We start from the raw sequence: 144,179 nt of genomic DNA, 5'->3' as shown, positions 1-144,179 counted from the left end.
ACTCATTGGACGAATCGCTCTGGAACTGAAATCGGAACGCTCACTGACATTTCCCCTATCTGAAAGTTTGATAAACGCTAGAAAAATGACTAAGTCCAAAAAAAAATTTTTTAAAACTTTTTTTAATTTTACCCCCGTGGGATATATATTCTACCCACACACATTTGGAACTCTCCTGGGGTACCCTCACACATATTATTCCCTCATTTAGTGGATATTTTCACAAAAAAGTGAAATTTTCAAAAATCCAGAAAATTGGCTGAAAACGACTAAATATCAAGGACTCATTGGGCGAGTCGCTCTGGAACTGAAATCGGAATGCTCACTAACATTTGACCTATCTGAAAGTTTGATAAACGCTAGAAAAATGACTAAGTCCAAAAAAAAATTTTTTAAAACTTTTTTTAATTTTACCCCCGTGGGATATATATTCTACCCACACACATTTGGAACTCTCCTGGGGTACCCTCACACATATTATTCCCTCATTTAGTGGATATTTTCACAAAAAAGTGAAATTTTCAAAAATCCAGAAAATTGGCTGAAAACGACTAAATATCAAGGACTCATTGGGCGAGTCGCTCTGGAACTGAAATCGGAATGCTCACTAACATTTGACCTATCTGAAAGTTTGATAAACGCTAGAAAAATGACTAAGTCCAAAAAAAAATTTTTTAAAACTTTTTTTAATTTTACCCCCGTGGGATATATATTCTACCCACACACATTTGGAACTCTCCTGGGGTACCCTCACACATATTATTCCCTCATTTAGTGGATATTTTCACAAAAAAGTGAAATTTTCAAAAATCCAGAAAATTGGCTGAAAACGACTAAATATCAAGGACTCATTGGGCGAGTCGCTCTGGATCTGAAATCGGAACGCTCACTTACATTTGACCTATCTGAAAGTCTGATAAACGCCGGAAAAATGACAGTCCAAAAAAAAATTTTTTTCAACTTTTTTCAATTTTACCCCCGTGGGATATATATTCTACCCACACACATTTGGAACTCTCCTGGGGTACCCTCACACATATTATTCCCTCATTTAGTGGATATTTTCACAAAAAAGTGAAATTTTCAAAAATCCAGAAAATTGGCTGAAAACGACTAAATATCAAGGACTCATTGGGCGAGTCGCTCTGGAACTGAAATCGGAATGCTCACTAACATTTGACCTATCTGAAAGTTTGATAAACGCTAGAAAAATGACTAAGTCCAAAAAAAAATTTTTTAAAACTTTTTTTAATTTTACCCCCGTGGGATATATATTCTACCCACACACATTTGGAACTCTCCTGGGGTACCCTCACACATATTATTCCCTCATTTAGTGGATATTTTCACAAAAAAGAGAAATTTTCAAAAATCCAGAAAATTGGCTGAAAACGACTAAATATCAAGGACTCATTGGGCGAATCGCTCTGGAACTGAAATCGGAACGCTCACTGCCATTTGCCCTATCTGAAAGTCTGATAAACGCCGGAAAAATGACAGTCCAAAAAAAAAAAAATTTCAACTTTTTTCAATTTTACCCCCGTGGGATATATATTCTACCCACACACATTTGGAACTCTCCTGGGGTACCCTCACACATATTATTCCCTCATTTAGTGGATATTTTCACAAAAAAAGTGAAATTTTCAAAATCCAGAAAATTGGCTGAAAATGACTAAATATCAAGGACTCATTGGACGAATCGCTCTGGAACTGAAATCGGAACGCTCACTGACATTTCCCCTATCTGAAAGTTTGATAAACGCTAGAAAAATGACTAAGTCCAAAAAAAAATTTTTTAAAACTTTTTTTAATTTTACCCCCGTGGGATATATATTCTACCCACACACATTTGGAACTCTCCTGGGGTACCCTCACACATATTATTCCCTCATTTAGTGGATATTTTCACAAAAAAGTGAAATTTTCAAAAATCCAGAAAATTGGCTGAAAACGACTAAATATCAAGGACTCATTGGGCGAGTCGCTCTGGAACTGAAATCGGAATGCTCACTAACATTTGACCTATCTGAAAGTTTGATAAACGCTAGAAAAATGACTAAGTCCAAAAAAAAATTTTTTAAAACTTTTTTTAATTTTACCCCCGTGGGATATATATTCTACCCACACACATTTGGAACTCTCCTGGGGTACCCTCACACATATTATTCCCTCATTTAGTGGATATTTTCACAAAAAAGTGAAATTTTCAAAAATCCAGAAAATTGGCTGAAAACGACTAAATATCAAGGACTCATTGGGCGAGTCGCTCTGGAACTGAAATCGGAATGCTCACTAACATTTGACCTATCTGAAAGTTTGATAAACGCTAGAAAAATGACTAAGTCCAAAAAAAAATTTTTTAAAACTTTTTTTAATTTTACCCCCGTGGGATATATATTCTACCCACACACATTTGGAACTCTCCTGGGGTACCCTCACACATATTATTCCCTCATTTAGTGGATATTTTCACAAAAAAGTGAAATTTTCAAAAATCCAGAAAATTGGCTGAAAACGACTAAATATCAAGGACTCATTGGGCGAGTCGCTCTGGATCTGAAATCGGAACGCTCACTTACATTTGACCTATCTGAAAGTCTGATAAACGCCGGAAAAATGACAGTCCAAAAAAAAATTTTTTTCAACTTTTTTCAATTTTACCCCCGTGGGATATATATTCTACCCACACACATTTGGAACTCTCCTGGGGTACCCTCACACATATTATTCCCTCATTTAGTGGATATTTTCACAAAAAAAGTGAAATTTTCAAAATCCAGAAAATTGGCTGAAAATGACTAAATATCAAGGACTCATTGGACGAATCGCTCTGGAACTGAAATCGGAACGCTCACTGACATTTCCCCTATCTGAAAGTTTGATAAACGCTAGAAAAATGACTAAGTCCAAAAAAAAATTTTTTAAAACTTTTTTTAATTTTACCCCCGTGGGATATATATTCTACCCACACACATTTGGAACTCTCCTGGGGTACCCTCACACATATTATTCCCTCATTTAGTGGATATTTTCACAAAAAAGTGAAATTTTCAAAAATCCAGAAAACTGGCTGAAAATGACTAAATATCAAGGACTCATTGGGCGAATCGCTCTGGAACTGAAATCGGAATGCTCACTAACATTTGACCTATCTGAAAGTCTGATAAACGCCAGAAAAAATAAGTCCAAAAAAAAAAAAATTTCAACTTTTTTCAATTTTACCCCCGTGGGATATATATTCTACCCACACACATTTGGAACTCTCCTGGGGTACCCTCACACATATTATTCCCTCATTTAGTGGATATTTTCACAAAAAAGTGAAATTTTCAAAAATCCAGAAAATTGGCTGAAAACGACTAAATATCAAGGACTCATTGGGCGAGTCGCTCTGGAACTGAAATCGGAATGCTCACTAACATTTGACCTATCTGAAAGTTTGATAAACGCTAGAAAAATGACTAAGTCCAAAAAAAAATTTTTTAAAACTTTTTTTAATTTTACCCCCGTGGGATATATATTCTACCCACACACATTTGGAACTCTCCTGGGGTACCCTCACACATATTATTCCCTCATTTAGTGGATATTTTCACAAAAAAGTGAAATTTTCAAAAATCCAGAAAATTGGCTGAAAACGACTAAATATCAAGGACTCATTGGGCGAGTCGCTCTGGATCTGAAATCGGAACGCTCACTTACATTTGACCTATCTGAAAGTCTGATAAACGCCGGAAAAATGACAGTCCAAAAAAAAATTTTTTTCAACTTTTTTCAATTTTACCCCCGTGGGATATATATTCTACCCACACACATTTGGAACTCTCCTGGGGTACCCTCACACATATTATTCCCTCATTTAGTGGATATTTTCAGAAAAAAGTGAAATTTTCAAAAATCCAGAAAATTGGCTGAAAACGACTAAATATCAAGGACTCATTGGGCGAGTCGCTCTGGATCTGAAATCGGAACGCTCACTGACATTTCCCCTATCTGAAAGTCTGATAAACGCCAGAAAAATGACTAAGTCCAAAAAAAAAAAAATTTCAACTTTTTTCAATTTTACCCCCGTGGGATATATATTCTACCCACACACATTTGGAACTCTCCTGGGGTACCCTCACACATATTATTCCCTCATTTAGTGGATATTTTCACAAAAAAGTGAAATTTTCAAAAATCCAGAAAATTGGCTGAAAACGACTAAATATCAAGGACTCATTGGGCGAGTCACTCTGGATCTGCAATCGGAACGCTCACTGACATTTGACCTATCTGAAAGTCTGATAAATGCCGGAAAAATGACAGAGTCCAAAAAAATATTTTTTTCAACTTTTTTCAATTTTACCTCCGTGGGATATATATTCTACCCACACACATTTGGAACTCTCCTGGGGTACCCTCACACATATTATTCCCTCATTTAGTGGATATTTTCACAAAAAAGTGAAATTTTCAAAAATCCAGAAAATTGGCTGAAAACGACTAAATATCAAGGACTCATTGGGCGAGTCGCTCTGGAACTGAAATCGGAATGCTCACTAACATTTGACCTATCTGAAAGTTTGATAAACGCTAGAAAAATGACTAAGTCCAAAAAAAAATTTTTTAAAACTTTTTTTAATTTTACCCCCGTGGGATATATATTCTACCCACACACATTTGGAACTCTCCTGGGGTACCCTCACACATATTATTCCCTCATTTAGTGGATATTTTCACAAAAAAGAGAAATTTTCAAAAATCCAGAAAATTGGCTGAAAACGACTAAATATCAAGGACTCATTGGGTGAATCGCTCTGGAACTGAAATCGGAACGCTCACTGCCATTTGCCCTATCTGAAAGTCTGATAAACGCCGGAAAAATGACAGTCGAAAAAAAAAATTTTTTCAACATTTTTCAATTTTACCCCCGTGGGATATATATTCTACCCACACACATTTGGAACTCTCCTGGGGTACCCTCACACATATTATTCCCTCATTTAGTGGATATTTTCACAAAAAAGTGAAATTTTCAAAAATCCAGAAAATTGGCTGAAAACGACTAAATATCAAGGACTCATTGGGCGAGTCGCTCTGGAACTGAAATCGGAATGCTCACTAACATTTGACCTATCTGAAAGTTTGATAAACGCTAGAAAAATGACTAAGTCCAAAAAAAAATTTTTTAAAACTTTTTTTAATTTTGCCCCCGTGGGATATATATTCTACCCACACACATTTGGAACTCTCCTGGGGTACCCTCACACATATTATTCCCTCATTTAGTGGATATTTTCACAAAAAAGAGAAATTTTCAAAAATCCAGAAAATTGGCTGAAAACGACTAAATATCAAGGACTCATTGGGCGAATCGCTCTGGAACTGAAATCGGAACGCTCACTGCCATTTGCCCTATCTGAAAGTCTGATAAACGCCGGAAAAATGACAGTCCAAAAAAAAAAAAATTTCAACTTTTTTCAATTTTACCCCCGTGGGATATATATTCTACCCACACACATTTGGAACTCTCCTGGGGTACCCTCACACATATTATTCCCTCATTTAGTGGATATTTTCACAAAAAAGTGAAATTTTCAAAAATCCAGAAAACTGGCTGAAAATGACTAAATATCAAGGACTCATTGGGCGAATCGCTCTGGAACTGAAATCGGAACGCTCACTGACATTTGCCCTATCTGAAAGTCTGATAAACGCCGGAAAAATGACAGTCGAAAAAAAAAATTTTTTTAACATTTTTCAATTTTACCCCCGTGGGATATATATTCTACCCACACACATTTGGAACTCTCCTGGGGTACCCTCACACATATTATTCCCTCATTTAGTGGATATTTTCACAAAAAAGTGAAATTTTCAAAAATCCAGAAAATTGGCTGAAAACGACTAAATATCAAGGACTCATTGGGCGAGTCGCTCTGGATCTGAAATCGGAACGCTCACTTACATTTGACCTATCTGAAAGTCTGATAAACGCCGGAAAAATGACAGTCCAAAAAAAAATTTTTTTCAACTTTTTTCAATTTTACCCCCGTGGGATATATATTCTACCCACACACATTTGGAACTCTCCTGGGGTACCCTCACACATATTATTCCCTCATTTAGTGGATATTTTCAGAAAAAAGTGAAATTTTCAAAAATCCAGAAAATTGGCTGAAAACGACTAAATATCAAGGACTCATTGGGCGAGTCGCTCTGTATCTGAAATCGGAACGCTCACTGACATTTCCCCTATCTGAAAGTCTGATAAACGCCAGAAAAATGACTAAGTCCAAAAAAAAAAAAATTTCAACTTTTTTCAATTTTACCCCCGTGGGATATATATTCTACCCACACACATTTGGAACTCTCCTGGGGTACCCTCACACATATTATTCCCTCATTTAGTGGATATTTTCACAAAAAAGTGAAATTTTCAAAAATCCAGAAAATTGGCTGAAAACGACTAAATATCAAGGACTCATTGGGCGAGTCACTCTGGATCTGCAATCGGAACGCTCACTGACATTTGACCTATCTGAAAGTCTGATAAATGCCGGAAAAATGACAGAGTCCAAAAAAATATTTTTTTCAACTTTTTTCAATTTTACCTCCGTGGGATATATATTCTACCCACACACATTTGGAACTCTCCTGGTGTACCCTCACACATATTATTCCCTCATTTAGTGGATATTTTCACAAAAAAGTGAAATTTTCAAAAATCCAGAAAATTGGCTGAAAACGACTAAATATCAAGGACTCATTGGGCGAGTCGCTCTGGAACTGAAATCGGAATGCTCACTAACATTTGACCTATCTGAAAGTTTGATAAACGCTAGAAAAATGACTAAGTCCAAAAAAAAATTTTTTAAAACTTTTTTTAATTTTACCCCCGTGGCATATATATTCTACCCACACACATTTGGAACTCTCCTGGGGTACCCTCACACATATTATTCCCTCATTTAGTGGATATTTTCACAAAAAAGTGAAATTTTCAAAAATCCAGAAAATTGGCTGAAAACGACTAAATATCAAGGACTCATTGGACGAATCGCTCTGGAACTGAAATCGGAACGCTCACTGACATTTGCCCTATCTGAAAGTCTGATAAACGCCGGAAAAATGACTAAGTCAAAAAAAATATTTTTTTCAACTTTTTTTAATTTTACCCCCGTGGGATATATATTCTACCCACACACATTTGGAACTCTCCTGGGGTACCCTCACACATATTATTCCCTCATTTAGTGGATATTTTCACAAAAAAGTGAAATTTTCAAAAATCCAGAAAATTCGCTGAAAACGACTAAATATCAAGGACTCATTGGGCGAGTCGCTCTGGAACTGAAATCGGAACGCTCACTGACATTTGACCTATCTGAAAGTCTGATAAACGCCAGAAAAATGACTAAGTCCAAAAAAAAATTTTTTTCAACTTTTTTCAATTTTACCCCCGTGGGATATATATTCTACCCACACACATTTAGAACTCTCCTGTGGTACCCTCACACATATTATTCCCTCATTTAGTGGATATTTTCACAAAAAAGTGAAATTTTCAAAAATCCAGAAAATTGGCTGAAAACAACTAAATATCAAGTACTCATTGGGCGAATCGCTCTGGAACTGAAATCGGAATGCTCACTAACATTTGACCTATCTGAAAGTTTGATAAACGCTAGAAAAATGACTAAGTCCAAAAAAAAATTTTTTAAAACTTTTTTTAATTTTACCCCCGTGGGATATATATTCTACCCACACACATTTGGAACTCTCCTGGGGTACCCTCACACATTTTATTCCCTCATTTAGTGGATATTTTCACAAAAAAGTGAAATTTTCAAAAATTCAGAAAATTGGCTGAAAACGACTAAATATCAAGGACTCATTGGGCGAGTCGCTCTGAATCTGAAATCGGAACGCTCACTTACATTTGACCTATCTGAAAGTCTGATAAACGCCGGAAAAATGACAGTCCAAAAAAAAATTTTTTTCAACTTTTTCCAATTTTACCCCCGTGGGATATATATTCTACCCACACACATTTAGAACTCTCCTGTGGTACCCTCACACATATTATTCCCTCATTTAGTGGATATTTTCACAAAAAAGTGAAATTTTCAAAAATCCAGAAAATTGGCTGAAAACGACTAAATATCAAGGACTCATTGGGCGAGTCGCTCTGGAACTGAAATCGGAATGCTCACTAACATTTGACCTATCTGAAAGTTTGATAAACGCTAGAAAAATGACTAAGTCCAAAAAAAAATTTTTTAAAACTTTTTTTAATTTTACCCCTGTGGGATATATATTTTACCCACACTTTTGGAGCCCTCCTGGGATGCCCTCTAACATACTAGAACCTCATTTAGTGGATATTTTCACAAAAAAGAGAAATTTTCAAAAATCCAGAAAATTGGCTGAAAACAACTAAATATCAAGGACTCATTGGGCGAATCGCTCTGGAACTGAAATCAGAACCCTTACTGACATTTACCCTATCTGAAAGTCTGAGAAACACCGGAAAAATGACTAAGTCCAAAAAAAAAATTTTTTCAACTTTTTTCAATTTTACCCCCGTGGGATAAATATTCTACCCACACACATTTTGAACTCTCCTGGGGTACCCTCACACATATTATTCCCTCATTTAGTGGATATTTTCACAAAAAAGTGAAATTTTCAAAAATCCAGAAAATTGGCTGAAAACGACTAAATATCAAGGACTCATTGGGCGAGTCGCTCTGGAACTGAAATTGGAACGCTCACTGACATTTACCCTATCTGAAAGTCTGATAAATGCCGGAAAAATGACAGAGTCCAAAAAAAAAAAAAATTTCAACTTTTTTCAATTTTACCCCCGTGGGATATATATTCTACCCACACACATTTTGAACTCTCCTGGGGTACCCTCACACATATTATTCCCTCATTTAGTGGATATTTTCACAAAAAAGTGAAATTTTCAAAATCCATAAAATTGGCTGAAAATGACTAAATATCAAGGACTCATTGGACGAATCGCTCTGGAACTGAAATCGGAACGCTCACTGACATTTCCCCTATCTGAAAGTCTGATAAACGCCGGAAAAATGACTAAGTCCAAAAAAATATTTTTTTCAACTTTTTTTAATTTTACCCCCGTGGGATATATATTCTACCCACACACATTTGGAACTCTCCTGGGGTACCCTCACACATATTATTCCCTCATTTAGTGGATATTTTCACAAAAAAGTGAAATTTTCAAAAATTCAGAAAATTGGCTGAAAACGACTAAATATCAAGGACTCATTGGGCGAGTCGCTCTGGATCTGAAATCGGAACGCTCACTTACATTTGACCTATCTGAAAGTCTGATAAACGCCGGAAAAATGACAGTCCAAAAAAAAATTTTTTTAAACATTTTTCAATTTTACCCCCGTGGGATATATATTCTACCCACACACATTTGGAACTCTCCTGGGGTACCCTCACACATATTATTCCCTCATTTAGTGGATATTTTCACAAAAAAATGAAATTTTCAAAAATCCAGAAAATTGGCTGAAAATGACTAAATATCAAGGACTCATTGGGCGAGTCGCTCTGGAACTGAAATCGGAACGCTCACTGACATTTGACCTATCTGAAAGTCTGATAAACGCCAGAAAAATGACTAAGTCCAAAAAAAAATTTTTTTCAACTTTTTCCAATTTTACCCCCGTGGGATATATATTCTACCCACACACATTTAGAACTCTCCTGTGGTACCCTCACACATATTATTCCCTCATTTAGTGGACATTTTCACAAAAAAGTGAAATTTTCAAAAATCCAGAAAATTGGCTGAAAACGACTAAATATCAAGGACTCATTGGGCGAATCGCTCTGGAACTGAAATCGGAACGCTCACTGACATTTGCCCTATCTGAAAGTCTGATAAACGCCGGAAAAATGACTAAGTGCAAAAAAAAAATTTTTTCAACTTTTTTCAATTTTACCCCCGTGGGATAAATATTCTACCCACACACATTTGGAACTCTCCTGGGGTACCCTCACACATATTATTCCCTCATTTAGTGGATATTTTCACAAAGAAGTGACATTTTCAAAAATCCAGAAAACTGGCTGAAAATGACTAAATATCAAGGACTCATTGGGCGAATCGCTCTGGAACTGAAATCGGAACGCTCACTGACATTTGCCCTATCTGAAAGTCTGATAAACGCCGGAAAAATGACTAAGTCCAAAAAAAAATTTTTTTCAACTTTTTTCAATTTTACCCCCGTGGGATAAATATTCTACCCACACACATTTGGAACTCTCCTGGGGTATCTTCACACATATTATTCCCTCATTTAGTGGATATTTTCACAAAAAAGTGAAATTTTCAAAAATCCAGAAAATTGGCTGAAAACGACTAATTATCAAGGACTCATTGGGTGAATCGCTCTGGAACTGAAATCGGAACCCTCACTGACATTTGCCCTATCTGAAAGTCTGATAAACACCGGAAAAATGACTAAGTCCAAAAAAAATTTTTTTTAAACTTTTTTCAATTTTACCCCCGTGGGATAAATTTTCTACCCACACACATTTGGAACTCTCCTGGGGTACCCTCACACATATTATTCCCTCATTTAGTGGATATATTCACAAAAAAGTGAAATTTTCAAAAATCCAGAAAATTGGCTGAAAACGACTAAATATCAAGGACTCATTGGGCGAATCGCTCTGGAACTGAAATCGGAACGCTCACTGACATTTGCCCTATCTGAAAGTCTGATAAACGCTGGAAAAATGACTAAGTCCAAAAAAAAAAATTTTTTGCAACTTTTTTCAATTTTACCCCCATGGGATATATATTCTACCCACACACATTTGGAACTCTCCTGGGGTACCCTCACACATATTATTCCCTCATTTAGTGGATATTTTCACAAAAAAGTGACATTTTCAAAAATCCTGAAAATTGGCTGAAAACTACTAAATATCAAGGACTCATTGGGCGAATCGCTCTGGAACTGAAATTGGAACGCTCACTGACATTTGTCCTATCTGAAAGTCTGATAAACGGTGGAAAAATGACTAAGTCCAAAAACAATTTTTTTTCAACTTTTTTTAATTTTACCCCCGTGGGATATATATTCTACCCACACACATTTGGAACTCTCCTGGGGTACCCTCACACATATTATTCCCTCATTTAGTGGATATTTTCACAAAAAAGTGAAATTTTCAAAAATCCAGAAAATTGGCTGAAAACGACTAAATATCAAGGACTCATTGGGCGAATCGCTCTGGAACTGAAATCAGAACCCTTACTGACATTTACCCTATCTGAAAGTCTGAGAAACACCGGAAAAATGACTAAGTCCAAAAAAAAAATTTTCAACTTTTTTCAATTTTACCCCCGTGGGATAAATATTCTACCCACACACATTTGGAACTCTCCTGGGGTACCCTCACACATATTATTCCCTCATTTAGTGGATATTTTCACAAAAAAGTGAAATTTTCAAAAATCCAGAAAATTGGCTGAAAACGACTAAATATCACGGACTCATTTGGCGAGTCGCTCTGGATCTGAAATCGGAACGCTCACTGACATTTGACCTATCTGAAAGTCTGATAAACGCCAGAAAAATGACTAAGTCCAAAAAAAATTTTTTTAAACTTTTTTTAATTTTACTCCCGTGGGATATATATTCTACCCACACACATTTGGAACTCTCCTGGGGTACCCTCACACATATTATTCCCTCATTTAGTGGATATTTTCACAAAAAAGTGAAATTTTCAAAAATCCAGAAAATTGTCTGAAAACGACTAAATATCAAGGACTCATTGGGCGAATCGCTCTGGAACTGAAATCGGAACGCTCACTGACATTTCCCCTATCTGAAAGTCTGATAAACGCCAGAAAAATGACTAAGTCCAAAAAAATATTTTTTTCAACTTTTTTTAATTTTACCCCGTGGGATATATATTCTACCCACACACATTTGGAACTCTCCTGGGGTACCCTCACACATTATTCCCTCATTTAGTGGATATTTTCACAAAAAAGTGAAATTTTCAAAAATCCAGAAAATTGGCTGAAAACGACTAAATATCAAGGACTCATTGGGCGAATCGCTCTGGAACTGAAATTGGAACGCTCACTGACATTTACCCTATCTGAAAGTCTGATAAACGGTGGAAAAATGACTAAGTCCAAAAACAATTTTTTTTCAACTTTTTTTAATTTTACCCCCGTGGGATATATATTCTACCCACACACATTTGGAACTCTCCTGGGGTACCCTCACACATATTATTCCCTCATTTAGTGGATATTTTCACAAAAAAGTGAAATTTTCAAAAATCCAGAAAATTGGCTGAAAACGACTAAATATCAAGAACTCATTGGAAGAATCGCTCTGGAACTGAAATCGGAACGCTCACTGACATTTCCCCTATCTGAAAGTCTGATAAACGCCGGAAAAATGACTAAGTCCAAAAAAATATTTTTTTCAACTTTTTTTAATTTTACCCCCGTGGGATATATATTCTACCCACACACATTTGGAACTCTCCTGGGGTACCCTCACACATATTATTCCCTCATTTAGTGGATATTTTCACAAAAAAGTGAAATTTTCAAAAATCCAGAAAATTGGCTGAAAACGACTAAATATCAAGGACTCATTGGGCGAATCTCTCTGGAACTGAAATCGGAACGCTCACTGACATTTGCCCTATCTGAAAGTCTGATAAACGCCGGAAAAATGACTAAGTCCAAAAAAAAAATTTTTTCAACTTTTTTCAATTTTACCCTCGTGGGATAAATATTCTACCCACACACATTTGGAACTCTCCTGGGGTGCCTTCACACATTATTCCCTCATTTAGTGGATATTTTCACAAAAAAGTGAAATTTTCAAAAATCCAGAAAATTGGCTGAAAACGACTAATTATCAAGGACTCATTGGGTGAATCGCTCTGGAACTGAAATCGGAACCCTCACTGACATTTGCCCTATCTGAAAGTCTGATAAACACCGGAAAAATGACTAAGTCCAAAAAAAATTTTTTTTAAACTTTTTTCAATTTTACCCCGTGGGATAAATTTTCTACCCACACACATTTGGAACTCTCCTGGGGTACCCTCACACATATTATTCCCTCATTTAGTGGATATTTTCACAAAAAAGTGAAATTTTCAAAAATCCAGAAAATTGGCTGAAAACGACTAAATATCAAGGACTCATTGGGCGAATCGCTCTGGAACTGAAATCGGAACGCTCACTGACATTTGCCCTATCTGAAAGTCTGATAAACGCCGGAAAAATTACTAAGTCCAAAAAAAAAATTTTTTCAACTTTTTTCAATTTTACCCCCATGGGATATATATTCTACCCACACACATTTGGAACTCTCCTGGGGTACCCTCACACATATTATTCCCTCATTTAGTGGATATTTTCACAAAAAAGTGACATTTTCAAAAATCCTGAAAATTGGCTGAAAACGACTAAATATCAAGGACTCATTGGGCGAATCGCTCTGGAACTGAAATCAGAACCCTTACTGACATTTACCCTATCTGAAAGTCTGAGAACACCGGAAAAATGACTAAGTCCAAAAAAAAAATTTTTTCAACCTTTTTCAATTTTACCCCCGTGGGATAAATATTCTACCCACACACATTTGGAACTCTCCTGGGGTACCCTCACACATATTATTCCCTCATTTAGTGGATATTTTCACAAAAAAGTGAAATTTTCAAAAATCCAGAAAATTGGCTGAAAACGACTAAATATCAAGGACTCATTGGGCGAATCGCTCTGGAACTGAAATTGGAACGCTCACTGACATTTACCCTATCTGAAAGTCTGATAAATGCCGGAAAAATGACAGAGTCCAAAAAAAAAAAAATTTCAACTTTTTTCAATTTTACCCCCGTGGGATATATATTCTACCAACACACATTTGGAACTCTCCTGGGGTACCCTCACACATATTATTCCCTCATTTAGTGGATATTTTCACAAAAAAGTGAAATTTTCAAAAATCCAGAAAATTGGCTGAAAACGACTAAATATCAAGGACTCATTGGGCGAATCGCTCTGGAACTGAAATCAGAACCCTTACTGACATTTACCCTATCTGAAAGTCTGAGAAACACCGGAAAAATGACTAAGTCCAAAAAAAAAATTTTTTCAACTTTTTTCAATTTTACCCCCGTGGGATAAATATTCTACCCACACACATTTCGAACTCTCCTGGGGTACCCTCCCACATATTATTCCCTCATTTAGTGGATATTTTCACAAAAAAGTGACATTTTCAAAAATCCAGAAAACTGGCTGAAAATGACTAAATATCAAGGACTCATTGGGCGAATCGCTCTGGAACTGAAATCGGATCGCTCACTGACATTTGCCCTATCTGAAAGTCTGATAAACGCCGTAAAAATGACTAAGTCCAAAAAAAATTTTTTTTCAACTTTTTTCAATTTTACCCCCGTGGGATAAATATTCTACCCACACACATTTGGAACTCTCCTGGGGTACCTTCACACATATTATTCCCTCATTTAGTGGATATTTTCACAAAAAAGTGACATTTTCAAAAATCCAGAAAATTGGCTGAAAACGACTAATTATCAAGGACTCATTGGGCGAATCGCTCTGGAACTGAAATCGGAACCCTCACTGACATTTGCCCTATCTGAAAGTCTGATAAACACCGGAAAAATGACTAAGTCCAAAAAAAAATTTTTTAAAACTTTTTTCAATTTTACCCCCGTGGGATAAATATTCTACCCACACACATTTGGAACTCTCCTGGGGTACCCTCACACATATTATTCCCTCATTTAGTGGATATTTTCACAAAAAAGTGAAATTTTCAAAAATCCATAAAATTGGCTGAAAACGACTAAATATCAAGGACTCATTGGGCGAATCTCTCTGGAACTGAAATCGGAACGCTCACTGACATTTGCCCTATCTGAAAGTCTGATAAACGCCGGAAAAATGACTAAGTCCAAAAAAAAAATTTTTTCAACTTTTTTCAATTTTACCCTCGTGGGATAAATATTCTACCCACACACATTTGGAACTCTCCTGGGGTACCTTCACACATATTATTCCCTCATTTAGTGGATATTTTCACAAAAAAGTGAAATTTTCAAAAATCCAGAAAATTGGCTGAAAACGACTAATTATCAATGACTCATTGGGCGAATCGCTCTGGAACTGAAATCGGAACCCTCACTGACATTTGCCCTATCTGAAAGTCTGATAAACGCCGGAAAAATGACTAAGTCCAAAAAAAAAATTTTTTGCAACTTTTTTCAATTTTACCCCCATGGGATATATATTCTACCCACACACATTTGGAACTCTCCTGGGGTACCCTCACACATATTATTCCCTCATTTAGTGGATATTTTCACAAAAAAGTGACATTTTCAAAAATCCTGAAAATTGGCTGAAAACGACTAAATATCAAGGACTCATTGGGCGAATCGCTCTGGAACTGAAATTGGAACGCTCACTGACATTTGTCCTATCTGAAAGTCTGATAAACGGTGGAAAAATGACTAAGTCCAAAAACAATTTTTTTTCAACTTTTTTTAATTTTACCCCCGTGGGATATATATTCTACCCACACACATTTGGAACTCTCCTGGGGTACCCTCACACATATTATTCCCTCATTTAGTGGATATTTTCACAAAAAAGTGAAATTTTCAAAAATCCAGAAAATTGGCTGAAAACGACTAAATATCAAGGACTCATTGGGCGAATCGCTCTGGAACTGAAATTGGAACACTCACTGACATTTACCCTATCTGAAAGTCTGATAAATGCCGGAAAAATGACAGAGTCCAAAAAAAAAAAAAATTTCAACTTTTTTAAATTTTACCCCCGTGGGATATATATTCTACCCACACACATTTGGAACTCTCCTGGGGTACCCTCACACATATTATTCCCTCATTTAGTGGATATTTTCACAAAAAAGTGACATTTTCAAAAATCCAGAAAACTGGCTGAAAATGACTAAATATCAAGGACTCATTGGGCGAATCGCTCTGGAACTGAAATCGGAACGCTCACTGACATTTGCCCTAACTGAAAGTCTGATAAACGCCGGAAAAATGACTAAGTCCAAAAAAAATTTTTTTTCAACTTTTTTCAATTTTACCCCCGTGGATAAATATTCTACCCACACACATTTGGAACTCTCCTGGGGTACCTTCACACATATTATTCCCTCATTTAGTGGATATTTTCACAAAAAAGTGACATTTTCAAAAATCCAGAAAATTGGCTGAAAACGACTAATTATCAAGGACTCATTGGGCGAATCGCTCTGGAACTGAAATCGGAACCCTCACTGACATTTGCCCTATCTGAAAGTCTGATAAACACCGGAAAAATGACTAAGTCCAAAAAAAAATTTTTTAAAACTTTTTTCAATTTTACCCCCGTGGGATAAATATTCTACCCACACACATTTGGAACTCTCCTGGGGTACCCTCACACATATTATTCCCTCATTTAGTGGATATTTTCACAAAAAAGTGAAATTTTCAAAAATCCATAAAATTGGCTGAAAACGACTAAATATCAAGGACTCATTGGGCGAATCTCTCTGGAACTGAAATCGGAACGCTCACTGACATTTGCCCTATCTGAAAGTCTGATAAATGCCGGAAAAATGACTAAGTCCAAAAAAAAAATTTTTTCAACTTTTTTCAATTTTACCCTCGTGGGATAAATATTCTACCCACACACATTTGGAACTCTCCTGGGGTACCTTCACACATTATTCCCTCATTTAGTGGATATTTTCACAAAAAAGTGAAATTTTCAAAAATCCAGAAAATTGGCTGAAAACGACTAATTATCAAGGACTCATTGGGTGAATCGCTCTGGAACTGAAATCGGAACCCTCACTGACATTTGCCCTATCTGAAAGTCTGATAAACGCCGGAAAAATGACTAAGTCCAAAAAAAAAATTTTTTGCAACTTTTTTCAATTTTACCCCCATGGGATATATATTCTACCCACACACATTTGGAACTCTCCTGGGGTACCCTCACACATATTATTCCCTCATTTAGTGGATATTTTCACAAAAAAGTGACATTTTCAAAAATCCTGAAAATTGGCTGAAAACGACTAAATATCAAGGACTCATTGGGCGAATCGCTCTGGAACTGAAATTGGAACGCTCACTGACATTTGTCCTATCTGAAAGTCTGATAAACGGTGGAAAAATGACTAAGTCCAAAAACAATTTTTTTTCAACTTTTTTTAATTTTACCCCCGTGGGATATATATTCTACCCACACACATTTGGAACTCTCCTGGGGTACCCTCACACATATTATTCCCTCATTTAGTGGATATTTTCACAAAAAAGTGACATTTTCAAAAATCCAGAAAACTGGCTGAAAATGACTAAATATCAAGGACTCATTGGGCGAATCGCTCTGGAACTGAAATCGGAACCCTCACTGACATTTGCCCTATCTGAAAGTCTGATAAACGCCGGAAAAATGACTAAGTCCAAAAAAAATTTTTTTTCAACTTTTTTCAATTTTACCCCCGTGGGATAAATATTCTACCCACACACATTTGGAACTCTCCTGGGGTACCTTCACACATATTATTCCCTCATTTAATGGATATTTTCACAAAAAAGTGAAATTTTCAAAAATCCAGAAAACTGGCTGAAAATGACTAAATATCAAGGACTCATTGGGCGAATCACTCTGGAACTGAAATCGGAACCCTCACTGACATTTGCCCTATCTGAAAGTCTGATAAACGCCGGAAAAATGACTAAGTCCAAAAAAAATTTTTTTTCAACTTTTTTCAATTTTACCCCCGTGGGATAAATATTCTACCCACACACATTTGGAACTCTCCTGGGGTACCTTCACACATATTATTCCCTCATTTAGTGGATATTTTCACAAAAAAGTGAAATTTTCAAAAATCCAGAAAATTGGCTGAAAACGACTAAATATCAAGGACTCATTGGGCGAATCGCTCTGGAACTGAAATCGGAACGCTCACTGACATTTGCCCTATCTGAAAGTCTGATAAACGCCGGAAAAATTACTAAGTCCAAAAAAAAAATTTTTTCAACTTTTTTCAATTTTACCCCCGTGGGATAAATTTTCTAACCACACACATTTGGAACTCTCCTGGGGTACCCTCACACATATTATTCCCTCATTTAGTTGATATTTTCACAAAAAAGTGAAATTTTCAAAAATCCAGAAAATTGGCTGAAAACGACTAAATATCAAGGACTCATTGGGCGAATCGCTCTGGAACTGAAATCGGAACGCTCACTGACATTTGCCCTATCTGAAAGTCTGAGAAACACCGGAAAAATGACTAAGTCCAAAAAAAAATTTTTTTCAACTTTTTTCAATTTTACCCCCGTGGGATAAATATTCTACCCACACACATTTGGAACTCTCCTGGGGTACCCTCACACATATTATTCCCTCATTTAGTGGATATATTCACAAAAAAGTGAAATTTTCAAAAATCCAGAAAATTGGCTGAAAACGACTAAATATCAAGGACTCATTGGGCGAATCGCTCTGGAACTGAAATTGGAACGCTCACTGACATTTGTCCTATCTGAAAGTCTGATAAACGGTGGAAAAATGACTAAGTCCAAAAACAATTTTTTTTCAACTTTTTTTAATTTTACCCCCGTGGGATATATATTCTACCCACACACATTTGGAACTCTCCTGGGGTACCCTCACACATATTATTCCCTCATTTAGTGGATATTTTCACAAAAAAGTGAAATTTTCAAAAATCCAGAAAATTGGCTGAAAACGACTAAATATCAAGAACTCATTGGGCGAATCGCTCTGGAACTGAAATTGGAACACTCACTGACATTTACCCTATCTGAAAGTCTGATAAATGCCGGAAAAATGACAGAGTCCAAAAAAAAAAAAAATTTCAACTTTTTTCAATTTTACCCCCGTGGGATATATATTCTACCCACACACATTTGGAACTCTCCTGGGGTACCCTCACACATATTATTGCCTCATTTAGTGGATATTTTCAGAAAAAAGTGAAATTTTCAAAAATCCAGAAAACTGGCTGAAAATGACTAAATATCAAGGACTCATTGGGCGAATCGCTCTGGAACTGAAATCAGAACCCTCACTGACATTTGCCCTATCTGAAAGTCTGATAAACACCGGAAAAATGACTACGTCCAAAAAAAATTTTTTTTAAACTTTTTTCAATTTTACCCCCGTGGGATAAATATTCTACCCACACACATTTGGAACTCTCCTGGGGTACCCTCACACATATTATTCCCTCATTTAGTGGATATTTTCACAAAAAAGTGAAATTTTCAAAAATCCAGAAAATTGGCTGAAAACGACTAAATATCAAGGACTCATTGGGCGAATTTCTCTGGAACTGAAATCGGAACGCTCACTGACATTTGCCCTATCTGAAAGTCTGATAAATGCCGGAAAAATGACTAAGTCCAAAAAAAATTTTTTTTCAACTTTTTTTAATTTTACCCCCATGGGATATATATTCTACCCACACACATTTGGAACTCTCCTGGGGTACCCTCACACATATTATTCCCTCATTTAGTGGATATTTTCACAAAAAAGTGAAATTTTCAAAAATCCAGAAAATTGGCTGAAAACGACTAAATATCAAGGACTCATTGGGCGAATCGCTCTGGAATTGAAATCGGAACGCTCACTGACATTTGCCCTATCTGAAAGTCTGATAAACGCCGGAAAAATGACTAAGCCCCAAAAAAAAATTTTTTCAACTTTTTTCAATTTTACCCCCGTGGGATAAATATTCTACCCACACACATTTGGAACTCTCCTGGGGTACCCTCACACATATTATTCCCTCATTTAGTGGATATTTTCACAAAAAAGTGACATTTTCAAAAATCCAGGAAACTGGCTGAAAATGACTAAATATCAAGGACTCATTGGGCGAATCGCTCTGGAACTGAAATCGGAACCCTCACTGACATTTGCCCTATCTGAAAGTTTGATAAACACCGGAAAAATGACTAAGTCCAAAAAAAATTTTTTTTAAACTTTTTTCAATTTTACCCCCGTGGGATAAATATTCTACCCACACACATTTGGAACTCTCCTGGGGTACCCTCACACATATTATTCCCTCATTTAGTGGATATTTTCACAAAAAAGTGAAATTTTCAAAAATCCAGAAAATTGGCTGAAAACGACTAAATATCAAGGACTCATTGGGCGAATCGCTCTGGAACTGAAATCAGAACCCTTACTGACATTTACCATATCTGAAAGTCTGAGAATCACCGGAAAAATGACTAAGTCCAAAAAAAATTTTTTTTAAACTTTTTTCAATTTTACCCCCGTGGTATAAATTTTCTACCCACACACATTTGGAACTCTCCTGGGGTACCCTCACACATATTATTCCCTCATTTAGTAGATATTTTCACAAAAAAGTGAAATTTTCAAAAATCCAGAAAATTGGCTGAAAACGACTAAATATCAAGGACTCATTGGGCGAATCGCTCTGGAACTGAAATCGGAACGCTCACTGACATTTGCCCTATCTGAAAGTCTGATAAACGCCGGAAAAATGACTAAGTCCAAAAAAAAAATTTTTTCAATTTCTTTCAATTTTACCCCCATGGGATATATATTCTACCCACACACATTTGGAACTCTCCTGGGGTACCCTCACACATATTATTCCCTCATTTAGTGGATATTTTCACAAAAAAGTGAAATTTTCAAAAATCCAGAAAATTGGCTGAAAACGACTAAATATCAAGGACTCATTGGGCGAATCGCTCTGGAACTGAAATCGGAACGCTCACTGACATTTGCCCTATCTGAAAGTCTGATAAACGCCGGAAAAAAGACAAAGTCCAAAAAAAATTTTTTTTCAACTATTTTCAATTTTACCCCCGTGGGATATATATTCTACCCACACACATTTGGAACTCTCCTGTGGTACCCTCACACATATTATTCCCTCATTTAGTGGATATTTTCACAAAAAAGTGAAATTTTCAAAAATCCAGAAAATTTTCTGAAAACGACTAAATATCAAGGACTCATTGGGCGAATCGCTCTGGAACTGAAATCGGAACGCTCACTGACATTTGCCCTATCTGAAAGTCTGATAAACGGTGGAAAAATGACTAAGTCCAAAAAAAATTTTTTTCAACTTTTTTCAATTTTACCCCCGTGGGATATATATTCTACCCACACACATTTGGAACTCTACTGTGGTACCCTGACACATATTATTCCCTCATTTAGTGGATATTTTTACAAAAAAGTGAAATTTTCAAAAATCCAGAAAATTGGCTGAAAACGACTAAATATCAAGGACTCATTGGGCGAATCGCTCTGGAACTGAAATCGGAACGCTCACTGACATTTGCCCTATCTGAAAGTCTGATAAACGCCGGAAAAAAGACAAAGTCCCAAAAAAATTTTTTTTCAACTATTTTCAATTTTACCCCCGTGGGATATATATTCTACCCACACACATTTGGAACTCTCCTGTGGTACCCTCACACATATTATTCCCTCATTTAGTGGATATTTTCACAAAAAAGTGAAATTTTCAAAAATCCAGAAAATTGGCTGAAAACGACTAAATATCAAGGACTCATTGGGCGAATCGCTCTGGAACTGAAATTGGAACGCTCACTGACATTTGTCCTATCTGAAAGTCTGATAAACGGTGGAAAAATGACTAAGTCCAAAAAAAATTTTTTTCAACTTTTTTCAATTTTACCCCCGTGGGATATATATTCTACCCACACACATTTGGAACTCTCCTGTGGTACCCTCACACATATTATTCCCTCATTTAGTGGATATTTTAACAAAAAAGTGACATTCAAAAATCCTGAAAATTGGCTGAAAACGACTAAATATCAAGGACTCATTGGGCGAATCGCTCTGGAACTGAAATCGGAACGCTCACTGACATTTGTCCTATCTGAAAGTCTGATAAACGGTGGAAAAATGACTAAGTTCAAAAAAAAATTTTTTTCAACTTTTTTTAATTTTACCCCCGTGGGATAAATATTCTACCCACACACATTTGGAACTCTCCTGGGGTACCCTCACACATATTATTCCCTCATTTAGTGGATATTTTCACAAAAAAGTGAAATTTTCAAAAATCCAGAAAATTGGCTGAAAACGACTAAATATCAAGGACTCATTGGGCGAATCTCTCTGGAACTGAAATCGGAACGCTCACTGACATTTGCCCTATCTGAAAGTCTGATAAACGCCGGAAAAAAGACTAAGTCCAAAAAAAATTTTTTTTCAACTTTTTTAAATCTTACCCCCGTGGGATATATATTCTACCCACACACATTTGGAACTCTCCTGTGGTACCCTCACACATATTATTCCCTCATTTAGTGGATATTTTCACAAAAAAGTGACATTTTCAAAAATCCTGAAAATTGGCTGAAAACGACTAAATATCAAGGACTCATTGGGCGAATCGCTCTGGAACTGAAATCGGAACGCTCACTGACATTTGCCCTATCTGAAAGTCTGATAAACGCCGGAAAAAAGACTAAGTCCAAAAAAAATTTTTTTTCAACTTTTTTAAATCTTACCCCCGTGGGATATATATTCTACCCACACACATTTGGAACTCTCCTGTGGTACCCTCACACATATTATTCCCTCATTTAGTGGATATTTTCACAAAAAAGTGAAATTTTCAAAAATCCAGAAAATTGGCTGAAAACGACTAAATATCAAGGACTCATTGGGCGAATCGCTCTGGAACTGAAATCGGAACGCTCACTGACATTTGCCCTATCTGAAAGTCTGATAAACGCCGGAAAAATGACTAAGTCCAAAAAAAAAATTTTTTCAATTTCTTTCAATTTTACCCCCATGGGATATATATTCTACCCACACACATTTGGAACTCTCCTGGGGTACCCTCACACATATTATTCCCTCATTTAGTGGATATTTTCACAAAAAAGTGAAATTTTCAAAAATCCAGAAAATTGGCTGAAAACGACTAAATATCAAGGACTCATTGGGCGAATCGCTCTGGAACTGAAATTGGAACGCTCACTGACATTTGTCCTATCTGAAAGTCTGATAAACGGTGGAAAAATGACAGAGTCCAAAAAAAAATTTTTTTCAACTTTTTTCAATTTTACCCCCGTGGGATATATATTCTACCCACACACATTTGGAACTCTCCTGTGGTACCCTCACACATATTATTCCCTCATTTAGTGGATATTTTTACAAAAAAGTGAAATTTTCAAAAATCCAGAAAATTGGCTGAAAACGACTAAATATCAAGGACTCATTGGGCGAATCGCTCTGGAACTGAAATCGGAACGCTCACTGACATTTGCCCTATCTGAAAGTCTGATAAACGCCGGAAAAATGACTAAGTCCAAAAAAAATTTTTTTTCAACTTTTTTTAATTTTACCCCCTTGGGATATAAATTCTACCCACACACATTTGGAACTCTCCTGGGGTACCCTCACACATATTATTCCCTCATTTAGTGGATATTTTCACAAAAAAGTGACATTTTCAAAAATCCTGAAAATTGGCTGAAAACGACTAAATATCAAGGACTCATTGGGCGAATCGCTCTGGAACTGAAATCGGAACGCTCACTGACATTTGCCCTATCTGAAAGTCTGATAAACGCCGGAAAAAAGACTAAGTCCAAAAAAAATTTTTTTTCAACTTTTTTAAATCTTACCCCCGTGGGATATATATTCTACCCACACACATTTGGAACTCTCCTGTGGTACCCTCACACATATTATTCCCTCATTTAGTGGATATTTTCACAAAAAAGTGAAATTTTCAAAAATCCAGAAAATTGGCTGAAAACGACTAAATATCAAGGACTCATTGGGCGAATCGCTCTGGAACTGAAATCGGAACGCTCACTGACATTTGCCCTATCTGAAAGTCTGATTAACGCCGGAAAAATGACTAAGTCCAAAAAAAAATTTTTTTCAATTTTTTTCAATTTTACCCCCGTGGGATATATATTCTACCCACACACATTTGGAACTCTCCTGTGGTACCCTCACACATATTATTCCCTCATTTAGTGGATATTTTCACAAAAAAGTGAAATTTTCAAAAATCCAGAAAATTGGCTGAAAACGACTAAATATCAAGGACTCATTGGGCGAATCGCTCTGGAACTGAAATTGGAACGCTCACTGACATTTGTCCTATCTGAAAGTCTGATAAACGGTGGAAAAATGACTAAGTCCAAAAAAAATTTTTTTCAACTTTTTTCAATTTTACCCCCGTGGGATATATATTCTACCCACACACATTTGGAACTCTCCTGTGGTACCCTCACACATATTATTCCCTCATTTAGTGGATATTTTAACAAAAAAGTGACATTCAAAAATCCTGAAAATTGGCTGAAAACGACTAAATATCAAGGACTCATTGGGCGAATCGCTCTGGAACTGAAATCGGAACGCTCACTGACATTTGTCCTATCTGAAAGTCTGATAAACGGTGGAAAAATGACTAAGTTCAAAAAAAAATTTTTTTCAACTTTTTTTAATTTTACCCCCGTGGGATAAATATTCTACCCACACACATTTGGAACTCTCCTGGGGTACCCTCACACATATTATTCCCTCATTTAGTGGATATTTTCACAAAAAAGTGAAATTTTCAAAAATCCAGAAAATTGGCTGAAAACGACTAAATATCAAGGACTCATTGGGCGAATCTCTCTGGAACTGAAATCGGAACGCTCACTGACATTTGCCCTATCTGAAAGTCTGATAAACGCCGGAAAAATGACTAAGTCCAAAAAAAAAATTTTTTCAACTTTTTTCAATTTTACCCCCATGGGATATATATTCTACCCACACACATTTGGAACTCTCCTGGGGTACCCTCACACATATTATTCCCTCATTTAGTGGATATTTTCACAAAAAAGTGACATTTTCAAAAATCCTGAAAATTGGCTGAAAACGACTAAATATCAAGGACTCATTGGGCGAATCGCTCTGGAACTGAAATCGGAACGCTCACTGACATTTGCCCTATCTGAAAGTCTGATAAACGCCGGAAAAAAGACTAAGTCCAAAAAAAAAATTTTTTCAATTTCTTTCAATTTTACCCCCATGGGATATATATTCTACCCACACACATTTGGAACTCTCCTGGGGTACCCTCACACATATTATTCCCTCATTTAGTGGATATTTTCACAAAAAAGTGAAATTTTCAAAAATCCAGAAAATTGGCTGAAAACGACTAAATATCAAGGACTCATTGGGCGAATCGCTCTGGAACTGAAATTGGAACGCTCACTGACATTTGTCCTATCTGAAAGTCTGATAAACGGTGGAAAAATGACAGAGTCCAAAAAAAAATTTTTTTCAACTTTTTTCAATTTTACCCCCGTGGGATATATATTCTACCCACACACATTTGGAACTCTCCTGTGGTACCCTCACACATATTATTCCCTCATTTAGTGGATATTTTTACAAAAAAGTGAAATTTTCAAAAATCCAGAAAATTGGCTGAAAACGACTAAATATCAAGGACTCATTGGGCGAATCGCTCTGGAACTGAAATCGGAACGCTCACTGACATTTGCCCTATCTGAAAGTCTGATAAACGCCGGAAAAAAGACAAAGTCCAAAAAAAATTTTTTTTCAACTATTTTCAATTTTACCCCCGTGGGATATATATTCTACCCACACACATTTGGAACTCTCCTGGGGTACCCTCACACATATTATTCCCTCATTTAGTGGATATTTTCACAAAAAAGTGAAATTTTCAAAAATCCAGAAAATTGGCTGAAAACGACTAAATATCAAGGACTCATTGGGCGAATCGCTCTGGAACTGAAATTGGAACGCTCACTGACATTTGTCCTATCTGAAAGTCTGATAAACGGTGGAAAAATGACAGAGTCCAAAAAAAAATTTTTTTCAACTTTTTTCAATTTTACCCCCGTGGGATATATATTCTACCCACACACATTTGGAACTCTACTGTGGTACCCTCACACATATTATTCCCTCATTTAGTGGATATTTTTACAAAAAAGTGAAATTTTCAAAAATCCAGAAAATTGGCTGAAAACGACTAAATATCAAGGACTCATTGGGCGAATCGCTCTGGAACTGAAATCGGAACGCTCACTGACATTTGCCCTATCTGAAAGTCTGATAAACGCCGGAAAAAAGACAAAGTCCAAAAAAAATTTTTTTTCAACTATTTTCAATTTTACCCCCGTGGGATATATATTCTACCCACACACATTTGGAACTCTCCTGTGGTACCCTCACACATATTATTCCCTCATTTAGTGGATATTTTCACAAAAAAGTGAAATTTTCAAAAATCCAGAAAATTGGCTGAAAACGACTAAATATCAAGGACTCATTGGGCGAATCGCTGTGGAACTGAAATCGGAACGCTCACTGACATTTGCCCTATCTGAAAGTCTGATAAACGCCGGAAAAATGACTAAGTCCAAAAAAAATTTTTTTTCAACTTTTTTTAATTTTACCCCCGTGGGATATAAATTCTACCCACACACATTTGGAACTCTCCTGGGGTACCTTCACACATATTATTGCCTCATTTAGTGGATATTTTCAGAAAAAAGTGAAATTTTCAAAAATTCAGAAAATTGGCTGAAAACGACTAAATATCAAGGACTCATTGGGCGAATCGCTCTGGAACTGAAATCGGAACGCTCACTGACATTTGCCCTATCTGAAAGTCTGATAAACGCCGGAAAAAAGACAAAGTCCAAAAAAAAATTTTTTTCAATTTTTTTCAATTTTACCCCCGTGGGATATATATTCTACCCACACACATTTGGAACTCTCCTGTGGTACCCTCACACATATTATTCCCTCATTTAGTGGATATTTTCACAAAAAAGTGAAATTTTCAAAAATCCAGAAAATTGGCTGAAAACGACTAAATATCAAGGACTCATTGGGCGAATCGCTCTGGAACTGAAATTGGAACGCTCACTGACATTTGTCCTATCTGAAAGTCTGATAAACGGTGGAAAAATGACTAAGTCCAAAAAAAATTTTTTTCAACTTTTTTCAATTTTACCCCCGTGGGATATATATTCTACCCACACACATTTGGAACTCTCCTGTGGTACCCTCACACATATTATTCCCTCATTTAGTGGATATTTTCACAAAAAAGTGAAATTTTCAAAAATCCAGAAAATTGGCTGAAAACGACTAAATATCAAGGACTCATTGGGCGAATCTCTCTGGAACTGAAATCGGAACGCTCACTGACATTTGCCCTATCTGAAAGTCTGATAAACGCCGGAAAAATGACTAAGTCCAAAAAAAATTTTTTTTAAACTTTTTTTAATTTTACCCCCATGGGATATATATTCTACCCACACACATTTGGAACTCTCCTGGGGTACCCTCACACATATTATTCCCTCATTTAGTGGATATTTTCACAAAAAAGTGAAATTTTCAAAAATCCAGAAAATTGGCTGAAAACGACTAAATATCAAGGACTCATTGGGCGAATCGCTCTGGAACTGAAATCGGAACGCTCACTGACATTTACCCTATCTGAAAGTCTGAGAAACACCGGAAAAATGACTGAGTCCAAAAAAAAAATTTTTTCAACTTTTTTCAATTTTACCCCGTGGGATAAATATTCTACCCACACACATTTGGAACTCTCCTGGGGTACCCTCACACATATTATTCCCTCATTTAGTGGATATTTTCACAAAAAAGTGACATTTTCAAAAATCCAGAAAACTGGCTGAAAATGACTAAATATCAAGGACTCATTGGGCGAATCGCTCTGGAACTGAAATCGGAACGCTCACTGACATTTGCCCTATCTGAAAGTCTGATAAACACCGGAAAAATGACTAAGTCCAAAAAAAATTTTTTTTAAACTTTTTTCAATTTTACCCCCGTGGGATAAATATTCTACCCACACACATTTGGAACTCTCCTGGGGTACCCTCACACATATTATTCCCTCATTTAGTGGATATTTTCACAAAAAAGTGAAATTTTCAAAAATCCAGAAAATTGGCTGAAAACGACTAAATATCAAGGACTCATTGGGCGAATTTCTCTGGAACTGAAATCGGAACGCTCACTGACATTTGCCCTATCTGAAAGTCTGATAAATGCCGGAAAAATGACTAAGTCCAAAAAAAAAATTTTTTCAACTTTTTTCAATTTTACCCCCATGGGATATATATTCTACCCACACACATTTGGAACTCTCCTGGGGTACCCTCACACATATTATTCCCTCATTTAGTGGATATTTTCACAAAAAAGTGAAATTTTCAAAAATCCAGAAAATTGGCTGAAAACGACTAAATATCAAGGACTCATTGGGCGAATCGCTCTGGAACTGAAATCGGAACGCTCACTGACATTTACCCTATCTGAAAGTCTGAGAAACACCGGAAAAATGACTGAGTCCAAAAAAAAAATTTTTTCAACTTTTTTCAATTTTACCCCGTGGGATAAATATTCTACCCACACACATTTGGAACTCTCCTGGGGTACCCTCACACATATTATTCCCTCATTTAGTGGATATTTTCACAAAAAAGTGAAATTTTCAAAAATCCAGAAAACTGGCTGAAAATGACTAAATATCAAGGACTCATTGGGCGAATTTCTCTGGAACTGAAATCGGAACGCTCACTGACATTTGCCCTATCTGAAAGTCTGATAAATGCCGGAAAAATGACTAAGTCCAAAAAAAATTTTTTTTCAACTTTTTTTAATTTTACCCCCATGGGATATATATTCTACCCACACACATTTGGAACTCTCCTGGGGTACCCTCACACATATTATTCCCTCATTTAGTGGATATTTTCACAAAAAAGTGAAATTTTCAAAAATCCAGAAAATTGGCTGAAAATGACTAAATATCAAGGACTCATTGGGCGAATCTCTCTGGAACTGAAATCGGAACGCTCACTGACATTTGCCCTATCTGAAAGTCTGATAAACGCCGGAAAAATGACTAAGTCCAAAAAAAAAATTTTTTCAACTTTTTTCAATTTTACCCCCATGGGATATATATTCTACCCACACACATTTGGAACTCTCCTGGGGTACCCTCACACATATTATTCCCTCATTTAGTGGATATTTTCACAAAAAAGTGAAATTTTCAAAAATCCAGAAAATTGGCTGAAAACGACTAAATATCAAGGACTCATTGGGCGAATCGCTCTGGAACTGAAATCGGAACGCTCACTGACATTTGCCCTATCTGAAAGTCTGATAAACGCCGGAAAAATGACTAAGTCCAAAAAAAAAATTTTTTCAATTTCTTTCAATTTTACCCCCATGGGATATATATTCTACCCACACACATTTGGAACTCTCCTGGGGTACCCTCACACATATTATTCCCTCATTTAGTGGATATTTTCACAAAAAAGTGAAATTTTCAAAAATCCAGAAAATTGGCTGAAAACGACTAAATATCAAGGACTCATTGGGCGAATCGCTCTGGAACTGAAATTGGAACGCTCACTGACATTTGTCCTATCTGAAAGTCTGATAAACGGTGGAAAAATGACAGAGTCCAAAAAAAAATTTTTTTCAACTTTTTTCAATTTTACCCCCGTGGGATATATATTCTACCCACACACATTTGGAACTCTCCTGTGGTACCCTCACACATATTATTCCCTCATTTAGTGGATATTTTCACAAAAAAGTGACATTTTCAAAAATCCTGAAAATTGGCTGAAAACGACTAAATATCAAGGACTCATTGGGCGAATCGCTCTGGAACTGAAATTGGAACGCTCACTGACATTTGCCCTATCTGAAAGTCTGATAAACGCCGGAAAAATGACTAAGTCCAAAAAAAATTTTTTTTCAACTATTTTCAATTTTACCCCCGTGGGATATATATTCTACCCACACACATTTGGAACTCTCCTGGGGTACCCTCACACATATTATTCCCTCATTTAGTGGATATTTTCACAAAAAAGTGAAATTTTCAAAAATCCAGAAAATTGGCTGAAAACGACTAAATATCAAGGACTCATTGGGCGAATCGCTCTGGAACTGAAATTGGAACGCTCACTGACATTTGTCCTATCTGAAAGTCTGATAAACGGTGGAAAAATGACAGAGTCCAAAAAAAAATTTTTTTCAACTTTTTTCAATTTTACCCCCGTGGGATATATATTCTACCCACACACATTTGGAACTCTACTGTGGTACCCTCACACATATTATTCCCTCATTTAGTGGATATTTTTACAAAAAAGTGAAATTTTCAAAAATCCAGAAAATTGGCTGAAAACGACTAAATATCAAGGACTCATTGGGCGAATCGCTCTGGAACTGAAATCGGAACGCTCACTGACATTTGCCCTATCTGAAAGTCTGATAAACGCCGGAAAAAAGACAAAGTCCAAAAAAAATTTTTTTTCAACTATTTTCAATTTTACCCCCGTGGGATATATATTCTACCCACACACATTTGGAACTCTCCTGTGGTACCCTCACACATATTATTCCCTCATTTAGTGGATATTTTCACAAAAAAGTGAAATTTTCAAAAATCCAGAAAATTGGCTGAAAACGACTAAATATCAAGGACTCATTGGGCGAATCGCTGTGGAACTGAAATCGGAACGCTCACTGACATTTGCCCTATCTGAAAGTCTGATAAACGCCGGAAAAATGACTAAGTCCAAAAAAAATTTTTTTTCAACTTTTTTTAATTTTACCCCCGTGGGATATAAATTCTACCCACACACATTTGGAACTCTCCTGGGGTACCTTCACACATATTATTGCCTCATTTAGTGGATATTTTCAGAAAAAAGTGAAATTTTCAAAAATTCAGAAAATTGGCTGAAAACGACTAAATATCAAGGACTCATTGGGCGAATCGCTCTGGAACTGAAATCGGAACGCTCACTGACATTTGCCCTATCTGAAAGTCTGATAAACGCCGGAAAAAAGACAAAGTCCAAAAAAAAATTTTTTTCAATTTTTTTCAATTTTACCCCCGTGGGATATATATTCTACCCACACACATTTGGAACTCTCCTGTGGTACCCTCACACATATTATTCCCTCATTTAGTGGATATTTTCACAAAAAAGTGAAATTTTCAAAAATCCAGAAAATTGGCTGAAAACGACTAAATATCAAGGACTCATTGGGCGAATCGCTCTGGAACTGAAATTGGAACGCTCACTGACATTTGTCCTATCTGAAAGTCTGATAAACGGTGGAAAAATGACTAAGTCCAAAAAAAATTTTTTTCAACTTTTTTCAATTTTACCCCCGTGGGATATATATTCTACCCACACACATTTGGAACTCTCCTGTGGTACCCTCACACATATTATTCCCTCATTTAGTGGATATTTTAACAAAAAAGTGACATTCAAAAATCCTGAAAATTGGCTGAAAACGACTAAATATCAAGGACTCATTGGGCGAATCGCTCTGGAACTGAAATCGGAACGCTCACTGACATTTGTCCTATCTGAAAGTCTGATAAACGGTGGAAAAATGACTAAGTCCAAAAAAAAAATTTTTTCAACTTTTTTCAATTTTACCCCCATGGGATATATATTCTACCCACACACATTTGGAACTCTCCTGGGGTACCCTCACACATATTATTCCCTCATTTAGTGGATATTTTCACAAAAAAGTGACATTTTCAAAAATCCTGAAAATTGGCTGAAAACGACTAAATATCAAGGACTCATTGGGCGAATCGCTCTGGAACTGAAATTGGAACGCTCACTGACATTTGTCCTATCTGAAAGTCTGATAAACGGTGGAAAAATGACTAAGTCCAAAAAAAATTTTTTTTCATCTTTTTTTAATTTTACCCCCGTGGGATATATATTCTACCCACACACATTTGGAACTCTCCTGGGGTACCCTCACACATATTATTCCCTCATTTAGTGGATAATTTCACAAAAAAGTGAAATTTTCAAAAATCCAGAAAATTGGCTGAAAAAGACTAAATATCAAGGACTCATTGGGCGAATCGCTCTGGAACTGAAATTGGAACGCTCACTGACATTTGTCCTATCTGAAAGTCTGATAAACGGTGGAAAAATGACTAAGTCCAAAAAAAATTTTTTTCAACTTTTTTCAATTTTACCCCCGTGGGATATATATTCTACCCACACACATTTGGAACTCTCCTGTGGTACCCTCACACATATTATTCCCTCATTTAGTGGATATTTTAACAAAAAAGTGACATTCAAAAATCCTGAAAATTGGCTGAAAACGACTAAATATCAAGGACTCATTGGGCGAATCGCTCTGGAACTGAAATCGGAACGCTCACTGACATTTGTCCTATCTGAAAGTCTGATAAACGGTGGAAAAATGACTAAGTCCAAAAAAAAAATTTTTTCAACTTTTTTCAATTTTACCCCCATGGGATATATATTCTACCCACACACATTTGGAACTCTCCTGGGGTACCCTCACACATATTATTCCCTCATTTAGTGGATATTTTCACAAAAAAGTGACATTTTCAAAAATCCTGAAAATTGGCTGAAAACGACTAAATATCAAGGACTCATTGGGCGAATCGCTCTGGAACTGAAATTGGAACGCTCACTGACATTTGTCCTATCTGAAAGTCTGATAAACGGTGGAAAAATGACTAAGTCCAAAAAAAATTTTTTTTCATCTTTTTTTAATTTTACCCCCGTGGGATATATATTCTACCCACACACATTTGGAACTCTCCTGGGGTACCCTCACACATATTATTCCCTCATTTAGTGGATAATTTCACAAAAAAGTGAAATTTTCAAAAATCCAGAAAATTGGCTGAAAAAGACTAAATATCAAGGACTCATTGGGCGAATCTCTCTGGAACTGAAATCGGAACGCTCACTGACATTTGTCCTATCTGAAAGTCTGATAAACGCCGGAAAAATGACTAAGTCCAAAAAAAAAATTTTTTCAACTTTTTTCAATTTTACCCCCATGGGATATATATTCTACCCACACACATTTGGAACTCTCCTGGGGTACCCTCACACATATTATTCCCTCATTTAGTGGATATTTTCACAAAAAAGTGACATTTTCAAAAATCCTGAAAATTGGCTGAAAACGACTAAATATCAAGGACTCATTGGGCGAATCGCTCTGGAACTGAAATCGGAACGCTCACTGACATTTGCCCTATCTGAAAGTCTGATAAACGCCGGAAAAAAGACTAAGTCCAAAAAAAATTTTTTTTCAACTTTTTTCAATTTTACCCCCGTGGGATAAATATTCTACCCACACACATTTGGAACTCTCCTGGGGTACCCTCACACATATTATTCCCTCATTTAGTGGATATTTTCACAAAAAAGTGAAATTTTCAAAAATCCAGAAAATTGGCTGAAAACGACTAAATATCAAGGACTCATTGGGCGAATTTCTCTGGAACTGAAATCGGAACGCTCACTGACATTTGCCCTATCTGAAAGTCTGATAAATGCCGGAAAAATGACTAAGTCCAAAAAAAAAATTTTTTCAACTTTTTTCAATTTTACCCCCATGGGATATATATTCTACCCACACACATTTGGAACTCTCCTGGGGTACCCTCACACATATTATTCCCTCATTTAGTGGATATTTTCACAAAAAAGTGAAATTTTCAAAAATCCAGAAAATTGGCTGAAAACGACTAAATATCAAGGACTCATTGGGCGAATCGCTCTGGAACTGAAATCGGAACGCTCACTGACATTTACCCTATCTGAAAGTCTGAGAAACACCGGAAAAATGACTGAGTCCAAAAAAAAAATTTTTTCAACTTTTTTCAATTTTACCCCGTGGGATAAATATTCTACCCACACACATTTGGAACTCTCCTGGGGTACCCTCACACATATTATTCCCTCATTTAGTGGATATTTTCACAAAAAAGTGAAATTTTCAAAAATCCAGAAAACTGGCTGAAAATGACTAAATATCAAGGACTCATTGGGCGAATTTCTCTGGAACTGAAATCGGAACGCTCACTGACATTTGCCCTATCTGAAAGTCTGATAAATGCCGGAAAAATGACTAAGTCCAAAAAAAATTTTTTTTCAACTTTTTTTAATTTTACCCCCATGGGATATATATTCTACCCACACACATTTGGAACTCTCCTGGGGTACCCTCACACATATTATTCCCTCATTTAGTGGATATTTTCACAAAAAAGTGAAATTTTCAAAAATCCAGAAAATTGGCTGAAAATGACTAAATATCAAGGACTCATTGGGCGAATCTCTCTGGAACTGAAATCGGAACGCTCACTGACATTTGCCCTATCTGAAAGTCTGATAAACGCCGGAAAAATGACTAAGTCCAAAAAAAAAATTTTTTCAACTTTTTTCAATTTTACCCCCATGGGATATATATTCTACCCACACACATTTGGAACTCTCCTGGGGTACCCTCACACATATTATTCCCTCATTTAGTGGATATTTTCACAAAAAAGTGAAATTTTCAAAAATCCAGAAAATTGGCTGAAAACGACTAAATATCAAGGACTCATTGGGCGAATCGCTCTGGAACTGAAATTGGAACGCTCACTGACATTTGTCCTATCTGAAAGTCTGATAAACGGTGGAAAAATGACTAAGTCCAAAAAAAATTTTTTTCAACTTTTTTCAATTTTACCCCCATGGGATATATATTCTACCCACACACATTTGGAACTCTCCTGGGGTACCCTCACACATATTATTCCCTCATTTAGTGGATATTTTAACAAAAAAGTGACATTCAAAAATCCTGAAAATTGGCTGAAAACGACTAAATATCAAGGACTCATTGGGCGAATCGCTCTGGAACTGAAATCGGAACGCTCACTGACATTTGTCCTATCTGAAAGTCTGATAAACGGTGGAAAAATGACTAAGTCCAAAAAAAATTTTTTTTCAACTTTTTTTAAATTTACCCACGTGGGATATAAATTCTACCCACACACATTTGGAACTCTCCTGGGGTACCTTCACACATATTATTGCCTCATTTAGTGGATATTTTCACAAAAAAGTGAAATTTTCAAAAATCCAGAAAATTGGCTGAAAACGACTAAATATCAAGGACTCATTGGGCGAATTTCTCTGGAACTGAAATCGGAACGCTCACTGACATTTGCCCTATCTGAAAATCTGATAAATGCCGGAAAAATGACTAAGTCCAAAAAAAAAATTTTTTCAACTTTTTTCAATTTTACCCCCATGGGATATATATTCTACCCACACACATTTGGAACTCTCCTGGGGTACCCTCACACATATTATTCCCTCATTTAGTGGATATTTTAACAAAAAAGTGACATTCAAAAATCCTGAAAATTGGCTGAAAACGACTAAATATCAAGGACTCATTGGGCGAATCGCTCTGGAACTGAAATCGGAACGCTCACTGACATTTGTCCTATCTGAAAGTCTGATAAACGGTGGAAAAATGACTAAGTCCAAAAAAAATTTTTTTTCAACTTTTTTTAATTTTACCCCCGTGGGATATAAATTCTACCCACACACATTTGGAACTCTCCTGGGGTACCTTCACACATATTATTGCCTCATTTAGTGGATATTTTCAGAAAAAAGTGAAATTTTCAAAAATCCAGAAAATTGGCTGAAAACGACAAAATATCAAGGACTCATTGGGCGAATCTCTCTGGAACTGAAATCGGAACGCTCACTGACATTTGCCCTATCTGAAAGTCTGATAAACGCCGGAAAAATGACTAAGTCCAAAAAAAAAATTTTTTCAACTTTTTTCAATTTTACCCCCATGGGATATATATTCTACCCACACACATTTGGAACTCTCCTGGGGTACCCTCACACATATTCCCTCATTTAGTGGATATTTTAACAAAAAAGTGACATTCAAAAATCCTGAAAATTGGCTGAAAACGACTAAATATCAAGGACTCATTGGGCGAATCGCTCTGGAACTGAAATCGGAACGCTCACTGACATTTGTCCTATCTGAAAGTCTGATAAACGGTGGAAAAATGACTAAGTCCAAAAAAAATTTTTTTTCAACTTTTTTTAATTTTACCCCCGTGGGATATAAATTCTACCCACACACATTTGGAACTCTCCTGGGGTACCTTCACACATATTATTGCCTCATTTAGTGGATATTTTCAGAAAAAAGTGAAATTTTCAAAAATCCAGAAAATTGGCTGAAAACGACTAAATATCAAGGACTCATTGGGCGAATCTCTCTGGAACTGAAATCGGAACACTCACTGACATTTGCCCTATCTGAAAGTCTGATAAACGCCGGAAAAATGACTAAGTCCAAAAAAAAAATTTTTTCAACATTTTTAAATCTTACCCCCGTGGGATATATATTCTACCCACACACATTTGGAACTCTCCTGTGGTACCCTCACACATATTATTCCCTCATTTAGTGGATATTTTCACAAAAAAGTGAAATTTTCAAAAATCCAGAAAATTGGCTGAAAACGACTAAATATCAAGGACTCATTGGGCGAATCTCTCTGGAACTGAAATCGGAACACTCACTGACATTTGCCCTATCTGAAAGTCTGATAAACGCCGGAAAAATGACTAAGTCCAAAAAAAATTTTTTTTCAACTTTTTTTAATTTTACCCCCATGGGATATATATTCTACCCACACACATTTGGAACTCTCCTGGGGTACCCTCACACATATTATTCCCTCATTTAGTGGATATTTTCACAAAAAAGTGAAATTTTCAAAAATCCAGAAAATTGGCTGAAAACGACTAAATATCAAGGACTCATTGGGCGAATCGCTCTGGAACTGAAATCGGAACGCTCACTGACATTTACCCTATCTGAAAGTCTGAGAAACACCGGAAAAATGACTGAGTCCAAAAAAAAAATTTTTTCAACTTTTTTCAATTTTACCCCCGTGGGATAAATATTCTACCCACACACATTTGGAACTCTCCTGGGGTACCCTCACACATATTATTCCCTCATTTAGTGGATATTTTCACAAAAAAGTGACATTTTCAAAAATCCAGAAAACTGGCTGAAAATGACTAAATATCAAGGACTCATTGGGCGAATCGCTCTGGAACTGAAATCGGAACCCTCACTGACATTTGCCCTATCTGAAAGTCTGATAAACACCGGAAAAATGACTAAGTCCAAAAAAAATTTTTTTTAAACTTTTTTCAATTTTACCCCCGTGGGATAAATATTCTACCCACACACATTTGGAACTCTCCTGGGGTACCCTCACACATATTATTCCCTCATTTAGTGGATATTTTCACAAAAAAGTGAAATTTTCAAAAATCCAGAAAATTGGCTGAAAACGACTAAATATCAAGGACTCATTGGGCGAATCTCTCTGGAACTGAAATCGGAACGCTCACTGACATTTGCCCTATCTGAAAGTCTGATAAACGCCGGAAAAATGACTAAGTCCAAAAAAAAAATTTTTTCAACTTTTTTCAATTTTACCCCCATGGGATATATATTCTACCCACACACATTTGGAACTCTCCTGGGGTACCCTCACACATATTATTCCCTCATTTAGTGGATATTTTCACAAAAAAGTGACATTTTCAAAAATCCTGAAAATTGGCTGAAAACGACTAAATATCAAGGACTCATTGGGCGAATCGCTCTGGAACTGAAATTGGAACGCTCACTGACATTTGTCCTATCTGAAAGTCTGATAAACGGTGGAAAAATGACTAAGTCCAAAAAAATTTTTTTTTCAACTTTTTTCAATTTTACCCCCGTGGGATATATATTCTACCCACACACATTTGGAACTCTCCTGGGGTACCTTCACACATATAATTCCCTCATTTAGTGGATATTTTCACAAAAAAGTGAAATTTTCAAAAATCCAGAAAATTGGCTGAAAACGACTAAATATCAAGGACTCATTGGGCGAATTGCTCTGGAACTGAAATCGGAACCCTCTCTGACATTTGCCCTATCTGAAAGTCTGATAAACACCGGAAAAATGACTAAGTCCAAAAAAAATTTTTTTTAAACTTTTTTCAATTTTACCCCCGTGGGATAAATATTCTACCCACACACATTTGGAACTCTCCTGGGGTACCCTCACACATATTATTCCCTCATTTAGTGGATATTTTCACAAAAAAGTGACATTTTCAAAAATCCAGAAAATTGGCTGAAAACGACTAAATATCAAGGACTCATTGGGCGAATCGCTCTGGAACTGAAATTGGAACGCTCACTGACATTTGTCCTATCTGAAAGTCTGATAAACGGTGGAAAAATGACTAAGTCCAAAAAAAATTTTTTTTCAACTTTTTTTAATTTTACCCCCGTGGGATATATATTCTACCCACACACATTTGGAACTCTCCTGGGGTACCCTCACACATATTATTCCCTCATTTAGTGGATATTTTCACAAAAAAGTGAAATTTTCAAAAATCCTGAAAATTGGCTGAAAACGACTAAATATCCAGGACTCATTGGGCGAATCGCTCTGGAACTGAAATTGGAACGCTCACTGACATTTATCCTATCTGAAAGTCTGATAAACGGTGGAAAAATGACTAAGTCCAAAAAAATTTTTTTTCAACTTTTTTTAATTTTACCCCCGTGGGATATATATTCTACCCACACACATTTGGAACTCTCCTGGGGTACCTCACACATATTATTCCCTCATTTAGTGGATATTTTCACAAAAAAGTGAAATTTTCAAAAATCCAGCAAATTGGCTGAAAACGACTAAATATCAAGGACTCATTGGGCGAATCGCTCTGGAACTGAAATTGGAACGCTCACTGACATTTGTCCTATCTGAAAGTCTGATAAACGGTGGAAAAATGACTAAGTCCAAAAAAAAATTTTTTTCAATTTTACCCCCGTGGGATATATATTCTACCCACACACATTTGGAACTCTCCTGTGGTACCCTCACACATATTATTCCCTCATTTAGTGGATATTTTCACAAAAAAGTGAAATTTTCAAAAATCCAGAAAATTGGCTGAAAACGACTAAATATCAAGGACTCATTGGGCGAATCGCTCTGGAACTGAAATCGGAATGCTCACTGACATTTGCCCTATCTGAAAGTCTGATAAACGCCGGAAAAATGACTAAGTCCAAAAAAATATTTTTTTCAACTTTTTTCAATTTTACCCCCGTGGGATAAATATTCTACCCACACACATTTGGAACTCTCCTGGGGTACCTTCACACATATTATTCCCTCATTTAGTGGATATTTTCACAAAAAAAGTGAAATTTTCAAAAATCCAGAAAATTGGCTGAAAACGACTAAATATCAAGGACTCATTGGGCGAATCGCTCTGGAACTGAAATCGGAACGCTCACTGACATTTCCCCTATCTGAAAGTCTGATAAACGCCGGAAAAATTACTAAGTCCAAAAAATATTTTTTTTTAACTTTTTTTAATTTTACCCCCGTGGGATATATATTCTACCCACACACATTTGGAACTCTCCTGGGGTACCTTCACACATATTATTGCCTCATTTAGTGGATATTTTCACAAAAAAGTGAAATTTTCAAAAATCCAGAAAATTGACTGAAAATGACTAAATATCAAGGACTCATTGGGCGAATCGCTCTGGAACTGAAATCGGAGCCCTCACTGACATTTGCCCTATCCGAAAGTCTGATAAACACCCGACAAATGACTAGTCCAAAAAAAAATTTTTAAACTTTTTTCAATTTTACCCCCGTGGGATATATATTCTACCTACACACATTTGGAACTCTCCTGGGGTACCCTCACACACATTATTCCCTCATTTAGTGGATATTTTCACAAAAAAGTGAAATTTTCAAAAATCCAGAAAATTGGCTGAAAACGACTAAATATCAAGGACTCATTGGGTGAATCGCTCTGGAACTGAAATCGGAACACTCACTGACATTTGCCCAATCTGAAAGTCTGATAAACGCCGGAAAAATGACTAAGTCCAAAAAAAAATATCTTTCAACTTTTTTCAATTTTACCCCCGTGGGATATATATTCTACCCACACACATTTGGAACTCTCCTGGGGTACCTTCACACATATTATTCCCTCATTTAGTGGATATTTTCACAAAAAAAGTGAAATTTTCAAAAATCCAGAAAATTGGCTGAAAACGACTAAATATCAAGGACTCATTGGGCGAATCGCTCTGGAACTGAAATCGGAACGCTCACTGACATTTCCCCTATCTGAAAGTCTGATAAACGCCGGAAAAATTACTAAGTCCAAAAAAAAAATTTTCTCAACTTTTTTCAATTTTACCCCCGTGGGATAAATATTCTACCCACACACATTTGGAACTCTCCTGGGGTACCCTCATACATATTATTCCCTCATTTAGTGGATATTTTCACAAAAAAGTGAAATTTTCAAAAATCCAGAAAATTGGCTGAAAACGACTAAATATCAAGGACTCATTGGGCGAATCGCTCTGGAACTGAAATTGGAATGCTCACTGACATTTGTCCTATCTGAAAGTCTGATAAACGGTGGAAAAATGACTAAGTCCAAAAAATATTTTTTTTAAACTTTTTTTAATTTTACCCCCGTGGGATATATATTCTACTCACACACATTTGGAACTCTCCTGGGGTACCTTCACACATATTATTGCCTCATTTAGTGGATATTTTCACAAAAAAGTGACATTTTCAAAAATCCAGAAAATTGGCTGAAAACGACTAAATATCAAGGACTCATTGGGCGAATCGCTCTGGAACTGAAATTGGAACGCTCAATGAAATTTGCCCTATCTGAAAGTCTGATAAACGCCGGAAAAATGACAGTCCAAAAAAAAAATTCTCTCAACTTTTTTCAATTTTACCCCCATGGGATATATATTCTACCCACACACATTTGGAAGTCTCCTGGGGTACCCTCATACATATTATTCCCTCAATTAGTGGATATTTTCACAAAAAAGTGAAATTTTCAAAAATCCAGAAAATTGGCTGAAAACGACTAAATATCAAGGACTCATTGGGCGAATCGCTCTGGAACTGAAATTGGAACGCTCACTGACATTTGTCCTATCTGAAAGTCTGATAAACGGTGGAAAAATGACTAAGTCCAAAAAATATTTTTTTTAACTTTTTTCAATTTTACCCCCGTGGGATAAATATTCTACCCACACACATTTGGAACTCTCCTGGGGTACCCTCATACATATTATTCCCTCAATTAGTGGATATTTTCACAAAAAAGTGAAATTTTCAAAAATCCAGAAAATTGGCTGAAATTGACTAAATATCAAGGACTCATTGGGCGAATCGCTCCGGAACTGAAATCGGAACGCTCACTGACATTTGCCCTATCTGAAAGTCTGATAAACGGTGGAAAAATGACAGTCCAAAAAAAAATATCTTTCAACTTTTTTCAATTTTACCCCCGTGGGATATATATTCTACACACACATTTGGAACTCTCCTGGGGTACCCTCACACATATTATTCCCTCATTTAGTGGATATTTTCACAAAAAAAGTGAAATTTTCAAAAATCCAGAAAATTTGCTGAAAACGACTAAATATAAAGGACTCATTGGGCGAATCGCTCTGGAACTGAAATCGGAACACTCACTGACATTTGCCCTATCTGAAAGTCTGATAAACGCCGGAAAAATGACTAATTCCAAAAAAAAAATTTTTCACCTTTTTTCAACTTTACCCCCGTGGGATATATATTCTACCCACACACATTTGGAACTCTCCTGGGGTACCCTCACACATTTTATTCCCTCATTTAGTGGATATTTTCACAAAAAAGTGAAATTTTCAAAAATCCAGAACATTGGCTGAAAACAACTAAATATCAAGGACTCATTGGGCGAATCGCTCTGGAACTGAAATCGGAACACTCACTGACATTTGCCCTATCTGAAAGTCTGATAAACGCCGGAAAAAAGACTAAGTCCAAAAAAAAATTTTTTTCAACTTTTTTCAATTTAACCCCCGTGGGATATATATTCTACCCACACACATTTGGAACTCTCCTGGGGTACCCTCACACATATTATTCCCTCATTTTGTGGATATTTTCACAAAAAAGTGAAATTTTCAAAAATCCAGAAAATTGGCTGAAAACGACTAAATATCAAGGACTCATTGGGCGAATCGCTCTGGAACTGAAATCGGAACACTCACTGACATTTGCCCTATCTGAAAGTCTGATAAACGCCGGAAAAAAGACTAAGTCCAAAAAAAATTTTTTTAAACTTTTTTCAATTTTACCCCCGTGGGATATATATTCTACCCACACACATTTGGAACTCTCCTGGGGTACCCTCACACATATTATTCCCTCATATAGTGGATATTTTCACAAAAAAGTGAAATTTTCAAAAATCCGGAAAATTGGCTGAAAACGACTAAATATCAAGGACTCATTGGGCAAATCGCTCTGGAACTGAAATCGGAATGCTCACTGACATTTCCCCTATCTGAAAGTCTGATAAACGCCTGAAAAAAGACTAAGTCCAAAAAAAAATTTTTTAAACTTTTTTCAATTTTATCCCCGTGGGATATATATTCTACCCACACACATTTGGAACTCTCCTGGGGTACCCTCACACATATTATTCCCTCATTTAGTGGATATTTTCACAAAAAAGTGAAATTTTCAAAAATCCAGAAAATTGGCTGAAAACGACTAAATATCAAGGACTCATGGGGCAAATCGCTCTGGAACTGAAATCGGAATGCTCACTGACATTTGCCCTGTCTGAAAGTCTGATAAACGCCGGAAAAATGACTAAGTCCCAAAAAAATTTTTTATAAACTTTTTTCAATTTTACCCCCGTGGGATATATATTCTACCCACACACATTTGGAACTCTCCTAGGGTACCCTCACACATATTATTCCCTCATTTAGTGGATATTTTCACAAAAAAGTGACATTTTCAAAAATCCAGACCATTGGCTGAAAACGACTAAATATCAAGGACTCATTGGGCGAATCGCTCTGGAACTGAAATCGGAACACTCACTGACATTTGCCCTATCTGAAAGTCTGATAAATGCCAGAAAAATGACTAAGTCCAAAAAAAAAAGTTTTCAACTTTTTTTAATTTTACCCCCGTGGGATATATATTCTACCCACACACATTTGGAACTCTCCTGGGGTACCCTCACACATATTATTCCCTCATTTTGTGTATATTTTCACAAAAAAGTGAAATTTTCAAAAATCCAGAAAATTGGCTGAAAACGACTAAATATCAATGACTCATTGGGCGAATCGCTCTGGAACTGAAATCGCAACGCTCACTGACATTTGCCCTATCTGAAAGTCTGATAAACGCCGGAAAAAAGACTAAGTCCAAAAAAAATTTTTTTAAACTTTTTTCAATTTTACCCCCGTGGGATATATATTCTACCCACACATTTGGAACTCTCCTGGGGTACCCTCACACATATTATTCCCTCATATAGTGGATATTTTCACAAAAAAGTGAAATTTTCAAAAATCCGGAAAATTGGCTGAAAACGACTAAATATCAAGGACTCATTGGGCAAATCGCTCTGGAACTGAAATCGGAATGCTCACTGACATTTCCCCTATCTGAAAGTCTGATAAACGCCTGAAAAAAGACTAAGTCCAAAAAAAAATTTTTTAAACTTTTTTCAATTTTATCCCCGTGGGATATATATTCTACCCACACACATTTGGTACTCTCCTGGGGTACCCTCACACATATTATTCCCTCATTTAGTGGATATTTTCACAAAAAAAGTGAAATTTTCAAAAATCCAGAAAATTGTCTGAAAACGACTAAATATCAAGGACTCATTGGGCGAATCGCTCTGGAACTGAAATCGGAAAGCTCACTGACATTTGCTCTATCTGAAAGTCTGATAAACGCCGGAAAAAAGACTAAGTCCAAAAAAAATTTTTTTAAACTTTTTTCAATTTTACCCCCGTGGGATATATATTCTACCCACACACATTTGGAACTCTCCTGGGGTACCCTCACACATATTATTCCCTCATTTAGTGGATATTTTCACAAAAAAGTGACATTTTCAAAAATCCAGACCATTGGCTGAAAACGACTAAATATCAAGGACTCATTGGGCGAATCGCTCTGGAACTGAAATCGGAACGCTCACTGACATTTGCCCTATCTGAAAGTCTGATGAATGCCAGAAAAATGACTAAGTCCAAAAAAAAAAGTTTTCAACTTTTTTTAATTTTACCCCCGTGGGATATATATTCTACCCACACACATTTGGAACTCTCCTGGGGTACCCTCACACATATTATTCCCTCATTTTGTGGATATTTTCACAAAAAAGTGAAATTTTCAAAAATCCAGAAAATTGGCTGAAAACGACTAAATATCATTGACTCATTGGGCGAATCGCTCTGGAACTGAAATCGGAACGCTTACTGACATTTGCCCTATCTGAAAGTCTGATAAACGCCGGAAAAAAGACTAAGTCCAAAAAAATATATTTTTCAACTTTTTTCAATTTTACCCCCGTGGGATATATATTCTACCCACACACATTTGGAACTCTCCTGGGGTACCCTCACACATATTATTCCCTCATTTAGTGGATATTTTCACAAAAAAGTGACATTTTCAAAAATCCGGAAAATTGGCTGAAAACGACTAAATATCAATGACTCTTTGGGCGAATCGCTCTGGAACTGAAATCGCAACGCTCACTGACATTTGCCCTATCTGAAAGTCTGATAAACGCCGGAAAAAAAGACTAAGTCCAAAAAAAAATTTTTTTCAACTTTTTTCAATTTTACCCCCGTGGGATATATATTCTACCCACACACATTTGGAACTCTCCTGGGGTACCCTCACACATATTATTCCCTCATATAGTGGATATTTTCACAAAAAAGTGAAATTTTCAAAAATCCGGAATATTGGCTGAACACGACTAAATATCAAGGACTCATTGGGCAAATCGCTCTGGAACTGAAATCGGAACGCTCACTGACATTTGCCCTATCTGAAAGTCTGATAAACGCCGGAAAAATGACTAAGTCCAAAAAAAATATTTTTCAACTTTTTTCAATTTTACCCCCGTGGGATATATATTCTACCCACACACTTTTGGAACTCTCCTGGGGTACCCTCACACATATTATTCCCTCATATAGTGGATATTTTCACAAAAAAGTGAAATTTTCAAAAATCCGGAATATTGGCTGAAAACGACTAAATATCAAGGACTCATTGGGCAAATAGCTCTGGAACTGAAATCGGAACGCTCACTGACATTTGCCCTATCTGAAAGTCTGATAAACGCGGAAAAAATGACTAAGTCCAAAAAAAAATTTTTTTCAACTGTTTTCAATTTTACTCCCGTGGGATATATATTCTACCACACCCATTTGGAACTCTCCTGGGGTACCCTCACACATATTATTCCCTCATTTAGTGGATATTTTCACAAAAAAGTGACATTTTCAAAAATCCGGAAAATTGGCTGAAAACGACTAAATATCAAGGACTCATTGGGCAAATCGCTCTGTAACTGAATTCGGAACGCTCACTGACATTTGCCCTATCTGAAAGTCTGATAAACGCCAGAAAAATGACTAAGTCTCAAAAAAAATTTTTCACAACTTTTTTCAATTTTACTCCCGTGGGATATATATTCTACCCACACACATTTGGAACTCTCCTGGGGTACCCTCACACATATTATTCCCTCATTTAGTTGGATATTTCCACAAAAAAGTGAAATTTTCAAAAATCCAGAAAATTGGCTGAAAACGACTAAATATCAAGGACTCATTGGGCGAATCGCTCTGGAACTGAAATCGGAACGCTCACTGACATTTTCCCTATCTGAAAGTCTGATAAATGCCGGAAAAATGACTAAGTCCAAAAAAAAAATTCTCAACTTTTTTCAATTTTACCCCCGTGGGATATATATTCTACCCACACACATTTGGAACTCTCCTGGGGTACCCTCACACATATTATTCCCTCATTTAGTGGATATTTTCACAAAATTGACATTTTCAAAAATCCAGAAAATTGGCTGAAAACGACTAAATATCAAGGACTCATTGGGCGAATCACTCTGGAACTGAAATCGGAACGCTCACTGACATTTGCCCTATCTGAAAGTCTGATAAACGCCGGAAAAATGACTAAGTCCAAAAAAAATTTTTTTTCAACTTTTTTCAATTTTACCCCCGTGGGATATATATTCTACCCACACACATTTGGAACTCTCCTGGGGTACCCTCACACATATTATTCCCTCATTTAGTGGATATTTCCACAAAAAAGTGAAATTTTCAAAAATCCAGAAAATTGGCTGAAAACGACTAAATATCAAGGACTCATTGGGCGAATCACTCTGGAACTGAAATCGGAACGCTCACTGACATTTGCCCTATCTGAAAGTCTGATAAACGCCGGAAAAATGACTAAGTCCAAAAAAAAATTTTTTTCAACTTTTTTCAATTTTACCCCCGTGGGATATATATTCTACCCACACACATTTGGAACTCTCCTGGGGTACCCTAACACAAATTATTCCCTCATTTAGTGGATATTTTCACAAAAAAGTGACATTTTCAAAAATCTAGAAAATTGGCTGAAAACGACTAAATATCAAGGACTCATTGGGCGAATCGCTCTGGAACTGAAATCGGAATGCTCACTGACATTTTCCTTATCTGAAAGTCTGATAAACGCCGGAAAAATGACTAAGTCCAAAAAAAATATTTTTGCAACTTTTTTCAATTTTACTCCCGTGAGATATATATTCTACCCACACACTTTTGGAACTCTCCTGGGGTACCCTCACACATATTATTCCCTCATTTAGTGGATATTTTCACAAAAAAGTGACATTTTCAAAAATCCAGAACATTGGCTGAAAACGACTAAATATCAAGGACTCATTGGGCGAATCGCACTGGAACTGAAATCGGAACGCTCACTGACATTTTCCCTATCTGAAAGTCTGATAAACGCCGGAAAAATGACTAAGTCCAAAAAAAAATTTTTTTCAACTTTTTTCAATTTTACTCCCGTGAGATATATATTCTACCCACACACTTTTGGAACTCTCCTGGGGTACCCTCACACATATTATTCCCTCATTTAGTGGATATTTTCACAAAAAAGTGACATTTTCAAAAATCCAGAACATTGGCTCAAAACGACTAAATATCAAGGACTCATTGGGCGAATCGCTCTGGAACTGAAATCGGAATGCTCACTGACATTTCCTCTATCTAAAAGTCTGATAAACGCCGGAAAAATGACTAAGTCCAAAAAAAAATTTTTTTCAACTTTTTTCAATTTTACCCCCATGGGATATATATTCTACCCACACACATTTGGAACTCTCCTGGGGTACCCTCACACATATTATTCCCTCATTTAGTGGATATTTCCACAAAAAAGTGAAATTTTCAAAAATTCAGAAAATTGGCTGAAAACGACTAAATATCAAGGACTCATTGGGCGAATCGCTCTGGAATTGAAATCTGAACACTCACTGACATTTGCCCTATCTGAAAGTCTGATAAACGCCGGAAAAATGTCTAAGTCCAAAAAAAATTTTTTTCAACTTTTTTCAATTTTACCCCCGTGGGATATATATTCTACCCACACACATTTGGAACTCTCCTGGGGTACCCTCACACATATTGAGGGTAAACTGATTAAATTTGCTGATGACACAAAGCTAGGAGGTATAGCTAATACTAGAGAAGAGAGAGAGAGGATTCAAAAAGACCTAAATAAACTGGAGCAGTGGGCAGCAACCAACAGAATGGTTTTTAACAGGGAAAAATGCAAAGTACTACATCTGGGCAATAAAAATGAAAAAAGCATATACAGAATGGGAGGAATAGAGCTAAGCAACAGTACATGTGAAAAAGACTTTGGTATACTAATAGATCATAGACTGAACATGAGTTAACAGTGTGATGCAGCAGCAAAAAAGGCAAATACAATTCTGGGATGTATTAACAGAAGCATACAGTCTAGATCACGTGAAGTCATTATCGGTCTTTACTCCTCTTTGGTCAGACCTCATCTGGAATACTGTGTACAGTTTTGGGCACCACATTTTAAAAAAGACATAGACAAACTGGAGCAAGTTCAGAGAAGAGCGACCAGAATGGTGACTGGTCTGCAAACCATGTCCTATGAGGAACGGCTGCAGGATTTGGAAATGTTTAGCTTGCAAAAAAGAAGACTGAGAGGAGACTTAATAGCTGTCTACAAATATGTCAAGGGCTGTCACATTGTAGAAGGATCATCTTTATTCTCATTTGCACAAGGAAAGACTAGAAGCAATGGGATGAAACTAAATGGGAGGAGACACAGATTAGATATTAGAAAAAACTTTTTGACAGTTAGGGTGATTAATGAGTGGAACAGGCTGCCACGAGAGGTGGTGAGTTCCCCTTCAATGGACGTCTTCAAACAGAGGCTGGACAGACATCTGTCTGAGATGATCTAGTGAATCCTGCTTTGAGCAGGGGGTTGGACCAGATGACCCAGGAGGTCCCTTCCAACTCTATGATTCTATGATTCTATGATATTATTCCCTCATTTAGTGGATATTTTCACAAAAAAGTGACATTTTCAAAAATCCAGAAAATTGGCTGAAAACGACTAAATATCAAGGACTCATTGGGCGAATCGCTCTGGAACTGAAATCGGAACGCTCACTGACATTTGCTCTTTCTGAAAGTCTGATAAACACCGGAAAAAAGACTAAGTCCAAAAAAAAATTTTTTCAACTTTTTTCAATTTAACCCCGTGGGATATATAATCTAACCACACACATTTGGAACTCTCCTGGGATACCCTCACACATTTTATTCCCTCATTTAGTGGATATTTCCCCAAAAAAGTGAAATTTTCAAAAATCCAGAAAATTGGCTGAAAACGACTAAATATCAAGGACTCATTGGGCGAATCGCTCTGGAACTGAAATCGGAACGCTCACTGACATTTGCCCTATCTGAAAGTCTGATAAACGCCGGAAAAATGACTAAGTCCCAAAAAAAATTTTTTTAAACTTTTTTCAAATTTACCCCGTGGGATATGTATTCTACCCACACACATTTGGAACTCTCCTGGGGTACCCTCACACATATTATTCCCTCATTTAGTGGATATTTGTCACGCAGTCTCTGTATACTGGAGGTAGGGGGCCTAAGCTGACCCTAAGCTGGGGCCCTGACTAATCCCTCAACCTGGAGGTACTGTTAAAGGTACAGAGGTCCAGGCCGCCAGTGTAACCCCTACCTCCTGAGGATCCCTGCACCTAAGTAATCTAGTCCTCAGAAGGACCCCGATCACAACAAAAGGGGACAAGTAATAATATGCCCACACACAGTACAAGGGAAAAACCAAAACCACCTTGCATACAAAAACTACACAATTACAACAGAGGGAACACCAACGGGAAAGGAGATAAATGATAAAGCGAGGAAGGGAAAAAACACTCCAAATACACTTATCTCTGAAACTCCAAATACCACGATCCGCTCTGTTAGTCTGCATGAAATGCTTTCACCGACACTTCCCAAACAGACCAGCAGGCATTTGAAGGAGTCTCACTACAGCAGCATTGATTGCAGCTGGGCGAGGCTGGACCTCATCTAGCACAGAGAGAGAGAGAATTAACTCCCTCACTGCCGAAAAACACAAAGCACCAAAAAGTCAGCTGCGAGAAGTCAGGCTGTGTAATCATGACGATCTTCGTGGCGACACACCCGTGACAATATTTTCAAAAAAAAGTGAAATTTTCAAAAATCCAGAAAATTGTCTGAAAACGACTAAATATCAAGGACTCATTGGGCAAATCGCTCTGGAACTGAAATCGGAACACTCACTGACATTTGCCCTATCTGAAAGTCTGATAAACGCTGGAAAAATGACTAAGTCCAAAAAAAAATATTTTTCAACTTTTTTCAATTTTACCCCCGTGGGATATATATTCTACCCACACACATTTGGAACTCTCCTGGGGTACCCTCACACATATTATTCCCTCATTTAGTGGATATTTCAACAAAAAAGTGAAATTTTCAAAAATCCAGAAAATTGGTTGAAAACGACTAAATATCAATGACTCATTGGGCGAATCACTCTGGAATTGAAATCGGAACACTCACTGACATTTGCCCTATCTGAAAGTCTGATAAACGCCGGAAAAATGACTAAGTCCAAAAAAAAAATTTTTTTTCAACTTTTTTCAAATTTACCCCCGTGGGATATATATTCTACCCACACACATTTGGAACTCTCCTATGGTACCCTCACACATATTATTCCCTCATTTAGTGGATATTTCCACAAAAAAGTGAAATTTTCAAAAATCCAGAAAATTGGCTGAAAACGACTAAATATCAAGGACTCATTGGGCGAATCGCTCTGGAATTGAAATCGGAACACTCACTGACATTTGCCCTATCTGAAAGTCTGATAAAAGCCGGAAACATGACTAAGTCCAAAAAAAAATTTTTTTAAACTTTTTTCAAATTTACCCCCGTGGGATATATATTCTACCCACACACATTTGGAACTCTCCTGGGGTACCCTCACACATATTATTCCCTCATTTAGTGGATATTTTCACAAAAAAGTGAAATTTTCAAAAATCCAGAAAATTGGCTGAAAACGACTAAATATCAAGGACTCATTGGGCAAATCGCTCTGGAACTGAAATCGGAACGCTCACTGACATTTGCCCTATCTGAAAGTCTGATAAACGCCGGAAAAATGACTAAGTCCCAAAAAAAAATTTTTTTTCAACTTTTTTCAAATTTACCCCCGTGGGATATATATTCTACCCACACACATTTGGAACTCTCCTGGGGTACCCTCACACATATTATTCCCTCATTTAGTGGATATTTTCACAAAAAAGTGAAATTTTCAAAAATTCAGAAAATTGGCTGAAAACGACTAAATATCAAGGACTCATTGGGCAAATCGCTCTGGAACTGAAATCAGAACGCTCACTGACATTTGCCCTATCTGAAAGTTTGATAAACGCCGGAAAAATGACTAAGTCCAAAAAAAATTTTTTTTCAACTTTTTTCAATTTTATCCCCGTGGGATATATATTCTACCCACACACATTTGGAACTCTCCTGGGATATCCTCACACATTTTATTCCCTCATTTAGTGGATATTTTCACAAAAAAGTGAAATTTTCAAAAATCCAGAAAATTGGCTGAAAACGACTAAATATCAAGGACTCATTGGGCGAATCGCTCTGGAACTGAAATCGGAACACTCACTGACATTTGCCCTATCTGAAAGTCTGATAAACGCCGGAAAAATGACTAAGTCCAAAAAAAATTTTTTTCAACTTTTTTCAATTTTACCCCGTGGGATATATATTCTACCCACACACATTTGGAACTCTCCTGGGGTACCCTCACACATATTATTCCCTCATTTAGTGGATATTTCCACAAAAAAGTGAAATTTTCAAAAACCAGAAAATTGGCTGAAAATGACTAAATATCAAGGACTCAATGGGCGAATCGCTCTGGAACTGAAATCAGAACGCTCACTGACATTTGCCCTATCTGAAAGTCTGATAAACGCCGGAAAAATGACTAAGTCCAAAAAAAAAATTTTTTTTCAACTTTTTTCAAATTTACCCCCGTGGGATATATATTCTACCCACACACATTTGGAACTCTCCTGGGGTACCCTCACACATATTATTCCCTCATTTAGTGGATATTTTCACAAAAAAGTGAAATTTTCAAAAATTCAGAAAATTGGCTAAAAACGACTAAATATCAAGGACTCATTGGGCAAATCGCTCTGGAACTGAAATCAGAACGCTCACTGACATTTGCCCTATCTGAAAGTTTGATAAACGCCGGAAAAATGACTAAGTCCAAAAAAATTTTTTTTCAACTTTTTTCAATTTTACTCCGTGGGATATATATTCTACCCACACACATTTGGAACTCTCCTGGGGTACCCTCACACATATTATTCCCTCATTTAGTGGATATTTTCAAAAAAAGTGAAATTTTCAAAAATCCAGAAAATTGGCTGAAAACGACTAAATATCAAGGACTCATTGGGCGAATCGCTCTGGAACTGAAATCGGAACACTCACTGACATTTGCCCTATCTGAAAGTCTGATAAACGCCGGAAAAATGACTAAGTCCAAAAAAAAATTTTTTTCAACTTTTTTCAAATTTACCCCGTGGGATATATATTCTACCCACACACATTTGGAACTCTCCTGGGGTACCCTCACATTTGTTATTCCCTCATTTAGTGGATATTTTCACAAAAAAGTGAAATTTTCAAAAATCCAGAAAATTGGCTGAAAACGACTAAATATCAAGGACTCATTGGGCGAATCGCTCTGGAACTGAAATCGGAATGCTCACTGACATTTGCCCTATCTGAAAGTCTGATAAACGCCGGTAAAATGACTAAGTCCAAAAAAAAAAATTTTTCAACTTTTTTCAATTTTACCCCCGTGGGATATATATTCTACCCACACACAGTTGGAACTCTCCTGGGGTACCCTCACACATTTTATTCCCTCATTTACTGGATATTTTCACAAAAAAGTGAGATTTTCAAAAATCCATAAAATTGGCTGAAAATGACAAAATATCAAGGACTCATTGGGCGAATCGCTCTGGAACTGAAATCGGAACGCTCACTGACATTTGCCCTATCTGAAAGTCTAATAAACGCCGGAAAAATGACTAAGTCCAAAAAAAAAAATTTTCAACTTTTTTCAAATTAACCCCCGTGGTATATACATTCTGCCCACACACATTTGGAACTCTCCTGGGGTACCCTCACACATATTATTCCCTCATTTAGTGGATATTTTCACAAAAAAGTGAAATTTTCAAAAATCCAGAAAATTGGCTGAAAACGACTAAATATCAAGGACTCATTGGGCGAATCGCTCTGGAACTGAAATCGGAATGCTCACTGACATTTGCCCTATCTGAAAGTCTGATAAGCGTCGGAAAAATGACTAAGTCCAAAAAAAAATTTTTTCATCTTTTTTCAATTTTACCCCCGTGGGATATATATTCTACCCACACACATTTGGAACTCTCCTGGCGTAGCCTCACATATGTTATTCCCTCATTTAGTGGATATTTTCACAAAAAAGTGAAATTTTCAAAAATCCAGAAAATTGGCTGAAAACGACTAGATATCAAGGACTCATTGGGCGAATCGCTCTGGAACTGAAATCGGAACGCTCACTGACATTTGCCCTATCTGAAAGTTTGATAAACGCCGGAAAAATGACTAATTCCAAAAAAAAATTTCTTTCAACTTTTTTCAAATTTACCCCCGTGGGATATATATTATACCCACATACATTTGGAACTCTCCTGGGGTACCCTCACACATTTTATTTCCTCATTTAGTGGATATTTTCACAAAAAAGTGAAATTTTCAAAAATCCATAAAATTGGCTGAAAATTACTAAATATCAAGGACTCATTGGGCAAATCGCTCTGGAACTGAAATCGGAACGCTCACTGACATTTGCGCTATCTGAAAGTCTGATAAACGTCGGAAAAATGACTAAGTCCAAAAAAAAATTTTTTCATCTTTTTTCAATTTTACTCCCTGGGATATATATTCTACCCACACACATTTGGAACTCTCCTGGGGTACCCTCACACATATTATTCCCTCATTTAGTGGATATTTTCACAAAAAAGTGAAATTTTCAAAAATCCAGAAAATTGGCTGAAAACGACTAAATATCAAGGACTCATTGGGCGAATCGCTCTGGAACTGAAATCGGAACGCTCACTGACATTTGCGCTATCTGAAAGTCTGATAAACGTCGGAAAAATGACTAAGTCCAAAAAAAAATTTTTTCATCTTTTTTCAATTTTACTCCCTGGGATATATATTCTACCCACACACATTTGGAACTCTCCTGGGGTACCCTCACACATATTATTCCCTCATTTAGTGGATATTTTCACAAAAAAGTGAAATTTTCAAAAATCCAGAAAATTGGCTGAAAACGACTAAATATCAAGGACTCATTGGGCGAATCGCTCTGGAACTGAAATCGGAATGCTCACTGACATTTGCCCTATCTGAAAGTCTGATAAACGCGGGAAAAATGACTAAGTCCAAAAAAAATTTTTTTTCAACTTTTTTCAAATTTTCCCCGTGGGATATATATTCTACCCACACACATTTGGAACTCTCCTGGGGTACCCTCACATTTGTTATTCCCTCATTTAGTGGATATTTTCACAAAAAAGTGAAATTTTCAAAAATCCAGAAAATTGGCTGAAAACGACTAAATATCAAGGACTCATTGGGCGAATCGCTCTGGAACTGAAATCGGAATGCTCACTGATATTTGCCCTATCTGAAATCTGATAAACGCCGGTAAAATGACTAAGTCCAAAAAAAAAAATTTTTCAACTTTTTTCAATTTTACCCCCGTGGGATATATATTCTACCCACACACATTTGGAACTCTCCTGGGGTACCCTCACACATATTATTCCCTCATTTACTGGATATTTTCACAAAAAAGTGAGATTTTCAAAAATCCATAAAATTGGCTGAAAATGACTAAATATCAAGGACTCATTGGGCGAATCACTCTGGAACTGAAATCGCAACGCTCACTGACATTTGCCCTATCTGAAAGTCTAATAAACGCCGGAAAAATGACTAAGTCCAAAAAAAAAAATTTTCAACTTTTTTCAAATTAACCCCCGTGGTATATACATTCTACCCACACACATTTGGAACTCTCCTGGGGTACCCTCACACATATTATTCCCTCATTTAGTGGATATTTTAACAAAAAAAGTGAAATTTTCAAAAATCCAGAAAATTGGCTGAAAACGACTAAATATCAAGGACTCATTGGGCAAATCGCTCTGGAACTGAAATCGGAACGCTCACTGACATTTGCCCTATCTGAAAGTCTGATAAACGCCGGAAAAATGACTAAGTCCAAAAAAAAATTTTTTTAAACTTTTTTCAATTTTACCCCCGTGGGATATATATTCTACCCACACACATTTGGAACTCTTCTGTGGTACCCTCACACATATTATTCCCTCATTTATTGGATATTTTCACAAAAAAGTGAAATTTTCAAAAATCCAGAAAATTGGCTGAAAACGACTAGATATCATGGACTCATTGGGCGAATCGCTCTGGAACTGAAATCGGAAAACTCACTGACATTTGCCCTATCTGAAAGTTTGATAAACGCCGGAAAAATGACTAATTCCAAAAAAAAATTTCTTTCAACTTTTTTCAAATTTACCCCCGTGGGATATATATTATACCCACACACATTTGGAACTCTCCTGGGGTACCCTCACACATTTTATTTAATCATTTAGTGGATATTTTCACAAAAAAGTGAAATTTTCAAAAATCCATAAAATTGGCTGAAAATGACTAAATATCAAGGACTCATTGGGCGAATCGCTCTGGAACTGAAATCGGAACGCTCACTGACATTTGCCCTATCTGAAAGTCTGATAAACGCCGGAAAAATGACTAAGTCCAAAAAAAAAAATTTTTCAACTTTTTTCAATTTTACCCCCGTGGGATATATATTCTACCCACACACATTTGGAACTCTCCTGGGGTACCCTCACATATGTTATTCCCTCATTTAGTGGATATTTCCACAAAAAAGTGAAATTTTCAAAAATCCAGAAAATTGGCTGAAAACGACTAAATATCAAGGACTCATTGGGCGAATCGCTCTGGAACTGAAATCGGAACGCTCACTGACATTTGCCCTATCTGAAAGTCTGATAAACGCCGGAAAAATGACTAAGTCCAAAAAAAATTTTTTTTCAATTTTTTCAATTTTACTCCCTGGGATATATATTCTACCCACACACATTTGGAACTCTCCTGGGGTACCCTCACACATATTATTCCCTCATTTAGTGGATATTTTAACAAAAAAAGTGAAATTTTCAAAAATCCAGAAAATTGGCTGAAAACGACTAAATATCAAGGACTCATTGGGCAAATCACTCTGGAACTGAAATCGGAACGCTCACTGACATTTGCCCTATCTGAAAGTCTGATAAACGCCGGAAAAATGACTAAGTCCAAAAAAAAAAATTTTTCAACTTTTTTCAATTTTTCATCCGTGGGATATATATTCTACCCACACACATTTGGAACTCTCCTGGGGTACCCTCACACATTTTATTCCCTCATTTAGTGGATATTTTCACAAAAAAGTGAGATTTTCAAAAATCCATAAAATTGGCTGAAAACGACTAAATATCAAGGACTCAATGGGCGAATCGCTCTGGAACTGAAATCGGAACGCTCACTGACATTTGCCCTATCTGAAAATCTGATAAACGCCGGAAAAATGACTAAGTCCAAAAAAAAAATGTTTTCAACTTTTTTCAAATTAACTCCCGTGGTATATACATTCTACCCACACACATTCGGAACTCTCCTGGGGTACCCTCACACATATTATTCCCTCATTTAGTGGATATTTTAACAAAAAAAGTGAAATTTTAAAAAATCCAGAAAATTGGCTGAAAACGACTAAATATCAAGGACTCATTGGGCAAATCGCTCTGGAACTGAAATCGGAATGCTCACTGACATTTGCCCTATCTGAAAGTCTGATAAACGCCGGAAAAATGACTAAGTCCAAAAAAAAAAATTTTTCAACTTTTTTCAATTTTACCCCCGTGGGATATATATTCTACCCACACACATTTGGAACTCTCCTGCTGTACCCTCACACATTTTATTCCATCATTTAGTGAATATTTTCATAAAAAAGTGAGATTTTCAAAAATCTATAAAATTGGCTGAAAACAACTAAATATCAAGGACTCATTGGGCGAATCGCTCTGGAACTGAAATCGGAACACTCACTGACATTTGCCCTATCTGAAAGTCTGATAAACGCCGGAAAAATGACTAAGTCCAAAAAAAATTTTTTTTCAACTTTTTTCAATTTTATCCCCGTGGGATATATATTCTACCCACACACATTTGGAACTCTCCTGGGGTAGCCTCACATATGTTATTCCCTCATTTAGTGGATATTTTCACAAAAAAGTGAAATTTTCAAAAATACAGAAAATTGGCTGAAAACGACTAAATATCAAGGACTCATTGGGCGAATCGCTCTGGAACTGAAATCGGAACGCTCACTGACATTTGCCCTATCTGAAAATCTGATAAACGCCGGAAAAATGACTAAGTCCAAAAAAAAAATGTTTTCAACTTTTTTCAAATTAACTCCCGTGGTATATACATTCTACCCACACACATTTGGAACTCTCCTGGGGTACCCTCACACATATTATTCCCTCATTTAGTGGATATTTTAACAAAAAAAGTGAAATTTTAAAAAATCCAGAAAATTGGCTGAAAACGATTAAATATCAAGGACTCATTGAGCAAATCGCTCTGGAACTGAAATCGGAATGCTCACTGACATTTGCCCTATCTGAAAGTCTGATAAACGCCGGAAAAATGACTAAGTCAAAAAAAAAAATTTTTCAACTTTTTTCAATTTTACCCCCGTGGGATATATATTCTACCCACACACATTTGGAACTCTCCTGGGGTAGCCTCACATATGTTATTCCCTCATTTAGTGGATATTTTCACAAAAAAGTGAAATTTTCAAAAATCCAGAAAATTGGCTGAAAACGACTAAATATCAAGGACTCATTGGGCGAATCGCTCTGGAACTGAAATCGGAACGCTCACTGACATTTGCCCTATCTGAAAGTCTGATAAACGCAGGAAAAATGACTAAGTCCAAAAAAAAAATTTTTTCAACTTTTTTCAAATTAACTCCCGTGGTATATACATTCTACCCACACACATTTGGAACTCTCCTGGGGTACCTTCACACATAGTATTCCCTCATTTAGTGGATATTTTCACAAAAAAGTGAAATTTTCAAAAATCCAGAAAATTGGCTGAAAACGACTAAATATCAAGGACTCATTGGGCGAATCGCTCTGGAACTGAAATCGGAACGCTCACTGACATTTGCCCTATCTGAAAGTCTGATAAACGCCGGAAAAATGACTAAGTCTAAAAAAAAAAAATTTTTCAACTTTTTTCAATTTTACCCCCGTGGGATATATATTCTACCCACACACATTTGGAACTCTCCTGGGGTACCCTCACACATTTTATTCCCTCATTTAGTGGATATTTTCACAAAAAAGTGAGATTTTCAAAAATCCATAAAATTGGCTGAAAACGACTAAATATCAAGGACTCATTGGGCGAATCGCTCTGGAACTGAAATCGGAACGCTCACTGACATTTGCCCTATCTGAAAGTCTGATAAACGCCGGAAAAATGACTAAGTCCAAAAAAAAAATTTTTTCAACTTTTTTCAAATTAACTCCCGTGGTATATACATTCTACCCACACACATCTGGAACTCTCCTGAGGTACCCTCACACATATTATTCCCTCATTTAGTGGATATTTTCACAAAAAAGTGAAATTTTCAAAAATCCAGAAAATTGTCTGAAAACGACTAAATATCAAGGACTCATTGGGCAAATCGCTCTGGAACTGAAATCGGAACACTCACTGACATTTGCCCTATCTGAAAGTCTGATAAACGCCGGAAAAATGACTAAGTCCAAAAAAAAAATTTTTCAACTTTTTTCAAATTAACCCCCGTGGTATATACATTCTACCCACACACATTTGGAACTCTCCTGGGGTACCCTCACACATATTATTCCCTCATTTAGTGGATATTTTCACAAAAAAGTGAAATTTTCAAAAATCCAGAAAATTGGCTGAAAACGACTAAATATCAAGGACTCATTGGGCAAATCGCTCTGGAACTGAAATCAGAACGCTCACTGACATTTGCCCTATCTGAAAGTCTGATAAACGCCGGAAAAATGACTAAGTCCAAAAAAAATTTTTTTCAACTTTTTTCAATTTTACCCCCGTGGGATATATATTCTACCCACACACATTTGGAACTCTCCTGGGGTAGCCTCACATATGTTATTCCCTCATTTAGTGGATATTTTCAAAAAAAAGTGAAATTTTCAAAAATCCAGAAAATTGGCTGAAAACGACTAAATATCAAGGACTCATTGGGCGAATCGCTCTGGAACTGAAATCGGAACACTCACTGACATTTGCCCTATCTGAAAGTCTGATAAACGCCGGAAAAATGACTAAGTCCAAAAAAAAAAAAATTTTTCAACTTTTTTCAATTTTACCCCCGTGGGATATATATTCTACCCACACACATTTGGAACTCTCCTGGGGTACCCTCACACATTTTATTCCCTCATTTAGTGGATATTTTCACAAAAAAGTGAGATTTTCAAAAATCCATAAAATTGGCTGAAAACGACTAAATATCAAGGACTCATTGGGCGAATCGCTCTGGAACTGAAATCGGAACGCTCACTGACATTTGCCCTATCTGAAAGTCTGATAAACGCCGGAAAAATGACTAAGTCCAAAAAAAAAATTTTTCAACTTTTTTCAAATTAACCCCCGTGGTATATACATTCTACCCACACACATTTGGAACTCTCCTGGGGTACCCTCACACATATTATTCCCTCATTTAGTGGATATTTTCACAAAAAAGTGAAATTTTCAAAAATCCAGAAAATTGGCTGACAACGACTAAATATCAAGGACTCATTGGGCAAATCGCTCTGGAACTGAAATCGGAACGCTCACTGACATTTGCCCTATCTGAAAGTCTGATAAACGCCGGAAAAATGACTAAGTCCAAAAAAAAATTTTTTCAACTTTTTTCAATTTTACCCCCGTGGGATATATATTCTACCCACACACATTTGGAACTCTCCTGGGGTAGCCTCACATATGTTATTCCCTCATTTAGTGGATATTTTCACAAAAAAGTGAAATTTTCAAAAATCCAGAAAATTGGCTGAAAACGACTAAATATCAAGGACTCATTGGGCGAATCGCTCTGGAACTGAAATCGGAACACTCACTGACATTTGCCCTATCTGAAAGTCTGATAAACGCCGGAAAAATGACTAAGTCCAAAAAAAATAAAATTTTTCAACTTTTTTCAATTTTACCCCCGTGGGATATATATTCTACCCACACACATTTGGAACTCTCCTGGGGTACCCTCACACATTTTATTCCCTCATTTAGTGGATATTTTCACAAAAAAGTGAGATTTTCAAAAATCCATAAAATTGGCTGAAAACGACTAAATATCAAGGACTCATTGGGCGAATCGCTCTGGAACTGAAATCGGAATGCTCACTGACATTTGCCCTATCTGAAAGTCTGATAAACGCCGGAAAAATGACTAAGTCCAAAAAAAAAATTTTTCAACTTTTTTCAAATTAACCCCCGTGGTATATACATTCTACCCACACACATTTGGAACTCTCCTGGGGTACCCTCACATATATTATTCCCTCATTTAGTGGATATTTTCACAAAAAAGTGAAATTTTCAAAAATCCAGAAAATTGGCTGAAAACGACTAAATATCAAGGACTCATTGGGCAAATCGCTCTGGAACTGAAATCGGAACGCTCACTGACATTTGCCCTATCTGAAAGTGTGATAAACGCCGGAAAAATGACTAAGTCCAAAAAAAAATTTTTTTAAACTTTTTTCAATTTTACCCCCGTGGGATATATATTCTACCCACACACATTTGGAACTCTTCTGTGGTACCCTCACACATATTATTACCTCATTTATTGGATATTTTCACAAAAAAGTGAAATTTTCAAAAATCCAGGAAATTGGCTGAAAACGACTAGATATCAAGGACTCATTGGGAGAATCGCTCTGGAACTGAAATCGGAACGCTCACTGACATTTGCCCTATCTGAAAATTTGATAAACGCCGGAAAAATGACTAATTCCAAAAAAAAATTTCTTTCAACTTTTTTCAAATTTACCCCCGTGGGATATATATTCTACCCACACACATTTGGAACTCTCCTGGGGTACCCTCACATATGTTATTCCCTCATTTAGTGGATATTTCCACAAAAAAGTGAAATTTTCAAAAATCCAGAAAATTGGCTGAAAACGACTAAATATCAAGGACTCATTGGGCGAATCGCTCTGGAACTGAAATCGGAACGCTTACTGACATTTGCCCTATCTGAAAGTCTGATAAACGCCGGAAAAATGACTAAGTCCAAAAAAAATTTTTTTTCAGTTTTTTCAATTTTACTCCCTGGGATATATATTCTACCCACACACATTTGGAACTCTCCTGGGGTACCCTCACACATATTATTCCCTCATTTAGTGGATATTTTCACAAAAAAGTGAAATTTTCAAAAATCCAGAAAATTGGCTGAAAACTACTAAATATCAAGGACTCATTGGGCGAATCGCTCTGGAACTGAAATCGGAACGCTCACTGACATTTGCCCTATCTGAAAGTCTGATAAACGCCGGAAAAATGACTAAGTCCAAAAAAAAAAATTTTTCAACTTTTTTCTATTTTACCCCCGTGGGATATATATTCTACCCACACACATTTGGAACTCTCCTGGGATACCCTCACACATTTTATTCCCTCATTTAGTGGATATTTTCACAAAAAAGTGAGATTTTCAAAAATCCAGAAAATTGGCTGAAAACGACTAAATATCAAGTACTCATTGGGCAAATCGCTCTGGAACTGAAATCGGAACGCTCACTGACATTTGCCCTATCTGAAAGTCTGATAAACGCCGGAAAAATGACTAAGTCCAAAAAAAAAATTTTTTCAACTTTTTTCAATTTTTCATCCGTGGGATATATATTCTACCCACACACATTTGGAACTCTCCTGGGGTACCCTCACACATTTTATTCCCTCATTTAGTGGATATTTTCACAAAAAAGTGAGATTTTCAAAAATCCATAAAATTGGCTGAAAACGACTAAATATCAAGGACTCAATGGGCGAATCGCTCTGGAACTGAAATCGGAACGCTCACTGACATTTGCCCTATCTGAAAATCTGATAAACGCCGGAAAAATGACTAAGTCCAAAAAAAAAATGTTTTCAACTTTTTTCAAATTAACTCCCGTGGTATATACATTCTACCCACACACATTTGGAACTTTCCTGGGGTACCCTCACACATATTATTCCCTCATTTAGTGGATATTTTAACAAAAAAAGTGAAATTTTAAAAAATCCAGAAAATTGGCTGAAAACGACTAAATATCAAGGACTCATTGGGCAAATCGCTCTGGAACTGAAATCGGAATGCTCACTGACATTTGCCCTATCTGAAAGTCTGATAAACGCCGGAAAAATGACTAAGTCCAAAAAAAAAAATTTTTTCAACTTTTTTCAATTTTACCCCCGTGGGATATATATTCTACCCACACACATTTGGAACTCTCCTGCTGTACCCTCACACATTTTATTCCATCATTTAGTGAATATTTTCATAAAAAAGTGAGATTTTCAAAAATCTATAAAATTGGCTGAAAACAACTAAATATCAAGGACTCATTGGGCGAATCGCTCTGGAACTGAAATCGGAACACTCACTGACATTTGCCCTATCTGAAAGTCTGATAAACGCCGGAAAAATGAGTAAGTCCAAAAAAATTTTTTTCAACTTTTTTCAATTTTACCCCCGTGGGATATATATTCTACCCACACACATTTGGAACTCTCCTGGGGTACCCTCACACATTTTATTCCCTCATTTAGTGGATATTTTCACAAAAAAGTGAGATTTTCAAAAATCCATAAAATTGGCTGAAAACGACTAAATATCAAGGACTCATTGGGCAAATCGCTCTGGAACTGAAATCGGAACGCTCACTGACATTTGCCCTATCTGAAAGTCTGATAAACGCCGGAAAAATGACTAAGTCCAAAAAAAAAATTTTTTCAACTTTTTTCAAATTAACTCCCGTGGTATATACATTCTACCCACACACATTTGGAACTCTCCTGAGGTACCCTCACACATATTATTCCCTCATTTAGTGGATATTTTCACAAAAAAGTGAAATTTTCAAAAATCCAGAAAATTGGCTGAAAACGACTAAATATCAAGGACTCATTGGGCAAATCGCTCTGGAACTGAAATCGGAACGCTCACTGACATTTGCCCTATCTGAAAGTCTGATAAACGCCGGAAAAATGACTAAGTCCAAAAAAAAAATTTTTCAACTTTTTTCAATTTTACCCCCGTGGGATATATATTCTACCCACACACATTTGGAACTCTCCTGGGGTAGCCTCACATATGTTATTCCCTCATTTAGTGGATATTTTCACAAAAAAGTGAAATTTTCAAAAATCCAGAAAATTGGCTGAAAACGACTAAATATCAAGGACTCATTGGGCGAATCGCTCTGGAACTGAAATCGGAACACTCACTGACATTTGCCCTATCTGAAAGTCTGATAAACGCCGGAAAAATGACTAAGTCCAAAAAAAAAATTTTTCAACTTTTTTCAAATTAACCCCCGTGGTATATACATTCTACCCACACACACATTTGGAACTCTCCTGGGGTACCCTCACATATATTATTCCCTCATTTAGTGGATATTTTCACAAAAAAGTGAAATTTTCAAAAATCCAGAAAATTGGCTGAAAACGACTAAATATCAAGGACTCATTGGGCAAATCGCTCTGGAACTGAAATCGGAACGCTCACTGACATTTGCCCTATCTGAAAGTCTGATAAACGCCGGAAAAATGACTAAGTCCAAAAAAAAAAAAATTTTTCAACTTTTTTCAATTTTACCCCCGTGGGATATATATTCTACCCACACACATTTGGAACTCTCCTGGGGTACCCTCACACATTTTATTCCCTCATTTAGTGGATATTTTCACAAAAAAGTGAGATTTTCAAAAATCCATAAAATTGGCTGAAAACGACTAAATATCAAGGACTCATTGGGCGAATCGCTCTGGAACTGAAATCGGAATGCTCACTGACATTTGCCCTATCTGAAAGTCTGATAAACGCCGGAAAAATGACTAAGTCCAAAAAAAAAATTTTTCAACTTTTTTCAAATTAACCCCCGTGGTATATACATTCTACCCACACACATTTGGAACTCTCCTGGGGTACCCTCACACATATTATTCCCTCATTTAGTGGATATTTTCACAAAAAAGTGAAATTTTCAAAAATCCAGAAAATTGGCTGAAAACCACTAAATATCAAGGACTCATTGGGCAAATCGCTCTGGAACTGAAATCAGAACGCTCACTGACATTTGCCCTATCTGAAAGTCTGATAAACGCCGGAAAAATGACTAAGTCCAAAAAAAATTTTTTTCAACTTTTTTCAATTTTACCCCCGTGGGATATATATTCTACCCACACACATTTGGAACACTCCTGGGGTAGCCTCACATGTTATTCCCTCATTTAGTGGATATTTTCACAAAAAAGTGAAATTTTCAAAAATCCAGAAAATTGGCTGAAAACGACTAAATATCAAGGTCTCATTGGGCGAATCGCTCTGGAACTGAAATCGGAACGCTCACTGACATTTGCCCTCTCTGAAAGTCTGATAAACGCCGGAAAAATGACTAAGTCCAAAAAAAAATTTTTCAACTTTTTTCAATTTTACCCCCGTGGGATATATATTCTACCCACACACATTTGGAACTCTCCTGGGGTAGCCTCACATATGTTATTCCCTCATTTAGTGGATATTTTCACAAAAAAGTGAAATTTTCAAAAATCCAGAAAATTGGCTGAAAATGACTAAATATCAAGGTCTCATTGGGCGAATCGCTCTGGAACTGAAATCGGAACGCTCAGTGACATTTGCCCTCTCTGAAAGTCTGATAAACGCCGGAAAAATGACTAAGTCGAAAAAAAAATTTTTTCAACTTTTTTCAAATTAACCCCCGTGGTATATACATTCCACCCACACACATTTGGAACTCTCCTGGGGTACCCTCACACATATTATTCCCTCATTTAGTGGATATTTTCACAAAAAAGTGAAATTTTCAAAAATCCAGAAAATTGGCTGAAAACGACTAAATATCAAGGACTCTTTGGGCAAATCGCTCTGGAACTGAAATCGGAACGCTCACTGACATTTGCCCTATCTGAAAGTCTGATAAACGCCGGAAAAATGACTAAGTCGAAAAAAAAATTTTTTCAACTTTTTTCAAATTAACCCCCGTGGTATATACATTCCACCCACACACATTTGGAACTCTCCTGGGGTACCCTCACACATATTATTCCCTCATTTAGTGGATATTTTCACAAAAAAGTGAAATTTTCAAAAATCCAGAAAATTGGCTGAAAACGACTAAATATCAAGGACTCATTGGGCAAATCGTTCTGGAACTGAAATCGGAACGCTCACTGACATTTGCCCTATCTGAAAGTCTGATAAACGCCGGAAAAATGACTAAGTCCCAAAAAAATATTTTTTCAACTTTTTTCAATTTTACCCCCGTGGGATATATATTCTACCCACACACATTTGGAACTCTCCTGGGGTAGCCTCACATATGTTATTCCCTCATTTAGTGGATATTTTCACAAAAAAGTGAAATTTTCAAAAATCCAGAAAATTGGCTGAAAACGACTAAATATCAAGGTCTCATTGGGCGAATCGCTCTGGAACTGAAATCGGAACGCTCACTGACATTTGCCCTCTCTGAAAGTCTGCTAAACGCCGGAAAAATGACTCAGTCCCAAAAAAAAAATTTTTCAACTTTTTTCAATTTTACCCCCGTGGGATATATATTCTACCCACACACATTTGGAACTCTCCTGGGGTAGCCTCACATACAGTACAGACCAAAAGTTTGGACACACCTTCTCATTGAAAGATTTTTCTGTATTTTCATGACTATGAAAATTTTACATTCACACTGAAGGCATCAAAACTATGAATTAACACATGTGGAATTATATACTTAACAAAAAAGTGTGAAACCACTGAAAATATGTCTTATATTCTAGGTTCTTCAAAGTAGCCACCTTTTGCTTTGATGACTGCTTTGCACATTCTTGGCATTCTCTTGATGTGCTTCAAGAGGTAGTCACCGGAAATGGTCTTAGAACAATCTTGAAGGAGTTCCCAGAGATGCTTAGCACTTGTTGGCCCTTTTGCCTTCACTCTGCGGTCCAGCTCACCCCAAACCATCTCGATTGGGTTCAGGTCTGGTGACTGTGGAGGCCAGGTCATCTGGCGTAGCACCCCTTCACTCTCCTTCTTGGTCAAATAGCCCTTACACAGCCTGGAGGTGTGTTTGGGGTCATTGTCCTGTTGAAAAATAAATGATTGTCCAACTAAGCGCAAACCGGATAGAATAGCATGCCATTGCAAGATGCTGTGGTAGCCATGCTGGTTCAGTATGCCTTCAATTTTGAATAAATCCCCAACAGTGTCACCAGCAAAGCACCCCCACACCATCACACCTCCTCCTCCATGCTTCACGGTGGGAACCAGGCATGTAGAGTCCATCCGTTCACCTTTTCTGCGTCGCACAAAGACACGGAGGTTGGAACCAAAGATCTCAAATTTGGACTCATCAGACCAAAGCACAGATTTCCACTGGTCTAATGTCCATTCCTTGTGTTCTTTAGCCCAAACAAGTCTCTTCTGCTTGTTGCCTGTCCTTAGCAGTGGTTTCCTAGCAGCTATTTTACCATGAAGGCCTGCTGCACAAAGTCTCCTCTTAACAGTTGTTGAAGAGATGGGTGCCCTCACACATATTATTCCCTCATTTAGTGGATATTTTCACAAAAAAAGTGAAATTTTCAAAAATCCAGAAAATTGGCTGAAAACGACGAAATATCAAGGACTCATCCGGCGAATCGCTCTGGAAATGAAATCGAAACGCTCACTGACATTTCCCCTATCTGAAAGTCTGATAAACGCCGGAAAAATGACTAAGTCCAAAAAAAATAATTTTTCAACTTTTTTCAATTTTACCCCCGTGGGATATATATTCTACCCACACACATTTGGAACTCTCCTAGGGTACCCTCACACATATTATTCCCTCATTTAGTGGATATTTTCACAAAAAAGTGAAATTTTCAAAAATCCAGAAAATTGGCTGAAAACGACTAAATATCAAGGACTCATTTGGCGAATCGCTCTGGAACTGAAATCAGAATGCTCACTGACATTTCCCCTATCTGAAAGTCTGATAAACGACGGAAAAATTACTAAGTCCGAAAAAAAAAAAATTTCAACTTTTTTCAATTTTATCCCCGTGGGATATATATTCTACCGACACACATTTGGAATTCTCCTAGGGTGCCCTCACACATATTATTCCCTCATTTAGTGGATATTTTCACAAAAAAGTGAAATTTTCAAAAATCCAGAAAATTGGCTGAAAACGACCAAATATCAAGGACTCATTGGGCGAATCACTCTGGAATTGAAATCAGAATGCTCACTGACATTTCCCCTATCTGAAAGTATGATAAACGCCCGAAAAATTACTAAGTCCAAAAAAAAAATGTTTTCAACTTTGTTCAATTTTACACCTGTGGGATATATATTCTACCCACACACATTTGGAACTCTCCTGGGGTACCCTCACACATATTAATCCCTCATTTAGTGGATATTTTCACAAAAAAGTGAAATTTTCAAAAATCCAGAAAATTGGCTGAAAACGACGAAATATCAAGGACTCATCCGGCGAATTGCTCTGGAAATGAAATTGAACCGCTCACTGACATTTTCCCTATCTGAAAGTCTGATAAACGCCGGAAAAATTACTAAGTCCAAAAAAAAAATTTCAACTTTTTTCAATTTTAACCCTGTTGGATATTTGTTCTACCCACACACATTTGGAACTCTCCTCGGGTACCCTCACACATATTATTCCCTCATTTAGTGGATATTTTCACAAAAAAGTGAAATTTAAAAAAATCCAGAAAATTGGCTGAAAACTACTAAATATCAAGGACTCACTGGGCAAATCGCTCTGGAACTGAAATCGGAACGCTTACTGACATTTGCCCTATCTGAAAGTCTGATAAGCGTCGGAAAAATGACTAAGTCCAAAAAAAAATTTTTTCATCTTTTTTCAAATTTACCCCCGTGGGATATATATTCTACCCACACACATTTGGAACTCTCCTGGCGTAGCCTCACATATGTTATTCCCTCATTTAGTGGATATTTTCACAAAAAAGTGAAATTTTCAAAAATCCAGAAAATTGGCTAAAAACGACTAAATATCAAGGACTCATTGGGCAAATCGCTCTGGAACTGAAATCGGAACGCTCACTGACATTTGCCCTATCTGAAAGTGTGATAAACGCCGGAAAAATGACTAAGTCCAAAAAAAAATTTTTTTAAACTTTTTTCAATTTTACCCCCGTGGGATATATATTCTACCCACACACATTTGGAACTCTTCTGTGGTACCCTCACACATATTATTACCTCATTTATTGGATATTTTCACAAAAAAGTGAAATTTTCAAAAATCCAGGAAATTGGCTGAAAACGACTAGATATCAAGGACTCATTGGGCGAATCGCTCTGGAACTGAAATCGGAACGCTCACTGACATTTGCCCTATCTGAAAATTTGATAAACGCCGGAAAAATGACTAATTCCAAAAAAAAATTTCTTTCAACTTTTTTCAAATTTACCCCCGTGGGATATATATTCTACCCACACACATTTGGAACTCTCCTGGGGTACCCTCACATATGTTATTCCCTCATTTAGTGGATATTTCCACAAAAAAGTGAAATTTTCAAAAATCCAGAAAATTGGCTGAAAACGACTAAATATCAAGGACTCATTGGGCGAATCGCTCTGGAACTGAAATCGGAACGCTTACTGACATTTGCCCTATCTGAAAGTCTGATAAACGCCGGAAAAATGACTAAGTCCAAAAAAAATTTTTTTTCAGTTTTTTCAATTTTACTCCCTGGGATATATATTCTACCCACACACATTTGGAACTCTCCTGGGGTACCCTCACACATATTATTCCCTCATTTAGTGGATATTTTCACAAAAAAGTGAAATTTTCAAAAATCCAGAAAATTGGCTGAAAACTACTAAATATCAAGGACTCATTGGGCGAATCGCTCTGGAACTGAAATCGGAACGCTCACTGACATTTGCCCTATCTGAAAGTCTGATAAACGCCGGAAAAATGACTAAGTCCAAAAAAAAAAATTTTTCAACTTTTTTCTATTTTACCCCCGTGGGATATATATTCTACCCACACACATTTGGAACTCTCCTGGGATACCCTCACACATTTTATTCCCTCATTTAGTGGATATTTTCACAAAAAAGTGAGATTTTCAAAAATCCAGAAAATTGGCTGAAAACGACTAAATATCAAGTACTCATTGGGCAAATCGCTCTGGAACTGAAATCGGAACGCTCACTGACATTTGCCCTATCTGAAAGTCTGATAAACGCCGGAAAAATGACTAAGTCCAAAAAAAAAATTTTTTCAACTTTTTTCAATTTTTCATCCGTGGGATATATATTCTACCCACACACATTTGGAACTCTCCTGGGGTACCCTCACACATTTTATTCCCTCATTTAGTGGATATTTTCACAAAAAAGTGAGATTTTCAAAAATCCATAAAATTGGCTGAAAACGACTAAATATCAAGGACTCAATGGGCGAATCGCTCTGGAACTGAAATCGGAACGCTCACTGACATTTGCCCTATCTGAAAATCTGATAAACGCCGGAAAAATGACTAAGTCCAAAAAAAAAATGTTTTCAACTTTTTTCAAATTAACTCCCGTGGTATATACATTCTACCCACACACATTTGGAACTTTCCTGGGGTACCCTCACACATATTATTCCCTCATTTAGTGGATATTTTAACAAAAAAAGTGAAATTTTAAAAAATCCAGAAAATTGGCTGAAAACGACTAAATATCAAGGACTCATTGGGCAAATCGCTCTGGAACTGAAATCGGAATGCTCACTGACATTTGCCCTATCTGAAAGTCTGATAAACGCCGGAAAAATGACTAAGTCCAAAAAAAAAAATTTTTTCAACTTTTTTCAATTTTACCCCCGTGGGATATATATTCTACCCACACACATTTGGAACTCTCCTGCTGTACCCTCACACATTTTATTCCATCATTTAGTGAATATTTTCATAAAAAAGTGAGATTTTCAAAAATCTATAAAATTGGCTGAAAACAACTAAATATCAAGGACTCATTGGGCGAATCGCTCTGGAACTGAAATCGGAACACTCACTGACATTTGCCCTATCTGAAAGTCTGATAAACGCCGGAAAAATGAGTAAGTCCAAAAAAATTTTTTTCAACTTTTTTCAATTTTACCCCCGTGGGATATATATTCTACCCACACACATTTGGAACTCTCCTGGGGTACCCTCACACATTTTATTCCCTCATTTAGTGGATATTTTCACAAAAAAGTGAGATTTTCAAAAATCCATAAAATTGGCTGAAAACGACTAAATATCAAGGACTCATTGGGCAAATCGCTCTGGAACTGAAATCGGAACGCTCACTGACATTTGCCCTATCTGAAAGTCTGATAAACGCCGGAAAAATGACTAAGTCCAAAAAAAAAATTTTTTCAACTTTTTTCAAATTAACTCCCGTGGTATATACATTCTACCCACACACATTTGGAACTCTCCTGAGGTACCCTCACACATATTATTCCCTCATTTAGTGGATATTTTCACAAAAAAGTGAAATTTTCAAAAATCCAGAAAATTGGCTGAAAACGACTAAATATCAAGGACTCATTGGGCAAATCGCTCTGGAACTGAAATCGGAACGCTCACTGACATTTGCCCTATCTGAAAGTCTGATAAACGCCGGAAAAATGACTAAGTCCAAAAAAAAAATTTTTCAACTTTTTTCAATTTTACCCCCGTGGGATATATATTCTACCCACACACATTTGGAACTCTCCTGGGGTAGCCTCACATATGTTATTCCCTCATTTAGTGGATATTTTCACAAAAAAGTGAAATTTTCAAAAATCCAGAAAATTGGCTGAAAACGACTAAATATCAAGGACTCATTGGGCGAATCGCTCTGGAACTGAAATCGGAACACTCACTGACATTTGCCCTATCTGAAAGTCTGATAAACGCCGGAAAAATGACTAAGTCCAAAAAAAAAATTTTTCAACTTTTTTCAAATTAACCCCCGTGGTATATACATTCTACCCACACACACATTTGGAACTCTCCTGGGGTACCCTCACATATATTATTCCCTCATTTAGTGGATATTTTCACAAAAAAGTGAAATTTTCAAAAATCCAGAAAATTGGCTGAAAACGACTAAATATCAAGGACTCATTGGGCAAATCGCTCTGGAACTGAAATCGGAACGCTCACTGACATTTGCCCTATCTGAAAGTCTGATAAACGCCGGAAAAATGACTAAGTCCAAAAAAAAAAAAATTTTTCAACTTTTTTCAATTTTACCCCCGTGGGATATATATTCTACCCACACACATTTGGAACTCTCCTGGGGTACCCTCACACATTTTATTCCCTCATTTAGTGGATATTTTCACAAAAAAGTGAGATTTTCAAAAATCCATAAAATTGGCTGAAAACGACTAAATATCAAGGACTCATTGGGCGAATCGCTCTGGAACTGAAATCGGAATGCTCACTGACATTTGCCCTATCTGAAAGTCTGATAAACGCCGGAAAAATGACTAAGTCCAAAAAAAAAATTTTTCAACTTTTTTCAAATTAACCCCCGTGGTATATACATTCTACCCACACACATTTGGAACTCTCCTGGGGTACCCTCACACATATTATTCCCTCATTTAGTGGATATTTTCACAAAAAAGTGAAATTTTCAAAAATCCAGAAAATTGGCTGAAAACCACTAAATATCAAGGACTCATTGGGCAAATCGCTCTGGAACTGAAATCAGAACGCTCACTGACATTTGCCCTATCTGAAAGTCTGATAAACGCCGGAAAAATGACTAAGTCCAAAAAAAATTTTTTTCAACTTTTTTCAATTTTACCCCCGTGGGATATATATTCTACCCACACACATTTGGAACACTCCTGGGGTAGCCTCACATGTTATTCCCTCATTTAGTGGATATTTTCACAAAAAAGTGAAATTTTCAAAAATCCAGAAAATTGGCTGAAAACGACTAAATATCAAGGTCTCATTGGGCGAATCGCTCTGGAACTGAAATCGGAACGCTCACTGACATTTGCCCTCTCTGAAAGTCTGATAAACGCCGGAAAAATGACTAAGTCCAAAAAAAAATTTTTCAACTTTTTTCAATTTTACCCCCGTGGGATATATATTCTACCCACACACATTTGGAACTCTCCTGGGGTAGCCTCACATATGTTATTCCCTCATTTAGTGGATATTTTCACAAAAAAGTGAAATTTTCAAAAATCCAGAAAATTGGCTGAAAATGACTAAATATCAAGGTCTCATTGGGCGAATCGCTCTGGAACTGAAATCGGAACGCTCAGTGACATTTGCCCTCTCTGAAAGTCTGATAAACGCCGGAAAAATGACTAAGTCGAAAAAAAAATTTTTTCAACTTTTTTCAAATTAACCCCCGTGGTATATACATTCCACCCACACACATTTGGAACTCTCCTGGGGTACCCTCACACATATTATTCCCTCATTTAGTGGATATTTTCACAAAAAAGTGAAATTTTCAAAAATCCAGAAAATTGGCTGAAAACGACTAAATATCAAGGACTCTTTGGGCAAATCGCTCTGGAACTGAAATCGGAACGCTCACTGACATTTGCCCTATCTGAAAGTCTGATAAACGCCGGAAAAATGACTAAGTCGAAAAAAAAATTTTTTCAACTTTTTTCAAATTAACCCCCGTGGTATATACATTCCACCCACACACATTTGGAACTCTCCTGGGGTACCCTCACACATATTATTCCCTCATTTAGTGGATATTTTCACAAAAAAGTGAAATTTTCAAAAATCCAGAAAATTGGCTGAAAACGACTAAATATCAAGGACTCATTGGGCAAATCGTTCTGGAACTGAAATCGGAACGCTCACTGACATTTGCCCTATCTGAAAGTCTGATAAACGCCGGAAAAATGACTAAGTCCCAAAAAAATATTTTTTCAACTTTTTTCAATTTTACCCCCGTGGGATATATATTCTACCCACACACATTTGGAACTCTCCTGGGGTAGCCTCACATATGTTATTCCCTCATTTAGTGGATATTTTCACAAAAAAGTGAAATTTTCAAAAATCCAGAAAATTGGCTGAAAACGACTAAATATCAAGGTCTCATTGGGCGAATCGCTCTGGAACTGAAATCGGAACGCTCACTGACATTTGCCCTCTCTGAAAGTCTGCTAAACGCCGGAAAAATGACTCAGTCCCAAAAAAAAAATTTTTCAACTTTTTTCAATTTTACCCCCGTGGGATATATATTCTACCCACACACATTTGGAACTCTCCTGGGGTAGCCTCACATACAGTACAGACCAAAAGTTTGGACACACCTTCTCATTGAAAGATTTTTCTGTATTTTCATGACTATGAAAATTTTACATTCACACTGAAGGCATCAAAACTATGAATTAACACATGTGGAATTATATACTTAACAAAAAAGTGTGAAACCACTGAAAATATGTCTTATATTCTAGGTTCTTCAAAGTAGCCACCTTTTGCTTTGATGACTGCTTTGCACATTCTTGGCATTCTCTTGATGTGCTTCAAGAGGTAGTCACCGGAAATGGTCTTAGAACAATCTTGAAGGAGTTCCCAGAGATGCTTAGCACTTGTTGGCCCTTTTGCCTTCACTCTGCGGTCCAGCTCACCCCAAACCATCTCGATTGGGTTCAGGTCTGGTGACTGTGGAGGCCAGGTCATCTGGCGTAGCACCCCTTCACTCTCCTTCTTGGTCAAATAGCCCTTACACAGCCTGGAGGTGTGTTTGGGGTCATTGTCCTGTTGAAAAATAAATGATTGTCCAACTAAGCGCAAACCGGATAGAATAGCATGCCATTGCAAGATGCTGTGGTAGCCATGCTGGTTCAGTATGCCTTCAATTTTGAATAAATCCCCAACAGTGTCACCAGCAAAGCACCCCCACACCATCACACCTCCTCCTCCATGCTTCACGGTGGGAACCAGGCATGTAGAGTCCATCCGTTCACCTTTTCTGCGTCGCACAAAGACACGGAGGTTGGAACCAAAGATCTCAAATTTGGACTCATCAGACCAAAGCACAGATTTCCACTGGTCTAATGTCCATTCCTTGTGTTCTTTAGCCCAAACAAGTCTCTTCTGCTTGTTGCCTGTCCTTAGCAGTGGTTTCCTAGCAGCTATTTTACCATGAAGGCCTGCTGCACAAAGTCTCCTCTTAACAGTTGTTGAAGAGATGGGTGCCCTCACACATATTATTCCCTCATTTAGTGGATATTTTCACAAAAAAAGTGAAATTTTCAAAAATCCAGAAAATTGGCTGAAAACGACGAAATATCAAGGACTCATCCGGCGAATCGCTCTGGAAATGAAATCGAAACGCTCACTGACATTTCCCCTATCTGAAAGTCTGATAAACGCCGGAAAAATGACTAAGTCCAAAAAAAATAATTTTTCAACTTTTTTCAATTTTACCCCCGTGGGATATATATTCTACCCACACACATTTGGAACTCTCCTAGGGTACCCTCACACATATTATTCCCTCATTTAGTGGATATTTTCACAAAAAAGTGAAATTTTCAAAAATCCAGAAAATTGGCTGAAAACGACTAAATATCAAGGACTCATTTGGCGAATCGCTCTGGAACTGAAATCAGAATGCTCACTGACATTTCCCCTATCTGAAAGTCTGATAAACGACGGAAAAATTACTAAGTCCGAAAAAAAAAAAATTTCAACTTTTTTCAATTTTATCCCCGTGGGATATATATTCTACCGACACACATTTGGAATTCTCCTAGGGTGCCCTCACACATATTATTCCCTCATTTAGTGGATATTTTCACAAAAAAGTGAAATTTTCAAAAATCCAGAAAATTGGCTGAAAACGACCAAATATCAAGGACTCATTGGGCGAATCACTCTGGAATTGAAATCAGAATGCTCACTGACATTTCCCCTATCTGAAAGTATGATAAACGCCCGAAAAATTACTAAGTCCAAAAAAAAAATGTTTTCAACTTTGTTCAATTTTACACCTGTGGGATATATATTCTACCCACACACATTTGGAACTCTCCTGGGGTACCCTCACACATATTAATCCCTCATTTAGTGGATATTTTCACAAAAAAGTGAAATTTTCAAAAATCCAGAAAATTGGCTGAAAACGACGAAATATCAAGGACTCATCCGGCGAATTGCTCTGGAAATGAAATTGAACCGCTCACTGACATTTTCCCTATCTGAAAGTCTGATAAACGCCGGAAAAATTACTAAGTCCAAAAAAAAAATTTCAACTTTTTTCAATTTTAACCCTGTTGGATATTTGTTCTACCCACACACATTTGGAACTCTCCTCGGGTACCCTCACACATATTATTCCCTCATTTAGTGGATATTTTCACAAAAAAGTGAAATTTAAAAAAATCCAGAAAATTGGCTGAAAACTACTAAATATCAAGGACTCACTGGGCAAATCGCTCTGGAACTGAAATCGGAACGCTTACTGACATTTGCCCTATCTGAAAGTCTGATAAACGCCGGAAAAATGACTAAGTCCAAAAAAAAAATTTTTTAAACTTTTTTCAATTTTACCCCCGTGGGATATATATTCTACCCACACACATTTGGAACTCTCCTGGGGTACCCTCGCACATATTATTCCCTCATTTAGTGGATATTTTCACAAAAAAGTGAAATTTTCAAAAATCCAGAAAATTGGCTGAAAACGACGAAATATCAAGGACTCATTGGGCGAATCGCTCTGGAACTGAATTCGGAATGCTCACTGACATTTCCCCTATCTGAAAGTCTGATAAATGCCGGAAAAATGACTAAGTGCAAAAAAAATATTTTTTTAAACTTTTTTCAATTTTACCCCCGTGGGATATATATTCTACCCACACACATTTGGAACTCTCCTCGGGTAACCTCACACATATTATTCCCTCATTTAGTGGATATTTTCACAAAAAAGTGAAATTTTCAAAAATCCAGAAAATTGGCTGAAAACGACTAAATATCAAGGACTCATCCGGCGAATCGCTCTGGAAATGAAATCAGAACGCTCACTGACATTTCCCCTATCTGAAAGTCTGATAAACGCCGGAAAAATGACTAAGTCCAAAAAAAAAAATTTTTTCAACTTTTTTCAATTTTACCCCATGGGATATATATTCTACCCACACACATTTGGAACTCTCCTCGGGTACCCTCACACATATTATTCCCTCATTTAGTTGATATTTTCAAAAAAAAAGTGAAATTTTAAAAAATCCAGAAAATTGGCTGAAAACGACGAAATATCAAGGACTCATCCGGCGAATCGCTCTGGAAATGAAATCAGAACGGTCACTGACATTTCCCCTATCTGAAAAAAAGTTTGATAAATGCCGGAAAAATGACTTAGTCCAAAAAAAAAATTTTTTTTCAACTTTTTACAATTTTACCCCCGTGGGATATATATTCTACCCACACACATTTGGAACTTTCCTCGGGTACCCTCACACATATTATTCCCTCATTTAGTGGATATTTTCACAAAAAAGTGAAATTTTAAAAAATCCAGAAAATTGGCTGAAAACGATGAAATATCAAGGACTCATTGGGCGAATCACTCTGGAACTGAAATCGGAATGCTCACTCACATTTCCCCTATCTGAAAGTCTGATAAACGACGGAAAAATTACTAAGTCCAAAAAAAAAATTTTTTCAACTTTTTTCAATTTTACCCCCGTGGGATATATATTCTACCCACACACATTTGGAACTCTCCTCGGGTACCCTCACACATATTATTCCCTCATTTAGTGGATATTTTCACAAAAAAGTGAAATTTTAAAAAATCTAGAAAATTGGCTGAAAACGACAAAATATCAAGGACTCATTGGGCGAATCACTCTGGAACAGAAATCGGAATGCTCACTGACATTTCCCCTATCTGAAAGTCTGATAAACGCCGGAACAATGACTAAGTACAAAAAATAAAAAAAAATTCAACTTTTTTCAATTTTAACCCTGTTGGATATATGTTCTACCCACACACATTTGGAACTCTCCTCGGGTACCCTCACACATATTATTCCCTCATTTAGTGGATATTTTCACAAAAAAGTGAAATTTTCAAAAATCCAGAAAATTGGCTGAAAACGACTAAATATCAAGGAATCATTTGGCGAATCGATCTGGAACTGAAATCGGAACGCTCACTGACATTTCCCCTATCTGAAATTATGATAAACGCCGGAAAAATTACAAAGTCCAAAAAAAAAAATTTTTCAACTTTGTTCAATTTTACACCTGTGGGATATATATTCTACCCACACACATTTGGAACTCTCCTGGGGTACCCTCACACATATTATTCCCTCATTTAGTGGATATTTTCACAAAAAAGTGAAATTTTCAAAAATCCAGAAAATTGGCTGAAAACGACTAAATATCAAGGAATCATTTGGCGAATCGCTCTGGAACTGAAATCAGAATGCTCACTGACATTTCCCCTATCTGAAAGTCTGATAAACGCCGGAAAAATTACTAAGTCCGAAAAAAAAAAAATTTCAACTTTTTTCAATTTTATCCCCGTGGGATATATATTCTACCCACACACATTTGGAACTCTCCTGGGGTACCCTCACACATATTAATCCCTCATTTAGTGGATATTTTCACAAAAAAGTGAAATTTTCAAAAATCCAGAAAATTGGCTGAAAACGACGAAATATCAAGGACTCATCCGGCGAATTGCTCTGGAAATGAAATTGAACCGCTCACTGACATTTTCCCTATCTGAAAGTCTGATAAACGCCGGAAAAATTACTAAGTCCAAAAAAAAAATCTTTTCAACTTTGTTCAATTTTACCCCTGTGGGATATATATTCTACCCACACACATTTGGAACTCTCCTGGGGTACCCTCACACATATTATTCCCTCATTTAGTGGATATTTTCACAAAAAAGTGAAATTTTCAAAAATCCAGAAAATTAGCTGAAAACGACCAAATATCAAGGACTCATTGGGCGAATCACTCTGGAACTGAAATCAGAATGCTCACTGACATTTCCCCTATCTGAAAGTATGATAAACGCCCGAAAAATTACTAAGTCCAAAAAAAAAATGTTTTCAACTTTGTTCAATTTTACACCTGTGGGATGTATATTCTACCCACACACATTTGGAACTCTCCTGGGGTACCCTCACACATATTAATCCCTCATTTAGTGGATATTTTCGCAAAAAAGTGAAATTTTCAAAAATCCAGAAAATTGGCTGAAAACGACGAAATATCAAGGACTCATCCGGCGAATTGCTCTGGAAATGAAATCGAAACGCTCACTGACATTTTCCCTATCTGAAAGTCTGATAAACGCCGGAAAAATTACTAAGTCCAAAAAAAATAATTTTTCAACTTTTTTCAATTTTAACCCCGTGGGATATATATTCTACCCACACACATTTGGAACTCTCCTGGGGTACCCTCACACATATTATTCCCTCATTTAGTGGATATTTTCACAAAAAAGTGACATTTCAAAAAATCCAGAAAATTGGCTGAAAACGACGAAATTTCAAGGACTCATCCGGCGAATCGCTCTGGAAATGAAATCAGAACGCTCACTGACATTTCTCCTATCTGAAAGTCTGATAAACGCCGGAAAAATGACTAAGTACAAAAAATAAAAAAAATTTCAACTTTTTTCAATTTTAACCCTGTTGGATATATGTTCTACCCACACACATTTGGAACTCTCCTCGGGTACCCTCACACATATGATTCCCTCATTTAGTGGATATTTTCACAAAAAAGTGAAATTTTAAAAAATCCATAAAATTGGATGAAAACGACGAAATATCAAGGACTCATCCGGCGATTCGCTCTGGAAATGAAATCAGAATGCTCACTGACATTTCCCCTATCTGAAAGTCTGATAAACGCCGGAAAAATTACTAAGTCCGAAAAAAAAAAAATTTCAACTTTTTTCAATTTTATCCCCATGGGATATATATTCTACCCACACACATTTGGAATTCTCCTAGGGTGCCCTCAAACATATTATTCCCTCATTTAGTGGATATTTTCACAAATAAGTGAAATTTTCAAAAATCCAGAAAATTGGCTGAAAACGACGAAATATCAAGGACTCATTGGGCGAATCGCTCTGTAACTGAAATCGGAATGCTCACTGACATTTCCCCAATCTGAAAGTCTGATAAACGCCGGAAAAATGTCTAAGTCCAAAAAAAAATTTTTTTAACCTTTTTTCAATTTTACCCCCGTGGGATATATATTCTACCCACACACATTTTGAGCACTCCTCGGGTACCCTCACACATATTATTCCCTCATTTAGTGGATATTTTCACAAAAAAGTGAAATTTTAAAAAATCCAGAAAATTGGATGAAAACGACGAAATATCAAGGACTCATCCGGCGATTCGCTCTGGAAATGAAATCGGAATGCTCACTGACATTTCCCCTATCTGAAAGTCTGATAAACGCCGGAAAAATGACTAAGTCCAAAAAAAATTTTTTTTTCAACTTTTTTCAATTTTACCCCCGTGGGATATACATTCTACCCACACACATTTGGAACTTTCCTCAGGTACCCTCACACATATTATTCCCTCATTTAGTGGATATTTTCACAAAAAAGTGAAATTTTCAAAAATCCAGAAAATTGGCTGAAAACTACTAAATATCAATTACTCATTGGGCGAATCGCTCTGGAACTGAAATCGGAACGCTTACTGACATTTGCCCTATCTGAAAGTCTGATAAACGCCAGAAAAATGACTAAGTCCAAAAAAAAATTTTTTTGAACCTTTTTCAATTTTAACCCTATGTGATATATATTCTACCCACACACATTTGGACATCTCCTGGGGTACCCTCACACATATTATTCCCTAATTTAGTGGATATTTTCACAAAAAAGTGACATTTTCAAAAATCCAGAAAATTTGCTGAAAACGACTAAATATCAAGGACTCATTGGGCGAATCGCTCTGGAACTGAAATCGGAATGCTCACTGACATTTCCCCTATCTGAAAGTCTGATAAACGCCGGAAAAATGACTAAGTCCAAAAAAAAAAATGTTTTAAACTTTTTTCAATTTTACCCCCGTGGGATATATATTCTACCCACACACATTTGGAACTCTCCTCGGGTACCCTCACACATATTATCCCCTCATTTAGTGGATATTTTCACAAAAAAGTGAAATTTTCAAAAATCCAGAAAATTGGCTGAAAACGACTAAATATCAAGGACTCATCCGGCGAATCGCTCTGGAAATGAAATCAGAACGCTCACTGACATTTCCCCTATCTGAAAGTCTGATAAATGCCGGAAAAATGACTAAGTCCAAAAAAAAAATTTTTTTAAACTTTTTTCAATTTTACCCCATGGGATTTATATTCTACCCACACACATTTGGAACTCTCCTCGGGTACCCTCACACATATTATTCCCTCATTTAGTGGATATTTTCACAAAAAAGTGAAATTTTAAAAAATCCAGAAAATTGGCTGAAAACGACGAAATACCAAGGACTCATCCGGCGATTCGCTCTGAAAATGAAATCGGAATGCTCACTGACATTTCCCCTATCTGAAAGTCTGATAAACGCCGGAAAAATGACTAAGTCCAAAAAAAATTTTTTTTTCAACTTTTTTCAATTTTACCCCCGTGGGATATACATTCTACCCACACACATTTGGAACTTTCCTCAGGTACCCTCACACATATTATTCCCTCATTTAGTGGATATTTTCACAAAAAAGTGAAATTTTCAAAAATCCAGAAAATTGGCTGAAAACTACTAAATATCAATTACTCATTGGGCGAATCGCTCTGGAACTGAAATCCGAACGCTTACTGACATTTGCCCTATCTGAAAGTCTGATAAACGCCAGAAAAATGACTAAGTCCAAAAAAAAATTTTTTTGAACCTTTTTCAATTTTAACCCTATGTGATATATATTCTACCCACACACATTTGGACATCTCCTGGGGTACCCTCACACATATTATTCCCTAATTTAGTGGATATTTTCACAAAAAAGTGACATTTTCAAAAATCCAGAAAATTTGCTGAAAACGACTAAATATCAAGGACTCATTGGGCGAATCGCTCTGTAACTGAAATCGGAATGCTCACTGACATTTCCCCAATCTGAAAGTCTGATAAACGCCGGAAAAATGTCTAAGTCCAAAAAAAAATTTTTTTAACCTTTTTTCAATTTTACCCCCGTGGGATATATATTCTACCCACACACATTTTGAGCACTCCTCGGGTACCCTCACACATATTATTCCCTCATTTAGTGGATATTTTCACAAAAAAGTGAAATTTTCAAAAATCCAGAAAATTGGATGAAAACAACGAAATATCAAGGACTCATCCGGCGATTCGCTCTGGAAATGAAATTGGAATGCTCACTGACATTTCCCCTATCTGAAAGTCTGATAAACGCCGGAAAAATGACTAAGTCCAAAAAAAATTTTTTTTTCAACTTTTTTCAATTTTACCCCCGTGGGATATACATTCTACCCACACACATTTGGAACTTTCCTCAGGTACCCTCACACATATTATTCCCTCATTTAGTGGATATTTTCACAAAAAAGTGAAATTTTCAAAAATCCAGAAAATTGGCTGAAAACTACTAAATATCAATTACTCATTGGGCGAATCGCTCTGGAACTGAAATCGGAACGCTTACTGACATTTGCCCTATCTGAAAGTCTGATAAACGCCAGAAAAATGACTAAGTCCAAAAAAAAATTTTTTTGAACCTTTTTCAATTTTAACCCTATGTGATATATATTCTACCCACACACATTTGGACATCTCCTGGGGTACCCTCACACATATTATTCCCTAATTTAGTGGATATTTTCACAAAAAAGTGACATTTTCAAAAATCCAGAAAATTTGCTGAAAACGACTAAATATCAAGGACTCATTGGGCGAATCGCTCTGGAACTGAAATCGGAATGCTCACTGACATTTCCCCTATCTGAAAGTCTGATAAACGCCGGAAAAATGACTAAGTCCAAAAAAAAAAATGTTTTAAACTTTTTTCAATTTTACCCCCGTGGGATATATATTCTACCCATACACATTTTGAGCACTCCTCGGGTACCCTCACACATATTATTCCCTCATTTAGTGGATATTTTCACAAAAAAGTGAAATTTTCAAAAATCCAGAAAATTGGATGAAAACAACGAAATATCAAGGACTCATCCGGCGATTCGCTCTGGAAATGAAATCGGAATGCTCACTGACATTTCCCCTATCTGAAAGTCTGATAAACGCCGGAAAAATGACTAAGTCCAAAAAAAAAATTTTTTCAACTTTTTTCAATTTTACCCCCGTGGGATATATATTCTACCCACACACATTTGGAACTCTCCTCGGGTACCCTCACACATATTATTCCCTCATTTAGTGGATATTTTCACAAAAAAGTGACATTTTCAAAAATCCAGAAAATTTCCTGAAAACGACTAAATATCAAGGACTCATTGGGCGAATCGCTCTGGAACTGAAATCGGAATGCTCACTGACATTTCCCCTATCTGAAAGTCTGATAAACGCCGGAAAAATTACTAAGTCCAAAAAAAAAACTTTTTCAACTTTTTTCAATTTTACCCCCGTGGGATATATATTCTACCCACACACATTTGGAACTCTCCTCGGGTACCCTCACACATATTATTCCCTCATTTAGTGGATATTTTCACAAAAAAGTGAAATTTTAAAAAATCCAGAAAATTGGCTGAAAACGACGAAATACCAAGGACTCATCCGGCGATTCGCTCTGAATATGAAATCGGAATGCTCACTGACATTTCCTCTATCTGAAAGTCTGATAAACGCCGGAAAAATGACTAAGTCCAAAAAAAAAATTTTTTAAACTTTTTTCAATTTTACCCCCGTGGGATTTATATTCTACCCACACACATTTTGAGCTCTCCTCGGGTACCCTCACACATATTATTCCCTCATTTAGTGGATATTTTCACAAAAAAGTGAAATTTTCAAAAATCCAGAAAATTGGCTGAAAACGACAAAATATCAAGGACTCATTGGGCGAATCACTCTGGAACTGAAATCGGAATGCTCACTGACATTTCCCCTATCTGAAAGTCTGATAAACGCTGGAAAAATTACTAAGTCCAAAAAAAAAACTTTTTCAACTTTTTTCAATTTTACCCCCGTGGGATATATATTCTACCCACACACATTTGGAACTCTCCTCGGGTACCCTCACACATATTATTCCCTCATTTAGTGGATATTTTCACAAAAAAGTGACATTTTCAAAAATCCAGAAAATTGGCTGAAAACGACTATATATCAAGGACTCATTGGTCGATTCGCTCTGAAAATGAAATCGGAATGCTCACTGACATTTCCCGTATCTGAAAGTCTGATAAACGCCGGAAAAATGACTAAGTCCAAAAAAAAAATTTTTTCAACTTTTTTCAATTTTACCCCCGTGGGATATATATTCTACCCACACACATTTGGAACTCTCCTCGGGTACCCTCACACATATTATTCCCTCATTTAGTGGATATTTTCACAAAAAAGTGACATTTTCAAAAATCCAGAAAATTTCCTGAAAACGACTAAATATCAAGGACTCATTGGGCGAATCGCTCTGGAACTGAAATCGGAATGCTCACTGACATTTCCCCTATCTGAAAGTCTGATAAACGCCGGAAAAATTACTAAGTCCAAAAAAAAAACTTTTTCAACTTTTTTCAATTTTACCCCCGTGGGATATATATTCTACCCACACACATTTGGAACTCTCCTCGGGTACCCTCACACATATTATTCCCTCATTTAGTGGATATTTTCACAAAAAAGTGAAATTTTAAAAAATCCAGAAAATTGGCTGAAAACGACGAAATACCAAGGACTCATCCGGCGATTCGCTCTGAATATGAAATCGGAATGCTCACTGACATTTCCTCTATCTGAAAGTCTGATAAACGCCGGAAAAATGACTAAGTCCAAAAAAAAAATTTTTTAAACTTTTTTCAATTTTACCCCCGTGGGATTTATATTCTACCCACACACATTTTGAGCTCTCCTCGGGTACCCTCACACATATTATTCCCTCATTTAGTGGATATTTTCACAAAAAAGTGAAATTTTCAAAAATCCAGAAAATTGGCTGAAAACGACAAAATATCAAGGACTCATTGGGCGAATCACTCTGGAACTGAAATCGGAATGCTCACTGACATTTCCCCTATCTGAAAGTCTGATAAACGCTGGAAAAATTACTAAGTCCAAAAAAAAAACTTTTTCAACTTTTTTCAATTTTACCCCCGTGGGATATATATTCTACCCACACACATTTGGAACTCTCCTCGGGTACCCTCACACATATTATTCCCTCATTTAGTGGATATTTTCACAAAAAAGTGACATTTTCAAAAATCCAGAAAATTGGCTGAAAACGACTATATATCAAGGACTCATTGGTCGATTCGCTCTGAAAATGAAATCGGAATGCTCACTGACATTTCCCGTATCTGAAAGTCTGATAAACGCCGGAAAAATGACTAAGTCCAAAAAAAAAATTTTTTAAACTTTTTTCAATTTTACCCCCGTGGGATTTATATTCTACCCACACACATTTTGAGCTCTCCTCGGGTACCCTCACACATATTATTCCCTCATTTAGTGGATATTTTCACAAAAAAGTGAAATTTTAAAAAATCCAGAAAATTGGCTGAAAACGACTAAATATCAAGGAATCATTTGGCGAATCGATCTGGAACTGAAATCAGAATGCTCACTTGCATTTCCCCTATGTGAAAGTCTGATAAACACCGGAAAAATTACTAAGTCCGAAAAAAAAAAAAATTCAACTTTTTTCAATTTTATCCCCATGGGATATATATTCTACCCACACACATTTGGAATTCTCCTAGGGTGCCCTCAAACATATTATTCCCTCATTTAGTGGATATTTTCACAAAAAAGTGACATTTTCAAAAATCCAGAAAATTGGCTGAAAACGACGAAATATCAAGGACTCATTGGGCGAATCGCTCTGTAACTGAAATCGGAATGCTCACTGACATTTCCCCAATCTGAAAGTCTGATAAACGCCGGAAAAATGTCTAAGTCCAAAAAAAAATTTTTTTAACCTTTTTTCAATTTTACCCCCGTGGGATATATATTCTACCCACACACATTTTGAGCACTCCTCGGGTACCCTCACACATATTATTCCCTCATTTAGTGGATATTTTCACAAAAAAGTGAAATTTTCAAAAATCCAGAAAATTGGATGAAAACAACGAAATATCAAGGACTCATCCGGCGATTCGCTCTGGAAATGAAATTGGAATGCTCACTGACATTTCCCCTATCTGAAAGTCTGATAAACGCCGGAAAAATGACTAAGTCCAAAAAAAATTTTTTTTTCAACTTTTTTCAATTTTACCCCCGTGGGATATACATTCTACCCACACACATTTGGAACTTTCCTCAGGTACCCTCACACATATTATTCCCTCATTTAGTGGATATTTTCACAAAAAAGTGACATTTTCAAAAATCCAGAAAATTTCCTGAAAACGACTAAATATCAAGGACTCATTGGGCGAATCGCTCTGGAACTGAAATCGGAATGCTCACTGACATTTCCCCTATCTGAAAGTCTGATAAACGCCGGAAAAATTACTAAGTCCAAAAAAAAAACTTTTTCAACTTTTTTCAATTTTACCCCCGTGGGATATATATTCTACCCACACACATTTGGAACTCTCCTCGGGTACCCTCACACATATTATTCCCTCATTTAGTGGATATTTTCACAAAAAAGTGAAATTTTAAAAAATCCAGAAAATTGGCTGAAAACGACGAAATACCAAGGACTCATCCGGCGATTCGCTCTGAATATGAAATCGGAATGCTCACTGACATTTCCTCTATCTGAAAGTCTGATAAACGCCGGAAAAATGACTAAGTCCAAAAAAAAAATTTTTTAAACTTTTTTCAATTTTACCCCCGTGGGATTTATATTCTACCCACACACATTTTGAGCTCTCCTCGGGTACCCTCACACATATTATTCCCTCATTTAGTGGATATTTTCACAAAAAAGTGAAATTTTCAAAAATCCAGAAAATTGGCTGAAAACGACAAAATATCAAGGACTCATTGGGCGAATCACTCTGGAACTGAAATCGGAATGCTCACTGACATTTCCCCTATCTGAAAGTCTGATAAACGCTGGAAAAATTACTAAGTCCAAAAAAAAAACTTTTTCAACTTTTTTCAATTTTACCCCCGTGGGATATATATTCTACCCACACACATTTGGAACTCTCCTCGGGTACCCTCACACATATTATTCCCTCATTTAGTGGATATTTTCACAAAAAAGTGACATTTTCAAAAATCCAGAAAATTGGCTGAAAACGACTATATATCAAGGACTCATTGGTCGATTCGCTCTGAAAATGAAATCGGAATGCTCACTGACATTTCCCGTATCTGAAAGTCTGATAAACGCCGGAAAAATGACTAAGTCCAAAAAAAAAATTTTTTAAACTTTTTTCAATTTTACCCCCGTGGGATTTATATTCTACCCACACACATTTTGAGCTCTCCTCGGGTACCCTCACACATATTATTCCCTCATTTAGTGGATATTTTCACAAAAAAGTGAAATTTTAAAAAATCCAGAAAATTGGCTGAAAACGACTAAATATCAAGGAATCATTTGGCGAATCGATCTGGAACTGAAATCAGAATGCTCACTTGCATTTCCCCTATGTGAAAGTCTGATAAACACCGGAAAAATTACTAAGTCCGAAAAAAAAAAAAATTCAACTTTTTTCAATTTTATCCCCATGGGATATATATTCTACCCACACACATTTGGAATTCTCCTAGGGTGCCCTCAAACATATTATTCCCTCATTTAGTGGATATTTTCACAAAAAAGTGACATTTTCAAAAATCCAGAAAATTGGCTGAAAACGACGAAATATCAAGGACTCATTGGGCGAATCGCTCTGTAACTGAAATCGGAATGCTCACTGACATTTCCCCAATCTGAAAGTCTGATAAACGCCGGAAAAATGTCTAAGTCCAAAAAAAAATTTTTTTAACCTTTTTTCAATTTTACCCCCGTGGGATATATATTCTACCCACACACATTTTGAGCACTCCTCGGGTACCCTCACACATATTATTCCCTCATTTAGTGGATATTTTCACAAAAAAGTGAAATTTTCAAAAATCCAGAAAATTGGATGAAAACAACGAAATATCAAGGACTCATCCGGCGATTCGCTCTGGAAATGAAATTGGAATGCTCACTGACATTTTCCCTATCTGAAAGTCTGATAAACGCCAGAAAAATGACTAAGTCCAAAAAAAAATTTTTTTGAACCTTTTTCAATTTTAACCCTATGTGATATATATTCTACCCACACACATTTGGACATCTCCTGGGGTACCCTCACACATATTATTCCCTAATTTAGTGGATATTTTCACAAAAAAGTGACATTTTCAAAAATCCAGAAAATTTGCTGAAAACGACTAAATATCAAGGACTCATTGGGCGAATCGCTCTGGAACTGAAATCGGAATGCTCACTGACATTTCCCCTATCTGAAAGTCTGATAAACGCCGGAAAAATGACTAAGTCCAAAAAAAAAAATGTTTTAAACTTTTTTCAATTTTACCCCCGTGGGATATATATTCTACCCATACACATTTTGAGCACTCCTCGGGTACCCTCACACATATTATTCCCTCATTTAGTGGATATTTTCACAAAAAAGTGAAATTTTCAAAAATCCAGAAAATTGGATGAAAACAACGAAATATCAAGGACTCATCCGGCGATTCGCTCTGGAAATGAAATCGGAATGCTCACTGACATTTCCCCTATCTGAAAGTCTGATAAACGCCGGAAAAATGACTAAGTCCAAAAAAAAAATTTTTTCAACTTTTTTCAATTTTACCCCCGTGGGATATATATTCCACCCACACACATTTGGAACTCTCCTCGGGTACCCTCACACATATTATTCCCTCATTTAGTGGATATTTTCACAAAAAAGTTACATTTTCAAAAATCCAGAAAATTTCCTGAAAACGACTAAATATCAAGGACTCATCCGGCGAATCGCTCTGGAACTGAAATCGGAATGCTCACTGACATTTCCCCTATCTGAAAGTCTGATAAACGCCGGAAAAATTACTAAGTCCAAAAAAAAAACTTTTTCAACTTTTTTCAATTTTACCCCCGTGGGATATATATTCTACCCACACACATTTGGAACTCTCCTCGGGTACCCTCACACATATTATTCCCTCATTTAGTGGATATTTTCACAAAAAAGTGAAATTTTCAAAAATCCAGAAAATTGGATGAAAACAACGAAATATCAAGGACTCATCCGGCGATTCGCTCTGGAAATGAAATTGGAATGCTCACTGACATTTCCCCTATCTGAAAGTCTGATAAACGCCGGAAAAATGACTAAGTCCAAAAAAAATTTTTTTTTCAACTTTTTTCAATTTTACCCCCGTGGGATATACATTCTACCCACACACATTTGGAACTTTCCTCAGGTACCCTCACACATATTATTCCCTCATTTAGTGGATATTTTCACAAAAAAGTGAAATTTTCAAAAATCCAGAAAATTGGCTGAAAACTACTAAATATCAATTACTCATTGGGCGAATCGCTCTGGAACTGAAATCGGAACGCTTACTGACATTTGCCCTATCTGAAAGTCTGATAAACGCCAGAAAAATGACTAAGTCCAAAAAAAAATTTTTTTGAACCTTTTTCAATTTTAACCCTATGTGATATATATTCTACCCACACACATTTGGACATCTCCTGGGGTACCCTCACACATATTATTCCCTAATTTAGTGGATATTTTCACAAAAAAGTGACATTTTCAAAAATCCAGAAAATTTGCTGAAAACGACTAAATATCAAGGACTCATTGGGCGAATCGCTCTGGAACTGAAATCGGAATGCTCACTGACATTTCCCCTATCTGAAAGTCTGATAAACGCCGGAAAAATGACTAAGTCCAAAAAAAAAAATGTTTTAAACTTTTTTCAATTTTACCCCCGTGGGATATATATTCTACCCATACACATTTTGAGCACTCCTCGGGTACCCTCACACATATTATTCCCTCATTTAGTGGATATTTTCACAAAAAAGTGAAATTTTCAAAAATCCAGAAAATTGGATGAAAACAACGAAATATCAAGGACTCATCCAGCGATTCGCTCTGGAAATGAAATCGGAATGCTCACTGACATTTCCCCTATCTGAAAGTCTGATAAACGCCGGAAAAATGACTAAGTCCAAAAAAAAAATTTTTTCAACTTTTTTCAATTTTACCCCCGTGGGATTTATATTCTACCCACACACATTTTGAGCTCTCCTCGGGTACCCTCACACATATTATTCCCTCATTTAGTGGATATTTTCACAAAAAAGTGAAATTTTAAAAAATCCAGAAAATTGGCTGAAAACGACTAAATATCAAGGAATCATTTGGCGAATCGATCTGGAACTGAAATCAGAATGCTCACTTGCATTTCCCCTATGTGAAAGTCTGATAAACACCGGAAAAATTACTAAGTCCGAAAAAAAAAAAAATTCAACTTTTTTCAATTTTATCCCCATGGGATATATATTCTACCCACACACATTTGGAATTCTCCTAGGGTGCCCTCAAACATATTATTCCCTCATTTAGTGGATATTTTCACAAAAAAGTGACATTTTCAAAAATCCAGAAAATTGGCTGAAAACGACGAAATATCAAGGACTCATTGGGCGAATCGCTCTGTAACTGAAATCGGAATGCTCACTGACATTTCCCCAATCTGAAAGTCTGATAAACGCCGGAAAAATGTCTAAGTCCAAAAAAAAATTTTTTTAACCTTTTTTCAATTTTACCCCCGTGGGATATATATTCTACCCACACACATTTGGAACTCTCCTCGGGTACCCTCACACATATTATTCCCTCATTTAGTGGATATTTTCACAAAAAAGTGACATTTTCAAAAATCCAGAAAATTTCCTGAAAACGACTAAATATCAAGGACTCATCCGGCGAATCGCTCTGGAACTGAAATCGGAATGCTCACTGACATTTCCCCTATCTGAAAGTCTGATAAACGCCGGAAAAATTACTAAGTCCAAAAAAAAAACTTTTTCAACTTTTTTCAATTTTACCCCCGTGGGATATATATTCTACCCACACACATTTGGAACTCTCCTCGGGTACCCTCACACATATTATTCCCTCATTTAGTGGATATTTTCACAAAAAAGTGAAATTTTCAAAAATCCAGAAAATTGGCTGAAAACGACTAAATATCAAGGACTCATCCGACGAATCGCTCTGGAAATGAAATCAGAACGCTCACTGACATTTCCCCTATCTGAAAGTCTGATAAACGCCGGAAAAATGACTAAGTCCAAAAAAAAAATTTTTTAAACTTTTTTCAATTTTACCCCTGTGGGATTTATATTCTACCCACACACATTTGGAACTCTCCTCGCGTACCCTCACACATATTATTCCCTCATTTAGTGGATATTTTCACAAAAAAGTGAAATTTTCAAAAATCCAGAAAATTGGCTGAAAACCACTAAATATCAAGGACTCATTGGGCGAATCACTCTGGAACTGAAATCGGATTGCTCACTGACATTTCCCCTATCTGAAAGTCTGATAAACGACGGAAAAATTACTAAGTCCAAAAAAAAAATTTTTTCAACTTTTTTCAATTTTACCCCCGTGGGATATATATTCTACCCACACACATTTGTAACTCTCCTCGGGTACCCTCACACATATTATTCCCTCATTTAGTGGATATTTTCACAAAAAAGTGAAATTTTAAAAAATCCAGAAAATTGGCTGAAAACGACAAAATATCAAGGACTCATTGGGCGAATCACTCTGGAACTGAAATCGGAATGCTCACTGACATTTCCCCTATCTGAAAGTCTGATAAACGCCGGAAAAATTACTAAGTCCAAAAAAAAAACTTTTTCAACTTTTTTCAATTTTACCCCCGTGGGATATATATTCTACCCACACACATTTGGAACTCTCCTCGCATACCCTCACACATATTATTCCCTCATTTAGTGGATATTTTCACAAAAAAGTGACATTTTCAAAAATCCAGAAAATTGGCTGAAAACGACTAAATATCAAGGACTCATTGGGCGAATCACTCTGGAACTGAAATCGGAATGCTCACTGACATTTCCCCTATCTGAAAGTCTGATAAACGACGGAAAAATTACTAAGTCCAAAAAAAAAATTTTTTCAACTTTTTTCAATTTTACCCCCGTGGGATATATATTCTACCCACACACATTTGTAACTCTCCTCGGGTACCCTCACACATATTATTCCCTCATTTAGTGGATATTTTCACAAAAAAGTGAAATTTTAAAAAATCCAGAAAATTGGCTGAAAACGACGAAATATCAAGGACTCATTGGGCGAATCACTCTGGAACTGAAATCGGAATGCTCACTGGCATTTCCCCTATCTGAAAGTCTGATAAACGCCGGAAAAATTAATAAGTCCAAAAAAAAAACTTTTTCAACTTTTTTCAATTTTACCCCCGTGGGATATATATTCTACCCACACACATTTGGAAGTCTCCTCGCATACCCTCACACATATTATTCCCTCATTTAGTGGATATTTTCACAAAAAAGTGAAATTTTCAAAAATCCAGAAAATTGGCTGAAAACGACTAAATATCAAGGACTCATTGGGCGAATCACTCTGGAACTGAAATCGGAATGCTCACTAACATTTCCCCTATCTGAAAGTCTGATAAACGACGGAAAAATTACTAAGTCCAAAAAAAAAATTTTTTCAACTTTTTTCAATTTTACCCCCGTGGGATATATATTCTACCCACACACATTTGTAACTCTCCTCGGGTACCCTCACACATATTATTCCCTCATTTAGTGGATATTTTCACAAAAAAGTGAAATTTTAAAAAATCCAGAAAATTGGCTGAAAACGACAAAATATCAAGGACTCATTGGGCGAATCACTCTGGAACTGAAATCGGAATGCTCACTGACATTTCCCCTATCTGAAAGTCTGATAAACGCCGGAAAAATTACTAAGTCCAAAAAAAAAACTTTTTCAACTTTTTTCAATTTTACCCCCGTGGGATATATATTCTACCCACACACATTTGGAACTCTCCTCGCATACCCTCACACATATTATTCCCTCATTTAGTGGATATTTTCACAAAAAAGTGACATTTTCAAAAATCCAGAAAATTGGCTGAAAACGACTAAATATCAAGGACTCATTGGGCGAATCACTCTGGAACTGAAATCGGAATGCTCACTGACATTTCCCCTATCTGAAAGTCTGATAAACGACGGAAAAATTACTAAGTCCAAAAAAAAAATTTTTTCAACTTTTTTCAATTTTACCCCCGTGGGATATATATTCTACCCACACACATTTGTAACTCTCCTCGGGTACCCTCACACATATTATTCCCTCATTTAGTGGATATTTTCACAAAAAAGTGAAATTTTAAAAAATCCAGAAAATTGGCTGAAAACGACGAAATATCAAGGACTCATTGGGCGAATCACTCTGGAACTGAAATCGGAATGCTCACTGGCATTTCCCCTATCTGAAAGTCTGATAAACGCCGGAAAAATTAATAAGTCCAAAAAAAAAACTTTTTCAACTTTTTTCAATTTTACCCCCGTGGGATATATATTCTACCCACACACATTTGGAAGTCTCCTCGCATACCCTCACACATATTATTCCCTCATTTAGTGGATATTTTCACAAAAAAGTGAAATTTTCAAAAATCCAGAAAATTGGCTGAAAACGACTAAATATCAAGGACTCATTGGGCGAATCACTCTGGAACTGAAATCGGAATGCTCACTGACATTTCCCCTATCTGAAAGTCTGATAAACGACGGAAAAATTACTAAGTCCAAAAAAAAAATTTTTTCAACTTTTTTCAATTTTACCCCCGTGGGATATATATTCTACCCACACACATTTGTAACTCTCCTCGGGTACCCTCACACATATTATTCCCTCATTTAGTGGATATTTTCACAAAAAAGTGAAATTTTAAAAAATCCAGAAAATTGGCTGAAAACGACAAAATATCAAGGACTCATTGGGCGAATCACTCTGGAACTGAAATCGGAATGCTCACTGACATTTCCCCTATCTGAAAGTCTGATAAACGCCGGAAAAATTACTAAGTCCAAAAAAAAAACTTTTTCAACTTTTTTCAATTTTACCCCCGTGGGATATATATTCTACCCACACACATTTGGAACTCTCCTCGCATACCCTCACACATATTATTCCCTCATTTAGTGGATATTTTCACAAAAAAGTGACATTTTCAAAAATCCAGAAAATTGGCTGAAAACAACTAAATATCAAGGACTCATTGGGCGAATCACTCTGGAACTGAAATCGGAATGCTCACTGACATTTCCCCTATCTGAAAGTCTGATAAACGACGGAAAAATTACTAAGTCCAAAAAAAAAATTTTTTCAACTTTTTTCAATTTTACCCCCGTGGGATATATATTCTACCCACACACATTTGTAACTCTCCTCGGGTACCCTCACACATATTATTCCCTCATTTAGTGGATATTTTCACAAAAAAGTGAAATTTTCAAAAATCCAGAAAATTGGCTGAAAACCACTAAATATCAAGGACTCATTGGGCGAATCACTCTGGAACTGAAATCGGATTGCTCACTGACATTTCCCCTATCTGAAAGTCTGATAAACGACGGAAAAATTACTAAGTCCAAAAAAAAAATTTTTTCAACTTTTTTCAATTTTACCCCCGTGGGATATATATTCTACCCACACACATTTGTAACTCTCCTCGGGTACCCTCACACATATTATTCCCTCATTTAGTGGATATTTTCACAAAAAAGTGAAATTTTAAAAAATCCAGAAAATTGGCTGAAAACGACGAAATATCAAGGACTCATTGGGCGAATCACTCTGGAACTGAAATCGGAATGCTCACTGGCATTTCCCCTATCTGAAAGTCTGATAAACGCCGGAAAAATTAATAAGTCCAAAAAAAAAACTTTTTCAACTTTTTTCAATTTTACCCCCGTGGGATATATATTCTACCCACACACATTTGTAACTCTCCTCGCATACCCTCACACATATTATTCCCTCATTTAGTGGATATTTTCACAAAAAAGTGAAATTTTCAAAAATCCAGAAAATTGGCTGAAAACGACTAAATATCAAGGACTCATTGGGCGAATCACTCTGGAACTGAAATCGGAATGCTCACTGACATTTCCCCTATCTGAAAGTCTGATAAACGACGGAAAAATTACTAAGTCCAAAAAAAAAATTTTTTCAACTTTTTTCAATATTACCCCCGTGGGATATATATTCTACCCACACACATTTTGAGCTCTCCTCGGGTACCCTCACACATATTATTCCCTCATTTAGTGGATATTTTCACAAAAAAGTGAAATTTTAAAAAATCCAGAAAATTGGCTGAAAACGACGAAATATCAAGGACTCATTGGGCGAATCACTCTGGAACTGAAATCGGAATGCTCACTGACATTTCCCCTATCTGAAAGTCTGATAAACGCCGGAAAAATTACTAAGTCCAAAAAAAAAAATTTTTCAACTTTTTTCAATTTTACCCCCGTGGGATATATATTCTACCCACACACATTTGGAACTCTCCTGGGGTACCCTCACACATATTATTCCCTCATTTAGTGGATATTTTCACAAAAAAGTGAAATTTTAAAAAATCCAGAAAATTGGCTGAAAACGACGAAATATCAAGGGCTTATCCGGCGAATCGCTCTGAAAATGAAATCAGAACGCTCACTGACATTTCCCCTATCTGAAAGTCTGATAAACGCCGGAAAAATGACTAAGTCCAAAAAAAAAATTTTTTTCAACTTTTTTCAATTTTACCCCCGTGGGATATATATTCTACCCACACACATTTGGAACTCTCCTCGGGTACCCTCACACATATTATTCCCTCATTTAATGGATATTTTCACAAAAAAGTGACATTTTCAAAAATCCAGAAAATTGGCTGAAAACGACTAAATATCAAGGACTCATTGGTCGATTCGCTCTGAAAATGAAATCGGAATGCTCACTGACATTTCCCCTATCTGAAAGTCTGATAAACGCCGGAGAAATGACTAAGTCCAAAAAAAATTTTTTTAAACTTTTTTCAATTTTACCCCCGTGGGATTTATATTCTACCCACACACATTTGGAACTCTCCTCGGGTGCCCTCACACATATTATTCCCTCATTTAGTGGATATTTTCACAAAAAAGTGACATTTTCAAAAATCCAGAAAATTGGCTGAAAACGACAAAATATCAAGGACTCATTGGGCGAATCGCTCTGGAACTGAAATCGGAATGCTCACTGACATTTCCCCTATCTGAAAGTCTGATAAACGCCGTAAAAATGACTAAGTCCAAAAAAAAATTTTTTAAACTTTTTTCAATTTTACCCCCGTGGGATATATATTCTAACCACACACATTTGGAACTCTCCTCGGGTACCCTCACACATATTATTCCCTCATTTAGTGGATATTTTCACAAAAAAGTGAAATTTTAAAAAATCCAGAAAATTGGCTGAAAACGACAAAATATCAAGGGCTCATCCGGCGAATCGCTCTGAAAATGAAATCAGAACGCTCACTGACATTTCCCCTATCTGAAAGTCTGATAAACGCCGGAAAAATGACTAAGTCCAAAAAAAAAATTTTTTAATCTTTTTTCAATTTTACCCCCGTGGGATTTATATTCTACGCACACACATTTTGAGCTCTACTCGGGTACCCTCACACATATTATTCCCTCATTTAGTGGATATTTTCACAAAAAAGTGAAATTTTCAAAAATCCAGAAAATTGGCTGAAAACGACTAAATATCAAGGACTCATTGGGCGAATCACTCTGGAACTGAAATCGGAATGCTCACTGACATTTCCCCTATCTGAAAGTCTGATAAACGACGGAAAAATTACTAAGTCCAAAAAAAAAATTTTTTCAACTTTTTTCAATTTTACCCCCGTGGGATATATATTCTACCCACACACATTTGTAACTCTCCTCGGGTACCCTCACACATATTATTCCCTCATTTAGTGGATATTTTCACAAAAAAGTGAAATTTTAAAAAATCCAGAAAATTGGCTGAAAACGACGAAATATCAAGGACTCATTGGGCGAATCACTCTGGAACTGAAATCGGAATGCTCACTGGCATTTCCCCTATCTGAAAGTCTGATAAACGCCGGAAAAATTAATAAGTCCAAAAAAAAAACTTTTTCAACTTTTTTCAATTTTACCCCCGTGGGATATATATTCTACCCACACACATTTGGAAGTCTCCTCGCATACCCTCACACATATTATTCCCTCATTTAGTGGATATTTTCACAAAAAAGTGAAATTTTCAAAAATCCAGAAAATTGGCTGAAAACGACTAAATATCAAGGACTCATTGGGCGAATCACTCTGGAACTGAAATCGGAATGCTCACTGACATTTCCCCTATCTGAAAGTCTGATAAACGCCGGAAAAATTACTAAGTCCAAAAAAAAAACTTTTTCAACTTTTTTCAATTTTACCCCCGTGGGATATATATTCTACCCACACACATTTGGAACTCTCCTCGCATACCCTCACACATATTATTCCCTCATTTAGTGGATATTTTCACAAAAAAGTGACATTTTCAAAAATCCAGAAAATTGGCTGAAAACGACTAAATATCAAGGACTCATTGGGCGAATCACTCTGGAACTGAAATCGGAATGCTCACTGACATTTCCCCTATCTGAAAGTCTGATAAACGACGGAAAAATTACTAAGTCCAAAAAAAAAATTTTTTCAACTTTTTTCAATTTTACCCCCGTGGGATATATATTCTACCCACACACATTTGTAACTCTCCTCGGGTACCCTCACACATATTATTCCCTCATTTAGTGGATATTTTCACAAAAAAGTGAAATTTTCAAAAATCCAGAAAATTGGCTGAAAACCACTAAATATCAAGGACTCATTGGGCGAATCACTCTGGAACTGAAATCGGATTGCTCACTGACATTTCCCCTATCTGAAAGTCTGATAAACGACGGAAAAATTACTAAGTCCAAAAAAAAAATTTTTTCAACTTTTTTCAATTTTACCCCCGTGGGATATATATTCTACCCACACACATTTGTAACTCTCCTCGGGTACCCTCACACATATTATTCCCTCATTTAGTGGATATTTTCACAAAAAAGTGAAATTTTAAAAAATCCAGAAAATTGGCTGAAAACGACGAAATATCAAGGACTCATTGGGCGAATCACTCTGGAACTGAAATCGGAATGCTCACTGGCATTTCCCCTATCTGAAAGTCTGATAAACGCCGGAAAAATTAATAAGTCCAAAAAAAAAACTTTTTCAACTTTTTTCAATTTTACCCCCGTGGGATATATATTCTACCCACACACATTTGGAACTCTCCTCGCATACCCTCACACATATTATTCCCTCATTTAGTGGATATTTTCACAAAAAAGTGAAATTTTCAAAAATCCAGAAAATTGGCTGAAAACGACTAAATATCAAGGACTCATTGGGCGAATCACTCTGGAACTGAAATCGGAATGCTCACTGACATTTCCCCTATCTGAAAGTCTGATAAACGACGGAAAAATTACTAAGTCCAAAAAAAAAATTTTTTCAACTTTTTTCAATATTACCCCCGTGGGATATATATTCTACCCACACACATTTTGAGCTCTCCTCGGGTACCCTCACACATATTATTCCCTCATTTAGTGGATATTTTCACAAAAAAGTGAAATTTTAAAAAATCCAGAAAATTGGCTGAAAACGACGAAATATCAAGGACTCATTGGGCGAATCACTCTGGAACTGAAATCGGAATGCTCACTGACATTTCCCCTATCTGAAAGTCTGATAAACGCCGGAAAAATTACTAAGTCCAAAAAAAAAAATTTTTCAACTTTTTTCAATTTTACCCCCGTGGGATATATATTCTACCCACACACATTTGGAACTCTCCTGGGGTACCCTCACACATATTATTCCCTCATTTAGTGGATATTTTCACAAAAAAGTGAAATTTTAAAAAATCCAGAAAATTGGCTGAAAACGACGAAATATCAAGGGCTTATCCGGCGAATCGCTCTGAAAATGAAATCAGAACGCTCACTGACATTTCCCCTATCTGAAAGTCTGATAAACGCCGGAAAAATGACTAAGTCCAAAAAAAAAATTTTTTTCAACTTTTTTCAATTTTACCCCCGTGGGATATATATTCTACCCACACACATTTGGAACTCTCCTCGGGTACCCTCACACATATTATTCCCTCATTTAATGGATATTTTCACAAAAAAGTGACATTTTCAAAAATCCAGAAAATTGGCTGAAAACGACTAAATATCAAGGACTCATTGGTCGATTCGCTCTGAAAATGAAATCGGAATGCTCACTGACATTTCCCCTATCTGAAAGTCTGATAAACGCCGGAGAAATGACTAAGTCCAAAAAAAATTTTTTTAAACTTTTTTCAATTTTACCCCCGTGGGATTTATATTCTACCCACACACATTTGGAACTCTCCTCGGGTGCCCTCACACATATTATTCCCTCATTTAGTGGATATTTTCACAAAAAAGTGACATTTTCAAAAATCCAGAAAATTGGCTGAAAACGACAAAATATCAAGGACTCATTGGGCGAATCGCTCTGGAACTGAAATCGGAATGCTCACTGACATTTCCCCTATCTGAAAGTCTGATAAACGCCGTAAAAATGACTAAGTCCAAAAAAAAATTTTTTAAACTTTTTTCAATTTTACCCCCGTGGGATATATATTCTAACCACACACATTTGGAACTCTCCTCGGGTACCCTCACACATATTATTCCCTCATTTAGTGGATATTTTCACAAAAAAGTGAAATTTTAAAAAATCCAGAAAATTGGCTGAAAACGACAAAATATCAAGGGCTCATCCGGCGAATCGCTCTGAAAATGAAATCAGAACGCTCACTGACATTTCCCCTATCTGAAAGTCTGATAAACGCCGGAAAAATGACTAAGTCCAAAAAAAAAATTTTTTAAACTTTTTTCAATTTTACCCCCGTGGGATTTATATTCTACGCACACACATTTTGAGCTCTACTCGGGTACCCTCACACATATTATTCCCTCATTTAGTGGATATTTTCACAAAAAAGTGAAATTTTCAAAAATCCAGAAAATTGGCTGAAAACGACTAAATATCAAGGACTCATTGGGCGAATCACTCTGGAACTGAAATCGGAATGCTCACTGACATTTCCCCTATCTGAAAGTCTGATAAACGACGGAAAAATTACTAAGTCCAAAAAAAAAATTTTTTCAACTTTTTTCAATTTTACCCCCGTGGGATATATATTCTACCCACACACATTTGTAACTCTCCTCGGGTACCCTCACACATATTATTCCCTCATTTAGTGGATATTTTCACAAAAAAGTGAAATTTTAAAAAATCCAGAAAATTGGCTGAAAACGACGAAATATCAAGGACTCATTGGGCGAATCACTCTGGAACTGAAATCGCAATGCTCACTGGCATTTCCCCTATCTGAAAGTCTGATAAACGCCGGAAAAATTAATAAGTCCAAAAAAAAAACTTTTTCAACTTTTTTCAATTTTACCCCCGTGGGATATATATTCTACCCACACACATTTGGAAGTCTCCTCGCATACCCTCACACATATTATTCCCTCATTTAGTGGATATTTTCACAAAAAAGTGAAATTTTCAAAAATCCAGAAAATTGGCTGAAAACGACTAAATATCAAGGACTCATTGGGCGAATCACTCTGGAACTGAAATCGGAATGCTCACTGACATTTCCCCTATCTGAAAGTCTGATAAACGACGGAAAAATTACTAAGTCCAAAAAAAAAATTTTTTCAACTTTTTTCAATTTTACCCCCGTGGGATATATATTCTACCCACACACATTTGTAACTCTCCTCGGGTACCCTCACACATATTATTCCCTCATTTAGTGGATATTTTCACAAAAAAGTGAAATTTTAAAAAATCCAGAAAATTGGCTGAAAACGACAAAATATCAAGGACTCATTGGGCGAATCACTCTGGAACTGAAATCGGAATGCTCACTGACATTTCCCCTATCTGAAAGTCTGATAAACGCCGGAAAAATTACTAAGTCCAAAAAAAAAACTTTTTCAACTTTTTTCAATTTTACCCCCGTGGGATATATATTCTACCCACACACATTTGGAACTCTCCTCGCATACCCTCACACATATTATTCCCTCATTTAGTGGATATTTTCACAAAAAAGTGACATTTTCAAAAATCCAGAAAATTGGCTGAAAACGACTAAATATCAAGGACTCATTGGGCGAATCACTCTGGAACTGAAATCGGAATGCTCACTGACATTTCCCCTATCTGAAAGTCTGATAAACGACGGAAAAATTACTAAGTCCAAAAAAAAAATTTTTTCAACTTTTTTCAATTTTACCCCCGTGGGATATATATTCTACCCACACACATTTGTAACTCTCCTCGGGTACCCTCACACATATTATTCCCTCATTTAGTGGATATTTTCACAAAAAAGTGAAATTTTAAAAAATCCAGAAAATTGGCTGAAAACGACGAAATATCAAGGACTCATTGGGCGAATCACTCTGGAACTGAAATCGGAATGCTCACTGGCATTTCCCCTATCTGAAAGTCTGATAAACGCCGGAAAAATTAATAAGTCCAAAAAAAAAACTTTTTCAACTTTTTTCAATTTTACCCCCGTGGGATATATATTCTACCCACACACATTTGGAACTCTCCTCGCATACCCTCACACATATTATTCCCTCATTTAGTGGATATTTTCACAAAAAAGTGAAATTTTCAAAAATCCAGAAAATTGGCTGAAAACGACTAAATATCAAGGACTCATTGGGCGAATCACTCTGGAACTGAAATCGGAATGCTCACTGACATTTCCCCTATCTGAAAGTCTGATAAACGACGGAAAAATTACTAAGTCCAAAAAAAAAAATTTTTCAACTTTTTTCAATTTTACCCCCGTGGGATATATAATCTACCCACACACATTTGGAACTCTCCTCGGGTACCCTCACACATATTATTCCCTCATTTAGTGGATATTTTCACAAAAAAGTGAAATTTTTGAAAAATCCAGAAAATTGGCTGAAAACGACTAAATATCAAGGACTCATTGGGCGAATCACTCTGGAACTGAAATCGGAATGCTCACTGACATTTCCCCTATCTGAAAGTCTGATAAACGACGGAAAAATTACTAAGTCCAAAAAAAAAATTTTTTCAACTTTTTTCAATATTACCCCCGTGGGATATATATTCTACCCACACACATTTTGAGCTCTCCTCGGGTACCCTCACACATATTATTCCCTCATTTAGTGGATATTTTCACAAAAAAGTGAAATTTTAAAAAATCCAGAAAATTGGCTGAAAACGACGAAATATCAAGGACTCATTGGGCGAATCACTCTGGAACTGAAATCGGAATGCTCACTGACATTTCCCCTATCTGAAAGTCTGATAAACGCCGGAAAAATTACTAAGTCCAAAAAAAAAAATTTTTCAACTTTTTTCAATTTTACCCCCGTGGGATATATATTCTACCCACACACATTTGGAACTCTCCTGGGGTACCCTCACACATATTATTCCCTCATTTAGTGGATATTTTCACAAAAAAGTGAAATTTTAAAAAATCCAGAAAATTGGCTGAAAACGACGAAATATCAAGGGCTTATCCGGCGAATCGCTCTGAAAATGAAATCAGAACGCTCACTGACATTTCCCCTATCTGAAAGTCTGATAAACGCCGGAAAAATGACTAAGTCCAAAAAAAAAAATTTTTTCAACTTTTTTCAATTTTACCCCCGTGGGATATATATTCTACCCACACACATTTGGAACTCTCCTCGGGTACCCTCACACATATTATTCCCTCATTTAATGGATATTTTCACAAAAAAGTGACATTTTCAAAAATCCAGAAAATTGGCTGAAAACGACTAAATATCAAGGACTCATTGGTCGATTCGCTCTGAAAATGAAATCGGAATGCTCACTGACATTTCCCCTATCTGAAAGTCTGATAAACGCCGGAGAAATGACTAAGTCCAAAAAAATTTTTTTTAAACTTTTTTCAATTTTACCCCCGTGGGATTTATATTCTACCCACACACATTTGGAACTCTCCTCGGGTGCCCTCACACATATTATTCCCTCATTTAGTGGATATTTTCACAAAAAAGTGACATTTTCAAAAATCCAGAAAATTGGCTGAAAACGACAAAATATCAAGGACTCATTGGGCGAATCGCTCTGGAACTGAAATCGGAATGCTCACTGACATTTCCCCTATCTGAAAGTCTGATAAACGCCGTAAAAATGACTAAGTCCAAAAAAAAATTTTTTAAACTTTTTTCAATTTTACCCCCGTGGGATATATATTCTAACCACACACATTTGGAACTCTCCTCGGGTACCCTCACACATATTATTCCCTCATTTAGTGGATATTTTCACAAAAAAGTGAAATTTTAAAAAATCCAGAAAATTGGCTGAAAACGACAAAATATCAAGGGCTCATCCGGCGAATCGCTCTGAAAATGAAATCAGAACGCTCACTGACATTTCCCCTATCTGAAAGTCTGATAAACGCCGGAAAAATGACTAAGTCCAAAAAAAAAATTTTTTAAACTTTTTTCAATTTTACCCCCGTGGGATTTATATTCTACGCACACACATTTTGAGCTCTACTCGGGTACCCTCACACATATTATTCCCTCATTTAGTGGATATTTTCACAAAAAAGTGAAATTTTAAAAAATCCAGAAAATTGGCTGAAAACGACAAAATATCAAGGACTCATTGGGCGAATCACTCTGGAACTGAAATCGGAATGCTCACTGACATTTCCCCTATCTGAAAGTCTGATAAACGCCGGAAAAATTACTAAGTCCAAAAAAAAAACTTTTTCAACTTTTTTCAATTTTACCCCCGTGGGATATATATTCTACCCACACACATTTGGAACTCTCCTCGCATACCCTCACACATATTATTCCCTCATTTAGTGGATATTTTCACAAAAAAGTGAAATTTTAAAAAATCCAGAAAATTGGCTGAAAACGACAAAATATCAAGGACTCATTGGGCGAATCACTCTGGAACTGAAATCGGAATGCTCACTGACATTTCCCCTATCTGAAAGTCTGATAAACGCCGGAAAAATTACTAAGTCCAAAAAAAAAACTTTTTCAACTTTTTTCAATTTTACCCCCGTGGGATATATATTCTACCCACACACATTTGGAACTCTCCTCGCATACCCTCACACATATTATTCCCTCATTTAGTGGATATTTTCACAAAAAAGTGACATTTTCAAAAATCCAGAAAATTGGCTGAAAACGACTAAATATCAAGGACTCATTGGGCGAATCACTCTGGAACTGAAATCGGAATGCTCACTGACATTTCCCCTATCTGAAAGTCTGATAAACGACGGAAAAATTACTAAGTCCAAAAAAAAAATTTTTTCAACTTTTTTCAATTTTACCCCCGTGGGATATATATTCTACCCACACACATTTGTAACTCTCCTCGGGTACCCTCACACATATTATTCCCTCATTTAGTGGATATTTTCACAAAAAAGTGAAATTTTAAAAAATCCAGAAAATTGGCTGAAAACGACGAAATATCAAGGACTCATTGGGCGAATCACTCTGGAACTGAAATCGGAATGCTCACTGGCATTTCCCCTATCTGAAAGTCTGATAAACGCCGGAAAAATTAATAAGTCCAAAAAAAAAACTTTTTCAACTTTTTTCAATTTTACCCCCGTGGGATATATATTCTACCCACACACATTTGGAACTCTCCTCGCATACCCTCACACATATTATTCCCTCATTTAGTGGATATTTTCACAAAAAAGTGAAATTTTCAAAAATCCAGAAAATTGGCTGAAAACGACTAAATATCAAGGACTCATTGGGCGAATCACTCTGGAACTGAAATCGGAATGCTCACTGACATTTCCCCTATCTGAAAGTCTGATAAACGACGGAAAAATTACTAAGTCCAAAAAAAAAAATTTTTCAACTTTTTTCAATTTTACCCCCGTGGGATATATAATCTACCCACACACATTTGGAACTCTCCTCGGGTACCCTCACACATATTATTCCCTCATTTAGTGGATATTTTCACAAAAAAGTGAAATTTTTGAAAAATCCAGAAAATTGGCTGAAAACGACTAAATATCAAGGACTCATTGGGCGAATCACTCTGGAACTGAAATCGGAATGCTCACTGACATTTCCCCTATCTGAAAGTCTGATAAACGACGGAAAAATTACTAAGTCCAAAAAAAAAATTTTTTCAACTTTTTTCAATATTACCCCCGTGGGATATATATTCTACCCACACACATTTTGAGCTCTCCTCGGGTACCCTCACACATATTATTCCCTCATTTAGTGGATATTTTCACAAAAAAGTGAAATTTTAAAAAATCCAGAAAATTGGCTGAAAACGACGAAATATCAAGGACTCATTGGGCGAATCACTCTGGAACTGAAATCGGAATGCTCACTGACATTTCCCCTATCTGAAAGTCTGATAAACGCCGGAAAAATTACTAAGTCCAAAAAAAAAAATTTTTCAACTTTTTTCAATTTTACCCCCGTGGGATATATATTCTACCCACACACATTTGGAACTCTCCTGGGGTACCCTCACACATATTATTCCCTCATTTAGTGGATATTTTCACAAAAAAGTGAAATTTTAAAAAATCCAGAAAATTGGCTGAAAACGACGAAATATCAAGGGCTTATCCGGCGAATCGCTCTGAAAATGAAATCAGAACGCTCACTGACATTTCCCCTATCTGAAAGTCTGATAAACGCCGGAAAAATGACTAAGTCCAAAAAAAAAAATTTTTTCAACTTTTTTCAATTTTACCCCCGTGGGATATATATTCTACCCACACACATTTGGAACTCTCCTCGGGTACCCTCACACATATTATTCCCTCATTTAATGGATATTTTCACAAAAAAGTGACATTTTCAAAAATCCAGAAAATTGGCTGAAAACGACTAAATATCAAGGACTCATTGGTCGATTCGCTCTGAAAATGAAATCGGAATGCTCACTGACATTTCCCCTATCTGAAAGTCTGATAAACGCCGGAGAAATGACTAAGTCCAAAAAAATTTTTTTTAAACTTTTTTCAATTTTACCCCCGTGGGATTTATATTCTACCCACACACATTTGGAACTCTCCTCGGGTGCCCTCACACATATTATTCCCTCATTTAGTGGATATTTTCACAAAAAAGTGACATTTTCAAAAATCCAGAAAATTGGCTGAAAACGACAAAATATCAAGGACTCATTGGGCGAATCGCTCTGGAACTGAAATCGGAATGCTCACTGACATTTCCCCTATCTGAAAGTCTGATAAACGCCGTAAAAATGACTAAGTCCAAAAAAAAATTTTTTAAACTTTTTTCAATTTTACCCCCGTGGGATATATATTCTAACCACACACATTTGGAACTCTCCTCGGGTACCCTCACACATATTATTCCCTCATTTAGTGGATATTTTCACAAAAAAGTGAAATTTTAAAAAATCCAGAAAATTGGCTGAAAACGACAAAATATCAAGGGCTCATCCGGCGAATCGCTCTGAAAATGAAATCAGAACGCTCACTGACATTTCCCCTATCTGAAAGTCTGATAAACGCCGGAAAAATGACTAAGTCCAAAAAAAAAATTTTTTAAACTTTTTTCAATTTTACCCCCGTGGGATTTATATTCTACGCACACACATTTTGAGCTCTACTCGGGTACCCTCACACATATTATTCCCTCATTTAGTGGATATTTTCACAAAAAAGTGAAATTTTAAAAAATCCAGAAAATTGGCTGAAAACGACAAAATATCAAGGACTCATTGGGCGAATCACTCTGGAACTGAAATCGGAATGCTCACTGACATTTCCCCTATCTGAAAGTCTGATAAACGCCGGAAAAATTACTAAGTCCAAAAAAAAAACTTTTTCAACTTTTTTCAATTTTACCCCCGTGGGATATATATTCTACCCACACACATTTGGAACTCTCCTCGCATACCCTCACACATATTATTCCCTCATTTAGTGGATATTTTCACAAAAAAGTGACATTTTCAAAAATCCAGAAAATTGGCTGAAAACGACTAAATATCAAGGACTCATTGGGCGAATCACTCTGGAACTGAAATCGGAATGCTCACTGACATTTCCCCTATCTGAAAGTCTGATAAACGACGGAAAAATTACTAAGTCCAAAAAAAAAATTTTTTCAACTTTTTTCAATTTTACCCCCGTGGGATATATATTCTACCCACACACATTTGTAACTCTCCTCGGGTACCCTCACACATATTATTCCCTCATTTAGTGGATATTTTCACAAAAAAGTGAAATTTTAAAAAATCCAGAAAATTGGCTGAAAACGACGAAATATCAAGGACTCATTGGGCGAATCACTCTGGAACTGAAATCGGAATGCTCACTGGCATTTCCCCTATCTGAAAGTCTGATAAACGCCGGAAAAATTAATAAGTCCAAAAAAAAAACTTTTTCAACTTTTTTCAATTTTACCCCCGTGGGATATATATTCTACCCACACACATTTGGAACTCTCCTCGCATACCCTCACACATATTATTCCCTCATTTAGTGGATATTTTCACAAAAAAGTGAAATTTTCAAAAATCCAGAAAATTGGCTGAAAACGACTAAATATCAAGGACTCATTGGGCGAATCACTCTGGAACTGAAATCGGAATGCTCACTGACATTTCCCCTATCTGAAAGTCTGATAAACGACGGAAAAATTACTAAGTCCAAAAAAAAAAATTTTTCAACTTTTTTCAATTTTACCCCCGTGGGATATATAATCTACCCACACACATTTGGAACTCTCCTCGGGTACCCTCACACATATTATTCCCTCATTTAGTGGATATTTTCACAAAAAAGTGAAATTTTTGAAAAATCCAGAAAATTGGCTGAAAACGACTAAATATCAAGGACTCATTGGGCGAATCACTCTGGAACTGAAATCGGAATGCTCACTGACATTTCCCCTATCTGAAAGTCTGATAAACGACGGAAAAATTACTAAGTCCAAAAAAAAAATTTTTTCAACTTTTTTCAATATTACCCCCGTGGGATATATATTCTACCCACACACATTTTGAGCTCTCCTCGGGTACCCTCACACATATTATTCCCTCATTTAGTGGATATTTTCACAAAAAAGTGAAATTTTAAAAAATCCAGAAAATTGGCTGAAAACGACGAAATATCAAGGACTCATTGGGCGAATCACTCTGGAACTGAAATCGGAATGCTCACTGACATTTCCCCTATCTGAAAGTCTGATAAACGCCGGAAAAATTACTAAGTCCAAAAAAAAAAATTTTTCAACTTTTTTCAATTTTACCCCCGTGGGATATATATTCTACCCACACACATTTGGAACTCTCCTGGGGTACCCTCACACATATTATTCCCTCATTTAGTGGATATTTTCACAAAAAAGTGAAATTTTAAAAAATCCAGAAAATTGGCTGAAAACGACGAAATATCAAGGGCTTATCCGGCGAATCGCTCTGAAAATGAAATCAGAACGCTCACTGACATTTCCCCTATCTGAAAGTCTGATAAACGCCGGAAAAATGACTAAGTCCAAAAAAAAAAATTTTTTCAACTTTTTTCAATTTTACCCCCGTGGGATATATATTCTACCCACACACATTTGGAACTCTCCTCGGGTACCCTCACACATATTATTCCCTCATTTAATGGATATTTTCACAAAAAAGTGACATTTTCAAAAATCCAGAAAATTGGCTGAAAACGACTAAATATCAAGGACTCATTGGTCGATTCGCTCTGAAAATGAAATCGGAATGCTCACTGACATTTCCCCTATCTGAAAGTCTGATAAACGCCGGAGAAATGACTAAGTCCAAAAAAATTTTTTTTAAACTTTTTTCAATTTTACCCCCGTGGGATTTATATTCTACCCACACACATTTGGAACTCTCCTCGGGTGCCCTCACACATATTATTCCCTCATTTAGTGGATATTTTCACAAAAAAGTGACATTTTCAAAAATCCAGAAAATTGGCTGAAAACGACAAAATATCAAGGACTCATTGGGCGAATCGCTCTGGAACTGAAATCGGAATGCTCACTGACATTTCCCCTATCTGAAAGTCTGATAAACGCCGGAAAAATGACTAAGTCCAAAAAAAAAATTTTTTAAACTTTTTTCAATTTTACCCCCGTGGGATTTATATTCTACGCACACACATTTTGAGCTCTACTCGGGTACCCTCACACATATTATTCCCTCATTTAGTGGATATTTTCACAAAAAAGTGAAATTTTCAAAAATCCAGAAAATTGGCTGAAAACGACTAAATATCAAGGACTCATTGGGCGAATCACTCTGGAACTGAAATCGGAATGCTCACTGACATTTCCCCTATCTGAAAGTCTGATAAACGACGGAAAAATTACTAAGTCCAAAAAAAAAATTTTTTCAACTTTTTTCAATTTTACCCCCGTGGGATATATATTCTACCCACACACATTTGTAACTCTCCTCGGGTACCCTCACACATATTATTCCCTCATTTAGTGGATATTTTCACAAAAAAGTGAAATTTTAAAAAATCCAGAAAATTGGCTGAAAACGACGAAATATCAAGGACTCATTGGGCGAATCACTCTGGAACTGAAATCGGAATGCTCACTGGCATTTCCCCTATCTGAAAGTCTGATAAACGCCGGAAAAATTAATAAGTCCAAAAAAAAAACTTTTTCAACTTTTTTCAATTTTACCCCCGTGGGATATATATTCTACCCACACACATTTGGAAGTCTCCTCGCATACCCTCACACATATTATTCCCTCATTTAGTGGATATTTTCACAAAAAAGTGAAATTTTCAAAAATCCAGAAAATTGGCTGAAAACGACTAAATATCAAGGACTCATTGGGCGAATCACTCTGGAACTGAAATCGGAATGCTCACTGACATTTCCCCTATCTGAAAGTCTGATAAACGACGGAAAAATTACTAAGTCCAAAAAAAAAATTTTTTCAACTTTTTTCAATTTTACCCCCGTGGGATATATAATCTACCCACACACATTTGGAACTCTCCTCGGGTACCCTCACACATATTATTCCCTCATTTAGTGGATATTTTCACAAAAAAGTGAAATTTTTGAAAAATCCAGAAAATTGGCTGAAAACGACTAAATATCAAGGACTCATTGGGCGAATCACTCTGGAACTGAAATCGGAATGCTCACTGACATTTCCCCTATCTGAAAGTCTGATAAACGCCGGAAAAATTACTAAGTCCAAAAAAAAAATTTTTTCAACTTTTTTCAATATTACCCCCGTGGGATATATATTCTACCCACACACATTTGGAACTCTCCTCGGGTACCCTCACACATATTATTCCCTCATTTAGTGGATATTTTCACAAAAAAGTGAAATTTTAAAAAATCCAGAAAATTGGCTGAAAACGACTAAATATCAAGGACTCATTGGGCGATTCGCTCTGAAAATGAAATCGGAATGCTCACTGACATTTCCCCTATCTGAAAGTCTGATAAACGCCGGAAAAATGACTAAGTCCAAAAAAAAAATTTTTTAAACTTTTTTCAATTTTACCCCCGTTTGATTTATATTCTACCCACACACATTTTGAGCTCTCCTCGGGTACCCTCACACATATTATTCCCTCATTTAGTGGATATTTTCACAAAAAAGTGAAATTTTAAAAAATCCAGAAAATTGGCTGAAAACGACGAAATATCAAGGGCTCATCCGGCGAATCGCTCTGAAAATGAAATCAGAACGCTCACTGACATTTCCCCTATCTGAAAGTCTGATAAACGCCGGAAAAATGACTAAGTCCAAAAAAAAAAATTTTTTCAACTTTTTTCAATTTTACCCCCGTGGGATATATATTCTACCCACACACATTTGGAACTCTCCTCGGGTACCCTCACACATATTATTCCCTCATTTAATGGATATTTTCACAAAAAAGTGACATTTTCAAAAATCCAGAAAATTGGCTGAAAACGACTAAATATCAAGGACTCATTGGTCGATTCGCTCTGAAAATGAAATCGGAATGCTCACTGACATTTCCCCTATCTGAAAGTCTGATAAACGCCGGAAAAATGACTAAGTCCAAAAAAAAATTTTTTTAAACTTTTTTCAATTTTACCCCCGTGGGATTTATATTCTACCCACACACATTTGGAACTCTCCTCGGGTGCCCTCACACATATTATTCCCTCATTTAGTGGATATTTTCACAAAAAAGTGACATTTTCAAAAATCCAGAAAATTGGCTGAAAACGACAAAATATCAAGGACTCATTGGGCGAATCGCTCTGGAACTGAAATCGGAATGCTCACTGACATTTCCCCTATCTGAAAGTCTGATAAACGCCGTAAAAATGACTAAGTCCAAAAAAAAATTTTTTAAACTTTTTTCAATTTTACCCCCGTGGGATATATATTCTAACCACACACATTTGGAACTCTCCTCGGGTACCCTCACACATATTATTCCCTCATTTAGTGGATATTTTCACAAAAAAGTGAAATTTTAAAAAATCCAGAAAATTGGCTGAAAACGACAAAATATCAAGGGCTCATCCGGCGAATCGCTCTGAAAATGAAATCAGAACGCTCACTGACATTTCCCCTATCTGAAAGTCTGATAAACGCCGGAAAAATGACTAAGTCCAAAAAAAAAATTTTTTTCAATTTTACCCCCGTGGGATATATATTCTACCCACACACATTTGGAACTCTCCTCGCATACCCTCACACATATTATTCCCTCATTTAGTGGATATTTTCACAAAAAAGTGAAATTTTCAAAAATCCAGAAAATTGGCTGAAAACGACTAAATATCAAGGACTCATTGGGCGAATCACTCTGGAACTGAAATCGGAATGCTCACTGACATTTCCCCTATCTCAAAGTCTGATAAACGATGGAAAAATTACTAAGTCCAAAAAAAAAATTTTTTCAACTTTTTTCAATTTTACCCCCGTGGGATATATATTCTACCCACACACATTTGTAACTCTCCTCGGGTACCCTCACACATATTATTCCCTCATTTAGTAGATATTTTCACAAAAAAGTGAAATTTTAAAAAATCCAGAAAATTGGCTGAAAACGACAAAATATCAAGGACTCATTGGGCGAATCACTCTGGAACTGAAATCGGAATGCTCACTGACATTTCCCCTATCTGAAAGTCTGATAAACGCCGGAAAAATTACTAAGTCCAAAAAAAAAACTTTTTCAACTTTTTTCAATTTTACCACCGTGGGATATATATTCTACCCACACACATTTGGAACTCTCCTCGGGTACCCTCACACATATTATTCCCTCATTTAGTGGATATTTTCACAAAAAAGTGACATTTTCAAAAATCCAGAAAATTGGCTGAAAACGACTAAATATCAAGGACTCATTGGGCGAATCACTCTGGAACTGAAATCGGAATGCTCACTGACATTTCCCCTATCTGAAAGTCTGATAAACGACGGAAAAATTACTAAGTCCAAAAAAAAAAATTTTTCAACTTTTTTCAATTTTACCCCCGTGGGATATATAATCTACCCACACACATTTGGAACTCTCCTCGGGTACCCTCACACATATTATTCCCTCATTTAGTGGATATTTTCACAAAAAAGTGAAATTTTTGAAAAATCCAGAAAATTGGCTGAAAACGACTAAATATCAAGGACTCATTGGGCGAATCACTCTGGAACTGAAATCGGAATGCTCACTGACATTTCCCCTATCTGAAAGTCTGATAAACGCCGGAAAAATTACTAAGTCCAAAAAAAAAAATTTTTCAACTTTTTTCAATTTTACCCCCGTGGGATATATATTCTACCCACACACATTTGGAACTCTCCTGGGGTACCCTCACACATATTATTCCCTCATTTAGTGGATATTTTCACAAAAAAGTGAAATTTTAAAAAATCCAGAAAATTGGCTGAAAACGACGAAATATCAAGGGCTTATCCGGCGAATCGCTCTGAAAATGAAATCAGAACGCTCACTGACATTTCCCCTATCTGAAAGTCTGATAAACGCCGGAAAAATGACTAAGTCCAAAAAAAAAAATTTTTTCAACTTTTTTCAATTTTACCCCCGTGGGATATATATTCTACCCACACACATTTGGAACTCTCCTCGGGTACCCTCACACATATTATTCCCTCATTTAATGGATATTTTCACAAAAAAGTGACATTTTCAAAAATCCAGAAAATTGGCTGAAAACGACTAAATATCAAGGACTCATTGGTCGATTCGCTCTGAAAATGAAATCGGAATGCTCACTGACATTTCCCCTATCTGAAAGTCTGATAAACGCCGGAGAAATGACTAAGTCCAAAAAAAAATTTTTTTAAACTTTTTTCAATTTTACCCCCGTGGGATTTATATTCTACCCACACACATTTGGAACTCTCCTCCGGTGCCCTCACACATATTATTCCCTCATTTAGTGGATATTTTCACAAAAAAGTGACATTTTCAAAAATCCAGAAAATTGGCTGAAAACGACAAAATATCAAGGACTCATTGGGCGAATCGCTCTGGAACTGAAATCGGAATGCTCACTGACATTTCCCCTATCTGAAAGTCTGATAAACGCCGTAAAAATGACTAAGTCCAAAAAAAAATTTTTTAAACTTTTTTCAATTTTACCCCCGTGGGATATATATTCTAACCACACACATTTGGAACTCTCCTCGGGTACCCTCACACATATTATTCCCTCATTTAGTGGATATTTTCACAAAAAAGTGAAATTTTAAAAAATCCAGAAAATTGGCTGAAAACGACAAAATATCAAGGGCTCATCCGGCGAATCGCTCTGAAAATGAAATCAGAACGCTCACTGACATTTCCCCTATCTGAAAGTCTGATAAACGCCGGAAAAATGACTAAGTCCAAAAAAAAAATTTTTTAAACTTTTTTCAATTTTACCCCCGTGGGATTTATATTCTACGCACACACATTTTGAGCTCTACTCGGGTACCGTCACACATATTATTCCCTCATTTAGTGGATATTTTCACAAAAAAGTGAAATTTTCAAAAATCCAGAAAATTGGCTGAAAACGACTAAATATCAAGGACTCATTGGGCGAATCACTCTGGAACTGAAATCGGAATGCTCACTGACATTTCCCCTATCTGAAAGTCTGATAAACGACGGAAAAATTACTAAGTCCAAAAAAAAAATTTTTTCAACTTTTTTCAATTTTACCCCCGTGGGATATATATTCTACCCACACACATTTTTAACTCTCCTCGGGTACCCTCACACATATTATTCCCTCATTTAGTGGATATTTTCACAAAAAAGTGAAATTTTAAAAAATCCAGAAAATTGGCTGAAAACGACGAAATATCAAGGACTCATTGGGCGAATCACTCTGGAACTGAAATCGGAATGCTCACTGGCATTTCCCCTATCTGAAAGTCTGATAAACGCCGGAAAAATTAATAAGTCCAAAAAAAAAACTTTTTCAACTTTTCTCAATTTTACCCCCGTGGGATATATATTCTACCCACACACATTTGGAAGTCTCCTCGCATACCCTCACACATATTATTCCCTCATTTAGTGGATATTTTCACAAAAAAGTGAAATTTTCAAAAATCCAGAAAATTGGCTGAAAACGACTAAATATCAAGGACTCATTGGGCGAATCACTCTGGAACTGAAATCGGAATGCTCACTGACATTTCCCCTATCTGAAAGTCTGATAAAAGACGGAAAAATTACTAAGTCCAAAAAAAAATTTTTTTCAACTTTTTTCAATTTTACCCCCGTGGGATATATAATCTACCCACACACATTTGGAACTCTCCTCGGGTACCCTCACACATATTATTCCCTCATTTAGTGGATATTTTCACAAAAAAGTGAAATTTTTGAAAAATCCAGAAAATTGGCTGAAAACGACTAAATATCAAGGACTCATTGGGCGAATCACTCTGGAACTGAAATCGGAATGCTCACTGACATTTCCCCTATCTGAAAGTCTGATAAAAGACGGAAAAATTACTAAGTCCAAAAAAAAAATTTTTTCAACTTTTTTCAATATTACCCCCGTGGGATATATATTCTACCCACACACATTTGGAACTCTCCTCGGGTACCCTCACACATATTATTCCCTCATTTAGTGGATATTTTCACAAAAAAGTGAAATTTTAAAAAATCCAGAAAATTGGCTGAAAACGACGAAATATCAAGGGCTCATCCGGCGAATCGCTCTGAAAATGAAATCAGAACGCTCACTGACATTTCCCCTATCTGAAAGTCTGATAAACGCCGGAAAAATGACTAAGTCCAAAAAAAAAAATTTTTTCAACTTTTTTCAATTTTACCCCCGTGGGATATATATTCTACCCACACACATTTGGAACTCTCCTCGGGTACCCTCACACATATTATTCCCTCATTTAATGGATATTTTCACAAAAAAGTGACATTTTCAAAAATCCAGAAAATTGGCTGAAAACGACTAAATATCAAGGACTCATTGGTCGATTCGCTCTGAAAATGAAATCGGAATGCTCACTGACATTTCCCCTATCTGAAAGTCTGATAAACGCCGGAAAAATGACTAAGTCCAAAAAAAAATTTTTTTAAACTTTTTTCAATTTTACCCCCGTGGGATTTATATTCTACCCACACACATTTGGAACTCTCCTCGGGTGCCCTCACACATATTATTCCCTCATTTAGTGGATATTTTCACAAAAAAGTGACATTTTCAAAAATCCAGAAAATTGGCTGAAAACGACAAAATATCAAGGACTCATTGGGCGAATCGCTCTGGAACTGAAATCGGAATGCTCACTGACATTTCCCCTATCTGAAAGTCTGATAAACGCCGTAAAAATGACTAAGTCCAAAAAAAAATTTTTTAAACTTTTTTCAATTTTACCCCCGTGGGATATATATTCTAACCACACACATTTGGAACTCTCCTCGGGTACCCTCACACATATTATTCCCTCATTTAGTGGATATTTTCACAAAAAAGTGAAATTTTAAAAAATCCAGAAAATTGGCTGAAAACGACAAAATATCAAGGGCTCATCCGGCGAATCGCTCTGAAAATGAAATCAGAATGCTCACTGACATTTCCCCTATCTGAAAGTCTGATAAACGCCGGAAAAATGACTAAGTCCAAAAAAAAAATTTTTTTCAATTTTACCCCCGTGGGATATATATTCTACCCACACACATTTGGAACTCTCCTCGCATACCCTCACACATATTATTCCCTCATTTAGTGGATATTTTCACAAAAAAGTGAAATTTTCAAAAATCCAGAAAATTGGCTGAAAACGACTAAATATCAAGGACTCATTGGGCGAATCACTCTGGAACTGAAATCGGAATGCTTACTGACATTTCCCCTATCTGAAAGTCTGATAAACGACGGAAAAATTACTAAGTCCAAAAAAAAAATTTTTTCAACTTTTTTCAATTTTACCCCCGTGGGATATATATTCTACCCACACACATTTGTAACTCTCCTCGGGTACCCTCACACATATTATTCCCTCATTTAGTGGATATTTTCACAAAAAAGTGACATTTTAAAAAATCCAGAAAATTGGCTGAAAACGACAAAATATCAAGGACTCATTGGGCGAATCACTCTGGACCTGAAATCGGAATGCTCACTGACATTTCCCCTATCTGAAAGTCTGATAAACGCCGGAAAAATTACTAAGTCCAAAAAAAAAACTTTTTCAACTTTTTTCAATTTTACCCCCGTGGGATATATATTCTACCCACACACATTTGGAACTCTCCTCGGGTACCCTCACACATATTATTCCCTCATTTAGTGGATATTTTCACAAAAAAGTGACATTTTCAAAAATCCAGAAAATTGGCTGAAAACGACGAAATATCAAGGGCTCATCCGGCGAATCGCTCTGAAAATGAAATCAGAACGCTCACTGACATTTCCCCTATCTGAAAGTCTGATAAACGCCGGAAAAATGACTAAGTCCAAAAAAAAAATTTTTTTCAACTTTTTTCAATTTTACCCCCGTGGGATATATATTCTACCCACACACATTTGGAACTCTCCTCGGGTACCCTCACACATATTATTCCCTCATTAAATGGATATTTTCACAAAAAAGTGACATTTTCAAAAATCCAGAAAATTGGCTGAAAACGACTAAATATCAAGGACTCATTGGTCGATTCGCTCTGAAAATGAAATCGGAATGCTCACTGACATTTCCCCTATCTGAAAGTCTGATAAACGCCGGAAAAATGACTAAGTCCAAAAAAAAATTTTTTTAAACTTTTTTCAATTTTACCCCCGTGGGATTTATATTCTACCCACACACATTTGGAACTCTCCTCGGGTGCCCTCACACATATTATTCCCTCATTTAGTGGATATTTTCACAAAAAAGTGACATTTTCAAAAATCCAGAAAATTGGCTGAAAACGACAAAATATCAAGGACTCATTGGGCGAATCGCTCTGGAACTGAAATCGGAATGCTCACTGACATTTCCCCTATCTGAAAGTCTGATAAACGCCGTAAAAATGACTAAGTCCAAAAAAAAATTTTTTAAACTTTTTTCAATTTTACCCCCGTGGGATATATATTCTAACCACACACATTTGGAACTCTCCTCGGGTACCCTCACACATATTATTCCCTCATTTAGTGGATATTTTCACAAAAAAGTGAAATTTTAAAAAATCCAGAAAATTGGCTGAAAACGACAAAATATCAAGGGCTCATCCGGCGAATCGCTCTGAAAATGAAATCAGAACGCTCACTGACATTTCCCCTATCTGAAAGTCTGATAAACGCCGGAAAAATGACTAAGTCCAAAAAAAAAATTTTTTTCAATTTTACCCCCGTGGGATATATATTCTACCCACACACATTTGGAACTCTCCTCGCATACCCTCACACATATTATTCCCTCATTTAGTGGATATTTTCACAAAAAAGTGAAATTTTCAAAAATCCAGAAAATTGGCTGAAAACGACTAAATATCAAGGACTCATTGGGCGAATCACTCTGGAACTGAAATCGGAATGCTCACTGACATTTCCCCTATCTGAAAGTCTGATAAACGACGGAAAAATTACTAAGTCCAAAAAAAAAATTTTTTCAACTTTTTTCAATTTTACCCCCGTGGGATATATATTCTACCCACACACATTTGTAACTCTCCTCGGGTACCCTCACACATATTATTCCCTCATTTAGTGGATATTTTCACAAAAAAGTGAAATTTTAAAAAATCCAGAAAATTGGCTGAAAACGACAAAATATCAAGGACTCATTGGGCGAATCACTCTGGAACTGAAATCGGAATGCTCACTGACATTTCCCCTATCTGAAAGTCTGATAAACGCCGGAAAAATTACTAAGTCCAAAAAAAAAACTTTTTCAACTTTTTTCAATTTTACCCCCGTGGGATATATATTCTACCCACACACATTTGGAACTCTCCTCGGGTACCCTCACACATATTATTCCCTCATTTAGTGGATATTTTCACAAAAAAGTGACATTTTCAAAAATCCAGAAAATTGGCTGAAAACGACTAAATATCAAGGACTCATTGGTCGATTCGCTCTGAAAATGAAATCGGAATGCTCACTGACATTTCCCCTATCTGAAAGTCTGATAAACGCCGGAAAAATGACTAAGTCCAAAAAAAAAATTTTTTAAACTTTTTTCAATTTTACCCCCGTGGGATTTATATTCTACCCACACACATTTTGAGCTCTACTCGGGTACCCTCACACATATTATTCCCTCATTTAGTGGATATTTTCACAAAAAAGTGAAATTTTAAAAAATCCAGAAAATTGGCTGAAAACGACGAAATATCAAGGACTCATTGGGCGACTCACTCTGGAACTGAAATCGGAATGCTCACTGGCATTTCCCCTATCTGAAAGTCTGATAAACGCCGGAAAAATTACTAAGTCCAAAAAAAAATTTTTTTCAACTTTTTTCAATTTTACCCCCGTGGGATATATATTCTACCCACACACATTTGGAACTCTCCTCGCATACCCTCACACATATTATTCCCTCATTTAGTGGATATTTTCACAAAAAAGTGAAATTTTCAAAAATCCAGAAAATTGGCTGAAAACGACTAAATATCAAGGACTCATTGGGCGAATCACTCTGGAACTGAAATCGGAATGCTCACTGACATTTCCCCTATCTGAAAGTCTGATAAACGACGGAAAAATTACTAAGTCCAAAAAAAAAATTTTTTCAACTTTTTTCAATTTTACCCCCGTGGGATATATAATCTACCCACACACATTTGGAACTCTCCTCGGGTACCCTCACACATATTATTCCCTCATTTAGTGGATATTTTCACAAAAAAGTGAAATTTTTGAAAAATCCAGAAAATTGGCTGAAAACGACTAAATATCAAGGACTCATTGGGCGAATCACTCTGGAACTGAAATCGGAATGCTCACTGACATTTCCCCTATCTGAAAGTCTGATAAACGCCGGAAAAATGACTAAGTCCAAAAAAAAAATTTTTTAAACTTTTTTCAATTTTACCCCCGTGGGATTTATATTCTACCCACACACATTTTGAGCTCTCCTCGGGTACCCTCACACATATTATTCCCTCATTTAGTGGATATTTTCACAAAAAAGTGAAATTTTAAAAAATCCAGAAAATTGGCTGAAAACGACGAAATATCAAGGACTCATTGGGCGAATCACTCTGGAACTGAAATCGGAATGCTCACTGACATTTCCCCTATCTGAAAGTCTGATAAACGCCGGAAAAATTACTAAGTCCAAAAAAAAAAATTTTTCAACTTTTTTCAATTTTACCCCCGTGGGATATATATTCTACCCACACACATTTGGAACTCTCCTGGGGTACCCTCACACATATTATTCCCTCATTTAGTGGATATTTTCACAAAAAAGTGAAATTTTAAAAAATCCAGAAAATTGGCTGAAAACGACGAAATATCAAGGGCTCATCCGGCGAATCGCTCTGAAAATGAAATCAGAACGCTCACTGACATTTCCCCTATCTGAAAGTCTGATAAACGCCGGAAAAATGACTAAGTCCAAAAAAAAAAATTTTTTCAACTTTTTTCAATTTTACCCCCGTGGGATATATATTCTACCCACACACATTTGGAACTCTCCTCGGGTACCCTCACACATATTATTCCCTCATTTAATGGATATTTTCACAAAAAAGTGACATTTTCAAAAATCCAGAAAATTGGCTGAAAACGACTAAATATCAAGGACTCATTGGTCGATTCGCTCTGAAAATGAAATCGGAATGCTCACTGACATTTCCCCTATCTGAAAGTCTGATAAACGCCGGAAAAATGACTAAGTCCAAAAAAAAATTTTTTTAAACTTTTTTCAATTTTACCCCCGTGGGATTTATATTCTACCCACACACATTTGGAACTCTCCTCGGGTACCCTCACACATATTATTCCCTCATTTAGTGGATATTTTCACAAAAAAGTGAAATTTTAAAAAATCCAGAAAATTGGCTGAAAACGACAAAATATCAAGGGCTCATCCGGCGAATCGCTCTGAAAATGAAATCAGAACGCTCACTGACATTTCCCCTATCTGAAAGTCTGATAAACGCCGGAAAAATGACTAAGTCCAAAAAAAAAATTTTTTTCAATTTTACCCCCGTGGGATATATATTCTACCCACACACATTTGGAACTCTCCTCGCATACCCTCACACATATTATTCCCTCATTTAGTGGATATTTTCACAAAAAAGTGAAATTTTCAAAAATCCAGAAAATTGGCTGAAAACGACTAAATATCAAGGACTCATTGGGCGAATCACTCTGGAACTGAAATCGGAATGCTCACTGACATTTCCCCTATCTGAAAGTCTGATAAACGACGGAAAAATTACTAAGTCCAAAAAAAAAATTTTTTCAACTTTTTTCAATTTTACCCCCGTGGGATATATATTCTACCCACACACATTTGTAACTCTCCTCGGGTACCCTCACACATATTATTCCCTCATTTAGTGGATATTTTCACAAAAAAGTGAAATTTTAAAAAATCCAGAAAATTGGCTGAAAACGACAAAATATCAAGGACTCATTGGGCGAATCACTCTGGAACTGAAATCGGAATGCTCACTGACATTTCCCCTATCTGAAAGTCTGATAAACGCCGGAAAAATGACTAAGTCCAAAAAAAAAATTTTTTAAACTTTTTTCAATTTTACCCCCGTGGGATTTATATTCTACCCACACACATTTTGAGCTCTCCTCGGGTACCCTCACACATATTATTCCCTCATTTAGTGGATATTTTCACAAAAAAGTGAAATTTTAAAAAATCCAGAAAATTGGCTGAAAACGACGAAATATCAAGGACTCATTGGGCGAATCACTCTGGAACTGAAATCGGAATGCTCACTGACATTTCCCCTATCTGAAAGTCTGATAAACGCCGGAAAAATTACTAAGTCCAAAAAAAAAAATTTTTCAACTTTTTTCAATTTTACCCCCGTGGGATATATATTCTACCCACACACATTTGGAACTCTCCTGGGGTACCCTCACACATATTATTCCCTCATTTAGTGGATATTTTCACAAAAAAGTGAAATTTTAAAAAATCCAGAAAATTGGCTGAAAACGACGAAATATCAAGGGCTCATCCGGCGAATCGCTCTGAAAATGAAATCAGAACGCTCACTGACATTTCCCCTATCTGAAAGTCTGATAAACGCCGGAAAAATGACTAAGTCCAAAAAAAAAAATTTTTTCAACTTTTTTCAATTTTACCCCCGTGGGATATATATTCTACCCACACACATTTGGAACTCTCCTCGGGTACCCTCACACATATTATTCCCTCATTTAATGGATATTTTCACAAAAAAGTGACATTTTCAAAAATCCAGAAAATTGGCTGAAAACGACTAAATATCAAGGACTCATTGGTCGATTCGCTCTGAAAATGAAATCGGAATGCTCACTGACATTTCCCCTATCTGAAAGTCTGATAAACGCCGGAAAAATGACTAAGTCCAAAAAAAAACTTTTTTAAACTTTTTTCAATTTTACCCCCGTGGGATTTATATTCTACCCACACACATTTGGAACTCTCCTCGGGTACCCTCACACATATTATTCCCTCATTTAGTGGATATTTTCACAAAAAAGTGAAATTTTAAAAAATCCAGAAAATTGGCTGAAAACGACAAAATATCAAGGGCTCATCCGGCGAATCGCTCTGAAAATGAAATCAGAACGCTCACTGACATTTCCCCTATCTGAAAGTCTGATAAACGCCGGAAAAATGACTAAGTCCAAAAAAAAAATTTTTTTCAATTTTACCCCCGTGGGATATATATTCTACCCACACACATTTGGAACTCTCCTCGCATACCCTCACACATATTATTCCCTCATTTAGTGGATATTTTCACAAAAAAGTGAAATTTTCAAAAATCCAGAAAATTGGCTGAAAACGACTAAATATCAAGGACTCATTGGGCGAATCACTCTGGAACTGAAATCGGAATGCTCACTGACATTTCCCCTATCTGAAAGTCTGATAAACGACGGAAAAATTACTAAGTCCAAAAAAAAAATTTTTTCAACTTTTTTCAATTTTACCCCCGTGGGATATATATTCTACCCACACACATTTGTAACTCTCCTCGGGTACCCTCACACATATTATTCCCTCATTTAGTGGATATTTTCACAAAAAAGTGAAATTTTAAAAAATCCAGAAAATTGGCTGAAAACGACAAAATATCAAGGACTCATTGGGCGAATCACTCTGGAACTGAAATCGGAATGCTCACTGACATTTCCCCTATCTGAAAGTCTGATAAACGCCGGAAAAATTACTAAGTCCAAAAAAAAAACTTTTTCAACTTTTTTCAATTTTACCCCCGTGGGATATATATTCTACCCACACACATTTGGAACTCTCCTCGGGTACCCTCACACATATTATTCCCTCATTTAGTGGATATTTTCACAAAAAAGTGACATTTTCAAAAATCCAGAAAATTGGCTGAAAACGACTAAATATCAAGGACTCATTGGTCGATTCGCTCTGAAAATGAAATCGGAATGCTCACTGACATTTCCCCTATCTGAAAGTCTGATAAACGCCGGAAAAATGACTAAGTCCAAAAAAAAAATTTTTTAAACTTTTTTCAATTTTACCCCCGTGGGATTTATATTCTACCCACACACATTTTGAGCTCTACTCGGGTACCCTCACACATATTATTCCCTCATTTAGTGGATATTTTCACAAAAAAGTGAACTTTTCAAAAATCCAGAAAATTGGTTGAAAACGACTAAATATCAAGGACTCATTGGGCGAATCACTCTGGAACTGAAATCGGAATGCTCACTGACATTTCCCCTATCTGAAAGTCTGATAAACGACGGAAAAATTACTAAGTCCAAAAAAAAAATTTTTTCAACTTTTTTCAATTTTACCCCCGTGGGATATATATTCTACCCACACACATTTGGAACTCTCCTCGGGTACCCTCACACATATTATTCTCTCATTTAGTGGATATTTTCACAAAAAAGTGAAATTTTAAAAAATCCAGAAAATTGGCTGAAAACGACAAAATATCAAGGACTCATTGGGCGAATCACTCTGGAACTGAAATCGGAATGCTCACTGACATTTCCCCTATCTGAAAGTCTGATAAACGCCGGAAAAATTACTAAGTCCAAAAAAAAAATTATTTCAACTTTTTTCAATTTTACCCCCGTGGGATATATATTCTACCCACACACATTTGGAACTCTCCTCGGGTATCCTCACACATATTATTCCCTCATTTAGTGGATATTTTCACAAAAAATTGAAATTTTAAAAAATCCAGAAAATTGGCTGAAAATGACTAAATATCAAGGACTCATTGGGTGAATCGCTCTGGAACTGAAATCGGAATGCTCACTGACATTTCCCCTATCTGAAAGTCTGATACATGCCAGAAAAATGACTAAGTCCAAAAAAAAAAAATGTTTTAACTTTTTTCAATTTTACCCCTGTGGGATATATATTCTACCCACACACATTTGGAACTCTCCTGGGGTACCCTCACACATAGTATTCCCTCATTTAGTGGATATTTTCACAAAAAAGTGACATTTTCAAAAATCCCGAAAATTGGCTGAAAACGACGAAATATCAAGGATTCATCCGGCGATTCGCTCTGAAAATGAAATCGGAATGCTCACTGACATTTCCCCTATCTGAAAGTCTGATAAACGCCGGAAAAATGACTAAGTCCAAAAAAAATATTTTTTAAACTTTTTTAAATTTTACCCCCGTGGGATTTATATTCTACCCGCACACATTTTGAGCTCTCCTCGGGTACCCTCACACATATTATTCCCTCATTTAGTGGATATTTTCACAAAAAATTGAAATTTTAAAAAATCCAGAAAATTGGCTGAAAATGACTAAATATCAAGGACTCATTGGGTGAATCGCTCTGGAACTGAAATCGGAATGCTCACTGACATTTCCCCTATCTGAAAGTCTGATAAACGCCGGAAAAATGACTAAGTCCCAAAAAAATTTTTTTTAACCTTTTTTCAATTTTACCCCCGTGGGATATATATTCTACCCACACACATTTTGAGCACTCCTCGGGTACCCTCACACATATTATTCCCTCATTTAGTGGATATTTTCACAAAAAAGTGAAATTTTAAAAAATCCAGAAAATTGGCTGAAAACGACGAAATATCAAGGACTCATTGGGCGAATCGCTCTGGAACTGAAATCGGAATGCTCACTGACATTTCCCCTATCTGAAAGTCTGATAAACGGCGGAAAAATGACTAAGTCCAAAAAAAAAATTTTTTAAACTTTTTTCAATTTTACCCCCGTGGGATATATATTCTACCCACACACATTTGGAACTCTCCTCGGGTACCCTCACACATATTATTCCCTCATTTAGTGGATATTTTCACAAAAAAGTGAAATTTTAAAAAATCCAGAAAATTGGCTGAAAACGACAAAATATCAAGGACTCATCCGGCGAATTGCTCTGGAAATGAAATCGGAATGCTCACTGACATTTCCCCTATCTGAAAGTCTGATAAACGCCGGAAAAATGACTAAGTCCCAAAAAAAATTTTTTTAACCTTTTTTCAATTTTACCCCCGTGGGATATATATTCTACCCACACACATTTTGAGCACTCCTCGGGTACCCTCACACATATTATTCCCTCATTTAGTGGATATTTTCACAAAAAAGTGAAATTTTAAAAAATCCAGAAAATTGGCTGAAAACGACGAAATATCAAGGACTCATTGGGCGAATCGCTCTGGAACTGAAATCGGAATGCTCACTGACATTTCCCCTATCTGAAAGTCTGATAAACGGCGGAAAAATGACTAAGTCCAAAAAAAAAATTTTTTAAACTTTTTTCAATTTTACCCCCGTGGGATATATATTCTACCCACACACATTTGGAACTCTCCTCGGGTACCCTCACACATATTATTCCCTCATTTAGTGGATATTTTCACAAAAAAGTGACATTTTCAAAAATCCCGAAAATTGGCTGAAAACGACTAAATATCAAGGACTCATCCGGCGAATTGCTCTGGAAATGAAATCAGAATGCTCACTGACATTTCCCCTATCTGAAAGTCTGATAAACGCCGGAAAAATGACTAAGTCCCAAAAAAATTTTTTTTAACCTTTTTTCAATTTTACCCCCGTGGGATATATATTCTACCCACACACATTTTGAGCACTCCTCGGGTACCCTCACACATATTATTCCCTCATTTAGTGGATATTTTCACAAAAAAGTGAAATTTTAAAAAATCCAGAAAATTGGCTGAAAACGACGAAATATCAAGGATTCATCCGGCGATTCGCTCTGAAAATGAAATCGGAATGCTCACTGACATTTCCCCTATCTGAAAGTCTGATAAACGCCGGAAAAATGACTAAGTCCAAAAAAAATATTTTTTAAACTTTTTTAAATTTTACCCCCGTGGGATTTATATTCTACCCACACACATTTTGAGCTCTCCTCGGGTACCCTCACACATATTATTCCCTCATTTAGTGGATATTTTCACAAAAAAGTGAAATTTTAAAAAATCCAGAAAATTGGCTGAAAACGACAAAATATCAAGGACTCATTGGGCGAATCACTCTGGAACTGAAATCGGAATGCTCACTGACATTTCCCCTATCTGAAAGTCTGATAAACGCCGGAAAAATTACTTAGTCCAAAAAAAAAATTTTTTCAACTTTTTTCAATTTTACCCCCGTGGGATATATATTCTACCCACACACATTTGGAACTCTCCTCGGGTACCCTCACACATATTATTCCCTCATTTAGTGGATATTTTCACAAAAAATTGAAATTTTAAAAAATCCAGAAAATTGGCTGAAAATGACTAAATATCAAGGACTCATTGGGTGAATCGCTCTGGAACTGAAATCGGCATGCTCACTGACATTTCCCCTATCTGAAAGTCTGATACATGCCAGAAAAATGACTAAGTCCAAAAAAAAAAAATTTTTTAACTTTTTTCAATTTTACCCCTGTGGGATATATATTCTACCCACACACATTTGGAACTCTCCTGGGGTACCCTCACACATAGTATTCCCTCATTTAGTGGATATTTTCACAAAAAAGTGACATTTTCAAAAATCCCGAAAATTGGCTGAAAACGACTAAATATCAAGGACTCATCCGGCGAATTGCTCTGGAAATGAAATCAGAATGCTCACTGACATTTCCCCTATCAGAAAGTCTGATAAACGCCGGAAAAAAGACTAAGTCCAAAAAAAACAATTTTTTAAATTTTTTTCAATTTTACCCCCGTGGGATATATATTCTACCCACACACATTTTGAGCTCTCCTCGGGTACCCTCACACATATTATTCCCTCATTTAGTGGATATTTTCACAAAAAAGTGAAATTTTAAAAAATCCAGAAAATTGGCTGAAAACGACGAAATATCAAGGATTCATCCGGCGATTCGCTCTGAAAATGAAATCGGAATGCTCACTGACATTTCCCCTATCTGAAAGTCTGATAAACGCCGGAAAAATGACTAAGTCCAAAAAAAATATTTTTTAAACTTTTTTAAATTTTACCCCCGTGGGATTTATATTCTACCCACACACATTTTGAGCTCTCCTCGGGTACCCTCACACATATTATTCCCTCATTTAGTGGATATTTTCACAAAAAAGTGACATTTTCAAAAATCCAGAAAATTGGCTGAAAACGACGAAATATCAAGGACTCATTGGGCGAATCGCTCTGGAACTGAAATCGGAATGCTCACTAACATTTCCCCTATCTGAAAGTCTGATAAACGCCGGAAAAATGACTAAGTTCAAAAAAAAATTTTTTTAACCTTTTTTCAATTTTACCCCCGTGCGATATATATTCTACCCACACACATTTGGAACTCTCCTCGGGTACCTTCACACATATTATTCCCTCATTTAGTGGATATTTTCACAAAAAAGTGAAATTTTAAAAAATCCAGAAAATTGGCTGAAAACGACAAAATATCAAGGACTCATTGGGCGAATCGCTCTGGAACTGAAATCGGAATGCTCACTGACATTTCCCCTATCTGAAAGTCTGATAAACGCCGGAAAAATGACTAAGTCCCAAAAAAATTTTTTTTAACCTTTTTTCAATTTTACCCCCGTGGGATATATATTATACCCACACACATTTTGAGCACTCCTCGGGTACCCTCACACATATTATTCCCTCATTTAGTGGATATTTTCACAAAAAAGTGAAATTTTAAAAAATCCAGAAAATTGGCTGAAAACGACGAAATATCAAGGATTCATCCGGCGATTCGCTCTGAAAATGAAATCGGAATGCTTACTGACATTTCCCCTATCTGAAAGTCTGATAAACGCCGGAAAAATGAATAAGTCCAAAAAAAATATTTTTTAAACTTTTTTAAATTTTACCCCCGTGGGATTTATATTCTACCCACACACATTTTGAGCTCTCCTCGGGTACCCTCACACATATTATTCCCTCATTTAGTGGATATTTTCACAAAAAAGTGACATTTTAAAAAATCCAGAAAATTGGCTGAAAACGACAAAATATCAAGGACTCATTGGGCGAATCACTCTGGAACTGAAATCGGAATGCTCACTGACATTTCCCCTATCTGAAAGTCTGATACATGCCAGAAAAATGACTAAGTCCAAAAAAAAAACATTTTTTAACTTTTTTCAATTTTACCCCTGTGGGATATATATTCTACCCACACACATTTGGAACTCTCCTGGGGTACCCTCACACATAGTATTCCCTCATTTAGTGGATATTTTCACAAAAAAGTGACATTTTCAAAAATCCCGAAAATTGGCTGAAAACGACTAAATATCAAGGACTCATCCGGCGAATTGCTCTGGAAATGAAATCAGAATGCTCACTGACATTTCCCCTATCAGAAAGTCTGATAAACGCCGGAAAAAAGACTAAGTCCAAAAAAAACAATTTTTAAATTTTTTTTCAATTTTACCTCCGTGGGATATATATTCTACCCACACACATTTTGAGCTCTCCTCGGGTACCCTCACACATATTATTCCCTCATTTAGTGGATATTTTCACAAAAAAGTGACATTTTCAAAAATCCAGAAAATTGGCTGAAAACGACGAAATATCAAGGACTCATTGGGCGAATCGCTCTCGAACTGAAATCGGAATGCTCACTGACATTTCCCCTATCTGAAAGTCTGATAAACGCCGGAAAAATGACTAAGTCCAAAAAAAAATTTTTTTAACCTTTTTTCAATTTTACCCCCGTGGGATATATATTCTACCCACACACATTTGGAACTCTCCTCGGGTACCTTCACACATATTATTCCCTCATTTAGTGGATATTTTCACAAAAAAGTGAAATTTTAAAAAATCCAGAAAATTGGCTGAAAACGACGAAATATCAAGGATTCATCTGGCGATTCGCTCTGAAAATGAAATCGGAATGCTCACTGACATTTCCCCTATCTGAAAGTCTGATAAACGCCGGAAAAATGACTAAGTCCAAAAAAAATATTTTTTAAACTTTTTTAAATTTTACCCCCGTGGGATTTATATTCTACCCACACACATTTTGAGCTCTCCTCGGGTACCCTCACACATATTATTCCCTCATTTAGTGGATATTTTCACAAAAAAGTGAAATTTTAAAAAATCCAGAAAATTGGCTGAAAACGACAAAATATCAAGGACTCATTGGGCGAATCACTCTGGAACTGAAATCGGAATGCTCACTGACATTTCCCCTATCTGAAAGTCTGATAAACGCCGGAAAAATTACTAAGTCCAAAAAAAAAATTTTTTCAACTTTTTTCAATTTTACCCCCGTGGGATATATATTCTACCCACACACATTTGGAACTCTCCTCGGGTACCCTCACACATATTATTCCCTCATTTAGTGGATATTTTCACAAAAAATTGAAATTTTAAAAAATCCAGAAAATTGGCTGAAAATGACTAAATATCAAGGACTCATTGGGTGAATCGCTCTGGAACTGAAATCGGAATGCTCACTGACATTTCCCCTATCTGAAAGTCTGATACATGCCAGAAAAATGACTAAGTCCAAAAAAAAAAATGTTTTAACTTTTTTCAATTTTACCCCTGTGGGATATATATTCTACCCACACACATTTGGAACTCTCCTGGGTTACCCTCACACATAGTATTCCCTCATTTAGTGGATATTTTCACAAAAAAGTGAAATTTTCAAAAATCCAGAAAATTGGCTGAAAACGACGAAATATCAAGGACTCATCCGGCGATTCGCTCTGGAAATGAAATCGGAATGCTCACTGACATTTCCCCTATCTGAAAGTCTGATAAACGCCAGAAACATGACTAAGTCCAAAAAAAATATTTTTTCAACTTTTTTCAATTTTACCCCCGTGGGATATATATTCTACCCACACACATTTGGAACTCTCCTCGGGTACCCTCACACATATTATTCCCTCATTTAGTGGATATTTTCACAAAAAAGTGACATTTTCAAAAATCCCGAAAATTGGCTGAAAACGACTAAATATCAAGGACTCATTGTGTGAAACGCTCTGGAACTGAAATCGGAACGCTCACTGACATTTCCCCTATCTGAAAGTCTGATAAACGCCGGAAAAATGACTAAATCAAAAAAAAAATTATTTTCAACTTTTTTCAAATTTACCCCCGTGGGATATATATTCTACCCACACACATTTGGAACTCTCCTGGGGTACCCTCACACATATTATTCCCTCATTTAGTGGCAATTTTCACAAAAAAGTAAAATTTTCAAAAATCCAGAAAATTGGCTGAAAATGACTAAATATCAAGGACTCATTGGGCGAATCACTCTGGAACTGAAATCGGAATGCTCACTGACATTTCCCCTATCTGAAAGTCTGATAAACGCGGGAAAAATGACTAAGTCAAAAAAAAAATTTTTCAACTTTTTTCAATTTTACCCCCGAGGGATATATATTCTACCCACACACATTTGGAACTCTCCTGGGTTACCCTCACACATAGTATTCCCTCATTTAGTGGATATTTTCACAAAAAAGTGAAATTTTCAAAAATCCAGAAAATTGGCTGAAAACGACTAAATATCAAGGACTCATTGGGCGAATCGCTCTGGAACTGAAATCGGAACGCTCACTGACATTTCCCCTATCTGAAAGTCTGATAAACGCCGGAAAAATGACTAAGTCCAAAAAAAAAAATTTTTCAACTTTTTTCAATTTTACCCCCGTGGGATATATATTCTACCCACACACATTTGGAACTCTCCTGGGGTACCCTCACACATAGTATTCCCTCATTTAGTGGATATTTTCACAAAAAAGTGAAATATTCAAAAATCCAGAAAATTGGCTGAAAACGACTAAATATCAAGGACTCATTGGGCGAATCACTCTGGAACTGAAATCGGAATGCTCACTGACATTTCCCCTATCTGAAAGTCTGATAAACACCGGAAAAATGACTAAGTCCAAAAAAAAAATTTTTTCAACTTTTTTCAATTTTACCCCCGTGGGATATATATTCTAACCACACACATTTGGAACTCTCCTCAGGTACCCTAACACATATTATTCCCTCATTTAGTGGATATTTTCACAAAAAAGTGAAATTTTCAAAAATCCAGAAAATTGGCTGAAAACGACTAAATATCAAGGACTCATCCGGCGAATTGCTCTGGAAATGAAATCAGAATGCTCACTGACATTTCCCCTATCAGAAAGTCTGATAAACGCCGGAAAAAAGACTAAGTCCAAAAAAAACAATTTTTTAAATTTTTTTCAATTTTACTTCCGTGGGATATATATTCTACCCACACACATTTTGAGCTCTCCTCGGGTACCCTCACACATATTATTCCCTCATTTAGTGGATATTTTCACAAAAAAGTGAAATTTTAAAAAATCCAGAAAATTGGCTGAAAACGACGAAATATCAAGGATTCATCCGGCGATTCGCTCTGAAAATGAAATCGGAATGCTCACTGACATTTCCCCTATCTGAAAGTCTGATAAACGCCGGAAAAATGACTAAGTCCAAAAAAAATATTTTTTAAACTTTTTTCAATTTTACCCCCGTGGGATATATATTCTACCCACACACATTTGGAACTCTCCTCGGGTACCCTCACACATATTATTCCCTCATTTAGTGGATATTTTCACAAAAAAGTGAAATTTTAAAAAATCCAGAAAATTGGCTGAAAACGACAAAATATCAAGGACTCATTGGGCGAATCACTCTGGAACTGAAATCGGAATGCTCACTGACATTTCCCCTATCTGAAAGTCTGATAAACGCCGGAAAAATTACTAAGTCCAAAAAAAAAATTTTTTCAACTTTTTTCAATTTTACCCCCGTGGGATATATATTCTACCCACACACATTTGGAACTCTCCTCGGGTACCCTCACACATATTATTCCCTCATTTAGTGGATATTTTCACAAAAAATTGAAATTTTAAAAAATCCAGAAAATTGGCTGAAAATGACTAAATATCAAGGACTCATTGGGTGAATCGCTCTGGAACTGAAATCGGAATGCTCACTGACATTTCCCCTATCTGAAAGTCTGATACATGCCAGAAAAATGACTAAGTCCAAAAAAAAAAAATTTTTTAACTTTTTTCAATTTTACCCCTGTGGGATATATATTCTACCCACACACATTTGGAACTCTCCTGGGGTACCCTCACACATAGTATTCCCTCATTTAGTGGATATTTTCACAAAAAAGTGACATTTTCAAAAATCCCGAAAATTGGCTGAAAACGACTAAATATCAAGGACTCATCCGGCGAATTGCTCTGGAAATGAAATCAGAATGCTCACTGACATTTCCCCTATCAGAAAGTCTGATAAACGCTGGAAAAAAGACTAAGTCCAAAAAAAACAATTTTTTAAATTTTTTTCAATTTTACTTCCGTGGGATATATATTCTACCCACACACATTTTGAGCTCTCCTCGCGTACCCTCACACATATTATTCCCTCATTTAGTGGATATTTTCACAAAAAAGTGAAATTTTAAAAAATCCAGAAAATTGGCTGAAAACGACGAAATATCAAGGATTCATCCGGCGATTCGCTCTGAAAATGAAATCGGAATGCTCACTGACATTTCCCCTATCTGAAAGTCTGATAAACGCCGGAAAAATGACTAAGTCCAAAAAAAATATTTTTTAAACTTTTTTAAATTTTACCCCCGTGGGATTTATATTCTACCCACACACATTTTGAGCTCTCCTCGGGTACCCTCACACATATTATTCCCTCATTTAGTGGATATTTTCACAAAAAAGTGACATTTTAAAAAATCCAGAAAATTGGCTGAAAACGACAAAATATCAAGGACTCATTGGGCGAATCACTCTGGAACTGAAATCGGAATGCTCACTGACATTTCCCCTATCTGAAAGTCTGATACATGCCAGAAAAATGACTAAGTCCAAAAAAAAAACATTTTTTAACTTTTTTCAATTTTACCCCTGTGGGATATATATTCTACCCACACACATTTGGAACTCTCCTGGGGTACCCTCACACATAGTATTCCCTCATTTAGTGGATATTTTCACAAAAAAGTGACATTTTCAAAAATCCCGAAAATTGGCTGAAAACGACTAAATATCAAGGACTCATCCGGCGAATTGCTCTGGAAATGAAATCAGAATGCTCACTGACATTTCCCCTATCAGAAAGTCTGATAAACGCCGGAAAAAAGACTAAGTCCAAAAAAAACAATTTTTAAAATTTTTTTCAATTTTACCTCCGTGGGATATATATTCTACCCACACACATTTTGAGCTCTCCTCGGGTACCCTCACACATATTATTCCCTCATTTAGTGGATATTTTCACAAAAAAGTGAAATTTTCAAAAATCCAGAAAATTGGCTGAAAACGACTAAATATCAAGGACTCATTGGGCGAATCGCTCTGGAACTGAAATCGGAACGCTCACTGACATTTCCCCTATCTGAAAGTCTGATAAACGCCGGAAAAATGACTAAGTCCAAAAAAAAAAATTTTTCAACTTTTTTCAATTTTACCCCCGTGGGATATATATTCTACCCACACACATTTGGAACTCTCCTGGGGTACCCTCACACATAGTATTCCCTCATTTAGTGGATATTTTCACAAAAAAGTGAAATATTCAAAAATCCAGAAAATTGGCTGAAAACGACTAAATATCAAGGACTCATTGGGCGAATCACTCTGGAACTGAAATCGGAATGCTCACTGACATTTCCCCTATCTGAAAGTCTGATAAACACCGGAAAAATGACTAAGTCCAAAAAAAAAATTTTTTCAACTTTTTTCAATTTTACCCCCGTGGGATATATATTCTAACCACACACATTTGGAACTCTCCTCAGGTACCCTAACACATATTATTCCCTCATTTAGTGGATATTTTCACAAAAAAGTGAAATTTTCAAAAATCCAGAAAATTGGCTGAAAACGACTAAATATCAAGGACTCATCCGGCGAATTGCTCTGGAAATGAAATCAGAATGCTCACTGACATTTCCCCTATCAGAAAGTCTGATAAACGCCGGAAAAAAGACTAAGTCCAAAAAAAACAATTTTTTAAATTTTTTTCAATTTTACTTCCGTGGGATATATATTCTACCCACACACATTTTGAGCTCTCCTCGGGTACCCTCACACATATTATTCCCTCATTTAGTGGATATTTTCACAAAAAAGTGAAATTTTAAAAAATCCAGAAAATTGGCTGAAAACGACGAAATATCAAGGATTCATCCGGCGATTCGCTCTGAAAATGAAATCGGAATGCTCACTGACATTTCCCCTATCTGAAAGTCTGATAAACGCCGGAAAAATGACTAAGTCCAAAAAAAATATTTTTTAAACTTTTTTCAATTTTACCCCCGTGGGATATATATTCTACCCACACACATTTGGAACTCTCCTCGGGTACCCTCACACATATTATTCCCTCATTTAGTGGATATTTTCACAAAAAAGTGAAATTTTAAAAAATCCAGAAAATTGGCTGAAAACGACAAAATATCAAGGACTCATTGGGCGAATCACTCTGGAACTGAAATCGGAATGCTCACTGACATTTCCCCTATCTGAAAGTCTGATAAACGCCGGAAAAATTACTAAGTCCAAAAAAAAAATTTTTTCAACTTTTTTCAATTTTACCCCCGTGGGATATATATTCTACCCACACACATTTGGAACTCTCCTCGGGTACCCTCACACATATTATTCCCTCATTTAGTGGATATTTTCACAAAAAATTGAAATTTTAAAAAATCCAGAAAATTGGCTGAAAATGACTAAATATCAAGGACTCATTGGGTGAATCGCTCTGGAACTGAAATCGGAATGCTCACTGACATTTCCCCTATCTGAAAGTCTGATACATGCCAGAAAAATGACTAAGTCCAAAAAAAAAAAATTTTTTAACTTTTTTCAATTTTACCCCTGTGGGATATATATTCTACCCACACACATTTGGAACTCTCCTGGGGTACCCTCACACATAGTATTCCCTCATTTAGTGGATATTTTCACAAAAAAGTGACATTTTCAAAAATCCCGAAAATTGGCTGAAAACGACTAAATATCAAGGACTCATCCGGCGAATTGCTCTGGAAATGAAATCAGAATGCTCACTGACATTTCCCCTATCAGAAAGTCTGATAAACGCTGGAAAAAAGACTAAGTCCAAAAAAAACAATTTTTTAAATTTTTTTCAATTTTACTTCCGTGGGATATATATTCTACCCACACACATTTTGAGCTCTCCTCGCGTACCCTCACACATATTATTCCCTCATTTAGTGGATATTTTCACAAAAAAGTGAAATTTTAAAAAATCCAGAAAATTGGCTGAAAACGACGAAATATCAAGGATTCATCCGGCGATTCGCTCTGAAAATGAAATCGGAATGCTCACTGACATTTCCCCTATCTGAAAGTCTGATAAACGCCGGAAAAATGACTAAGTCCAAAAAAAATATTTTTTAAACTTTTTTAAATTTTACCCCCGTGGGATTTATATTCTACCCACACACATTTTGAGCTCTCCTCGGGTACCCTCACACATATTATTCCCTCATTTAGTGGATATTTTCACAAAAAAGTGACATTTTAAAAAATCCAGAAAATTGGCTGAAAACGACAAAATATCAAGGACTCATTGGGCGAATCACTCTGGAACTGAAATCGGAATGCTCACTGACATTTCCCCTATCTGAAAGTCTGATACATGCCAGAAAAATGACTAAGTCCAAAAAAAAAACATTTTTTAACTTTTTTCAATTTTACCCCTGTGGGATATATATTCTACCCACACACATTTGGAACTCTCCTGGGGTACCCTCACACATAGTATTCCCTCATTTAGTGGATATTTTCACAAAAAAGTGACATTTTCAAAAATCCCGAAAATTGGCTGAAAACGACTAAATATCAAGGACTCATCCGGCGAATTGCTCTGGAAATGAAATCAGAATGCTCACTGACATTTCCCCTATCAGAAAGTCTGATAAACGCCGGAAAAAAGACTAAGTCCAAAAAAAACAATTTTTAAAATTTTTTTCAATTTTACCTCCGTGGGATATATATTCTACCCACACACATTTTGAGCTCTCCTCGGGTACCCTCACACATATTATTCCCTCATTTAGTGGATATTTTCACAAAAAAGTGACATTTTCAAAAATCCAGAAAATTGGCTGAAAACGACGAAATATCAAGGACTCATTGGGCGAATCGCTCTCGAACTGAAATCGGAATGCTCACTGACATTTCCCCTATCTGAAAGTCTGATAAACGCCGGAAAAATGACTAAGTCCAAAAAAAAATTTTTTTAACCTTTTTTCAATTTTACCCCCGTGGGATATATATTCTACCCACACACATTTGGAACTCTCCTCGGGTACCTTCACACATATTATTCCCTCATTTAGTGGATATTTTCACAAAAAAGTGAAATTTTAAAAAATCCAGAAAATTGGCTGAAAACGACGAAATATCAAGGATTCATCTGGCGATTCGCTCTGAAAATGAAATCGGAATGCTCACTGACATTTCCCCTATCTGAAAGTCTGATAAACGCCGGAAAAATGACTAAGTCCAAAAAAAATATTTTTTAAACTTTTTTAAATTTTACCCCCGTGGGATTTATATTCTACCCACACACATTTTGAGCTCTCCTCGGGTACCCTCACACATATTATTCCCTCATTTAGTGGATATTTTCACAAAAAAGTGAAATTTTAAAAAATCCAGAAAATTGGCTGAAAACGACAAAATATCAAGGACTCATTGGGCGAATCACTCTGGAACTGAAATCGGAATGCTCACTGACATTTCCCCTATCTGAAAGTCTGATAAACGCCGGAAAAATTACTAAGTCCAAAAAAAAAATTTTTTCAACTTTTTTCAATTTTACCCCCGTGGGATATATATTCTACCCACACACATTTGGAACTCTCCTCGGGTACCCTCACACATATTATTCCCTCATTTAGTGGATATTTTCACAAAAAATTGAAATTTTAAAAAATCCAGAAAATTGGCTGAAAATGACTAAATATCAAGGACTCATTGGGTGAATCGCTCTGGAACTGAAATCGGAATGCTCACTGACATTTCCCCTATCTGAAAGTCTGATACATGCCAGAAAAATGACTAAGTCCAAAAAAAAAAATGTTTTAACTTTTTTCAATTTTACCCCTGTGGGATATATATTCTACCCACACACATTTGGAACTCTCCTGGGTTACCCTCACACATAGTATTCCCTCATTTAGTGGATATTTTCACAAAAAAGTGAAATTTTCAAAAATCCAGAAAATTGGCTGAAAACGACGAAATATCAAGGACTCATCCGGCGATTCGCTCTGGAAATGAAATCGGAATGCTCACTGACATTTCCCCTATCTGAAAGTCTGATAAACGCCAGAAACATGACTAAGTCCAAAAAAAATATTTTTTCAACTTTTTTCAATTTTACCCCCGTGGGATATATATTCTACCCACACACATTTGGAACTCTCCTCGGGTACCCTCACACATATTATTCCCTCATTTAGTGGATATTTTCACAAAAAAGTGACATTTTCAAAAATCCCGAAAATTGGCTGAAAACGACTAAATATCAAGGACTCATTGTGTGAAACGCTCTGGAACTGAAATCGGAACGCTCACTGACATTTCCCCTATCTGAAAGTCTGATAAACGCCGGAAAAATGACTAAATCAAAAAAAAAATTATTTTCAACTTTTTTCAAATTTACCCCCGTGGGATATATATTCTACCCACACACATTTGGAACTCTCCTGGGGTACCCTCACACATATTATTCCCTCATTTAGTGGCAATTTTCACAAAAAAGTAAAATTTTCAAAAATCCAGAAAATTGGCTGAAAATGACTAAATATCAAGGACTCATTGGGCGAATCACTCTGGAACTGAAATCGGAATGCTCACTGACATTTCCCCTATCTGAAAGTCTGATAAACGCGGGAAAAATGACTAAGTCAAAAAAAAAATTTTTCAACTTTTTTCAATTTTACCCCCGAGGGATATATATTCTACCCACACACATTTGGAACTCTCCTGGGTTACCCTCACACATAGTATTCCCTCATTTAGTGGATATTTTCACAAAAAAGTGAAATTTTCAAAAATCCAGAAAATTGGCTGAAAACGACTAAATATCAAGGACTCATTGGGCGAATCGCTCTGGAACTGAAATCGGAACGCTCACTGACATTTCCCCTATCTGAAAGTCTGATAAACGCCGGAAAAATGACTAAGTCCAAAAAAAATAATTTTTCAACTTTTTTCAATTTTACCCCCGTGGGATATATATTCTACCCACACACATTTGGAACTCTCCTGGGGTACCCTCACACATAGTATTCCCTCATTTAGTGGATATTTTCACAAAAAAGTGAAATATTCAAAAATCCAGAAAATTGGCTGAAAACGACTAAATATCAAGGACTCATTGGGCGAATCACTCTGGAACTGAAATCGGAATGCTCACTGACATTTCCCCTATCTGAAAGTCTGATAAACACCGGAAAAAAGACTAAGTCCAAAAAAAACAATTTTTTAAATTTTTTTCAATTTTACTTCCGTGGGATATATATTCTACCCACACACATTTTGAGCTCTCCTCGGGTACCCTCACACATATTATTCCCTCATTTAGTGGATATTTTCACAAAAAAGTGAAATTTTAAAAAATCCAGAAAATTGGCTGAAAACGACGAAATATCAAGGATTCATCCGGCGATTCGCTCTGAAAATGAAATCGGAATGCTCACTGACATTTCCCCTATCTGAAAGTCTGATAAACGCCGGAAAAATGACTAAGTCCAAAAAAAATATTTTTTAAACTTTTTTAAATTTTACCCCCGTGGGATTTATATTCTACCCACACACATTTTGAGCTCTCCTCGGGTACCCTCACACATATTATTCCCTCATTTAGTGGATATTTTCACAAAAAAGTGACATTTTAAAAAATCCAGAAAATTGGCTGAAAACGACAAAATATCAAGGACTCATTGGGCGAATCACTCTGGAACTGAAATCGGAATGCTCACTGACATTTCCCCTATCTGAAAGTCTGATACATGCCAGAAAAATGACTAAGTCCAAAAAAAAAACATTTTTTAACTTTTTTCAATTTTACCCCTGTGGGATATATATTCTACCCACACACATTTGGAACTCTCCTGGGGTACCCTCACACATAGTATTCCCTCATTTAGTGGATATTTTCACAAAAAAGTGATATTTTCAAAAATCCCGAAAATTGGCTGAAAACGACTAAATATCAAGGACTCATCCGGCGAATTGCTCTGGAAATGAAATCAGAATGCTCACTGACATTTCCCCTATCAGAAAGTCTGATAAACGCCGGAAAAAAGACTAAGTCCAAAAAAAACAATTTTTAAAATTTTTTTCAATTTTACCTCCGTGGGATATATATTCTACCCACACACATTTTGAGCTCTCCTCGGGTACCCTCACACATATTATTCCCTCATTTAGTGGATATTTTCACAAAAAAGTGACATTTTCAAAAATCCAGAAAATTGGCTGAAAACGACAAAATATCAAGGACTCATTGGGCGAATCGCTCTCGAACTGAAATCGGAATGCTCACTGACATTTCCCCTATCTGAAAGTCTGATAAACGCCGGAAAAATGACTAAGTCCAAAAAAAAATTTTTTTAACCTTTTTTCAATTTTACCCCCGTGGGATATATATTCTACCCACACACATTTGGAACTCTCCTCGGGTACCTTCACACATATTATTCCCTCATTTAGTGGATATTTTCACAAAAAAGTGAAATTTTAAAAAATCCAGAAAATTGGCTGAAAACGACGAAATATCAAGGATTCATCTGGCGATTCGCTCTGAAAATGAAATCGGAATGCTCACTGACATTTCCCCTATCTGAAAGTCTGATAAACGCCGGAAAAATGACTAAGTCCAAAAAAAATATTTTTTAAACTTTTTTAAATTTTACCCCCGTGGGATTTATATTCTACCCACACACATTTTGAGCTCTCCTCGGGTACCCTCACACATATTATTCCCTCATTTAGTGGATATTTTCACAAAAAAGTGAAATTTTAAAAAATCCAGAAAATTGGCTGAAAACGACAAAATATCAAGGACTCATTGGGCGAATCACTCTGGAACTGAAATCGGAATGCTCACTGACATTTCCCCTATCTGAAAGTCTGATAAACGCCGGAAAAATTACTAAGTCCAAAAAAAAAATTTTTTCAACTTTTTTCAATTTTACCCCCGTGGGATATATATTCTACCCACACACATTTGGAACTCTCCTCGGGTACCCTCACACATATTATTCCCTCATTTAGTGGATATTTTCACAAAAAATTGAAATTTTAAAAAATCCAGAAAATTGGCTGAAAATGACTAAATATCAAGGACTCATTGGGTGAATCGCTCTGGAACTGAAATCGGAATGCTCACTGACATTTCCCCTATCTGAAAGTCTGATACATGCCAGAAAAATGACTAAGTCCAAAAAAAAAAATGTTTTAACTTTTTTCAATTTTACCCCTGTGGGATATATATTCTACCCACACACATTTGGAACTCTCCTGGGTTACCCTCACACATAGTATTCCCTCATTTAGTGGATATTTTCACAAAAAAGTGAAATTTTCAAAAATCCAGAAAATTGGCTGAAAACGACGAAATATCAAGGACTCATCCGGCGATTCGCTCTGGAAATGAAATCGGAATGCTCACTGACATTTCCCCTATCTGAAAGTCTGATAAACGCCAGAAACATGACTAAGTCCAAAAAAAATATTTTTTCAACTTTTTTCAATTTTACCCCCGTGGGATATATATTCTACCCACACACATTTGGAACTCTCCTCGGGTACCCTCACACATATTATTCCCTCATTTAGTGGATATTTTCACAAAAAAGTGACATTTTCAAAAATCCCGAAAATTGGCTGAAAACGACTAAATATCAAGGACTCATTGTGTGAAACGCTCTGGAACTGAAATCGGAACGCTCACTGACATTTCCCCTATCTGAAAGTCTGATAAACGCCGGAAAAATGACTAAATCAAAAAAAAAATTATTTTCAACTTTTTTCAAATTTACCCCCGTGGGATATATATTCTACCCACACACATTTGGAACTCTCCTGGGGTACCCTCACACATATTATTCCCTCATTTAGTGGCAATTTTCACAAAAAAGTAAAATTTTCAAAAATCCAGAAAATTGGCTGAAAATGACTAAATATCAAGGACTCATTGGGCGAATCACTCTGGAACTGAAATCGGAATGCTCACTGACATTTCCCCTATCTGAAAGTCTGATAAACGCGGGAAAAATGACTAAGTCAAAAAAAAAATTTTTCAACTTTTTTCAATTTTACCCCCGAGGGATATATATTCTACCCACACACATTTGGAACTCTCCTGGGTTACCCTCACACATAGTATTCCCTCATTTAGTGGATATTTTCACAAAAAAGTGAAATTTTCAAAAATCCAGAAAATTGGCTGAAAACGACTAAATATCAAGGACTCATTGGGCGAATCGCTCTGGAACTGAAATCGGAACGCTCACTGACATTTCCCCTATCTGAAAGTCTGATAAACGCCGGAAAAATGACTAAATCAAAAAAAAAATTATTTTCAACTTTTTTCAAATTTACCCCCGTGGGATATATATTCTACCCACACACATTTGGAACTCTCCTGGGGTACCCTCACACATATTATTCCCTCATTTAGTGGCAATTTTCACAAAAAAGTAAAATTTTCAAAAATCCAGAAAATTGGCTGAAAATGACTAAATATCAAGGACTCATTGGGCGAATCGCTCTGGAACTGAAATCGGAATGCTCACTGACATTTCCCCTATCTGAAAGTCTGATAAACGCGGGAAAAATGACTAAGTCAAAAAAAAAATTTTTCAACTTTTTTCAATTTTACCCCCGAGGGATATATATTCTACCCACACACATTTGGAACTCTCCTGGGGTACCCTCACACATAGTATTCCCTCATTTAGTGGATATTTTCACAAAAAAGTGAAATATTCAAAAATCCAGAAAATTGGCTGAAAACGACTAAATATCAAGGACTCATTGGGCGAATCACTCTGGAACTGAAATCGGAATGCTCACTGACATTTCCCCTATCTGAAAGTCTGATAAACACCGGAAAAATGACTAAGTCCAAAAAAAAAATTTTTTCAACTTTTTTCAATTTTACCCCCGTGGGATATATATTCTAACCACACACATTTGGAACTCTCCTCAGGTACCCTAACACATATTATTCCCTCATTTAGTGGATATTTTCACAAAAAAGTGAAATTTTCAAAAATCCAGAAAATTGGCTGAAAACGACTAAATATCAAGGACTCATTGGGCGAATCACTCTGGAACTGAAATCGGAATGCTCACTGACATTTCCCCTATCTGAAAGTCTGATAAACGCCGGAAAAATTACTAAGTCCAAAAGAAAAATTTTTTCAACTTTTTTCAATTTTACCCCCGTGGGATATATATTCTACCCACACACATTTGGAACTCTCCTCGGGTACCTTCACACATATTATTCCCTCATTTAGTGGATATTTTCACAAAAAAGTGAAATTTTAAAAAATCCAGAAAATTGGCTGAAAACGACGAAATATCAAGGATTCATCCGGCGTTTCGCTCTGAAAATGAAATCGGAATGCTCACTGACATTTCCCCTATCTGAAAGTCTGATAAACGCCGGAAAAATGACTAAGTCCAAAAAAAATATTTTTTAAACTTTTTTAAATTTTACCCCCGTGGGATTTATATTCTACCCACACACATTTTGAGCTCTCCTCGGGTACCCTCACACATATTATTCCCTCATTTAGTGGATATTTTCACAAAAAAGTGAAATTTTAAAAAATCCAGAAAATTGGCTGAAAACGACAAAATATCAAGGACTCATTGGGCGAATCACTCTGGAACTGAAATCGGAATGCTCACTGACATTTCCCCTATCTGAAAGTCTGATAAACGCCGGAAAAATTACTAAGTCCAAAAAAAAAATTTTTTCAACTTTTTTCAATTTTACCCCCGTGGGATATATATTCTACCCACACACATTTGGAACTCTCCTCGGGTACCCTCACACATATTATTCCCTCATTTAGTGGATATTTTCACAAAAAAGTGACATTTTCAAAAATCCCGAAAATTGGCTGAAAACGACTAAATATCAAGGACTCATTGTGTGAATCGCTCTGGAACTGAAATCGGAACGCTCACTGACATTTCCCCTATCTGAAAGTCTGATAAACGCCGGAAAAATGACTAAGTCAAAAAAAAAATTATTTTCAACTTTTTTCAAATTTACCCCCGTGGGATATATATTCTACCCACACACATTTGGAACTCTCCTGGGGTACCCTCACACATATTATTCCCTCATTTAGTGGCAATTTTCACAAAAAAGTAAAATTTTCAAAAATCCAGAAAATTGGCTGAAAATGACTAAATATCAAGGACTCATTGGGCGAATCGCTCTGGAACTGAAATCGGAATGCTCACTGACATTTCCCCTATCTGAAAGTCTGATAAACGCGGGAAAAATGACTAAGTCAAAAAAAAAATTTTTCAACTTTTTTCAATTTTACCCCCGAGGGATATATATTCTACCCACACACATTTGGAACTCTCCTGGGTTACCCTCACACATAGTATTCCCTCATTTAGTGGATATTTTCACAAAAAAGTGAAATTTTCAAAAATCCAGAAAATTGGCTGAAAACGACTAAATATCAAGGACTCATTGGGCGAATCGCTCTGGAACTGAAATCGGAACGCTCACTGACATTTCCCCTATCTGAAAGTCTGATAAACGCCGGAAAAATGACTAAATCAAAAAAAAAATTATTTTCAACTTTTTTCAAATTTACCCCCGTGGGATATATATTCTACCCACACACATTTGGAACTCTCCTGGGGTACCCTCACACATATTATTCCCTCATTTAGTGGCAATTTTCACAAAAAAGTAAAATTTTCAAAAATCCAGAAAATTGGCTGAAAATGACTAAATATCAAGGACTCATTGGGCGAATCGCTCTGGAACTGAAATCGGAATGCTCACTGACATTTCCCCTATCTGAAAGTCTGATAAACGCGGGAAAAATGACTAAGTCAAAAAAAAAATTTTTCAACTTTTTTCAATTTTACCCCCGAGGGATATATATTCTACCCACACACATTTGGAACTCTCCTGGGTTACCCTCACACATAGTATTCCCTCATTTAGTGGATATTTTCACAAAAAA

This window comes from Phyllobates terribilis, unplaced genomic scaffold, assembly GCF_046119375.1.
Source record: "Phyllobates terribilis strain yellow unplaced genomic scaffold, ASM4611937v1 Scaffold_8__6_contigs__length_399053987, whole genome shotgun sequence".
In the NCBI taxonomy this organism is placed as follows: domain Eukaryota; kingdom Metazoa; phylum Chordata; class Amphibia; order Anura; family Dendrobatidae; genus Phyllobates; species Phyllobates terribilis.
This window is presented reverse-complemented; position numbering follows the sequence as displayed.